Source organism: Corvus cornix, chromosome 3 (genome assembly GCF_000738735.6).
Source record: "Corvus cornix cornix isolate S_Up_H32 chromosome 3, ASM73873v5, whole genome shotgun sequence".
Lineage (NCBI taxonomy): Eukaryota > Metazoa > Chordata > Aves > Passeriformes > Corvidae > Corvus > Corvus cornix.
In genome coordinates this window covers 17,238,009-17,382,187 of record NC_047056.1, presented here as the reverse complement: position 1 = coordinate 17,382,187, position 144,179 = coordinate 17,238,009, and the positions used below count along the sequence as shown (strand labels likewise).

General features: G+C 39.3%; 1 long non-coding RNA gene across 1 annotated transcript; it reads left to right on the top strand.

The window, feature by feature from the left end:
- The first annotated feature begins 49,503 nt into the window (after positions 1-49,503).
- On the top strand, positions 49,504-142,273 carry LOC120411788. Its single transcript, XR_005604309.1, has 3 exons — positions 49,504-49,579; positions 52,370-52,603; positions 142,064-142,273. It is a non-coding gene; the product is annotated as an uncharacterized LOC120411788 (long non-coding RNA).
- The last annotated feature ends 1,906 nt before the right edge of the window (positions 142,274-144,179 follow it).

Genomic DNA, 144,179 nt, shown 5'->3' with positions numbered 1-144,179 from the left:
TTCTTTTCTGTGTTAGTGTGTATTGGGTTTGTTTTGTAACTGGGCAGAAACACCAATTTAGTGTAGTGGTTTGGTCCAAAATACTCATTACTGTTTATCTTCTGTGAGATAAGAATTAGGAGAAATGCAAAGCAGGCACCAAACTTGAAAGAATATAAAGAAGTTTATTAACAGACCTAAAAGAAGGAAAAAAATTATACCACACCTTCAGAACACTTCTCCTCCCTCCACCTTTCTCCCTTCTCCCACTGACAATGTAAAAAGACAACCCTCAAGATGTTCAGTCTGTTTACCACTTCCATAATAACCTTGTTCAGTCCATTTAGGAGGAGGAGTCTCTCTTGCCCATGCTATGAAAACGTTATCACAACGAGCCAGCTGCTCGGGTTGGTTCTCTGCTCTCATGTGAATCCCTTCCCCCAACTTGCAGCTTTTCCTGCAACTGCTTTCGAGGGTCCACTCTTGAATTTGGGGTACAATTTTAAGGTTGAGCCGTTCAGAAACAAAAGTTCTCTTCACCCATCTCTGGGAGCATTTCATCTCTAAGAACAGAGGCCCTTCTCCTTCCCTGGGAGCAAAGGGTCTTCCTCATCTTCATCTCTAGGACTATCTCTGGGAGCATCTCTAGGAACTGAGGTTTCTCCTTTCCATTTGGAGCAAAAGTCCTCATCGCTTCCATCTCTCCCTGTTCAAACTTCTCATGAAATTACAGCTGCTTCAGCATCTGCCTATCTCAGCGCAGGTGCTTTTGCTCACAAGTACAAGTTGAATGCTCCACCCCCCATGCCTTCATGAAATTACAACGGGTACTCTGATACATCATAGCTTCACAACAGAATTTCAGCTTTAAGCATCTCCTCTTTCTCTTCCCTCAGGTTTTCAGCTCTTCACAGCACTAAAAGGGTTAATCTCACCTAGGCCTTGCAGCTGGAATGTGGCTTATTGCTGTTGGTCACACGATCTCTGCTGGACAGTGGTGCAGCTTCAGCTGAATCTTGGTTGCACTGGAGAGGGGAAACCGAGCCACTCCAGCTGCCCACAGCAGGGCTGTGGGGGGCGTTCCACGGGTGGAACAGGGCCCATCGGCTCCAGGATGGCCGTGGCCTGGCCCAGCCTGGCCCGAGCTGGCCCCAGCGTGGGGCCCACAGCCACCTGTCCCAGCACCGGAACGAGAGAGAGCTGGGGGCGGTTTGTCCACTCTTAAATGTGGATCACAGAGGCGGTCACAATTTTGAGTGCCTTAAAGAATTGTCCATATTCAAACTGGCCAGCTGATAGTTCTATTAGGTCACAGAGGAGCTGTAAGCACCCCTTTGCAAGAACATCACTTCCAGGACTATGCTTGCTAACCTATGACATAGTGCTTGTATGTTTTAATGGCATCCTTTTTCAAAATAGGCACTGTCACCCTTCAGTCAAACAATCTGTATTCATGAGATGGAACAGATACTGAAGAGAACATGGAATCTGAAAGCCCCGCAATATTTGCCCAAGGAAGGGATCCTTAGGGAGAAGGGGATATTCCTCTTTGTGAAGCCAAGAACGGAGAAGAACTTGCAGGCCATTATGAGGGAAGATGAGAAAATGGAGCTGTTCATTGTTTGATACCAGTTTTCAGTATTTCATAGTTTCTCCCTTGTACAAACAAAAAGAATCTCTAAGGTTTAGTTAGAGCACACATGGGTAGTTTTTATATTCAGGTACAGAAATACATGCGTTGCAGAGGGTGTTTAATATTAAAAGGTCACATATCTGGAAATAGTTTGGTTTAAATATAAATATATATATATATATAAACTGATTCATTGCTGCATAATTCTAGTTTTGAAGTCAGTTGATTTCGATGTATTTTGGGACTGAAGTAATACAAGAGTGAATCAGTTCCATAATTATTTTGGGAAAAAATTATATGCTAGTGGTTCTGGGGAATTTTTTTTTGGTACAAATCATTACTGCTTAAGGAGGGAAACCATACCTTTCTTCATATGTCTAAATTAATTTCATCTTGCATATGCAGAAATGTTTCTTTTTAAGTTTGATTAGAGAAGGATTTTTTTTTTCCTTTTTAAATGGCAGATGTCTCAGATGAGTAAGAGAATTAGGCATGCTGTTATGAGACAGAATCCTAAAAAATCAGATTATTGTAAGAAAGAGGGATTGAAAGTGCGAAAAAAAGCTTACTTATTAACATCTCTAAATTTAACTTATTAAAAAAATAAGGTTTTTTTTGCCACCTTTGACAACTGAAGCTGTTAATCAAAAAGAAATAATCAAGTTCTTAGCATTTTTGTAGTAACAAAGAAGAGAGGGTAACATTTTGGGTGAAAGTTAATCAAACATATAACACTGGTTGATAGTGAGGAAGAAATTTTAGTAGCTATGTTAATTGCTATGGAAACACTGTCCTTAAGGCAGCTTGCAGGGTATTTGTTGAGGTTGTAGGTTCAGAATATTTATTTTTTTTCTTGTCAGTCTCCATTAAGGTGTAAAAGTTGCAGTAATAGATGTGTTATATGCAGTTCTTTAATTAGCTAAGAAATACACATTGATAAGTGTGTGGTAACATAGCTGTCAAAAAATCTCAGAGATCTGAAATATTATTTAGGATTTTTATTTGAATTATCTGGGATGGATAGACAAGTATTAACAAAAACTTAAAAGTAAAGGAAAAAATGTTACAAATATATTCAGATTGCAAAGAGAAATATTGGAACACTAATGGGGTCTTGTCAGCTAAATATTATTACTGAATGTCCACACAGAAATGTAAAATCTTCTGTTTTATTGATCAAAACCTTGTGAAACTGTGTGAAAAGACAGATGTTTCAGGAAAAGTGGGGAAGGATCCATGACTAATTGCTACTAGAATATATTTGTGGTTAATGTAAATCAACCAAGTACCACAGTACCACAATCTGTTTGCCACAGAGTTTCAAAGCTGCATCTCTGCTTGCAGGAAGCACTCAGTTGTGGTCAAACTCAGAATTCATGGCTGACATATGGCTGCCCAGACTTCAGCAGGTCTGGAAAAAAATTCTGCTGGTACTGTCTTGTTTACAGAGAGAGAAAGAACATCCTGCTGGCACTCCAGTCTGAAAAGGCACAAGAAATGACGTTCTCAGCACACGGAGAACACTGGTAGGAATGTGGCACTAAGGACAGTGCTGGAAGACTAAAGAAAAATTATGGTCCCCTGACAAATGGAGGCATGCAAAAGATAGGAAATGTGAAAATAAAAGGGGAGAACAGCTTCAGGTGAAGACATCTGAGAAGTAGCAGGGTTGCTGGGGACCTGTTTTATCTAGAGATGTTCTGAGAACCATTGGTAATGGACAAAAAAGTCACTCTGAACCTTGACTGGATATGAAGAGTCAGATGAGCTACTCCCACACAATGCTGTCAGCCTTTATGTAAGAATTTTTTGCACAGTAACAAAAAAGATTATTAAAACCTGACCTTGTTAGTGTCTGCCTATGTGAAGATTTATTCATTCTTCCAACCTGCAGAATCATGAGATTGCTTGATTTAGTAGCTGCAAAAACAATGCCTTTAATATTAAGAACCTAGAACGAGGCAAGAAATAGTGGTATAGCAACCCACATCTATGGCAATGTATTCTTTTCATGTTTTATTAGATGCAGTTGCTGCTTATGTTCCTAAATTCAAGTTTTCTAGCTGACAAATTTACTTCGCGGTTCCTTCTAGAATTTTGTGTTTCCTATTAATTGTTGATGGGCCACAGTTCATTGATGATTGTAGATTACCGTGATGCACTAATCATCATTTTTCATTTTCCTTCCTTTAAAGCATACCCTTATAATTGTATGTGCATATGTAAAACACTGAAAATAAAACTTGGAAAGCCAGGTGGGCTGGCTATCCAAAAGTCATTAACCACTGTTAATAATTTGACGTGATGGCTTTTGAAAGATACTATGTTCTACTTTAGGATTTTATTACTTATGTATGCCATTTCATCATCTCTTTACAATTGGGAAAACCAGAAAATAGTCTTGATGGAAAGGTTTAGGGTGAGATGAAGATGTAATTAATGGACACAGGTATTGGTAATGACACTGTGGCTGGTGTAGCTCATTTAAGCCTTTATTCTCGCTAGTACTTAAATAATGTGCCTGATACTGAGAATCCACTTCAGCATTTCCCTTCTGGGTGTTTGAGTCTTGGCTTGCTTTTATGAAAATTAATGATCTGTTCTACTTTTACACCCTGAGTGGGAAATTGCAGGAAGGCCTGCTTGTACAGCTCTATCATGAGAGCACAGGAGCTGGATCATAAAGAACCTGTAGTTAAACCATCCTTTGCGGGGAAAGATCCAATGGTAAACACAGAAATGGCCCTAATCCAATAAAAAAATTCATGTGTTTTCTGCATACATTGTCTTTGGCTTGAAAGTATTATGATCCACTGTAAAAACTGCCATTTCACTTGTGCTTTGGGTAGAAGAGAGAATTAGGAAGCAGAGGGAAGGATATGGGATAATCGTATAAAGCTGTTCAGATGCACAGTTTAAAGGGGTGACTTGTGCAGGGTCTGCTCAGCAGGAGAGGTGGTGGGAGAGGATGGAGGAAATGGCTGCACTCCTGTGCAGATCTGTGATGGGAATGAGACTTTGGTGCCCTTCTGGTGTCCGCACCTCAGGCAGGACTGAGCTGAGGAGGTGTGAGAAAAGGCACTGAAATTGGTGTTAGGGATACAGCTGCTGCTGCACAAAGAGGCCCTGGGAAGGCTGGTTTAACACACCTCTTTCAAAGGTGGGAAGGAGTGGGACTGAGATTTATAAACTCTAGGGATTGGTGAATGTAGGATTTGTAAAAGAGAGCACCCAGACACCCCCTGAGCAGTGGATGTAAGTCCAGCTAGGATGGATACCTGTAATAATCTGTCCATGGTAGAACAGACCTGTGCCTGGGAAAATTTATTTCACTGCTTAGACAGTTTCCCCCTCCCAGAGTGATGGCCTTGACCTATTTATGTGGCCTTCAATCTCTTCTTCCTGTGGGTCAGTGAAAGGCTGAGCTGTGCAACTTCTTTACCAGGAGACTGTAGGAAAATTATAGGAAAGAGGTTTTGTTACAGACCGCAATTTTGAGATTTCTCTAACATTTATGTGCCTTACATGACTATGAACTACTCTTTCTGCTTGGTCAGAAGTGCACAAGAAGGACACTTACAGGTGGAAGGTTGAATAAATCATTGATTCTTGACAAAACAAGGAGAAATTGGCAAAGGATATTTTTTTTCTTTCTTCTCAGTAGCTGCAGCCTCTTGCTCCCTGGATACTGCCCTCATGTGAGAGAAGGTTAACTTTCTTCCAACCCCTTAGACACGTCTTCTACCCCTTTTCCATGGCAGTCAAGGTGTACTCCAGGGACTACTGATTGTCCTAATTTTCACATTTTCATGGTTCTGTATATTTAAAGGGAATATAAATTAATATGAGATGAGATAAAATCAAGATAAAGAGAGAAGAATGCAAAAACAATGGGACATTTTATGTAAAGTAAGAAGAATATCAAGTTATAAATACCCTTGTGCCAGCACTCAGTCAAATGAAAATAAAGTGATCAGTGATGATAGGTTTGAATTTTGGGTAGCTGGTAAAATTTCACTTTTCCTAATCCAAGGTTTATTAATGCCAAGACAACACTATCCTAGGGTTCCTTGTGGACTTACACCCTCTCATCCTTAGCCTATACATAATTTATTTGTACTATTTAAATGTACATTTTGTAGATTCTAAGTTTGGGGCTTTGGAAATCTAAATTATGGATACACCGTTTGAAGAGAAAAAGGGATTACAAGATTTATATAGAATGAAAAAGCAAGGAACTGAAGACCTCCCTCTCCTCAGCACTGCTGCGTCCCTGTGGTCTCAACCACCTAAATTCAAGGCATTACACTTTCTGTCTCATCTGGCCTCAAAGGCACTGTTATTACTTCACAAACTACAAGTTGATTCAGATTGCCCTTAAATCACCCAGCATCCTTCTTTTACCTCTTGTCTGCCTGAATTGGTTCACACCTTCCAGGACCCCTGACAGATGAGGTCCCTACCTAGGTCAGAGCCTCAAAACACTCATTTTCTCCTGGGACTGCATTTCTAAACGTACCTCTGCAACACCACAAGTTGCCACAAATAGCAGAAGGATTACAAGGCAAAAGTCTTGTTGCTGCTGGAAATTAATTAATGAAGAAAACCTTTAAGCACTCCCATTATTTAATAGGTCAGTCTGATGTATACAGCAGGCTCTCCTAAAAGATGCATAAAATTTTTTAAAAAAGTCTAATATAGTCTCATTCCCAGTTTTCTCTTTTTTCTTGAATCTCAGGCCTTATGCTATGTTTTCCTAAGGATTTCACATCTCCTGCTTCTATTAAAAGATGATTTTGAAATGAATACCTGTTGTCTGGCAGGGGATCAGAGGCAGCAGCACCTGGGACAAGAGGCAGCCTATCCTGCAAAGACCAGCACTGCTCTGAGATGCCATTCCTGCTTTTTTTCAGAGAAGTACAAGTGGTGGCTGCTACCACGTTTGCTTTCAGGCTGTTTCTGCTCCTGTACCATGTTGCAGAATTGATACACAGTACTGTAAATGGTTTGAAATGATGTGAAACACAGACTGCTGCCTGCAAAAATAAAAGCAAACAAGAGAGCAGGGCAAGCAGGCTGTGGAATCCAGTTGTTAGGTAAGTTATTCTGATGGCAACATGTCAAATCACCATGCAAATAACACTGAAAAGAATTGTCTTACAGGAGACCTCTGCCTCTCAGTGCTGGATCTCTGCCTCTGTTTTGCTTTTGCCTTACTTAAGCAAGAAAACACTGCTTCTTTCTCCCCCAGGTCTGGAAAGCAGTTTGTTGAAGAGAGTGCACACTCTTTATGTTTTTCTTTCTTTCTGGATGGTATTTGTTCAGAGCACCCAGAGCGTGATCTTCCCTTTCCAGTCTTACCTTTGTTGATGAGCACTGACACAGACATCATTGCGGCCACTAAAGTATCCTCGTGACTCCTGAGATCACACACATGGAAATGTGTGGGATGTCTTGGTGAGAGCTCTTGTTGTAAGTCCTTCACAGAATCAGGTACAGGTAGATGTCACTGTTTCACTTGTGTTCTGTGTTTTCAAGGTGTTTTTTTGTTTTTTTGTTTTTTTTTTTTTTTTTTTTTCCCTACTTTTAAAAGTGAAAAAACTTAGATGCTGGGTAACAGCTTGAGCTTTCCCAAATATTTTCCTGGTTAGTCTTTCCCTGCATTAGCTGTAATGGCACTGGCACTAGTCTGAAAATTGTTGATAGTTGGTTGGACTCCTGTAGCTTCTCTTAGAAGTCTTCTTCTGAGTCAACCCTATCTTGATGGGTTGTTTCTCTAATATTCATATTTACCCATCATGATAGATGTAGCTGAAACCAGCTACCTCAAGTCCTACTTTGGGGCCCTAAAAATTGGACCATAGTTCTGTCTAGTCAGACACCTCTTTGAAAAGCTAATTGTGTCTATCCAGGTGTTTCATGCTGATACTCCTTCTCAGAGAAAGGATATCTATTTTGGCAGATGTGTCTTTTTTTGTAGGGTCAGTCTCTAGCACTCCTGTTTCAGATTTTCCTTTCTGTCAATACTTCTGGAACTGAGGGGTCTAGAAGAAATGCTGTTTTAAATAGTAAGCACAGCTTGTTAAATGACAATCACAACTTTCATAACATCCAAGTTTAAACAAGGAAAGAAATAGTTAAAGCACAGTACATCAAGTATTGTTCTTACAATAAATATTATTTTCTATCAAGTGTAAGCAAACACTCAGTTAATCTCTCTCTTCTACCTCAATTTACCTCTTGGGATGTGTATGACATGCTTTAAGGACTTATCACTCACTGAATACCTATAAATTCACAATTGGTGCTGTTGTCATAAATCTGTTAATATCCTGTGAAGTAGCTCTTATCCTTTTCTCCTGCTTTCTTGGTTTTTTGTTGTTGATAGTTGTGTAAACAGTGTTTAAGTACTGAATAAAGCACTTGATTAAAGGCAGTGAGGAAAGTGGTTGAGATGTTATGGACTGGTCTTTTAAAAAGAGTATATAATTCAAAACTTGCATATTCATACCTGTTAGCTGCTTTGAGTGCTCAGATGAAAAGCTAAAACAAGGTGACAGGTTTGATGTTTCTCTTTGGAGGAAAGGGAAGGAATCATTTTATAACAAAACAGACAAGATTCACTAGAAATCTAATTTTTAGAAAGGAATATTTCTTGTCCCATACACAATTATACTTGATTTCTAACCCTGTTATTCTGGTTCCTCTGGAATTGCTTTAAAGCTCTTGAGGATGACTCCAATTTCATGAAATGGAGTTCTTACCTTAGTATAATAAGCCAGAAATATGTTTCATCATGTTTAATGTTTTGAATTGTATGAAAAAAACAAGGAAGACAAAGAAACAGTTTGCCTTTACAGCAAAAGCATTGCAATCTGGTTTTTAAGTGGGATTCTTGGGTCCCAATAAGGCTGAGATGGAACTGTTTGTTCTTTTCTGTCCTGTGCAAATTATTATTGGATTTCATATCACCTGAAGCCCCTCATGGGGTTCGTCATGACCTTCCTCCCCATGGATGTAATTCATGGGCTTGATGGTGTAGTAAGCAATTTATTAATCTGCCTTAAACTCTGCGCTTATATGTAATGATTGTAGCCTGATTTAGGAAGACTATTTTGTGCCAAATCCTTGGGAGACAGCTTTTGTGGATTTGTCTGTCTTTTGTGGATTCCTTAGATAAAATTCCGTAGGCAGCACATGTATCAAAGTGTATTTGAGAAGGTAAACATTGCTGATCCTTGTGGAAACAAATCAGGAATATTATTTATATATATAAAGATGCATGTATATCAATTTTCATGTTCCCCTTATATGTTCCCCTTAAAATCCAGAAAAATCCTTCAAGGTTGGTTTGGTTTTGGTGGGTTTTACCTTTCTTTCAAGCTTAACAGATGTCTGTGGTACTACATGGGTTTATGACAGTTTATTTTAATAAAAAAATGCTGCAATAGCTGTATGTACCTTCATAACATTGTCCTTCAAAATTAGCATTGAATCTTTCATCCAAGGGAGGAGTTGATAAATTCGAGTGCTTTGGCAGCAAATAACCTATTTTGAGGATGTTTATAATTTAAAAGCATTGTGCTAGTCATTTTGAAATTGCACATCAGCAGGAATAAACATATTGGATGTGAAAGCAGAAACTGCGGCGACAGAATTGTTGAGGAAAATACTTGTATTTTTTAAAGAAACACAGAAATGTTTGAGTTTTGAAGTGTTGTAAAGAACAGAAGCAGGAATGTGTTATTAAGTGAGATAGCAGGGGTTCCAGTGTGTGCTGGGAGTAAAATGTGAGTTCTCTACCAACGTATTCAATAAAAATTCACTTACAGGGTGTTACTAAGGGTTTGCACCGAGGCAATCACAAGCAAATCCACTGAGAGGAATAAGACAGGTTAGAAAGTTGTGAAGGGCTATTTGAGTGCACGAAAACCTCTGTCACTTGTTGTTTTGAAGGTGAGTAGAAGCTCTTAGCTCAGTACAAGGTTTCCATTTGGGCTATGTAACCTGTGCTGGCACAGGTGAGAATCAGGTGAGGAAAGTCCTTTGGCTTCAGAGAGGGAGCTCAGAGGAGCTGCTCTGAATGCTTAGTTAAAAATTATTTCAGATTGATTTATGGAGGGTATTGTCACATGGCCTGAAAATTGGAATATCCAGCCACAGATACAAAGGAAAGATATCCAGTTGAGCAACTTTCAGATTTTAATAAATATCTTTGGGTTTGATCTGGAAGAGAATTAAAATGGAAATTTCCAGAGGCAGTTAATTCGAGGAAAGTGGTGAGTGCTGGTGAGGGTGGACAAGTTTAATTTCACACAAGCATTTAGAAGCTGAAGAAAGGGGCAAAAAATATATTAAGAAAATTAAAGTTCAAGGAAGTGAACTTAATACATCTGGAAAATAATTTAGCTATTCAGTGGGAGGGAAAAGTCAGCAAGACTCCAAGGAATGAAACTGAACAGCAATTTTCATTTTGTTATGCAGATGAAAATCTGGAAGAACTCTTTTGATTCCTGAGAGTAGCAAATTATACCTTCCTGACACGTGAATGTGATTCCTATTGATGCATCTGCATGCAACTCCCTTTAATATCTGAGAACAGGGATTGTTGCAGAAAGTACAGGTGGTCTGAATTCAGGGGATGGCTGTGCACCAGTTTGCAGGCTTAACTGAACCTCTTTGCAGCCAAGGTCTTAATTATGTGTTTGGTTTTAAGCTGGCTGAAGCCCATGACCTTAAATTGAACGTTCTGGAGGAGAGGGTTGGTGCTATTCATTGTAGAAGAAAAGCCTGGTACATTACTCCAGTCTGATCTTCCAGCAAAGCACTTCTCCTACACTCAGCCCTTGCAGAAAAATATGAATTCCCTTCCTGAACTGAATTAATCCAAAGGAAAGTGCATAGATTAATTTTGTCATCAGACTTCACTTCTGACCTTGGACAAGACACTTAAACTATCCACATCTCTGTTCTCAGCATATGCTTAAAATTTCTTCCTGTTTATTCCAGATGGAAATACAACTGTTTTCTGTGATATGTCTGCATGGTGGAAGTACTATAGACTCTGGACATTGCTGTAATTTGAATAATAGCAGGATGGAAAAGAAGGAAAACCAGAGGTTAGACAGAAAAAGAAAGTTTTAGGTGCACGTTGGACTGTCCCTTAAGCAGGAGCATCCATTACTTGGCTTGGAGAGTGAGGCATTCAGCAGAGCCTGTTGCTGGCATGTCATTTTGTTTGCTGAGAGCTACAGCAGATCAGAGCTCACAGGAAACACCAAGAGGCAGAGTTTGTGTCTATCGTAAAGCCTAGAGGGTCACTGGCACTGTGCTGTCATTAACTGAGCTGCTGATTAAATAGTATCCTCGTAATAATACACTTAATTTGCATGAACCTTTTATTTGTGTAATTCAGTGGACACCTTTCCTTTTGTGGTTCCTCCTTTTGGGTTTTTTGAGTTTCATTGAGATTGAAGCAAACACAGTTCAGTGTTCACCGAAAGCCTCAGGCTGACAGAAACAAAGTAGCTGCTCACAATCTCAGCTGTTGTCTCCAAATTAAAATGCCAAATGCCAGAATGCCTTTTCACTAAATTCCCTCTTTTTTTTTCCCCCTCATCTTGATGACAGAGCGCAACACATGCACACCACCTATAACAGCCTCATAAATCCGTAGGTTGAAGCTGTTTAGGGAATGTGCAGTATATCACCTAATGAGAGACGATAGACTTAACTAGGCCAAGGCCAGCTGTTCCCTGGGTGTGGGGGGAGGAAAGGGTTATATTGATGTGCAAGGAGACAGATAGGACTGCTAGGTGGGTAGAGAGGTGTTCAGAAGGTCTTTGAGAGACTCCTGTCTTTCACCAGGTGTAAATACAGGCTTGTGGTCTCTATCTGTGTAGAGCAAGACTCCACCTCATGGGAGTGGGTGAATATTCCATCGTGTTGATGACGGTTTGTGACAGTGGACTTTGGCAGATTCTTGCCCCAGCTTTGCCATTTCTTGCTGATTTAGCATGAAAATTGGTCTGGAGCTTATCAGACTTTCCCACACTGTTTTCTCAGCATTTACTTTTCAGTCTGTGGTTTTGTGGTCTTCTCACAGAATGGGTCTTTGTGGTGGAATGAGATTCTGTGGTTAAGGATGTTAGACCTTGACTACTTATAGACTAAAAAGTTAATATAGTTGCATTAAAAGAACCTCAACAAAACCTCAAAAAATTTCTACTGTGTTATCTTCCATTGATATGTATTTGATTCCCAAGCCACCACAAAGCAACATTGTCCTTCTTCCTTGCCCTCCTTTCTCTTTTACTTGATGCCTTGATGTGGCTACCTAAAAACAGAGGCTAGACAGGAATAAGAGAATAAAAGCAGGTATTTATTTGAAGGGCCTTCAAAGGTACATCCTGGGCAGCCAAAAGGCTACACCCAAGATGGATGCTGGGTCACGGGTTCTTCACACTTCTATAAGTTTGGTCCATTTGCATATCAGGGTAATTCTCCAATTATAACTTCAGTTAACGATGCAATTACCCCAAGTTTGCCTCTGCCCTTCAGAAGCTTTTAGTTTACACATTTTGGGGCCTGGGACAACAAAGTGTCCTTGAAGTGCAAACCTAGAGAGTGTTTGTTATGTCTAACCACCATGAGAGAGCAGCAGCTAACAGGCCACACGAAACTTCAGAGTTACACGCTAGGCAGTACAGGGTTTGAAAAATAGAAAAGTTAAAACCTAAGGCATCGTACCGTTCTCTTTACTGGTTTGTAAGCTCTTTTGTAGGAGTGGATTCCTCTTCACAGACATTCCTGAAATCTGTCTTTATGTTGCTGTTAAACATTGGCTCAGTATGTGAGAATTCCTGAGTGATCCCTGATTATCCTTCATTGTTGCAACTGTTCACATCAGCTTTTCTTCGTGCTTTTACACAAGAGCCTTGCTGACTAGGTAAGAAGGCCTCATGCCCTTCACATGTTGGTGATGGCTTTAGTGCTTCAAGGCAAAAGGATAGCCAAGAGTTGGAGGTGAAACCAGCAGATAAGGGTAGAAGAGGGTTTTGGTGCTGCTCTTCACTTCAGCAACTCATTGTTACCTGGAGCCTTCTAGCCTCAGATGCTGCTGCTCTTATTCAGTTGTTACTGTCTTTTTCCATTTCAGTCTAAAACTGCCCATGGCTGATCACCATTGACATGTGTCACTGTGGAGATGAGTTAGAGATCTTCACAATCTTGCCCACCCAGAAAGACTACAGGGACATTTTGCTTGTGTTTTACCCTCTGTGGAGTTTTGGGCTATTGCTGGGTACTAGGGGCATCCAAGGTGACAACCAACAAAGAAATCTGTACTTTGTACTTTTGATGTAAAAAAACCCTTTTTGTTTTAAATTCCTGGAGTGCTGCAGGTTACCCTTGAAGCTTACAGATCAAACCTCAAACTCCCTGCTCCCTCAGAGTTCAGAAAGGATGAAAGACCAAACAAAGGAGGTAACAGGGATCAGTGCAGGTCAGTGCTTGTGCTGGGACTGCAATTGAAATCTGAGGCATTCTCTGCTTCATCTCCCTGCCATGCTCATGCCACCTGGGCAGGGATGGAGACATTCAGCTGCCTGGGCAATGTGCAGTTTTGCTGTGCTGCTTAAACTCCACAGTAATGGAGAAGGTCTGGTTGTCAGGCGCTTTCTGCCTTCCCTGGAGTGAATTGCTCTACCCTGGCTGTTTATCTTTGATCGTGACTCTGAAAATGTGAAATGTGCTGATCCCGGGCTGCTGGAGGGAAGTGCTGCCAGGTGCTGTCAAGATGTCTCTCTTCCAGACAAGGCCACAGCCAAGCAGTCTGTGCCCCATCCTGGTCTCCCAGCCTGCTGCTCCTGTCTTCCCCTGTTCCATTCACAAAATACACAGGCACTTGTCATTTCCATATCAATAGTGACAGCTCTACTTTCTGCTGTATGTGTCTTGAAGAACTGGTGCTCTGCTTTGTTGGAGGTTTGGCTTTGCTCAGAAAAACCCTGCCTCTAGACACAACATGTTTTCTCAGGTAGTTCACTGTCTGTCACACATTCCCCACAAATTTTTCTTTCTTGGCCTGAGTAGGTGGAACCCAGCAAGTTTCTGACCTGTCTGCACTGCAAATATTTACATTTCTTTCAAGGTAGAAAGTATGCTAATTCTTTTCTTCATTATAAGTGAGGTAAGACTTTTCAGATAGGACAGACAGGTGGTAAACATTTTTTCAAGACCTTGAAACCACTCTGTTTTTATGTTTATACATATGTTTTTATGTTTATCCATATTGTGTGTCTACAAGCACAGAGGAAAATTATGTTAGAGAAACAGCTTCTTGTTTCAGATCTCTGGCTTAGGAAATTAGTGGATGCACCTCCCACCACCCATATTCCTGCCATTACCATGAGCTCCTTCCTGAAGACCGAGGTTAAAACACATGAAATGTTTGCAAACAAACATTTCTGCCTAAATACTGAGAACTTTCAGAGTGAGTGAACTGCTGTCATACTTATGAAGAGGAAGGATGATATTAGCAGGCAAGTTCAAGTTGCATACCAAGATTCTGAAGAGCAACTAATAGATTAAAGAAGCAAAGCTCATATTTAGAGATTCAGGATTTTCCCTCCACTAACTGCTGTCCAATTGGAAGTGTTGTTTGGATGTTGTTTAGTTCTGGAGACTGAATTCAACTCAATATTTTAGTGCCATTGAGATGTCCAAGGTGGCAAAACCTTAGGGGTGATCTGATCTGTGATCCATCAGCACAGAAATGCACCTGAAGAACAGTCCAGGTGTGTGCCTTTAAGAAGAATACTTTGACACAGATGCATCATCTCAATTACAGTGTCTGTTTCCCCAACTCCAGCACAAGGAATACCTCTGGGACAGGAATTACGGTGAGATGTGCTGAAAATTATTAATTCACATTTGCCAAAAACAAGTAAATGCTTCATATTCATTTGGAACTTAGTGTGGATGGGATTTCTTCTGGAATATATCACAAGGGAGCAGATCAAGGATAGCCTTGACAGCAGAGAATTTCTGACTGTTAAGAAAACAATTGAGTTCTTTTTTTTATTTATGCAGTATGGAACCTAATTTTTAATTCCTTGGTTTGGACCTTCTTGCCAGACAGCTTTTTTTTTTCCCCTCACTTGGATTACTGCCAATATATAGTATAAACAAATTAGCTCTCTCTTTTTGAAAAGCTTTAATCTTGTTGCTTTTGCCATACCAAACAGCAAAGAATACACAAACAAGAGGCATGAAATCTTTTCAAGTTTAAAGCTCAAATTAATTTAGTCTCCTTGATATTTTTAGCCTTGAAGTAGATTGCTTTTGAAATATTGCACTGCACATTTAATTCTGACAATGTTATTTGGATACCATCCAGGGGGACCTGGACAAGCTTGAGTAGAGGGCCAATGGGAATTTCAGGAGGTTTAATAAGATCAAGCTGCACCTGGGGTGGGGCAACCCCTGGTATCAACATGGGCTAGGGGATGATTCTATGAGCTTTTTAATTCCCTTTGTGGTGTCTTGGGAGTGCAGGGGGTTTGGCAAAGTGTGATGTTGAGTATATACTTATTTATAAGGAGGTGTATGCACGCACATATATAAAATGTGTGCATAACCTCCAGAGACTTTTCAAGTGGAAAGATCTGGAATTACTGTTGAATGATATCTTTGCTTTGGAAAAGCCTCTTTGTTATCAGCTGTAATGCAATGTCATCTAGCTCAGTGTCTTACACATTTACAAAAGACAATTTTTGTTTAGATTCCTGTGTCAAAAACTCTCCAAATTGTTGAATGTACACTTGTTTTTTTTCCCTGGTAGCAAGTTCTCTTGACGATGTGCATTATTTGGTCAGGATACATTTTTAATTGAAAAAGAAAACTTTCTCAAATAAATAAATGAGTGTGGACCAGTTTTATCCATGGTGGTTGTTGACATGGAATTAAATCCAGGTCACATTCAGAACCTAGGGCTAAATCACTGAACTTTGAGTAATGATAAGTTGTTATGAACTGCAATTTAAAATTTCTATTTTCTTTTTTTAAGGAAATTAAGCCTGTCTTTATTCCAGTATATCCATTTTGTATGCAAGCATTTACAGATATGATAGAACTTTTGCACAAATTTATAAGTTTGCATCATGAAGATCTGCATTTCCTCTTGCATACAGATAAATTCACACTTGAAAAAACCAAGGCATAAATTTGACTATGTTCAGTTTTGCTCTGCCCAAAAGACAGAGAAAGTTTGCATTCAATATTTATCTCATTTGAGATTAGATGGAACTGTTGAATTAATGTTGAGAGTTGCTTATTTTCGTAATGTTAGATGAGTTATGAGTAAGACTTCCCCCATTTTATTTTAGGCGGGAAGGGTGTATCAGAAAAAAAAAAAATTTGATTAATCTTTGCCTGGGTTTATCAGCCATCAGGCTCCCAGTGATTCACTCAGGAATACATGTTGAGGCCTACAAACAGGTGTAACACCCATGGGAATAACCCTTTTGTGTTTGTTCTGATTGATTCCAAGATCTGCATTTAAACACAATTTTAATTCTCTGGGTTTTATTAGATGCACTAATTGCAGCAACTAAAAATATCCTTATCAGGCTAAATTTAAATCTAAGTTAAATCAATTGTCAAAGCCTGACAGCCTGATTTTCTGCTGAATATTGCAGAGTTGGCTATTTCTGCCATGTTCCTATTTGCTTTTTCTGCCAAACCCTGACTTCAGGTGTAACTGACCTTAAAATGTTCTTTCCTTCTCCACTTGCATAGATTATTCCAAGATCTTTGAGGAGTAAAACAAGCCTGGTGAAGACAGCTGCAAAAATGGAATATGCCTCACTCAAGGACTTCATTCTTGTGACAGGTGCTGTTCCCATCACAGAAACCCACGTGATCAGTTGGCCAAGGGTAAGTTTATTAGGACAAACACATTCCAGGCACCAATTTAGGTTATTTTCTGAAGGAAAAATTAAGTTTGCTGCCTTCCAGGGGAGTTCCTCCCACACAGCAAAATCTCTAGAAGTAATGTCAGCACTCCAGGAAAAAGGTTGAAGATCTGAAAGACAGTTAAATTTCTACAAGTTTCATGAAAATCAGTGGCTTTAGAGAAGCAAGAGACCCTGACTGCTGCATCCTCAGGTCAAAAATAGGTAGGGTATTTGTTCTTGTTGGCCTGTGCTTCACCTTTAGAATATTTCTGGAAGTGTTGGATATTCTGTGATGGAAGTATCTTCCAGTAGCTGCTGTGATTCCCTGTCTTCTAGGAGCAGCTAAGGGGTTACAAAGGTGTCCAATTATCTCAGACAAAATATCAGAGAAAACATTGATTAAATGATATATGTGACTAACAGACAGCAAAATAAATACAGCAACAGAGGGAAATAAAAATACTGAATGTACTTAGGGCTGTTTTTTTTTTTTTTTGTTTTATTTTTTTATTGTCAAGAGACTGTTTAATCTGCTCTCCTGAGTACAGCAGTTTTTTCTTTCTTGCCTCATCTTTCTCCAATATAAATAATATATTGGGCTCATGCATGTACAAGTGAATCAAAAATTTCTCATTCCATGTGGGCAGCACTGAAGTTTGTAGGCATTTCAACTGAGCCATTTAAAAAATTTATGAACACACTTCTGCCAAGCGGAAATAAAACTGTTTTCCTTTGCTTTCTGTAACTTCACCCAAAGAAACAATAAGAAAGCACAGTTTGTTTCCAGCCCATTTATTTTTGACCATGCCTAAAAAAGAATAGTAATAGTCCTAACTGCAAATAGTCCTTCTACCAGATACACAGATAATCCAAAAATGAGTCTTCTCCTTCACTGCACTTGATTTGTGTCCTGTAAGAGAATGATTGAGGGAGTTGGAGCAAATTAATGCTTTATATCAGCCTGTTTAGATTAAATTTCTGAGACTATTCTGGGCAACTCTGGCAAAAATTAATGGTTAATTTAATTTGACCTTTTTAAAATGCAAACACTATAAGTAACTGCCCTAAATCTCTTGCATAGGATGCTTGATTTAATAAATGTAGTTTGCTTTCTTTTATTTATTTTATTGCTTATTGTGTGCTTTCAAAATTTTCTCCTGCCCCTTCCCCAATGGAATGGAATTGGAAAGGAAAGCAGATGACTGTCAGATGGCAAGGCAGCTCCAACACTGACCAAAATGAGTAGACTTGGGTATTATTTAGTGGTCATAAACCAGATGCCTTCACACTGTTTCATGATGTTTTCACAGAGGTTCCATTACAGATCATGTTCCCCCTCATTGCACAGTGCTCTTGGCCTCTTCCTCATGGAAATGTGCTCCCCTTTTGCAACTACAACAATCATGGAGAATTAAATTCAGGAATAGAATCAAGTATTTTCTCACTTTCTGTTTTTAATGAAAGATAAGCATTTTTATACTGATTTTAATTGCAGCTGCAGCCTCAGCAGCCTCTACTTCCCTCAGCTTCGTAGAGTGGTCACTGCACTGGAGGCCTCCACAGCTCCTCAGGACTTTGCCAGGTGTATTGGCCTTGCCTGACTGTGGATCTCCACCTAGGCCAGAAAATGAACAATTTCACACCTTTGTGGACATAAATTTTTTGCAGAATTTCTAAATCAGTTAACCACAGTGACAGAGATAAAAATGCCAGGAATGTGTCTCTGTCTCTCTAAGCACCTGTGAGGAGATGAATGGGCATGGGGTGAGGTCAGCAATCTTAATGTTGTTCAGAGGTATCACACCAAAGGGTAGAAAAGCAATATTAGCCTGCAAAAGGGAAACTCTATTTAAAAGAAATTAAAAACTGCCTGTAAGGAAAAACTTAGGAAATTAAATCCCTGGACTCAGCATGGAGGCACATAAAGAGCACCTTATTAGCATCACAGAGGGGACAGCATGCACACCCCAGAATATAAAAGGAAAAGAAAGGGAGGAAAGTGGGAGCCCCAATAATGTGTTCAAGAGATAAGATACAATATTTTATTGTAACTAAAATGCGTTCTTTAGAAGCACACTTGAAATTTAAACAATTCTAATTAAATGGAAGGGACTTTGGCAGATAAGAGAAGCAAGGCAGAAATTTGAAGAACGAGTTTTCAAAGGTACAAAGGCAAGGAAGAACTGATATAAGGTGATCAGAGGTAATCTACCTGTTAGGAAAAACCTCTGTATCTGTTGGGCCTCTGGAGCAGAAAGAGGGCAGCTGAAACCCTGGCAGCTGCAGAGTGGTGTAAGCTTCCTTACAGGCTTAAGAGGGTCCTGCCCTCCCTGGGCCCACAAGAGGTTTTACATTTGACATTACAAGATGTGGATTCTTTCTGGGGCAGAAATCTTTAAGCCAGATAAGCTTTTTTTTGGGGTTGCCATCTTTGAGATAATGAACACCAAGATAAATGAGTAACGATGATTGTTGTCCTGTAATAGCTATATGGGGGCTGAGTGATGGAGGGACAGGTAGGATTATTTTAATCCATAATTCATATTGTGAGCTTCAACCTACAGATCTCTTTTTGTTGACTTCTCTTTGTGCTGCGAATCTATTTGTGAAGATCTTCTGCCTTCTGGCCTTGATCAATTCAGCCTGCAACAACAGTTAGGCTGTTTTTTTCCCCTCCTTGTATCTTCATTTTCCCCAGTCTAAAGCAGTTTCTATACTTGTGCTTTAAAATCTTAGTTTCAGTTTCATTTGCACTAGATAATCTCTCAACATTTTGCTATTTTGCTTAAGTCCCCTTAGACACCTGTTTTGTAGCTACAACTGCCATTAAAGATGGAATCATGAGAATTGATTCTGTTCCATTGAATTTAATGAGATTTTGTCATTATTTTTTCTGGAAAATGGCCCATATTCTAAATCTGTGAGGAAAAAACACCAAAATTTTCTGCTCTTGGTATTAAGCAGTTCTGAAGTTGCTTGAATTAACTATATATCTATTCACTCTTCTCTCACAGCTCTTCTTCACTACTTCATAAGTTTTGTTGCTTGTGTTCAGTTACCAGAAAGACATTTAGCCTTTTGATCTATTTCTATTTAGCCTTCTGATCTTCCTCCAACAGCATATGAAGGAAATATGAAAAGTATTCTTGTGGCATTGTGGGACAAGAATTTTGTAAACGTGATCCTTTACATCACATTTAGACAGAAACCCCACCTCTGATACTCTGCTCAGCTACTTCCGTAGTGATAACTGCCCACCCAGTTACACTTTCTTGGTTTGATTTAAAACAATCCTTAAGAGAACTGTCATTTCTCTGTGGCTATATGTGGGTTTCGGTAATAATATTCCAATTTCTTAGCTCTCAGAAACAACAATAATAATAATGATTGCTGATAATATGAGTTGGTTCTGTGCAGCTGTCTAAATTGCTTTATTTATCCTGTTGGCTTTTACTGATTAGGGAGATTTTGCAGGTTTGTCAGAGATGAATTATATGTCTGTCTTTACAGACAGAAAATACAGGCTATTAACAAGCTCAAGGTTACAGTGTGCCCATGTATGGTCATGTTTTAAAATGTTAACTACTTTCTGATTTTATCTTATTGCTATTGACAGAGTGAATTATTTAATTATCACCATCTAAATAAAATGTCAATAACACTTATTTAGACTGGATATTAGAAAAAGGTTCTTCACCCAGAGGGTGAAAACTGAACAGGCTCCCCAGGGCAGTGGTCACAGCACCAAACCTGACGGAGTTCAAGAAGTGTTTGGACAGCGCTCTCAGACACATGGTGTGACTCTTGGGGATGGTGCTGTGCAGGGCCAGGAGTTGGACTCAGTGATCCTTGTGGGTTGCTTCCAACTCAATATATTCTCTGATTCTGTGATACAAGTCTAAACCCATCATGTTAGCAGCTTTTATTCTTTGTTTTTTTTTCCTTTTTACTTCTTTTCACAAAATTATCTATTTATTTAGTTCTGACTCATCAAAACAGTTCTGAACAGCCCTGGTTAATCAGCATCTGACAACTTTCTAGATATAACTATAGAATGATAAAGGCTGATTGAGCTGAAGTTAATTTCCATTTGGTTTTTACCTTCTAATTATTGAGCAGCAGAACATCAAAACCCTTTTACCATAAAATGCCTGCAGAGCCCTGCAGAAGACAGGACATATTTCAGAAGAGTTTAGCTACCTCAAAGGAAATGTTACAGCTCAAGTGATTTGGAAATATTTGAAAGCTGAGAAACTTTGCTGCTCATGAGAATATAAGGAAAATTACCAACCCTCCCACAAACTTACTGGGTCCAGGGCAGGTTCTCTCTTAACTGGTTCTAAGTATAACAAATTGAAAACTGCAGAGGTTTATTTTGACATTCTCATTGAGTATCCAAGTAGCTGATAGCCATTTTTTAACTCTTTGGATAAGTCTTTTAAAATGCAGGAGGAATTTCTAATTAAGCTTTGTTTAGGAAAGACCTTCCCCCCAAAGGAATTCTAATTTTTTTAATAGGTCTTAATATGGAAACAACCTTGACTGTCACTTGTGATTTCTGTTTCTGAGGATGTTGGCAAAATTAGGTACATTAGGCTCTGGTGGCATTTGTTGTATTTTTAAAGTAAAGAAATCCACCACTAGAGAGCTGTGTCATAAAAAATGAGATTTTCAAGGATAATCTTTTGAATCTCACTGAAGAGATAGGAATCACTGCTTTCCTCACATCAGAAAGCAGGAATTCAACCTGACTTCCCCCATGAATTCCTTCACATCCAGTGCTTGCTCTTGTAATTCAAGAGAGTTTTTCAGAGTAATCCCTTTGGTACAGTTGTGAATGGAGTCCATTGCCCAGCCTCCCAGGTTGGAATGGGAAAGGTGCTCGGACTGTTTGGACTGAATTTTTTTTAATGTGTGGCGAGTGATATGTTCCAGTAGTTTTGAGCAGAACTCAGTTCAAACACCATGCAGGATGTGAAGGCTGTCACTTTAGTTGGACTGGTGCATGTGGTGCCTATAAGAATTCATATATATGGCCACATCTTTAAGCTGTAGGAAGAAAAAAACCACATCTCTTTGTAGAAAGTGTGCTTTCCATGCAAACTTCCCTCCCCAGTGGAATTTCAGTGCCACAAACAAGGTAAAACATACTGGAGTCACTTCAACTGGAGCATTTATTTACAGTACTTATTTGTCTGACTCTGCTGTGAAAAGTTCAAAAATCCAGATGGGCCTTATTCCTAAAACCAGAAGGCAGAATCCTTCAACAGCATAAACTTGCACTTCCCATTTTTCCCTTTGGCATAAATAGTGTTCATCTATTTGTCTTTGTGAACATTCATTACTTTTGCAGCTTATAAACCCAAAGTCCTTTTCTCCACTGGATGCACATCTTTAACTTGCAATAATACCAGCAAATATTTAAGGGGAAACAAGTCTGCAAGACTTGAGTTTAGAAACTCATGAAGTGTGTGTTTTTTCTAGTTTTTTCTTATCTTCAATAAGTCAGCCTTTGTTTTAGCTGACTTATTGAAGATGCTTGGAAGAGTCACATAAAATTCAAGGTTTGTTAGGCCAGGCAGTTTCACATCTCTCAACAAACTAACTGGACTTCTTCATTAACTACCGACTCTCTTATCACATGGTGGTTGCTACCAAAAGTCTCTTCAGTAATGTATAGATACCATATGTTTTAATATTACTTAATTTATTTATTTTTTTTTTATTCCTTAGTGATGCTGCAACTAAATTCTGGCTGGAAACCCATACACCAGAATAAAAGCGGCCATAACTCAAATGTATATCTTTCCTCCTATGGAAATTAAGTCTTTGTCATCTCAGTGCCTTATTCACAAAGGCCTATATTTGTAGCACTATTTATCTTCCTGAAGGGAATTGTATGAGACCCTGGAGATGAATAATAGCTTTTCTTAATCAGCCCTTTGAAAGACCATTGTCTTGTCTTTGTTAGAACATCAGCACAGTGGTGGGTGTTTTGTAGCATAATATGAAACAAGGTGCTGGCTGCTGAGAGCTTGTAATCTCAACAAAGGAGAAGCAATCAGAAAAGGGGCTGGCAAACACTGGCATTTGAGATTCAAGGGCTGGATGTTTTCCACACTGAGGGCAAGAGTGAGGGGAAGAATGAACAAACACCAAATGGGCAAGAGTCCTCTGGTGCGTGCCAGTGTAATCTACCAGGTTCCTGCTTAGCAGGCTGTGCTGGCACAGATTCTGACATTCCAGGTTTATGTAGCTTCTCCTTGCCTGCTTATTTTGCTGTTACATTTCCTTTGATCTCTATCTCACTACTATGTGAAGATTCAACCTATGTTTGCTCTAATATGCTTGGCCCCCATTTTTTTTGCTTTTCCTGCTCTAGATAAGTGGTTTTCTCAGAAGTTAAAATAATCTCAAAATAAAAGAACAAAATTTTATGACACTTAACTCCCATCATAAGTAGTATATTTTCAGCCCATGACAAAAACATGCATTTTCCACTTTAAGACTTGGGCACTTGTGAGTGAAAAGAAATAACTCTTAGGAGGTGTGTGTCATGGCACTGATGTGTTTGGAGTTCAAGGTTGCTGTTTTGTCTGCACTGTTGATGGTCAGTGTGTGCATATCCTCTTTGTGCTACAAACCTGGGGCTCATGATTTCTTCTGTTGCATCACCAGCTGCTTTGTGGTTTGTATTTTTGTTTTCAGTTTCTCCTTACTCTGTTGTAGTGGTTTGAACTTGTCTTTATTGAAATGCATCTTGTCGATTTAAAGCTTTCTTTCTAATTTATCAGGTTCTTATCGGGTTCTGATTCTGTCTCTCAGCCTGCTTGTACCCTGCATCTCGTTGGGCTGATTTTACAATTACACCTTCCAGTCCATCATCCAAGACAGTGATGAAATATTAAATAGAATTTGGTAGGCAGTGGATGGTGGGCAGAGGTGAGTAGGCTGATCAGGGCCCAGAGGTGTGGCACTAGGGTAGAGAACCATTGCTTTGCTAATTCATTTTTTCTTCTTTCCCAGACAACTGGAGACAGTGGACTTGTTTGTAGGGATGCATAATTCCAAGGCAGATTTTATGCAGCCTTTGCATCCCAAAATTGTTTTAAATTGCAGTAAATACTTTTATCTTCATGTTACAAATGCAGAGGGCAAAAGGCAGGCAGCAGGTTGATGACAAAGCTGGTGTTGGTAGTGCCCTTCCCTCAGCAGCACAGGAGGCTCCATCCACTGCTTTGCCCTGCTTCTCACCCTGTTAGCCTTCCCTGGGTTTCCATGTGCCCCACAGAAAAGCTGGTGGAGTAAAACCAACTCTTCACAGCAAACAGGCGCCTTCTCCACCTTCATTTGCATTCCTAAAGTGCCCATGAATTGGTTAGTGATGCTGATATTGCTAACAGCAGAAAGGAAGGGATAAAAGGCAAATTATCTAGAATTATCACAGTATCACATAAACCCCTTTAATTTCTTTTGCCACTCTCAACCTGTAAGTGGGTGATGTAGAGCACCCCTGTGGATGCATGTTGTGTCCACCTCATTGCTGCTATTTATTACACACAGGCAAGAGCTATTTAATGACTATTGATTCAAGATAAGTGAATATGTCACAGAAAGTGGATTTATCTGTATTTATCTGTTGTCTCTCAGCTCCTCCACCCATTGCAGCAGGAAAAGTGTTATGGGGTTGAGCTCAACAGTGAGGATTTGAAGGCTGGGGAGGGTGGGGAATTACTATTTATTTCAAAACAAGTGATAGTAAAGGCTTTGGTGCTTTCTCTCTGCCTTAGTTGTTTTGAAGTTCTGCTGTTCTACTCTTTTTTTCTCCTCTCTTTGTTATACAAAGCATTTCCTATTTACTCTGTTTGCTTTTGGGTAAAATGATAACTTTTTTTACCTTGAATCTAAAGAATTGTACTTTGAATCTAAAGATTAAATGCATTTCAGGAGTGAATTGGCTGTTTAATAAAAAGGGTTGTTATTATTTTAAAATCAGAATTAGATTGAACTAGAACTGACCTCAGTTTGTCCAGGTATAAACATATATTGCAGCAGGTGCTGTGATACTTCATAACTCTTAAAGTCTTCTTGGAGAAACCCAGGCTGAGAATGAGGAAAAAACCCAGTGACCTGATCAATTGGAATTTTCAAAGATTTCTCTTCTCTTAGGCTATAGAGGGTAAATATTTAATCCTGACGCTAAAACTAATCCCAGGTATTGAAATTTGTGGCAGAGTTTGCATTTATCAATGACAAGGAAATATCCATAATCTGTCCCCTCAGAAAAGGTTAGACCAGTAAGGACCAGCTTAGAAAAACAGTGAAGAAAAAAGAATGAGTTGCCTTTCATGCAATACCACTACAGTAGTCTTCAGCTGCTAAATTACATCTCTTAACATTTTTCAGCCAAAGTTTCTATGCAGAGCAGTTGTTCTGCTGTCCTCAGGCAGAGAACCCATGGAGGGATGTAGTTCAGGGTTTGGCAGATAGCTCTGATTTGCAATTTTAAGGTCGCCCTATATTGCTGAGAGCACTGAACACAGGAAAATCTCAACAAGATAGCTAAAACACCCACCCTCTCTTCTGTTTCATTGTGTGCTTCATATTTATTGGACGACTACTGGGAGTTCCTGCAGCCCTGAGAAAAGACTCCTGGCAGAGCTGACCTTAACAGAGACATGGACCTACTTTTCAAAGGGCTCTGTGTGTGTGTGGGTTCAACAGCAGTTTCAAGATTTTCATGTGTGTTCTGAACTACAATATAAAGGTCACTGATGACCTTTATTGCTGCTGGCTGTGGGGAGATGGATGTAGATGCAAAATCTTTATTCCTCTTTTGCTGGGTTCTTTATAAGTCTTCAGTCTTGAACTGCAGGGTGGGAGAATGTCACTGTTTCACTGCCCCTTCCCAGAGTTTACCAATAATGCTGGGCTTTGTAAACATTACAAAGAAAATCTTCCATCTCACTCTCCCTTCCCCTCTAGATTTCACACCCTGTTTCATTAGGTGAATTGCAATTTGCCCCACTCCACAGGAAGTAAAATAAAGCTGTTTGTTTCCAGACTTTCCAGTGATGCTGTCTTTCACTTCCAGGGAGGTTGGTGTGTTCAGCACACCCAAGGGCAGAGGCAAACCTCATCTTCCTGTGCTCTTGGCCCTGTCTCTTACTGAACAGAGACGTGCCTACCCTAAAATATGCCTACACAAAACTTGAGTATTCTGTGTATCCAGATTGAATGCAAAGCAACAACATTCATGGGAGGGTTGTGCATCCTGTTTTGTGCCAGGTTTTTTGATAGGAAGGTTCTAGAGTAAGTATTTCAACATTCATTGCTACTCTAGTTAGCTCAATTTTTACCTAGATTTTGTGTGCTCCACATTGTGAGGCACCAACCTGGAAAGCAAAGGACTGCTGGAATTTGGGTGAAACAAAATAATCAGCTAAATTGACAAAGCTGGTCATCTCATCTGTTTTGGAGAGGCAGCACTATTTTCAGAGCAGTGTCCAGCAATAGAGGAAACGTTTGACACGGCCTCTGTCCTAAGGTTGTCATAGTGATGAAGCTGCTAGTGATGCATGTGACTGTCCCCTGTCTGAATATGGCTCTGTAGGGGGTTAATACTGCTGTGGTGTAAGAGATTGGGGGTGTGATGCTCTTCAGTGTTGCAGGAAGTACAGCTCTCAGAAAGTTTGGAACACCTTGGCAGTAGCTATAGGTTTACACCTGTCTATGTTTTGCACACAGCATCTGAACACATGATGCCTTAGGTTTTAACTTTTATATTTTTCAAACCCTGTACTGCCTAGTGTGTAACTCTGAAGTTTCCTGTAGCCTGTTAATTTCTGCTCTCTCATGCTAGGTAGACATAACAAAGCCTCCCTAGGTTTGTACTTCAAGGACACTTTGTTGTCCCAGGCCCCAAAATGTGTAATCTAAAGCCTTGAGAGGAGAGGCAAACTTGGGGTAATTGCATCACTACCTGAAATTATAATTGGAGAATCAACCCTGATATGCAAATGGACCAAACTTATAAAAGTGTGAAGAACCCATGACCCATTGTCCATCTTGGGTGGGGCCCCTCAGAGGCTTTTGACTCCCAGGGTATACCTTTGAAGGCCCTTCAAATAAATACCTGTTTTTATTCTCTTCATCTTGTCTAGCCTCTGTTTTCAGGTAGCCATTCCAAGGCATCCCACAGATAGAAAATAATGCCTCTCATTTAGAGCTCTGTTTGCTACTATGTTTAATATGTTTATTCTGGCTGGCAGAATGTGGTTTATGACATTAACAGTGCTGAGGGGGGCTGCACTAGGCTGGTCACATGAATTACAAGGCAATCTGATGTCTTGCCTCAAAATATTTTGAAAAACTGACCAAGTGTGCAAGTTTGAACTGTCCTTCACACACTTGTCCTTTGCCCATTCTGCAGCAATATGTCTTGGTAGCCACAGCTGCACTGCAGGGGTCACCCAGGGAGCTCAGAGAGATGAATGCTTTTAGACTTTTTCTGCAGCCCATTAGGCACGGGCTCTCTGTCTTCAGTGTCAAATGCGACTGTTTCTCTCTGTCTTTTTTTTTCCTGAAAATACACATTTCTGTGGGCACTGTAAGGAAAATTACTGTCCCTGCTGATGTTTTAAACCTGCCTGATTGCATCACCAAGCCGTAATTGAGTACAGTATGTCATTCAGTACTTGCACTGTGTCTTTTTCTTTGGAAATGACACTCTTCAAGAAAGCTCTAATGACAAAGGGAAGCTCATGGAGTTCATCATTCTGCTGCATCACAAGTTTTCTTTCCTCTGTTCCCCTGCGCAGAGGCAGACTTCTTTTACTGCTGATGGTGGAAATTCAGAAGGGTACAAGCAGGTTTTTCTTCTAAGCATGGAGGTCTACTTTTTTTGGTTTGGCAAACCTGTTCTGTGGAGAATGCAATGACTGTTTAAAATCCTTTCTCTTTAATCTCTGAACTGAAACCTATAGCTGAGGCTACAAAATGGTTTCCATTGTAGTCCAGCTCTTCCATTGCCTATTAATGTTTGCATGATGCTCAGTTCCCACAGTGAAACAGTCTACCACCTTCAGTAGATTCTCAGCAACATGACTGCTTAAGGGAGGGTTGAACTTGGTTGGATAAAACAATTGTCCAGGATTTCCCTGGAGTGCCTTCATCCATTTTTGATTCAGCCCATTTTAAGACAGAGAAATCATCAAAGTACTCTGTGTAATAAATTAAGGTTATTAATAGGTGTGCACTGATGTTTAAGGTCAGATATATATGGAAAACAGCTAACTAAAAGGAAACATTTTACAATAAATGCGTTATTGACATTGCTTCCTCTTACTTAGCTGAAATTTTTTCCACCTCTAAGGCTGTTGTATTCTTGTGCACATCTGTGTGAATCAGTGCAGCATTATGTCCTGCTACATCTTGGGAAATGTGAAATTCCCTTTTGAAATCTAATTCCTCCATCATAGCTACTGTCTGTGATTGCTTGCCACTGTATATATCATGTTGTCTCGCTGGGCATGGTCACTCTCCTCCCAAGTTATTGCTCTGCAATCTGATTTTAATCCAGTTCTCCCAATAAAGAAGAATTAAAAAAAAGAAATTAAATGTAGGAGCTACTAAAACTAATTAGAACCCAAATTTATTAAATTCCAGCACTGATCATTCTCACTTTAATAATTCCCTAAAGAGAGGATTGCGTACATAGAGAGAATGAGAATAAATCTCTTTATATAAAAAATTAATTGGCAGGGAAAAAAATTCTCAGGGGCTGAGAATAGTGTGGGAGCATCAATTCTTTCTTCTTTGCTCTGTTGCCAGTTTGGAGTTTTGTCTTTGTGCTTTTCTGGGGGAATAGTGTCTTTTATTCAAGCAGTTCACCTTGTGCTGCCTGTCACTGATTTGAAACTCTCAGAAATATAAAGATTGTAGGCTATCCAGCTCTTTTATTCCTTCCAGAAGTGATAATATCCACTGCTGAAATGCAGGATGCTCTGTATTGTGTCTGATCTCACTCACCAGGACTCCACTGTACCTTCCTGCTATTGTGCTTCCCCAAAACCTCAGGGAGGGGTTTTTTTCTGTGCTGACTCTCTCCGATGGGAGATATTTCCCTTCACTATGGTATTTTTAGTCCTGCTGCTTCAAAAATGTGCTCACCTACTGATGTCTGATGGGTTTGAGTGGGGGGGAACATATGGTCTCCCAGTGACAGGCATTGGGTTTCCCTGACCTGAGACCCAAACTGCAATTCCTATAAACAATCCCAGGTGCCAAGTCAAAATCTAACAGTGAGCTACTCCTGGTTAGTGCACTTAGTTGAAAGGAACCCTACGTTAGTCTAAATGTACCTTCCTGACTCCATGCTCTGATATTCTGTACACCTATTAAAGTTTTTCCCTCCTCTTTTCCACTCCCAATTTAATATGCTGTTATCTCCTATAGTGGATGACACTTCTGTAGCTCTTAAAAGAGCTTTGATACTTATGTGTTAAAGTATTTTGCAAATTAAGGAACTAAGGCACTTTTGCATGTAGGAGTCATATTTAACAGACAAGATATTGAATTAACTTGCAACTGATGACATATCACCAAAATTGCTGGGATAGATTCTGCAAAACTAGGCAAGAATTGGCCCTTGAAATAATCATATACTTTTCACTTAATTACAGTAACACTTTCTGGATCCAAGGGAAATTCTTTCCAGCAGTGAAATATTTATTGACTCTCAGCTTCAGGTGAGCACGTACATTTTTGGTGACATTCTCTTGGTATAGGCAGAAATCCCAGCAAAAGTGCTCTGTGCTGAGCTGTGTGAAGAATGGGAGCTATGAACTACAATGTCATTTCCTTCTGAATCTGATTGAAGACATATTTTTTTAAATACCTAGACAGGAAATGACAGTGGAGCTTTTATAATAGTTTTTGTTTAAGTTTGCTTTTATAATACCAAAGATAAGACAGTACAAAAAATGTTTCAAATATAAAATAGTATTGAAATGAAACCTACAAATGTTAAAACAAGCCATTGGGGGATATTTTGCAGACTGATGTCCTATTTTTTGCAGGATACTGAGTCTTCATTTATCTTCATATCATGATATTTTTAAGAAAATCAATTTGAAAAGTCTCTGACAAATGGTTGCTCAGCGTCTCAAACCAGAAGCATATGTTTCTTTTGTTCATTTTGAAAGCTAGGTTTTAGCTAGGAAAACATCCAGTGGGATGCATTAGGCTTTCACACACCAGGTAACTCATTTTCAATGTGACCCTAATGGTAGGTGTTGAGTGCCTGAAATTATGGCTCTGAGTGAAGCTCCTCTCAGGCTGTAATTTCACTTGCTCTACTGTTGCTTCATAGAGTAACATCTGCTCCTTTTTGGTAAATTTTCACTTAATTTTCCTTCTTCTTAGAAGTGAAATTTGATAAAATTCTCCAGCTTTTTGCATCTTTACATTTTCTTTTAAGCTTTATAACAATAACCTGCTTAACTTCTGAAAACCTCTCTATATAGGAATACTTCATTCATAACCTTGAGATAGAGCAGTTTTCAAGAATAACTAAAACGAGGAATTTTGTTTCTGCACTATCTTCTTTGCTCTGGAGTCTTCTCAGTCATGTTACTCCCCACAGCACTTTCTTGATGCAAGGATGTTTGTAGTGATTTAGGATTGGTTGTGCCTCTCTCTGGATTGAGCCAATGAGCTCAGGTTTTCAAGATGATAAATACTACAAAAACGTTTGCAAGGCAAAACTACTATATAAGGATTAAAGTCCAAAAATGGTCACTTAATGCAAACAAAGACTTTCTTCCCTTTTAAAAAATCCGAATCAGAACAGCAATTATTTCTAAGTAAATAAGTAATTTCTATCTTAGTAAGCAAGGATGATACCTTTAATACAAAGACTAACATTGGTCGCCTGTGGGGCAGGTTGGAATTAGAGGATCTATAAGTTCCCCTCCAACCCAAACCACTGTTCTACGATTAGTATTTGGTTTTCTGTGAAAACCCAACAACCCAAATCCTATTATATAAAGGTAGTAAAACATATTCATTGAGAGGACAAAACAGCCTTTAGCCCTTAATTTTGCCACAGCCTAATCATTCGCTGGCCTTGATCTCTGGAGAAGCATGTCCTGCATTTTGGAGATGAGAGCTGGCATCAGCTTTTCAGAGGTTGCAGTTGCACCTGTTGCCTGAATAAATTCCCATTAAATTAGAGAGAAGATGTTGCTGTAGTGTATCTGCCAAGAGATATAATTTCCTGGCAGGGCTTCCTGCCTGCCTGCTAACTCCGTATGGAAATGTCTTTTGTGTTAAAAATTCGTGGTTGGTTGTAGTTTAGGGGCGACACTGAAAGCCTGATTCAGACAGCAGGAGACCATGACGGGATTTTCATAAACATATTGCTCCAGGCTACACAAGCATCTTTTCTCTCCTCCTGTGGCCCCCAACCTCTCCCATGTCAGCTATTAAAATATACAGGCCAACAGCCTCGTGGATCTGGGCATGTTCAAACCAATGAATCTCAGCACAAAAGGGGTAAAGGGATAAATGTTCCCATGGCAGTGCATTTAGAGTGCATGGTTCAGAAGCAAAGATTGGTCTTATTGTCACATCAAGTGCTGTCAGGCCACATTCAGTCTTCTGTACAGTTACTGAAAAAGTTAATTAATCCAAATGAAAACTTCTTTCATGTGGACAATGCTAAAGAAAAGTTTACTATTTATGGCCTTGTTTACAAACAGTTTCATCATGGACCTGGTTTTGACTGCTTGTATTTAATATCTAAAGGTCTTTTCAAGAATTCCTTGAAAGAAAACAAAAAAAAAGTGTTTAATCATTGCTACCCTTAATTTTCTTATAAAATAAAATGCCATTCTATCACAGAATCTAGCAAGGACTGCACTGGAGATCTTCAGCCTATTTCAATATTTAGAGTGAAAGGGTTTCTTTGGCAATTTAGATAAAGTGAAAAAACAAAGGGAAAACAATCTGTGACTAATATAAGACCTTTAGCTTGCTTTATATTTACGTGGAGAATATTGTTTATGGACAGCCCAGGAAGTCTCTCTGTTCCAGTGCCTTTTCTTTGCTAGTAGCCAGTATTGGATATTTATGGCAAATAATATAGGGATCAAAAAGTGTAGACGTATATTTTTTTCTACTTTCCATTCTCAATCTGAAGTGCAGAAAGTTATATATGCATTTTAATAGCCCTTGATGGACTTCCTGATTGGGTTTTGAGGTAATATATTTCTTATGTAAATCTACATTTTCTAATTTGTTCCTTTATAATTCCAACATCTTGTGGCACTGAATCTCACAATAGAAATATGTCTTTTCTGAAATAAAAATCAGGATAAAACACTGGCACAAAAGCAAGTGGGCATAGAGTAGCATGAATATGTTTAAGGTTAGGAATTAGAAGAACAGTCCAAATAGTTCCAGTCATACTTTTAGGGGCAGCCTGACAAAAGAACATGAGAAAGTTTGTCAGAACAATCATAAAGTAAATTTTCAGATGACTGAAATTAGTCACCCAGGTCTTTTCCTACAATAACTTCCTTTTTTCCTCTAACTTTTAAACCAGTGATGGTACATCTTTCTGTCTACAAAACATGAAAAATTAGGGAGCGCAGCTCCTGTCAACATTAATTACAGCAGTTATAAAGTTGAGGGACTGTTAGGAAAAAGGCTCTTAAAAAGCATTTGTAACTTGTAAAACAAGGACTGATCTACTGTTGCCATTAAGAGTCTCGTAATTTGGAATGCACTATAAATCCTGCAAGCTAAATCTAGGAAACATCATTTTGGCACCCTGGAAAATTGCCAGTTGAGTTTATTGTGTTCTTTTCAGTCTTTGGTTGCGGACTCAAGAACAGAGTCATGAAATACCTGAGGGCATTTTTATTTCCTGCCTCATCAGGATGACTACTTTGCTGTATTTAGCCTTTCAACTGCCTAATTTGTAAACACTTCCCATAAACTCTGTAATTAATTGGCAGGCAAGACTACACCCTGGCTGGAAGTAATTGCAGATTGCTCTTAATTGGAAGAGAACACTTTGGGTGGATCGTTTAAGACACATATGCAGATTAGAGGCAAATATAAACAATAATTAATGTGTGAATGTAAACAGTGCCTTGGTTTGGAAGGTGTGTGCAGAATTCCTTTACTTGTTTAAATCTCCATGCACTCCTGCTTTTGGGCTAGAATACAGCTCCATGGACTGTGCATCCTCACAAAGGCTCTGAGGAGGGGGAGAATATTGTCAGAGTTTTCATTAATAATGAGGTAACCACACACTCAAGGCATTCTCCACCTGACAGTCACCCAGCCCAATTCCACCCCTCCCAGACATGCTCTGTCTCCTTGTATTGCCAGCTGGAATAAATCAAAAGCTGGAATGAGTCAGCAGAGCTCACAGAACATTTCTTTGTAGGATTGCAGTGACTGCTGAGCAGCCTGGGACTGCAAAAAGCACCCGGCCTCTTGTCAGGGAGATGGGTTATTATGTAGATATAATGAGATTCTGATTTAAACTGGTATAAATCAAATCAGAATCAGCCCCTGAGAAGCTGACTGGTTGAAAATGTTGATTTTCCAGTTCTATTTCTTTACATGCTTTCCTGTAGCATCCCCTGAGGTACAGGATGCATTGTCCATTCAGACTGCTTATGTATTGGTTTATAGAGTGGCCTGCATCCTTAAAAATTTGTTTTGATTAAAATTCCTGGATAATTTCCTTCTATTGCAAGCTCTGAGTTGGTCTAGAAATTATTCATGCTGCACATTAAATCTGTTTTTTCTGCAAGTGTGACCACGTAGTGCTTTAGTGATTTCCACGCTTTTCCAACTTTGATTCCCCCTGAAATTGCTTACAGAAATGATGGAAACTTTATCTAAGTAATCATGTCGTAAATATTTAAATGGCACCTACTTGAAGGGCATTGTGCTGTCAAATACCTTTAAAGATGTTTCTGTGCAACCTCACCAAAAATGAGTACTGTGTGTACAATATTCCAGTTCTTGTGTGTGGCTGAGGTAAATTGGTAGATTTTGGCTGAGTTCTTTCCTTAAAACTCCTTATGTTTTCTTGGAAGTGCACAGTCATACATTCATTAATCTTGTGTTTGAGTAAAAACTTGTGTTGATTTTTATGATTTATCTGTTGAGAATATAAATCAAAATCAGAATTATGGAAAAATTATGGATTATAAAATCTACTCATGTTAGGTAAATTTTCACAGCTTATTCTATAAAGTTCATTTAAACTTTATTTTGGAGATTTTTTCTGTGAGATGATGGGTACTAAATAAGAACTTTTCAAGACTTGCAGTTTTTTATACTCTGGTTTACGAGAAAGGATGAAGATTATTTTTTATGCAGCTTATTGAACAAAAAGTGTGTGTTCTGACTGGAAATGAAACCAGGACACAAAAATAAAAGTAGGGAACCATGCTGGTGGATCATATACTGTGACTTTATAAATTCCAGAAAAAGAATTTCCTTTGAAGAGTTTTGGAAGTAACTTCCTCTCTACTATCAACATTAAAATTGATTCTTGTTTAAAAGAAGGAAAGATGAAAATATTGTAGCTTTCCTTTCTTCGGTTCCAAGAAAATTTAAAAAGTGACCAGAAATATCTACAGCTTCCTAACTGTGATTAGTGTGCTTATTATAGTGTATACATTAGTGGCTAAATTAGTCGTTAAATTTGAACATGTGGCTATGGACTCTTAATCACAAAGTGAATTTTAAAATTTGCATTCAATTTCAGGCCACTGTAATTAGATTATAAAAAATCATGAGTCATTGCATAAAAAACTTGGATTGCCTTTGACAAGGTGCCCAGTAAAAACTGTTTTGTTAGCACATTTGATGACAAAGTATCTGCAAATCTATAGTGGTGTATAGATGGACAATATCAAGATTGAAAGATAGATCACCTGAATTACTCGCTGGGTTAAATGTAATAATTAGCTGTTTATTAACTGGCTTTTACTGTCTTTTGCTGTGATATAAAAAGCTCAATTCTAATCACATTTATGGATGTTTTGTCAGTTATACTATAATTTTACTGCAGCTGCTGGTTTGGAGAATCCAGTAAAATATATTTTACACAAACACATTTTCTGTCTGAGTTGGCTGTGAAACACTGGTACCATTTTGAGTATTTGAGACCTGAGATACAAAATCCAGGCTATGTTGTATGAATCAAATTATTTCAGTTCTCTGATCTTTATGCCACATCTTTTTAAATGCAGTAGTGTATAAACACAGTTAATTATAAACATTCAGTACCCAAAATATACATAATGTTCAATGGAGCTTAAAACTAAAATATTGTTATCTAAATAAAGTCACATGAGAGATGCAAGGCCAGAACAGGCTTGCTTTGAACCCAGTGGTGCAAGAGCTACAATGCCCACCTACCAATCTATTATCTGCTTGGCAACCTTTCATTGCTGGAGTATTTCTCATGTCCTTGTTTCCCAGTTTCTGGAGGAAGGCCACCTGCCTTGTAATGATCTATACATGCCAAGCATTATACCTTTCTTAAGTGCTTTCTTTGAGGTCTCCCCTTCCCTTTGTTTCACATGCAAGTGCCATGCCTTGGGTGGTTTATGTGTTATGCTCACTGGTGGACTGCTTTTGCAACACAGGCTATTTAATATGCGGCAAAATTCACTGGGGAGAGTTTATCCAAGAGTCCTGTTTATCTCTTGGTAGATTGGCTTTCTGAATATAGGAATAACATGTAGCTACATGCCTTGCTTTGGGTTAAAAAGGTAACCAGCAATACTGATGAGTTAGAACCCTTCTGCAAGTTTGCCAAGCTGGAGGTGTTGGGGATTGGTGTGCAAATCAGGGTGCCTGGGCATCCTATTTTCAGCTCTGTTCCTCACTGGCACTGGGGGATTGAGAATGTTACTTACTGCCAGTTTTTCACTTTATCTTTTCTTTCCTTTTTCTCATTATTTTCCTGTCCAGACAGGGAATTGGTGTGAATTTAGGCAGTGTCACTTCAGCTGTCTGTGGTCGTATCTCCTCTGGCCTCTTCTCCCCTCACATGTAAGGCACAACTATTCATCTCAACTCCCTGTTGCACATGTTTTAATATACAGAAATAGGCAGATTCTTTTACAGTGTTATTTCATTTTTGGTCGTACTTTTAGGATGCATAATAAATTCTATCAGGTTCACTTTGAGAATTGTTCCAAAACAAGATAAGACTCCATAAAATTTTGGCTTCAAAACCTCCTTGTCAGCAGGAAATGATAACCACCCTTAGCTTACACAGGCCATTTGTGTCAATAAGAAATGAATCAATCAATTGGCAGCAAAACTGGCACAAGTCCTGTCCCAGTTTCAAGCACTCTTATATTATTAAAAAAAAAAAAAAAAATTAAAAGAAAGTAGTCAGCCTCGTTCCTACTGCTCAGGTATGAAACATAGCAGGTTCAACTCTGAGAAGCTTAGAAAAGAGAGACAATTTTTTTCTTCTCTTTTGTTTTTCTTTTCCTGTTTTACTAAGGGTTTTTATCTTTTATAATTGACAATCAAGCAATACTGCCTCCTACAATATTACAAATTATTTCAAAAATTCATGGGTTTTCTTGTACTGTTAGGAGAGGAGGATTTTATCTCATGATCTAACTTCAAAATCTCTGTTTCCCTCTGAGGTGGCACCAGCACTTTTGGCATTTTCAGTATGCACAGTTCCAGGAACAAATTACCATATTTTCATAGCTCCAGAGATTCTGATAAGCAAGTCTTTTGTGGACTGCCCAACACACCGTGATCTGCACACCACAGATGTCAGTCTTGCTGTACTTCCCATTTCAAAGTCAGCAACAAAACTGGTGGCATTAAAATTGCAGGCAGGGTGAAAATGATTCTGTAGAAATAAATTTCCTGGTCAGTGTCCATGTAAAATAAAACCCAGAAAACATATGAGCATAATTCAGAGGATGACATGGCTTTTGAGGAATAGTTTGTTATATGGATTTCATTCACTGCTCATGGTTTTTTCCCCTCTGAGCAGGAGTTGCGAATAGTTTTTTTTCTTAGAGTTTGTAATTCAAAATATTGGGCTGATAATTTTCTTTCATTTTAAAGAAAGAGTCGTCAGGGAACACTGGTTGACATGAAGGGAATGACAATTATGGGTCAGATTCAAGTATTTAGGAAAGCTGAAGTTCATAAACATAGGATCAGCCTATGTGTGCTCTTTGATGTTCTTGTGATGCCTGAATCTGCCTGGTCAAATCAGGCTGTTCCTGGATCAGGTGAGCAGATGTTTAGTTACAGCTATTTGCCTCTGCCATCTTGCATAAAAAAATTATTGGATAATGGTCAGTGGGAGGAAAAAAAAGTGGCTTGAGCAATTAATTGTAATTTAGTTTATAAACATTTTGCAGTGAGGTTTATATTTTCATTTAGTGCTTGTGAAGTATAGCACGGTAATTTTTTTCTTTTAAAGGATAATACTGATTTATATCTGTTTGTAAATGCTCTGACCTTCATTTCCCAAGGACAGTGCTGCTGGTCTAAGGAGCAACTTTACTTTTCCCCTGTTTCCATTTTGAATTGCTCTTTACCATGCAGAATGCAGATTTAATCTTTAAAACCAAAGAATTCAGGCACAGTCATGTGTATAATGTTCCACTTCTGATGATGGGATGATGTGTTTCCTGGTGGATACTCTGCAGACAGTATGGGAAATACTGGTGGGATTTTTGCTCTACTACTTCCACTGGCCCCTGGTGATTTTTGTGGGGGGAGGGTGTGAGTGTGCTTCTTTTAGTTAAAAAAAAACAGGCTATAGTAAGATGCTACTCATATTTTCATCCAGTGTTCACACAAAACAGAATTTTCTAGTTACACCTGTAAATAGCTGCAGGTGAAATTTGAATAAGAGTATTTCATGTAAAATTCATGTGAAATCCTGCCCTGGCTGGGCTTAATAACAAAATCGCCCAAGTCAGCAGGGCCAGGCTTTCAGTACAAATTCATGTAATATTTCCATTCTTCACATATTTATTCCTTCTCCTCCCTCTTCAAAAACTTAATATGTTGAAATGTTGGAAAAATGTTGAGATATAAAAAAATGATAAATATGTGTTGAATACACATTTTTCGGGTCGCCTAGGACAATAAGAGAACTCTGTCACTTGTAGCCAATGAACTCTAAATCCTTTTTTTGCTAAAATGCATAAATAGTAAAAAGTTTTGATAGCTGTCATGCTTGATCTGTAGAGTACCACTGAGCACTCAGGCTTGTGCAACTCTGAAATAAATAATCTTTGTCTCTCTTGAGTAATCGCTGGCCTGGTGCGTGCTGGGTAACAAATCCAAATTTTGCGGACAACACTAATGAGAGCATAGCATGAAAACACCTCTGAGGAGTTTTTGTTGGTCAAGAACCTTTGTTTCTTTTCTGCAGTTGACAAATGTATAGCGGATAGCAAAGTTCAGGACCCAGGTCATCAGTGGATTTCTCTGCTTGGTGGTAATTGACTTCAGTTGATGTCCATGTTGTCTTGAAGCCTTGTGTCTTGAATCTCCAAATGTATCTTCCCACACAGATGTCCTGGGACTGAGCAGTATTTTCAGCACTGAAATTTCCTGGGAAATTGCTCCTCACTTATAGAATAAGTGAAGGACAAAACCGTTTAAAATCGTATCTCTGACTAGCACTTTACCATTCAGTATCTGATTGGTGTTTATGAGCATGAATACTGTGTTTTATGTCAATCAGTGGTCTCCTATTTTCATTTTATCCTTAATGTCTTTTTTTGTGTGTCTGTTTCAAGCGTCCTCCATCTCTATAAGTTATTTTGTTTCTCATTTTTGTAATTTCAGGTTTTTGCCTCCTCCTCCTTGAGCTTTACATAAAAGGAGAAAAGAATAATACAAAGATTGCAGCTGGGCAGCAATTTTGAAGTGTCTCCCTTTTACAATGATACCAGAGCCATCCAGTTAATTGTCTGCTATTGATTTTCCTTCTCATCCACACGCAGGGTATGGAGATTTTCATCACAATCCTCTCTTTTAAATTGCTGATTTTAGAAAACTATTTTGCTTTCTAATCCTTCTGTGTTAATCCATGTGGAAAGTAATTTTGACATCAGACTTTTCAGTCTGTTTCACTCTTTTTTCTAACTATATAAGATTAGAATGGTGTTTCATCTCTAGCTGAACTACTTCAGTATTTGGAGCTAAGAAATGTTAGTTTTCCTCACCAAGTGATATGGTTAAAAACAGGCATGAGAGACTGGATGGAGGCTTCTGGGAATTAGTTATGGATGTGACTTTTCCATTTCACTTGGCATTCATTGTAGATAACCACTGAAATTAAGCTTTATGCACTAGTGATACTGCTGACTTGAATGATGAAGGGATATGATAAACTATGGAACTTGAGCTGTAGCTGTGGACGTCAGGAAAAATACAACACAGATGGAAGATGTGCAAAGGTTCTGCAACCAACATGAACAGGGAGAGCAGATGGAATCTGAAAACTGTGGCAGAGGAAGGAAAACAAACCTTTCTGTCTGGATTCTTCTTCAAATTAATGCAAGGCATTGAATTGGTGATGTGAAATAGAACTCTCTGGCAGTTGGGTACCTAAATTACACATTTAGGGTAATTTGTTTGCTCTGGTTTGTTACCTTTGCTTATTTTTTTTAAATTTTTTAACAGAGTGCAGAAGATGGGAACAAGAAATAAAGTGACAGGGGAGGGAGACTGCAAGAATTACCCTGTGATAATTCACTATGTGTGGCTATTTTAAAGTGATAAACAAAATTCATTATATTTGTCTTTTCAGGCTTTAGATGAAAGACTTGTAGCAGCTCATATCTGGATATGTAATTAACCTTCTATTTTATCTTTTAAACTGTGAGAAACTAGGTCAGATTTTGAAGTGTTATGTGACCCCTGTTCCCTCTTCCCCAAAACCCAACCAATCAAACCCTCCCTCAGTCAGTACCTTTTTCTTCACCTCCATCCAAACACTTTTTCCCCTGGCTTTTCCCTTTGAGTATGAGGACCATGCAAGCAGCACAGGGGTTTTTCTTTCACAGTTCTCTCTTCTCAGACACTAAAAGAGGTTCCATGCTCCCATTAAAGTGTCACCTGAGTAGTAAGAAGATTTGGACCTGTTTTTTGTCTAAAATTAAACCACCAGGGAGAAGGGTTAATGGAGCTGTGCAGGGATAAATAAATAATGGTTGCCAAAAGGATGGTTTTATAATCCTAGCACTTGAGTCAAGTGTTGTGAAAGGTTTGAAAATGCAGAAAATCATGTATTCAAAATGCATGATGAGTGAAACCAAACCTTTTCCTGGCATAATGATAGCTGTGTGGGAACCTCTGTACATCATCACTGAGCTGTGAGGAGCCTGCACTGTGACTCACATCAAAAATTACTTGGAAAATGGGTGAAAAGGTGCCTTTGTTCATCAATGGGCACTGTACATACAGTGATAGTAACTAACCAAACCACCATGACTAAAACAACCTTCTAAAGAGACAACAATGGGCCATTTCATCCCTCATAGAAAGCAACATTTTGGGGATTGTTAGATCCTTTCTAAGGGAACATTTGGTACAGTGCATGATTTGTATTAACTTGTTACCATCTAAGTCTTTGTGAGTCATGCTATTCATCCCCCATGACTAAGCAGCATATTTTTGAGATTTTCTCCTTTAATTTATAAATAAAGTGTATAAATATTTATATGTTGAAGAGAAAGTTAAAAGGTAGCTACTGATGCCTAAAATCTCCATTGTGAGGAAAAATACCTGAGTTTGAAAATTTCTTTATGAAACAGCATACAAATGTTAGCTAGATAACAAAAAAACCCCCAAAAATTATTTGTTGCTCCCTGGGTAAAATCTTTAAATGGAACTGGATACTTTTTGACAGATGCATGTGCTCTGTGAATTATTTTGTCTCGACAAGGAGACTATTGGACGACTTTCTGTGACTGTTTGTACTTAGCCAGACCATTTTAATTGGGCCCTCCTACCTCTAAAATCTAGATGGAAAAGCTTGTTCTCATTAAAGCATGAAAGTTCCTGTCAGTCTCAGTATAACTGGCACAGTGCCATATGAATTGGTCATAATATACACGTGAATATTATAGAAATGTGTTGTTTTGATGGGAAATGTTCTTTATGGCATGCCAGAGGTTTAAAATTTTTGACCTTCACAGGTGATTTCCTGGGAAGCCTTGTAAATTTCTTCTGGTATATTTACTTCCTAAGAATGCTGAAGAGGCTTGGTTGTGTCCTTCAAAAGACAGAAATGCAGCATTAGCTGGCTGCAGTTTTGGAGAATATTCTCCATATTGAAGTTTTCTCTGTAAGGCTGAGTTCTAGAAGCAAAGTGAGAAAATGCACTAGAAAAAAACTTAGAGGAAGTGAAAAACAACACAGAGAAGGAAATATAAGCCATATTACTAATGTGATGTTTGTTAAAATATTCTTAAAGTTTATGCTGGAAAAAAGGCTGTTGGTGTAAAGAATTTTAGTGGCAGAAACAGAGTGTTTTAAAGAACATCTTTTGCAAGTGTTGGCATTGTCATCTTTGATCATTGTGAAGCTTTAAATGTGTTTGGAATGTGATATGTTAGCAGGACTGTTGTCTGGAGATCTTATTTGAATCAGAGACCACTTCAGGAGACAGAGTTGATGTGTCTGAGGGAAAAAATGGAAAGATGTTGATGGTAATATTTATTGCTGAGCTTAGCTTGATTTTATAAGCTGCTTTATAAGTAGTTGAAGTTGAACATCTGGACTAGCATTGCTGGAGTATGTTTAGTTCCTTCTGCAGGCTTCAACAATGTCTGTATATAGTAAGAAGACATAAATCTGTGGGGAAAAATTGTGTAGAGTCTACAGAGAATGAGTGCCTTCTGAGGGGGAGGGAAGAGAAATAACTAAGTAGAGGGAGGCTTCAGAACAGTTCCCTGCATGATTCAGATATGCCTTGTGCTGCTACAGGTGCTTCCTGTGTCATAATTTACAAGCTGAATTTACAGCTCTGTGTATGTGGTAGCAGCTGGCTGTGCCTCCACCACTTCCATCCTGCCAGGGCCCTTCAACCGCACGCTAAATAGAACGAGAGTTTGCTGGCTGAAGGGTGATGGGATTGCAAGTGATTCAAGGATTATTGTTTCTTCATAAATCTGCCTCAAACCTGCCTCCCTACTCCCCTGGCAGAGATGGAAGAACAGCCTGTTGCCCTGTAAAATACAGATTAAAATCAACAGCATTCAAGAAAGAATTGGGATGATGAGATATCCAGCTTCAGGAGCACGATTGCCTGCCACTCTGCTCACCGTGATTTGTTGATTCCTCTGCACTTTGCCAAAGTAATTAACTGAGAGAGCAGTTTATAAATGAAAGAATGAATTTCTGGGTTAAGAGTATCAATGTGACACAAAGTGAACAACTAGGCCTTGAGTTGCTGGGGGTGGTTAGTTTCTGGCATTTAATTTGGTATGCATGTTCTACTGCTAATTAAACAGCTGATGGGCTGGTTCATAATTAGGCATGGTCACATTAAACAGCTTAGCCCTACAAAGCAACAAGGTTCTTAGGCTGGTTGTGGTTTAGCAAAACAAGGTGTTCATAAATAATGCTGCGTTTGATTTTGATTTGCGTTTTTGCAGGTCAGCTGTGTTTGGCAGTAGATTCTCATCACCTGCTTTTGCACATTTGTCATTCACCAGCTTTTGCAGCAGAACAACTTTACCTAAGTCTTTGTAGGGGCTGTTTAATTATGAGTTTTGGAAGCATCACTGCTACATCAAAGAGATCCTGGGAGATGCCCAATATTCTCTTATTTGGGTTTTTGGAGGTAAAGGGACATCAGACATTACATCAGTAGTAAAAGCAGGAGACATTTGTTGGTGTTGATGCCCTGCCTTGATTTTTTGGCAGCAAATCATAATCATATATTCATGTGAGAAAAGTCTGAAATTTTATGAGAGCATGAATATTTATCAGGTCACAGAGGGATCCATGGCCAAGCTCCAGTTTTCTGCATGTTGGCTGAGTAAGATCATAAAATATCCTGAATTGGAAGGGACCCGCAAGGATCATCAAATCCAGCTCCTGGCCCTGCACAGGACAACCCCAAGGATAACTCCATGTACCTGAGGGTGTTCTCCATTGCTCCATGTGTCCTGACCAGGAAAACCAGCATCTGTTTGCAGGTGGGCATGAGCAGAGAAGAAAGATAATTACTGTCCAGTCAGCACTGAATCTCCAAAGTTTGATGGAGTACGTTGGCTTGGAAGAAGGTACTTTGTTGCATGGCATCAGAAAGGGAATCACCACCCATCTGGGATCAAATTAATTGCTGCCAGGTCTTGAGGCACTAATTCCATAGAGGGGTCTGATTACCAGACAGTTCCAAATTAGAGTGGGTATTGCAGCCTGTGTATGTATTAAGCAGTGAGGAGATACCTCTTTGTGTTACTTGTGTTATTTCTCACAAGAGGATAGGGCCAGGGGGTTCTTGGAGAGAGTTTGACCTGGTCTGAGGCATAAAGAAATGACAATAGCACTCTAACACCTGGACATGATTAAAAAAGAGGAATAATTACCTTCTTCTGTGTGATTTCCTGCCAAGTGGTATCCAGATGCGTTAATAATGTTGCAGTCTAACTAGAGAATGTCCCTTGTACCTTGTCTGCCTTACTGGGTGGACAACAGGATGAGTTTGTGCTGTAGGGATTATGGAAAGGGTGAAAAAGAATTCATGCATTTCACAAACTCTTGCAGCTAAAGCCAGTGATCAAAAGTTGCAGTGTTAGCATAATAGAAGCCATAGAATGACTTCTTAAAGGCCCATTTGATGTATTTTTGGCATTGCTACATTTCTAGTTGAGAAATCTTTGAGGCTCTTGAAGCATTAGAGCTGTCAGCTGGACTAAGTGACTGCTTAATACTTTTACAGAATAGTGCTTTATCATAGAGATGGCTTTCCTCCCTCTTCTTAATGACAGGCAATTTGAGTTTCTGTAATAGTTTGCTCATATTCTATGCTATTTCATAGTTTTCTTTTTTGTTTTCCTCTGAGTTAAATGTTGAAGATTTGCCATTTAAAAATGGTCCTTCTTACAGTGTTAATAGAGGTTGCCAGTAAGATCACTGCAATGTTTTATATAAGTATTTGTATCCTAGTTGTTCTGGCTTGAAAATAAAAGCCCTCACATTTCAACCATTGTTTACAGTTTTGTAAATTAATTCTGGCTGTACAGAGAATTAAAAAATATGATTGAAAGTCAGACCATTATTTTCAATATGTTGAAAATATTGATCAAATAATGACTCAAAAAGGGTTCCATAATCTCCAGTTTCCAGAAATTAGAAGACAATAAGACAGACCTCATTTTTTAGTGACCAATATTAATTGTTATTCATGTGGAATCTTTTTGAAATAGTTCAAGGGAATGTTCACAGTCAGATCAGGTATGTTCTGGAAAATATTGCTTATAATCTTCAAGAAAAAAATCATAAGAAGATTTAGAAAATGGGACATATTCTGATTGTCAGGCTATTTTATTAGGGACTTAAAATCTTGACATAACAAGGAACTTTGAACTAAGGATCGAAGATTTGAGCAAAATGAGCATGCTCTTCAGTACCATCTACATAAACATCGACTTACACAGGGATAAAATTAATAGAAATATTATCAAATCTTTAAAGTATTTTCATCTGGTAGGAGTGCCAGCAGCTGAGGTGCATTAAAGCAGTGAAACCCATGTAAATAGGTTGACGATGGCTGGTCAGAGGTGGTTGGCAAATTTCCTGCATAACTGAATTTTCAACAAATAACCGTGATGAATTTATTTTTATGATTTCAAAATATTTCTTCTTAATTTTGAGAAAAATACCCCAAACCTAAACAAGCCAACCAACAAACGATTTCTATGATGAACATCAAATCAAATATTTAACTTTGTATTAGATCGCCTGAACAGGAATAGCTCAGTTTACTTCATTAACTCAGAAGGGTTTGTGCTGGATCACTCCAACATTAAACTAAATCTTCCTGGTTAGCTGCAGTATATATGCTATGGCAGGTATATTTCAGATTCTTTTTTTTCCCCAGATATGCAAAACTTCTCCTCAGATCTCCAATTAACATGAAAACCACTCTGACCAATTCTGCCAAACAGAAATCTCATGGTTTTTACCTGTATTACCATGGGTCAGATTTTAAATGCAGAAAAAAAAAAAAAACCAACCAACCCCAAGCACGTTTGTGGGTTCACTAAATTTAAATGTTTCCTGAGAAACACAGGGAAATATCTACTAAAAGCCAAATACTAAAATTTCTTGGAGAAAAGTAAAAATTCTTCTTATTGCTTGTTTCCTATTCCAGTAGCACTAAAGAATAAAGGATTTGCAGTTAGGCCTCCAGCCAGAAAAGATCATAAACACATGTTCAGATACACGAATAGTCTCATCAAAGTCAAAACATTTAATTTTTATCCTCAAAACATGTGGGTTTTTATAATTGGCACTTGCAGGCTAGACTGATGAATTAGCAGCAGATTTACAATTTAATAAAACCCTCTTACTTTCCATATTCAGATAAATAGGAGTTTGTTAGTATTTCATGCAGTCTGAAAACTTTGGCCAGATCCTCCACGAGTGAGACATCACTTTGTTGAAATGAAAGCAGAAAACCTGGCCTGTTTATGTAAATATCTAGACAGATGTCCTGTCTGGGTTTGGTTTGTTTTCTTTTCCTCCCTGCTTGTCTTTTAACTGAATAGCTGTGCCATGTGTCTGTTCAGTTTTGAGGCTACAATACTTAAGAACGTGATAACCAAGTTGTTGCATTTTCAAGCCTTCTTTGAAACTATGATTTGAGCCATTTAACTCACTTTTTGCCTCTTTTGGCACAAAATCTGAGGTCACCTTTGGTAACTCCCATTCTGAATCATCCCCCCGCCCACATAAAATGTTCTACATACTGATGACAACTCCCTCCAGAGGGGCTTTTTCTGGTTAAGTCATGATGTAGTTGAAGTCTCCAGGCTTCGAAAATAGGATATAGCACTTTATAAATACGATTGTGGCAATAGAAGGGTCAAGAATTTGTAACTCTGTAACTAAAATTTAAAAATTAAGTAAGTAACTTGGATTTCAATAATTCACGAGTCAGCTCCTCCTCACCTTTCTACTTCCCATTCAGTTTTAAGGGAGGGAAGTGGTCGTGGTTCTGCAAATTTTGGATATAGAAAGGCGTGTAACACCTGTTACTGCTTTCTTACAAAGAATTGTAAAACATATTCTTCCCTTTCCAGTTTCTGTGATGCCTGTTTCTCCTGCAGCTTCTTTCCATCTCTCTGTCCTGCTGCCTCTCCTGGAAGCTCCAGGATGCCCAGCATCTGAGTCCTGCAAAATGAGCTGTGGACTTCTCTGCTCTCTGCCTGAATTTTGTTGTTTGCTGCCAGTTTCTCTTTCCTCTTACATGCTGCTGTTAAATAAAAATCCTGGTTTAGCAGTTCTCCTCTTAGAGTCTCCACACTGAGGCAGAACACTCACACACGTCCTAAAATGAACTGTGCTCTCCCATCCCCAGGACAATAAATGCATCTCCCTTGTTGTGTGCTCTTACCTGCAGTATATGGAAAGGTCACCCACGATGCCAAAGTAGTTGCTTGTCAATCCTGTGATGAACTTCAGCTTTATATAAAGATATTTCAGTTAACAACAACAGCAGCAGCAGCAAAAAAAAAAAAAAAAAAAAAAAAAAAAGGGAAAAAGGCCATGGAGGTAGAACTGCTAAGTGGAATTAGTGTTATTAAAATCTTGTGACTGAAAAGCAGTTACAAGCTGTCAAATGTGTTTGATGTTCTCTAGGAGTATGCTCAAGTCGGCCAACTAAGATTTGGAGGATTTTAACACTCTGCTTAGAAGAAGGGGAAAAAAATATCCATGGTTGGGAAAACTTGGAAGGATTTAACACTCTGTTAGAAACCTGGCGACTCTCCCGCTCTGATCAAGAGCTGTACTCTCAGTGAAATGATCAAAAGCTTGTGTACACATTGTCTCTGACTACACTGCAAGAGTGCTTGTGGGCTCTGCTTTCAGGCTTCTGTGTGAAGAAAGCAATTGTGTAGGAGAGGGGAATGCCAAAGGGTTTGGGATTCCTTCTGCAGTGTGAGCCACGTTCAGTTCTCTGTAGCACTCAGGCACTCAGCTTTCAAAGATTATCGATGATTTCGTGTTATCAATTTCTTTGCCTCTGAAAGGAAAGAAAAGCTCTTGTTCGGGCTTGAACAGTGCCTTCTAATGGTCCTTCAGAGCGAGTCATTCCAGCAGATGTCACTGTGGGCCCTCGAGTCACAGCCATCCCAGCGTGAGCTGCTGCTTGCTTTGGTGTCACACACCTGCTCCCAGCAAGGCTCGAACGCCTTTGTAGAGATGGTACCGAATTACAGCTGTCTCGGCACTGCTAATTCCGGCTGTTTACTGAGTACCACGAGGGCAGAGCCCTGCCAGCTCAGCTTCCATCTCGGCCAAATCCACGAAGCCTGGAGGCAGTGCAGTTGGGATCAGCAGTGGCAGGATACGTGAGGATGATGGGCATCCCTGTGTGATGTGAGAGAGATGCACGACTATCAGTGAGCAGGGTTATGAGCTGTTCCTGAGTGACAGGGATGCTACAGCAGAGAAACAACAGCTTTACTCCATGTAGTAGCAAAGCCTGGGCTCCACAGGTAGAGAACTTAAAAACCCCAAGCAAACAAAAATAAAGAAGCAAATTAAAAACCCACCACAAGCCTTAAGAGTTTTTTAAATATCTTGTTTGGGCAGTCCTGAAATGAATTTTTAATTTGATTGGCTTATGCTGAGGATTTTCCTGGCATATCACACATGAATGCTGGATGCAGAATAAACCTGGCAGTGTTTTGTAGGCTTTGAGCTTCCCTAAATAAGATAAGAATTCATAACATGTGAGGCAAAACAAAAGAGCAGACAAGGACAGAGCTGGAAGCAACAGAGGAGTTACAGGCTGTAACAGAAGTAACAGGCTGTGGAGACGGAGAAGGAAGAAAGAGGAGCAGGAAACAGATGTCAAGAAGCTCTGATGAAGTAAGAGGACAAGGGATGCCAAAATATCCTGATACTGGAAATGCTAAATGTGGCTTTGTCTAGTACTTTTTAAAATCCAGGCCTATACAGCAAGGGTTTTTTAATTCAGGCCTTTCTAAACCTCTCAGCTGATTTCTTTGCAGTGCTATTCTTCATGGCCTTTGCTCTTCTGCAAAGGCATCAGGGAGAGACTTTTGTGCACTGGCAGCAGCTTTATCAGCTCTCCTCCCATCTTGCCCCGAACTCCACCCATCCAGAACACATCAGTGCTGTATTCAGATCAGATCTGCTGTTAAGGAGGGGTTTCCTTTTCATATATGAGGAAATTTGGCATGGTCCATGCAAGACATTTCTGTTTATGGTGAAAACAGAGACCAGGAGAAAATCTGGAAAGTTTTCTTTCTTACTTTGATGGCTTAGTGCTGGTGATTTATCAAATTTACAGATGTACAGCTTATATGGTCATGAGTATGCTACTCCTCCACAGCATTGTTTTCTTTTAATTATATTGATTTCAGATTGCAAAATCAGGAAACAAGCATTGGTAGGAAGGGACATGCTCTTCTTGGATTTGATAGATAAGAAAAAGCAGAAAAATTATTCAACCATCTGTTCTCCCTGTGCTTCTGAACCTACATAAAACTCCTCAGGAGGAGTCTCAGAATGTGATTATTACAAGGCTTGAGTCAATATTCACTCAGAGCTCTCTAATTTTCCTTTATAAATTTCTATAATAGACTGATTTTTACCCATTCTATCCTGGTGCTAATACAGAAATGAGAGAACTCTGGTCCAAGGAAAAGCTGTGGCCTTTGATGGAATTTCCAACTAAGAATTTTTTCAATTGTTGGACCTCAAAGGGATGCTTTTAAAGGAGGTTTATTACTCATATGAATTTCAAGGAGAAGGCACTTGTTTGAAGGAATGAGTTTGAAGGTTTAAGATGAAGAACTTTGGTGCAAATGTGGTAACTTTACAATAAATAAGTTGGCCCATACAAGCCCAAACAACTCAAAAAATGAGACCCAGGGTCAAGTAAAGTTGTGTTACTTTAATACACCCTTTGTTGCAGATCTGTTACCTAGAGCACGAGGTGAAAACATCTGGGTGGCTAACGAGAATATTTTCAGCTTCTCAGGCTGGCATGTTTTTTTACCTTCTGGAGGTTTAGATCACTGAAAGGACAAGCAACAACTAAATAAACACTCTTACAAGTCAGTGACAGAGGAAATTACATATTGTATGTTACTCACAACTGGCTATGCACTGCTTGCATCTAATTGTTAACATATCATGAAAAATATCATTGGGATTTTTCATTGTTCACCTGGACATAGAATGTGTACTTGCACATTATCCACAGATGGTTTCAGCATTACCTCAGTTTTTGCATACAGAGTTTTTTTTTTTCTTTGGTAGCTTTTGCTAGGTGTGTATTGAAGAAGAAACATGTATAATGTATAGCTAAAGACAAAGAGTTTATTTTGCAGCTACATCCTGGATTTCCACAGCGTGTGCCTGGAGGAGGATCATCTCTTCTGGGAAAATTTCCTTCTTCAGCAGAGCCTTCCTGGTAGAGAGATGTGCAGAGACAGTTGGGGGTTGTGTTTGCATGTATGGCTGTCCTGAAGGTATGAAAATCCTTCATGACCTCCAAGGAATGGCTGGAGTTAAAGCTGTCTGACAGCAGAATTTATGTGTGCACAGGCTGCAGGTGGAATTGAGTCAGGAAGGTGAAATGATTTCCTGATTTGCCTTCCTCTGTTCCTCTGTCATGCAGCCTCATCAAGCTGTGGTCTCACAAGGGCTGGCTGTAGCTGAGTCTGAAGAAATCCATGGAAGTACAGTGTGAGCTGTGAGTTCCTTGTGCATAGAGATCTATAAAGGTTTAACTTCACTTTAAGCATTCCAAGTGACCAATTTGTGTCAGCTTTACCTTGAAAATCATAGCCTTCAATGACTCTTTATGGTGATTATCAGTAAAAGCACAAGAACAGAAGGCTTGTTGTTTCATCCTTAGCACTAGATGCTCTTAAAGTTTTCTTTTACCTTTTGAAACATTCACGAATTTGATTTGCCTCCCCCTGCAACCACCTCTGAGACGAGTGAGGGAAAGACAGAACCAGGGTTTTGAAATCTATGGCCTGTTCTGCACTTTCTACCTCAGCCCCTTAATGACTGCAGTAACATATTGACTATCACCCCAGATCCTCAGCTGGTCTGAATCAGCAAAGCTGCCGTGGCTCTAATGCAGAAAGGACGTTTGGCAGCAGCTAGAAATGGGACTCAGGGTATTACTTAGGCCAGACCTTTATCTTAATTGCCTAATTTATGCTTTTGGAAGTCGGCTATGTGCAAGGTGTCTGAGCTAATGGTGAAGAAGTAATCATGACACTTGAATTTCCTGAGTTTTGAGTTCTTGATTTCTCAGCTGATGTTGCTTCGATGATTTTCAATGCTACCAATCTCATCCATCTGTTTTATAGCTCCTACTCCCAGTATCTCATATCCTTTTGCCACTGCTGGACTTGGCTTGCTCTAGAAGACATCAAGGCTTCTGTAGGGTGCCAGATTTTCCTTTTTAAAAACACTGGCTTATGCTGATTTAGACAGTGCAATTCTAGGCACTTTGTCATAGAAAGCTTATGCCAGAGGTTCTGAAACAGAAAGCCCTTGAGTAAAACTATAATCCTAGCTTGGAGCAAGAGGCAATAGACCTGTCAGTAGCACAGTGGCATGGGAAATGCTTCTGTAATTAAAGTTCACTCAGCTTTTCCTTTATAAATCTCTGTAATAGAGGCTTTGTGCTTTAGCACAGCCATTTCAATTTATGTTGTTTTGAAACTAGGTAATCAGATTGTCAACTTCAGTGGGATCATTTCTCCATGAGCGTATTTAGCAAAAGTATGCCTAAAATCATCAAAACCAATTCTTCTGTGTGGTGCTGTAGAAATAACAAGAATGATTTTTAAGCCTGCCAGCCCAGGTTGTTTGGGAAGCCTGCAAGCTCAGCTGCAAAACTGGGGAGACTTACAAAACTATAAAAAACTTGTAAGACTAATTTCCTTTAGTTGAGCAAGATTTTGCCTCAAGTTTTGCAGAACATTTGGTTTTGATAGCTCATAAGCTTTTAAAAAAGTACATCTACTGGTTACTATTTTGTGAAATACATTACTATCTTTATTTTAGAGGTTTAAACAACACTGGATTTCTTTTTTTTTTTTTTCATGAAAAAATATTCTATAAATACTGGATTTTAAATACCTCTTGGTACATAGACTGGCCATGAGATCCCATTGAAGTGAGGCACAGGGTGCAATTAAATGTAAAGCTTTTAAAATTTTTAATCCTAACCTTATTATTCATTTTTTTCAAAGGTTAGAGAAAAAAAACCAAAGCATATATATCATGCCTTTATGTGAACATTTGCTTAAATTTTTTGTATAATAAAAACCCACAGACAAATGAAAATCTATTTAGTTTGCTGTAGGAGAAGTGGCAAAAATTGCCACACACATTAAAAAAGAGCAGTTTTTCTGGCAGTTGACCCACTGAGTTAGAATGACTTCACAGTGTCTCAGAATTTTGCCTCTGGTAAGAAATAGAGGAATATTACTCCTTTTTTAATTTCTCTCTTTTTTTTTTTCTCTCCCTTTTTTTTTTTTACCCATCTGCTTAATACAGTCTGAGATTTTCCTACCTAATTTTAGGCAACATTAGTTAACTCATTCTGAATTATTATTAGCTGTAAACCCTTTCTGGATGTAACTTACAAATGCAGAGCTCTGCAGTGGTGTCCAACTTCAGACAAAGAAGTTTGGATTCACTTGTTTGGCCATCAGCACAGTAAACACCAGATTTTTGACTTAGGTTATTTCATTTTGGTGAAAAAGGATTGTTTGGATATAAGGGATTTTCAGCAAAGCTTGCAATTCAGATGTTGCAGCACAGTGCCCATACAGAACAAGGAGATAACCAGCAATTCTCACTTAGACACTGCAGAAGTGTCTATGGCTCTGCAACACAGAGTTTGGGAAACGTAAAGATCTGGTATCTGTAAACTCATGGCAAGCCAGTTGGTCCTTATTCATCTCCCCAGAAAGTAGGAGCAAGTACAATCCCTGTTAAACCCTAATCAAATTTTGATTCTGGAGATAACAGCACAGGGATCAGATACTTACAGGATACTTTCTACTGGAACTGAGGGATGGGAACGGATGGAAGGGAAAAGAAAGTTACTGATGAAACTGGTGGAAGAAAGGGGAACTACGGATTTATATCTTCTTTCAATTCCTCTGTCTCATAAGTATAAACACTACTCTTCTGAGGGTCACTGTCATTACCAACCAGTGGGCAGCACTGCTGGCAACATTAGCAAACAAGAAAACTTTACCAACAAAGTTAATTTTGATGTAAATGGATAAGCAAGAGCTCACCTCAGCACCTCCTCTGGTGGATCTGAGCATGGGGTATCCTTGCATAAGAACAGGTTAACAGGGTGGGTGAAACATTGGAAAAATCATTTTTACTTCTTAGCCACCTGCAGGTTTTTACATTCTGCATTACTTATGTGCCAATGTTTAGGGACCTCAAGGAAGGACCTACTGTCCATGTCACTTTGTCCTCTGATTCTCTCTTCCTTCAGGGTGGCCTTGGCTTTCCACAGAGAGAAGCGGTGGTTTCAAATTTGGTGCATTGACCTCAGTAATCTGACCTTGGACTAGCCTGAAGAACATTATTAGCGCGAGGTAGAACTCTGGTGCAGAAGGGACGTGTTGAAGATTTCACATGGCAGAATGTGCAAGACGGGCTGGAAATTCAGTGCCCTGTTGTTCTTGCTAAACAACACCACATTCTCGGCACTTCAGCCGCACATGAGGTAAGACCATCCTTTACTGCCCCAGCAGTCAAGACTTTTTGTTATGGCAGTAACCCAAACAGGCAGAATTTCCTGTTTTTAACACAGCCTAGGAGTGCCTTTGACTTCTTGCGTGTTCTCTCAAGACACATCTTATTGCTGAAACCACACAAAATGTCCTGAAAAAAGTTTAAGTAGTCATGTCGTAAATTTTATTTTTGCAAGTTTGTTGATAAGCTTTTCACCAGTTTTGTTGTAGTAGTAGCTATAATAGCCTTGCAGTTGAACAATGCTACAGCTACTTTCTGCTAGTTTTTTTCTTTGACAGTTTATATAAATAAATCAATTTACTTTAACTGATTAGGTAAATAAAAGTTCTGTTTATTACCATGAAGTCAATAAAAGCTCTCACTGAATTTTGTGAACGTCTTGGTACTTGGTAAGTCTTGTTGTTTAAACATAGATATGAAAATTAATTCCTTAGTAATGGTAGATTTTAATCACACAAAGGCTCTTCATAAAGAGGTTTGCTTTTAATTTAAAAGAAGTTGAAGCATCAGCTCTTCAGATGGTTCTGCATTGTATTCCTCTTCCATCACCCAAGCCTCAACATATAATAGTAGTAAGTATGGTTAAAAGCTACTGACTGCTTTTGAATATCTGAAAGGTTTTTAATTAACAGTTCCACTGGAGAAACATGTTGTATTTTAGATCTGAACTCTCTCATGTTTTACAGCTAAAAGGATGAACCTGAGGTTTTAGAAACTATATTAAAAAATACATTGCATATATACGTAGGAGTACATTCTATACTCCTGTGGAATTACTGTATGTGGATTTTTTTTACTCCTATTGAAAAAATTGACAAAAGATGCTGAAAAAGAACTCTTGGGAATACCTGTGAAAGAAGAAATTGCACTTGTTTATGACTGAGGGTGAGGCTGTGTGCAAAGCTGATCAAACAGCAGTTTTTAATTGCATTTTTTCCAAGTTTCAAAGCATGGCTCTGATATTTACTGTGTAAATAGTTTATTTTACTACTGACAGTGTATTATTCTCCATCGCTCCTCTTACTTTTTGTCATAAAGATCAATATTTCCCCCATTGGAAATCCTATATCACCTCAGTGATTTCAGTAGCTTTTATGAAAGTGCAATGTTAAAGTAATATTTGCACTTAGAAGCTGTAGATTTGGGACAATCTGTAAGGAAAAAAAAATCTGTTGTCTCCGTGAGACTGTACCTATTTGTTCAAGATCAGTGGGAGTCTGCCATGTTGATGTCCCAGAGAGAAAATCAGCTGCTGCTGGAAGTTCAATAACAGGTAAAACTGCTAATTTTGCAAGCCTGCAACCCACTTATTAAAAAGTGCAATTTTAAGGGTAGTGAAAACAGTAATTATTTTGTTTGAATGGTTTTAGAGTTTTCAGCCTGAACATTTTCATCAGATTCTTTGAAATTTTAGTCAGAAAAGAGCTGATGCAATTAGTGGGAATATTATTTGAAAACACATTTATGTGTCAAACCATTGGAGCAGAATTTGAATGAAATGAGTTCAAGTGTGATGGTGTATCCTGTGGTGTCCTTCAAAAAATATTAACCACCTTTACTCTGTACAAGTGCAATTATTCCAGAGTATATTATTACACTGCATTGCTCCTGTAGCTACAGCAGTACTCAGTGTACTGAAAATGACTGGGAAAATACTTTTCTACACAGTAAGAGTCGCACTGTGGTCTTAATTAAGTGATTCATTTCAGTAGAATATGGATTTCAACTCGATAATAGCACCTATCAGCAAGATAAATGCTAATTTATAGGTGGGAAATTATAGAAAATAAGCATCCAGGCAAAGTGGGAAACCATTAGCCAGTCCCAGTGTTCAGTGCCACGGACATTTGTGCTATTCCATCTAACAATTCATGTGGAAATAAGAACATAATAAGTAAGAGATGGCAAGGGCAGATGGACCCCATCTGGAGTAAAGGACTTAGAGCAGCTCTGAGAGTGTAAAAAGACCTCTTTTGGTTTGCTCTCGAATTAAACACCTTTTAGTCCAGAGGCAGCCTGAAACTACTTCCTTGTACAATCCTACCAACTTCTGATGGTCCCAAAATTGGCCAAACACCTGAGATCAGCACAAATGTCCAAACCAGGTCCCTCTTCACCTTTCTGTAATGGTAATGGAGCAACAAACCAAGGCTCTAGCTTGGGAGAACACAGTCGGGGTGGGGATAGAAAGAAATCAAGAAGTGTGAGAGGAGCAGGAAAGAAAAATTGAGTTGATATCATGTACAGATCATGGAGAGGTGTTAAGTTGCACAGGGAGCCGAAACCCATCAGTTTCTTAACATCTCTGGCTGACTTGGAGAGCACGGAACATGTTTTGAATCTGGTATTTTTCAAGAAAACAAATTTCCAAGTGGGCTTGGGGACAAAATGGTGCCAGGGTGGCTGAGGCATTGGAATGTGGGGTCTGGAGCCAGCCCAGCAGCTCTCCTCAGGCAATCTGCAGGGAAGGAATAATTGGGCATAGGGAGTAAAAACCGATGACTGCTGTTGTGGAGAGCTTTTTAATTTTGGGTGTATTTTCTGCTGCTTATCAGAAAATTATCTTTACTTCCCTAAGTTTTGGAGAGTACCTGATTGCAGCGCTTTTACAGCATATTTAGTAATGGATTCTGGAGAGTGCTGATAAAACTGGTTTTTTTGAAGTAATCAGTTAAACACTTCCCTTTTTACCAAAATCCTGCAAAGGTGTTGGGATAAATAAGACTCCCTAACACTGTCTTTTTAATGTTGGTGAGTAAGGCATTGCTTTATTCTTGTCCAGGAAGTGTGTGTGGCTCACAAAGTTGTGGCCTCCACACAGATGCTGATATAAAACTTTTTCCCTTATTTATACATTTTTACCAAACAAAAAAATTAATGCTTTTTGGTTATAAGTTATGTAATTCACCTCATTAATTAGTATTCAATCCTCTATTGGTTTTTGATTTCTCACTTTTCATACTAATTAGTTAGGAAAGTCATATACTTCCAACACCCTGGCTAAACTCTGCACTGGATCTTCAGGAGTTATAAACAACATTTTCTGTGGATTTGGAAATTAGAAAAGCAAATAAAACAAATATCTTTAGTTAATAACTATGTAAAATGATTTCATTTCCGTTTAGGTACAAAATCATCAGCACTGTTAAGCTTGGCATGCCAGCATGACTATTTATATATTTTATATATGTCAATATATCTTGTTCTTTGGAGTTAGACCTCTGTGGAAGTGTATGAGCATCATGTTAAGCTTGGAATGGAAATGCAATACCAGGAGCAGTAATCACATCTTGTTTCATGATTCAGGCAGAAAGAATTCTGTTCTGTATAACAGTGAGAACTTGGAGTCTTACCGAGTCTACTATTGTCCAGTAAATGTTTAAAAGAAATGGTGTCTTATTCGGTTTGCATCCTTACTTTAGGGAACAACAGGTGTATTAGAATTTGTGAACTGCTCTTCAAGTCCATTTGTAGGGTATTAAGTTAGCTGGGAGATTTCTCTCTTTGTCCCTAAGTAACTGTAATGTTTTATGCTCGACCTTTAAAAAGGGAAGTTTTTTCTTTGACATAAACAAACCCAAACTCATTGAAGAGGTAGCTGTGAACACTAAAGAAGTTGAAATAAGTGAAATGTCGGTAACTTTTTGGATAACAGCTATTTTTATTGAAGTCCTTTTAAAGATTACAATTTGACACGTTCAGATTTTTCTATCTGCCAATATCTGTTTTTGAGATTTGCTTGGTTTTTTTCCCAGTAAGTGAAGCCACAAATTGTAACACAGTATGAAATAACTCTTTAAACCCACTAATTAAAATGTATTATATGCTTTCAAATGAAAGAAATAATGCCAGAGTCTAAAACATTCACCTCCTGCGAAAGGGACTAATGCCTGAGATAAGATCTCTTGGTGGTCCAAGTTGACTTGACAAAGATAAATTCCATGAATATCAGACAAGCCAGGACAAAGTCTAAAGGAATCAGGAATGCAATGAGCATCTTCAAGACCTGCGTATCAGGTGTGTAACTGGGTTACCATTAAGTGATTGGCTTGTAGGGGTCATTACCTATTAATTAATAGGTAATGACCCCTAAAATTAGTAGGGGTCTAATTAATACCTAATCCAATGATTACCATTAAGTTATCATTAAGTGATTGGCTTGTAGGGGTCTCATTTGAGTAAAGGGTGACACACAGTGTACAGTGTACAGTGACTCCTTAATAGAGCTTCTGTCCACCTCTACAGGAGTGTTCATTTTAACCCTCTGAATTTTATGAGGTGAGAGAAGAGTAAATTTGTCGGAAAAATGTCTGATAAGGGGGATCTGAGACCTCAGGGAATACACAGTTGTGTAAAGGTGGCAACTGCAAATCAGAAGCACACTGCTGACTTAAATCAAAATTCCTGTAGCCACATGCTGCCCAAAACTCTGGAGGACCAAATGTCCAAGAATTTGGCTAAGATTTTACCAGGCCTGTCAGAGCATCGGTGATGCTTGTATCTAGAGATATTCCCTTGTTAAGGAGTCTCATTCTGCCTTGTATATTTTGACTGCCTCTAAGCTCTATTTATGGCTTACTGTAAATGTTTTAACATCAATTTGTCAGCCAGCAACAGGAAATTCAACAAACTCTGATTGCTATCAGAGCCCCATAAAAGTGGTTGGTTTTTTTTTTACTTTTGGTCTTAATTGCAATGATACGAGGTTTCAGTCTTCTTTAAAACCCTGTAGTAACAGATTATTTATGTCAACTTTCACATTATTTATATGACTGAAGGCTTCTTTAATAAGAACTTCTATGAAAAGCTCTAAGTCAAACCCCAAAGCCCAGAAATGACTTTTAAATACTTTTGCATTTCACATAACTTCCTACTTGTCAGTAAATATAACCAAGCCATATTTCAAACATTAGCAAGTAACTTTAAAATTTTATCCTGCTTTCTTATCCATCCATTTGAAGCTATACTTGTTTTAAATGTGTCTATGATAAGTTTCACGGTCTTGTTATACAAAGGCTTAATTTTCTTTTGAGTATTTTTTCAGGCACTTCATTTAAAAACTAAAACAGCATTTTAGCTATTTCATGTGGAGTTGTGGCCCTGATCAGTGCTTTTTTTTTTTTTTTTTTTTTTTTTTTTTGCTATAGCAATTAAACTGGGGATTTAATTAAACTGAGAGTGGAGTTAAAGGAGTATTTATTACAGAAATTTGTGCCACAGTTGCCGACTGCTCCTTGGTGCAAGCAGTGGTCCTTTGCTCACTTCCTGTTGAAGCTGGGCTTTTGCCAGGCCTGTTTCCAGGCATGGGTTGGACATCCACCTCCTCAGTAGATTTTCCTCTACCAAAACATGAGTAGCTTTGACCACTGAACCCACAATAAGCAATGAGTGGCTGTAAAGTTGGTGCAGATAAATTGTTTTCATTGCCAATTTACCTGATTTGATCAGAATATGTTGGAAGTTCTTAAGTAGCAAATTCAAGTTTTAAAGATTTGTTTTCTAGCAGTTTTATTATAAAAGAAATTTGTAGGAGGGTGACAGGTCTTGGTTTCTTTTCTGCCTTGTAACTGTGAAAGTCCTGCTTTTTGTTAATGTTTGCTCAGGTTGCCCAGAATCACATTAGAATAAATGCAGTTTGTGACAAGAATGTGAGTGTTGGATGAACATATTGTAATATCTGGAATGATATTACTGTTCTGAAAGCAGTGGGATTTCATGTAAGGTCAGTGATCAGCAACCAGTGGAGTTCTCAGAGGTTTATGGGTGGGTAGTCCTATATGTTTATTTATGGTGTATGGAGTTTTTGGAGGTGAGGTGGATAGCTTGTTGTTTGGATTTTTTTGATGATAATGAGCAGATTAGTGCAAGAGGCTCCAGCTCCTCTCATGTATTGAGACCACAAAAGGAGAAGTTTGACTTGTAATAGATTGTCCCACTCACTGACTAATAAACGGAATTGTTAACGGAATGAGAGGAAAATAGGATTAAACTCCTCTGGGCCCAGTGCTTGCCTGAGCACCGGTATGAGGTGACTGAAGGTGATTTATAAAGAAGTTAGAAGTACATCAGAGGGTACAGGGTTTGGAGGATTAAAGACTGCTATAAATTCTCATTTACCTGCATTTCACTAAACCTGACAAATAGCAGTGAAGTTTATCCACTTCTGGGGGGACTTCGTGGGTTGTTTCCCACCAGATTACCAAGACCTACACAGAATTGTGACAGATCAGCCACTTTGATCTAACATTTTAAGAGGGGACCTAGAACAAAGCAGAATTGAACAATTCTGACAGAAAACAGCCATCTTACAACTTGTAGGTTGTAAGGCAGGCTTTTGGAGAGGGATGTTTTTTTTATGCCATGTCTACCCTTGTTTCATAATAAATTATTGTTGCCTTGTATATGTTTTTTTCCCCTCTGTCCAACTCTGTGATGACTGAAACCAGGCATAAAGCACTGAAACGTGGCTGAGCCAGCTGAGTGTGAATTGAAGAACCTTTAGGAACATGGTGTGCCTCAGCACAGCCCTTGCTTGCGGCTGAGAATTGGGCCAACTGTAATGAGGCAGTTAAGTGACTAATTATGAAGATTAATGACCTGCTGGGAATTTCAAAATGATTATGTGTTCTATTCCTAGCTTTAAGCACCTTTATAAATCAGGCCTTGGTCCTGAAATTTGCATCTAGATGCCTAAGTGCCATGGGAATCAATGGAATCTGAATATAAACATGGATAACAATGCAGGCCCACTGTTGTATTCTGCGTTCTTTTTTTTTCTCTCCACACTTACTGCTATTAAAATTGTGCATCTTAAAAATACAAATGAATGCTTGTAAAGAGCTGATGTGAGTTGTTTTAGGCAACATGAAACATCCAACTCGTGTGCTCTGAATGGCTCATAAATGTGTTAAGCAAGATTTATTTGCTTCACTTTGGTCCATTGATTCACACTGGTTGGGTGTAAACGAAATGGGCCAGTGAACACAGTCGCCCTTTCTACCCCATTCCCCTGGGTGTTGACTCTTTCCGTGCAAGACAGCAGGTATTCACCTGGAAAGGTGGATTTCTGCATTGTCTGGGTGCTCTTCCATAATAGGTGATTCTTTTTGGGGTCACTGAAGTATTTTGCTTTGTGTGTCATAATGAGAGGGAAAGGAGTTTTTGGGCTTTTTCCATTGTGTGAAAATAACATTTGGACATCAGGCAGGCTTTATTAAAAGAAGTGAGCCAATCTCTAGTGCAAAAGAAGCCAGAAAATTGCTTTGCAATGTTCTTATAACACTGAGTGAAACATTTTGCTTACGATAATGACTAAAGGAATTTTCTATCATCATGATGTTTTGATGGAGGTTTAGAAGTTGGGTACAACTGCAGTGCTGAAATCCACAGCACAGGAAGCACCAGGTGGGAAAACAGTCAAACTGTTTTGTGTCATGTATAAGTCAGTAAGTAAATGATCTTGAAAATCATGGAATCCCAAGAAATAGCATGGAATCCCAACAAGAGAAATGTGGTGTAATAGTACATAGTGCTGGCACCAAATCTTCAGACAGTTGTTAAGGAAAGCATTTATCTTAGATGTGTCCCTGATATATGGGAAACTGTCCTCTTCTGGCACTGTAGGTGTCTTGTGGAACACATTTTACCAGCACAAATGTCTTTGTGGCTTAAGGAAATGATTCATTAAAGTTGCTTAACTCTACAAGAGTCAGTTCAACTTTGGCAAATTTAAACTCTCTCTTCTCTGACATTCCTACCTTTTTTTTTTTTAAATAATCTTATAACATTTTGGGAATGCCAGAGACAAAGATAATGTTAAAGTTTTGTCGCAGCATAAATGGACAGGATAAATTCCTGTCAGTAAATCTGTAATCCAAGGGAATGGTTATTGTGAGACTTGAATGATAAAGAGTTTAATGAGTGGGATATAATGAATGCTAATGTACATGGATTGGTGGGAAATAGACCTTAACAATTTAGACATCCCTGTTTTGAGGTTCCATGTTTCACTGATAAAGGCATTGATTTAAAGTCTGCCATAAATGTCAGAGTTCAGTATCCTCAGAGCAGGTTCTTTTAGATATTCCATGCCTGGAAAGTGTAATGTTTAATGTCAATTTTACTTATTTAAAGATACTTAATGTTCTGTGCAATTTTTGGTTTAGCAGAGCAGTGGTACAAAATATATTGAAAACACAATGCAAATGTAAATTGTGCTTAGAAAAATGCAACAATTGCAATAAACCTGCCCATTTAAATCAATCAATAAATGAATCAATCACAGTACCAATATGATTCCCTTTACTTATCTTAACATTTTTGCCCTCAGGATGCTTGGCATCCTCAGTTGACAGGAAGGAATATTTGGGTTGAAGCCATCTCAAACCTGTTGCTCTGCTTGAAAGTATTTTGCTAGTTTTGGGTGAGCCACATTGTTGCTTTTCCTGTTCTGGTCTGATCACACAGTGGTCACACAAAGTCAGCTGCTTTTTGTTGTTCTCTGAGCTTCCTGGGCACTTCACCCTTGGCCATCTTTGAGTGTTGTTTATTTTGAGGGACTCATTCAGAGACTCCCATTCCACCCTTAGGGATTTAGTCAGTCACAGATATCTGTAGAGGTTTGAATTCAATAGATCATGGCATTTTGTTAAAAAATAGTGTTTCATGGGCCCTGCTAAATGGAACAAAACAGGTAAATGTGTCTCAGAATATATTTGTAAACACACAATAGTTTTACACATTTGTGTTTCTCAGGCAGTGCCTAAAGGGATTGCTTTTAACCCTAAGATATTTTACATTTTTGTTTTACTCTGCAAGTGAAAACGCAAAATCATCATAAATTTAGTTCTGCAGACAACTCCAGCTTGGGAGAAGTGTGCCACTTGCAGAGAAAGCAAACTGAAAGCTCCAAGTAATGCTGAATTCCTTGGTGAGGCAGGCACAAGGAGGCCACATTCCATATGGCCACATGTAAAACCAGGTTTGGGGCAAGGAACACTGAACACACTTAAAGCATGGAAGTCTCTGTCTTGTGGAAAAATGTAATGGTACAGACCAGATTAAAAAAAATTGAAGGCTGATATAACAGTTGGATTTAAGAGCAGGTGAATACAAGGCTGAAGTGGAGAAAGTTGTGGTGCCTGTCATGAAGTAGCAAAATGCACGAGCAACTCATCAACTGATGACAGAAATGGCCATCAACAGGCTGTTTCCCTAAAAAAAATACCTAGTTCAGATTAATTGGAGAAAAGGTGTTTTTGCACATCAGCTGAGGCCCTACATTTCTCATCAGTCAGACCTGCTGTGTGAAGACAAACGTTTCTCTCACCCTTGGTTTGTGAAAGCAGTGGGCAGGGTACCCCTTGCAGTGTGGCTGCAGAGCTGTTTTTGCTTGCCAGGGCACTACTGAGCAATCAGAGTGTCCCACTCTGTCTCCTGAGGGTGTGACTGTGCTATCAAAATTTCCATGATATGTCAAATTAACTCTGTGCCTACAGCATGGAGATTTAATTAGGTTTTGCCCATTATTGTAGGGAAACCCTGGTTGTGCTGTTTCTCAGGTGGATCACGTTTCCAGCCTTGACTTCGTTCTGCTCTTTCACCACACCAGGCTCTTTTATAAGCTGTTTGATGCCGTGTAGATGTGAATTTTTTATCTGGTTGAGGAGCTGTGTCATGCCTCGTACAGAAAGCTGATGCTCTGCTTTCCCTCCTTCTCTTTCTGTTCTTCAAACTTCCCCCATGTAGTTGTCAACACTAAATTACGTTCAACCAAAATATCTCTTATATTTGCTGCAAGTTCAGTTTGTTTTCAGTTCCTTGGTTGCCAGCTTATTTGGCCAAGTGTTTGGTGAAAACCAGTGCCTCCTATTGATAATATTTATAGCTTTAATATGAAATGCTACCAACATTTTAGCAATTTAGGATTATTACCTTTGAACCCTTCTCTTCAGGTGATGTGTGAACATTGAAGTACATTTTAGAGGCCTTTAAAATCTGTTTCTTCATGTACAAAATTGATGAGAATCTCTCTGTGTCACTGTCACAATTTTGTTCAGAATGAGTATGTGTATGTATATATATATGAATGAAAGTTGATAACGCATGATAACTCCTAAGTGGGGATTTATATTCATGGAAGGATATAATCACAGGAGTATCTGCGCGTAAATATGCACCTGTGAGAATGGAATTTGTTAAATAAAGCAGGCAGCAATCTGTAGCTGCAGGGAGATAGCGCTGCTATCTGATGGGGCTAATGGCTTCAGCACTGTCTTTTGTTAACACCTTTGTTCTTTTCCGAGCTTCTTAAGAAGGAAAAAACGAGCATCTGATCTCACATCTTTCATGAGAGGAGTGTATTGATTTCTTTTTATTGAGATTCTTTTCACAGTTTTTGGACAGTGGATAAAATACTGGTGAAAGCAGAATCTTTCAACCTTCCTCTGTATCTCTCAGCAGCTTACACTAACCAAACCATCTCATCATGCTTGTGTATTATTGTACATTATATATATATATAAATTAAGTTTTATATGCCCATATTATACATACATAAAATGTCACTAACTTTTTGTGACTGGCATAAGTGACCAGGAAAAGTGAAGGTAAAGATTTTTTTAATAGTTGGTCTTTTCAATTCAGGTCATGTGGAAAGCTTATCTTGCCTGCCTTCAGAGTGTGTGTGGTCAAGAATTATTGAACAGGCATATTTCAAATTTCCGTAAAGATATATAATGAAATCCAAGTTCTTAATGTGGAAAAGACAATAATTAGTGAAGTATAATTGAGAAAAGGCTACATGAAGTACTCATTTAGAAATATGTTGCATTTTTTTGAACAGTGATAATGAGAAAGTTAAGGTGGGAATTGTCTGCATGGAAATTTACACTTGTTCACTGGTTAAAGCAAAGAAATTTAAATTGCTATGGACAGACTTAGTTAAGAAAGGCTGCTCATAATTGAATTGAGCTATACTAAAAATCAGGCTTTAATGGAAATAAGAAGTTCCACATACTTATTTGCAGCCATTTAGCTTATGGAGTTTAAAATTTAACAGAGGCAAATTACAGTGTAGATGGCCTTTAATAGATTCGAACAACAAACATGGGAGTAGGCTCTCAGCTGGTGATAATGTGCCAGCTGAAGTTCCCTCAACAGTCACAGTGGGATCTGCAGGCTCTGCCTTCTTTCCCAGGTACATTGTGCTGCTTTTTCTGAGAATGAACACAGTGTGGATAAATGAATCTCCTGTGAAACTGAGGTTTGACTTTGTCCCTAGGGAGATTTAAGTGCCTCTCCAGAGCTGTGTTTCAAAGGTTTCAGCATTGTGCTTTGTCCTGATGAGGACAGATGGGCACCAGAATATTGCCCAGTGGGTTGAGAACCCTTATGTAATAACACTTTTTTGCATCTCCTCATATGGATAAGCAACCATGAAATTGGTTTGTTTAATTAAAAGCAACTCCTAGTCTTCCAAAACAGCCACCCTTTCAGAAGTCTTTAACAGAAAGGCAGATGCATGAATTTATCAAATTCCCTGAATCCTGCAAGCCTTGGAAACTTATGAAAAAGAGTTTGTGTGTATATATTTACAGAGGTGCAAAGAAATGTTGCTGCATGACTGTTGCTACTTTCCCCAACAGCTATGAGATTGATAGAAATTCAGATATTTGCACTGAAATACTGGTGGTGGTAAATTCTTGCATGTAGGAGTTATCCTGGGTGTCAGCAGAGGATCCTGGACATACAGAGGATACAAAGAGGGAAGCAGACTCTCAAGATTAGTAGTGAGCACTTGTAAATGTGGAGAAAAATAGCACATGATGTTGGGTTTTGTTTTGTTTTTTTTTTAAATGGATGGAGAACACAGGACATTTAATTAGATTCAGACAGTGTTTGAGTATACACAATATAAAATATAAATACTGTAAAGTCAGTAGCATCATGTACTTTAAAGAATAATGTATCCTTATATAGGTTCAGAATGGCTGATGAAGGCACCAACAACAGTGCACCTTCACAAAGGGGGAGGAAAAATCATGAAAGGAGCAGTTTAGGCATCTGCTCAAATGTTTTAATCAGTTCCTTAGCTGAGACTGCAGCTGTCAGTTGTATAATTTAAGCATACATTACTGCAGCTGTAATGCCCTCCTCGTTTTTAATCATTTCCACCAAAGAAAATCCCACTCCAGAGGTTTGGCTGCTCTAACAATGTGTTTGATACAAACCTCCCTAAGGTATAAAGCAGGATGGGCAACCAATTTGGAAATTATGATAATCCAGTGGAGGTTAAGATTGCCTTGCTCTGCTGGGATGTTATAAAATTTGAACCTTATACATACATCTGAAATAAATTAGCTGTGGGTGGTTCCTGGAGTTTTATTACTCTAGGGTACTCTTTCTTTAAATTTGAGATACATTGGACTCCTATTATCTGGAAATGCATTAATTTCAGTGGCATGTATTTCTAGATTAAAGTTGACTCCAAAATTATTTGAGTGTTTGGGATAAAATGGGATCATAAGAGGCCAGTTTGAAAAGCAGAAGATATCATTATTACTTCAGAGTCTGTGACGACTGGTCAGGAGATACTTTGCAGCTCTCCTCTGTTTAAAATACCCAGTTTGCTGTGAAGGAGGTTACAGAAAATACCACTTAGCTGGTTGAATGTACTGACAACAAACTTCTAAAGGTGGGAGAGGGGAAAAAATGAGAGCAAGTCAGCAGAGACATGGAGAAAAAGGTGCATCTCTTACGAAAATCAGATAAAAAAAGAGAAAATTAAGCCTTAGGTGGAAGCAAAAATGGTTACTAGATGTTTGCTTGCTTTTGAGGCAATATACGCTAATGAAGGGCTGTGGAGCATGGGAAGGAGCTGATGATGGAGAGGGATGAAGTGTAGGCAGGAGTCAGTGGGGTTAATGACCTAAGAAACAGCAGAGAGAGGAAACAGAAGATATTTAGGAGCAGAAGAGACAGGATGAGATATGAGGTGGGGAACTCAGAAAGAAGTTGGTGCGCGCGCAGAGCCTCCTGGGAAGTGCCCAGCAGCCGTGTGAGGAATGGGAGTCAGTGGGAGCCAATGAGAGGTGAAGGATGGCTCAGGTCCTAGGTGTGTGCTCAGGGTATGAGTGATAAATTGCCTTCATTTGTCCAACCACCCCCTCTCGCAAAGGGCAGCATGATCCTTCCCTCTTGCACTTACCTCTGCATTTCTCACTGCGGTGTCCCAGAGGAAGGGAGTCACTATGGCCTCTGCGAGCTCCCCAAATATCCAACCAATCCATTGCAATCAGCCTAAAGCACTCCACTAGAAACTGTAACAGGCCTTTGTGGCAAATTTTCAAGTAGCCTCTTTGGTCAGAATATAAGTTTTTAGAATGCAATGGGGATATTTTTGCATGTTTACTACCATTTCTTCCTTTTTCTTGTGGTGTTTTGTGACCTCTAGAACAAGGTAGTTTTAGATAAACAATAAATTGCTTGTAAATATTTTCCCAGGTTATCTAAACTCTTATGCTTAGATATCATTTCTGGCAATTGTTGAGGAAGTGTTGTTTTCTCTTTCTTAATGATCTCAGTCTGCATATGAAGCAAATGTAATTAAACAAGCAAAGCTGGCCCATGTAGCTTTATCATAAAGGTTTGTGCATCCTGGAGTTGGTGTGGTTTTGAATTTTGTGTTTCTTATCTGACTTCATTTCCTAATTCAGAGCTGAGTATCCCAGAGCCTCAGGCACTTGGAGCAAGGTACATATACTCTGTTTTTTCCCATGTGCTCACTGACAAGCTTGTATAACTCTGAGGAGCACCTCCTCAGGAAGGTGGCTTTAATGCAAAGTCTCAGTGCGCTGAATTTAAATAAAGCCTTGCCCTTGGTGTGCACATCAACCCTTGCTGGCAGGAGCACTCCATAATGTGCAGTCACTGTAGCAATATGGTCCAATAGGAAACAGCATAAAAGTCATAAAAACAGTTAATAAAGAAAGCTAACAGTAGCCGTAAAGTATTTTTCACATTGCAGAGTATTAAAGAGATGAGAACCTTTATATGTCCATTTTTTGTAGAGTGAAGTGAGAACTTTTCTCCCAAGGACCAAGTTAATTGGCTGCCAGACAAGAGGGTGAGTGTGAAAAAAGGGGGAGATACAAAGCATTCAGACTTCTGAGCCCCATCATGTTTATTACCCCCTGGGAGAGTAAAAGAGTTTGTCTGCATCCCATAGGAAATGGTGCAGCGCAGCAGCATTCACACAATAATCAGTATATATTGTAAGGCAAATTCAATTCCACTTCATAAAGCTCTCACGGTGTGCTGCCATAATCAATAGGAATAGTACATATAGGAGATATTATCTCAAAGTAGTTTTTGATCTCCTTCAAGTTGCTGTGGGTATCCTGCATCTTGCTGATTCAGTTCTTTGTGCTAGTACTGTAAGTTTTAACTATTTTTATAAACAAAACCCTCAGGTTCTTGGAGGGATTGAAACTGCCCATTCAGCAGTTCCCAGGTATTGGTTTGTGCCCAAGTGTCCCACCTTTTTCTAAGGAGTAAAATCAGCTCTGCTCCAAGACCAGTCTCAGGCTTGGCTCTTGCCTTCTGTGTAGAGAACTTTTTATGTCCAAAAACTGGCCTGACCTTCGAGATTTACAGGAAACCTATAAAAACCATCATGCTTGGCATGGTTACAAGCACTAGGAGCAACCTGCTTGGAGATTATCCCATTTTCTTCACTGTGGAGAATTTTAACAGCACAGTTTAATGTAGAACTGACTTTGAACATGGTGTTCCTCCCTCTTTGTGCCACAGTAATAAATTCTGAGTCAAAATGGTGCACTAAAAGGAGAACACACACTGTCGGGATTACGGAAACTCTAGATGAACAGAAACTGAAGAGATCATCTGGTGGGAAAGGAGGTCAGGTAGTGGGACTACAGAGAAGGGAATAACAAGGTGTCCAGGGAATAGCTAAGGTAAATCAGGTGTCCTTCTTGGTAATGCAGGACAAAGATCAAAAAGTCTTAAAATTGTGGTCTGCATACAAGCTCCAGTTTTAAAGAATGAGTTGGATGTTTTAATATTTTAGAAGTTGATCTCTTCTTGCTGTCCAAGGAGATGTGGGTATAAAAATGCCACTGGAACTTGAAGCTTGAGATAATACATCATTAATTTGCAGCTGATTTCAGTGACAGCTGCATGAGGTTGGTAGGGGCTTTTCTTTTTCCCAGAGATCTGGGGCACCAGTCACTTCAAATGACATCAATAAAAATGATCAAGGACTAGTTTACCTGAGAAGTGAATTCTACTTTTTTAAATTTATTTATTTATTTTTTTTTGTATCACAAGGTTTTATACTCTGGAACACAATTAAAAATAATAGAATGGACTATTTTATTTACATGAGAAGGTAAAGGCTGAGGCTTAATATTGTATTGCTAATGGCACAATTATTGAGCATAGTTTAAAAAAGAATATTTAATTTATTTTTTTTGTGCTTATTTTTTTCAAAAACATCCCTTTCCATCCACAGGGACAGCAGTACCAAATTTTGTGCCAGGATATATATTTTGAAGAAGATTGCACAGGGCTGATTGACCCTTTAACTGAATAGTTCATTTCTTTATAATGAAACTCAGAAAAAGAGGAAGGAAGAGGGAGAAATAAATAGGTGGGGAAGATATACAGTGGTGCCTGGTTGGCTTCTGAACCTTCAAATACTAGTTCCACCTTATTATACTGTTCTATTCTGGAGTTACACCTTTTAGAATATACATTCTATTTCTTTACCCTGGTAAATCCTAAGTGCTCAGCTGCAGGTCTGTTTCAAACAAAGCTTGTTTTTACAGTGTACACTGAATGATTTCCTTTAGGAATAATTTTTGAATTTTTTCTCTGCTGCAATCCATGAGAGACAACCCCATAACGGCAACACAGCTGGAGCAAACCAATACTTTTTAAAGTCTGTCTGGTTTATCGTTCAATATCTGTGGTAGGTTTTTTTTTTGCTATATATATGTATTTATAGTAGATAAAAGTAGTAATGATTAAAAGGCTTGTTACATGTGGTACAGAAAAGCCTTGAAACCTTCTCAAATACATGCAGGGGATTTTTATCCAGCACATTTGCAGAATGATTTTTCACTATTCAAAAAATAGGTTAGGTGTGCATGTGTTTCTGGACGTGAAGAGTTTATATTCTAAAGTATCATGACAACAAAGAAGATTTTGGATATTCTTGTTTGTGATAAGAGAGGGTGGTCATGATTTTCCCAGATGTCACTGTAATAGTGCTGTCAGAGCTGGGAACTGTGTCCAGATACCTCCAGCTGAATGTCATTGCCTTGGATGCAAATCCCATCTTCCTCTCTAATGGAAAGGTTTTTTTGCTGTTGGTTTTGTTGTTTATTTTTGTTTCAAAATTATTTATAGTACGATTTCAGGTGGGCACAGTGTGAAAGGAGTTTTATAGTTCCCTCCTGCTATTATTTTGAAAAATACCTGGTGAGCATCTTCCTGGTTTTAGGAGGAGTCCTGAACTTGAGGAACTCTGGTACTTCCAGAGCAGCTTCAGATCTTGTCTGGAACTGAAAACCTTTGTTACTGAAGGAAATAACTGTGATTTGTGTCATAACAGAGTGATAGTATAAAAGGAACGCATTCTCCAAGCAGTTTTGCATAACATACCGAAGAACTGAGCTCTTGGCCTGACAAATGCGTTTGAGGTTCTAGAGAGATGTGCTTGATTTTATTCCTCACTTTTCTGGGGGCCTATATCTGGTTTTCTGCAAGATACATTTGACATTTTAAAACAATTTTGTTCAGAAATTATTTCTCCTGTCCTGCTTCTTTGTATTTGAACAGAAATCAAAGCACCCAGATACCAGACAATGAAAGATATTTACTGGCGGCAGGATTTTATTTCTTCACAGAAGCTGAGGGCAAATGAGGTAATTGATGTGATGGCTTCTGGAGCTGCTTTTGGAGTGTGTGTAGTGGGCTGAAATTACATCACACTGTTGATGTAATTATGAGATGATTGGATTATCTTGTCCACCTGGACATGCTTTGGCTTTGATTCTCCATCAGTTCTGTGGGAAATCAAGCTGCTTGCCAGTCCCGCTCAGTGAGGGACTGTCGCAGATGCCTGTTCCTTATCAAAAGGAAATGGTGTTTTCTCATGGCCATATGTTCTTTGGGATTCCCCTCTGCAACTCTCCAGAAACCTGCTTGTCACCCTCAGAGATGGTGTAGGTACAGAACTTGAACACTGGGGCTTGTAAAGGGACTGAAAAACTAATAGAAGTGTGGCAAAAGAAGTACTTACCCTAAAAGGAAAGGGACGTTCATACTGATAGCCCTGAAATGAAAGAATAAAAAATTCATGATGGTGCATTGTGAATTAAGTGCATGTCTTCATGACTAAACCAAATGTGAAATTGGAGCTCAGAATATTCTGCTACCAACAGAAGCAGTTTTTTCCTCCATCTGTTTTACTGGTAGCAGAAACTTATGCTGGTGTCTGCACAGCACTTGAAATTATTTTAAGGTTGTTATTAAGGTTTGGTTATCAAAATGCTCAGATTCATTAAAAAAGAACACAATGACAGTAGACAATGCAAAAAAGAAAGATAATTTGTGCTTGCAATGTAAAGGTAGTGTAGTGTAAAGGACAGGATCTGCTTTAGCAGGTATAAATCTCCCTTACATCCTTGTATGTGGGAGCAAGTATTGGAATTTACCCAATAGGCAGAGTAGGTGACATGGAGTTGAATGTTTTGTGGAACTGTTTAATTTCAAGGGAATTCCAATGGAGTTTTGGCACTGACCTTGAGTGTTGTACATGTAAAACTCTGAGGTGATAGAAATACATGGTAAAATGAGAGCAGCCAGCCAGAAATGGCAAGAATTTGATGCTTTACAGCAGAACATTTTGACACATCCTATTCTTTCACCCACTCCTGAACAAAAAAAATTGCATAATTTGGTCATGTTTTGTAGTGGTTTGGTCCAAAATACTTATTACTGTTTGCCTTCTGTGAGATAAGAATTAGGAGAAACGCAAAGCAGGCACCAAACTTGAAGGAATATAAAGAAGTTTATTAACAGACCTAAAAGAAAAAAAAAAATTATACCACACCTTCAGAACTCTCCTCCTCCCCCCACCTTCCTCCCTTCTCCCACTGACAATGTAAAAAGACAGCCCTTGAGATGTTCAGTCTGTTTACCACTTCCATAATAACCTTGTTCTAGTCCATTTAGAAGAGAGTCTCTCTTGCTCATGCTATGAAACATTATCACAAGGCAGCCACCTGGGTTGGTTCTCTGCTCGCATGTGAGTCCCTTCCCCCCCCCCCGACTTGCAGCTTTTCCCACAACTGCTTTCAAGGGTCCACTCTTGAAGGTTTTTGGGGTACAATTTTAAGGTTGAGCCGTTCAGAAACAAAAGTTCTCTTCACCCATCCTCTGGGAGCATTTCATCTCTAAGAACAGAGGCCCTCCTCCTTCCCTGGGAGCAAAGAGTCTGCCTCATCTTCATCTCTAGAACTATCTCTGGGAGCATCTCTAGGAACAGAGGTCTTCTCCTTTCCCATTTGGAGCAAAAGTCCTCATCGCTTCCATCTCTCCCTGTTCAAACTTCTCATGAAATTACAGCTGCTTCAGCATCTGCCTATCTCAGCGCAGGTGCTTTTGCTCACAAGTACAAGTTGAACACTCCACCCCCCATGCCTTCATGAAATTACAACGGGTACTCTGATACATCATAGCTTCACAACAGAATTTCAGCTTTAAGCATCTCCTCTTTCTCTTCCCTCAGGTTTTTCAGCTCTTCACAGCAATAAAAGGGTTAATCTCACCTAGGCCTTGCAGCTGGAATGTCGCTTATCGCTGTTGGTCACACGATCTCTGCTGGACAGTGGTGCAGCTTCAGCTGAATCTTGGCCGCAGTGGGGGGAGAGCCGAGCCGCTCCGGCTGCCCACAGCCCTGCTGTGGGGGGGTTCCACGGGTGGAACAGGGCCCATCGACTCCAGGATGGCCATGGCCCGGGCCCGGCCTGGCCCGAGCAGGGCCTGGGCTGGGCCCGCTGGCCCCCGCATGGGGCCTGCAGCCACCTGTCCCAGCACTGGAAACAAGACAGAGCTGGAGCGGGGGTTGTCTGTTCTTAATTGTGGATACAGAGGCGGTCAGAATTTTAAGTGGCTTAAAGAATTGTCCATATTCAAACTGGCCACCTGATAGGTTCTGTTAGGTCACAGAGGAAGCTGTAAGCACCCCTCTGCAAGAACATCACTTCTGGGACTATGCTTGCCAACCCATGACATGTTTTTTTTTGAAGGGTTGAAGTAAGTACATGCTTTGGGGCTCATGAGGCATCTCACTGATATATCAGTGAAATACACTTAAGTGTAACACATAAAGAATCCATTCACATAATTTGGGATTAATTAAAACATTCTGAGTGACCTAGTAACATTGAGAAAAATGATTCATGGATGCCAATGATGCATTTTGTGAATTCAAGCCTCAGAAAATAGGAGATTTTAGCTCACTCTAATTCATTCATTGAAAGTGGCCTCTTCTGGTGTTTAACAGTGCATGGGCAGCTTAGAGCCGACTGAGGAGTGCCTGGCCTAAGGGAATTGCAAAGGGAATTTGGGGAGGTGGGAGGCAATTACCCGAGCTGGGATTTGGCCAGGAGATGGGAGCTAACATTGCAGTGCTTATTGAACACCGTGTGTGATGAAGAACCATCTTCTACTGCCAGATAGAAATGAATGCTGTCGATCTTGGAATGACTTGGCAGAATTCACTTTTCCTGGGAAGAGTTAGATGACTGACATTGTCAGGAACTAGGAAGTACTGACTGGATAAAGCATTTCTTTTGTCTAGTGGGCTTCTCTCTGGCAAATTAATTTTCCTCTATAAAAGACATGGTTAGAGGATCAAGCCCATAAAGAGCATTCTTCTTGACTTTGTAAGTGAGAGCCTCACACTTTGTTGACAAGACTATGTTGGGCATCACAAGATGTTTCTGAAAATTGCCAAAAAGGGGGCTTGCAGGTTATAATTTTCTTTTTCAGGATATTCCAAATGGCTATACTTTGTATTTAATGATAGAATCTTTGTATTTGATGATTGTGAGAAATCTAAATTAGCATTGGCTGTATGTTGTGCTACCCAGAAACTCTCAGAATAACCAGCAAAGTTTGCCTGAGGAGGTAATATGGTTTTATTGATAACCTAAAGATCACAAATCTTGGTTTTTATTCCACTTCAATTTTCCACTCTATATCCCTTTTTTTTTTTTTTTTTCCTGCTTTTGCTTAATTAGGCTGCCAGACCTTTGGTCAGGGACTCTTTTACTGTTTTTATACACTGTAATTATAATCTTAAGAGTATGTGAGATTGTCAGCACTGTGTAGAATAAATTTCAAGTACTTTTAAACCAATTTGAAATTACTAATTTCACCAAGATTCTCATTCAGCAAGGCACTTGACTGTGGGGTTCTCTTTTAGCATATGAATGCCGCTCTTGATTATTTTAATGGTTGAATTCAAACACCTGCTGAAGTGCTTCGTAGTGAAATATATTCTAGAGTAAATCTGCTCTGAAATGCACTTATAAGCAGGGTTTAATTCATGCTAGCTCTATGCTTCTTCTGAGGCAGACTGACATGCTGATGGGGAGGAGCTCGAAGCTCTGGCTCATGTGAAAAGGGGAGATTTCCTTGACCCTCAGTGTTTCATTTGTCTGTCAGCACCCCAGGAAAACTGCAACCCTTGTGCCCAACCATTCTGTCAGCGTCCCATTACAGGGATCCCTCACTGAACAATCCTGCTGGATCATGGGGTGGTTCAACTGACTTATTCAGGGACACACAGCAGCAGCATAAGGGAGACCCCTCTTCCCACTTTCTGAACCCTCAGCAGGTCACTCACTTTATTCAGTTTTGTTCCCTGCTGCTGGTGGTGCCTGGGAAAGACTCACACTGAGAGTTCATGGAATAACACTCCTGATTAACAGACAATTGTTACAGGTTAATGTTTGGGGACTGCCACTGATAGTATCTGACTGCAAAAACATTCAGAGCAATTCACAGAGAAGCTCTAATTCCCAGTAAAAGTATCCAGTGTGCACGGAGTACATTTCTTACCCAAAGGGGAAGAAGATGGGTTCAGCCCACTGATTGATCCCAGAAGTTATGATGGAGTCTCCCCTACCTTACCCCTATTCTCAGCTTACTTTTATACTATTTCTTTATGTTTAGGTGGAGCTTGAGTGACTCTTAGTCATGCATGCCTTTGTTGCTGATTGGTGTAAAACTCTCTGGCTTTGCCCTCAGAGGTGTAGTCAATAAACTACAGAGTGTGTGCCCTATGAGAGGTGGGCATACCCTGGGGTGGGTGATTTTGGGAAGGGGATGTGTGTTAATACAATTGTGTTATAATGAACCATATTCATCTGAGGAGGGTGATTTTGCCCCAGTTCCTGGCTCAGCCACCAGACTCCTCCTATCTCCCTTGACTGACAGGCCCTTTGCAGTTTATCAGCTGCAAAGCGCCAGCGAGTTCCCCTCCCTGCCAGGACTTCAGTGGAACCTGGCTGCTGTGTTTCCACTCCGCTCCACCCTGTGCTCCATCTCCCTCAGCAGGGGCTCTGGCTGCAGGTTGTGTGTGTGGGGAACCATCCTGGAGCAGGCTTTGAGCATGCCAACAGCATTCCATCCAGGGAGAAGCAGCTGGATTTTACCCTATAATTCCTGTGCTGTTACAGCTTCTGTTAGGATGTGAATGCAACTTCTCAGGGTCCTCTGATTTTACCCCCAGCCATTTTTCCACAGACTTGAGAAATCTATATAAAAATGAATTAGGATCTTTTTCCTTGAAAGTTGAAGAAGTTTTTCTCATATCCATGAGAGATGAATTTAGTTAGGCTATGAGAGATGTATTTTGTTGCAGTGGATTTCGCTAGCCCAGAGAACTCTAAGAGGTAATGATGCCTTGAAGTGGCTACCTGAAAGCAGAGGCTAGACAAGAATAAGAGAGTAAGAGTAAATATTTATTAGAAAGGGCCTTCAAAGGTACACTCTGGGAGTGTAAAGCCTATGAGGGTCTCCACCCAAGATGGACCCGGGGTCACAAGTTCTTCACACTTATATGTTTGGTCCATTTGCTTGTCAGGGTTAATTCTCCAATCATAATTTCAGTTAATGATGTAATTACCCCAAGTTTGCCTCTCCTCTCAAGGCTTTAGTTTACACATTTTGGGGCCTGGGACAACAAAGTGTCCTTGAAGTGCAACCTATAGAGGCTTTGTTATGTCTAACCAGCATGAGAGAGCAGAAGTTAACAGGCCACATGAAACTTCAGAGTTATACACTAGGCAGTACAGGGTTTGAAAAATAGAAAAGTGAGAACCTAAGGCATCAGTATGATAAGGCAGTCTTGACGTGCTTCAGTCTACTAGACTGTCAGCTGCTTGCACCCAGTGTTCGAATGCAGAGTCTTATTAATTTTTAAATTTAGATGGAACAGCTGGTTAGTATGAAAAATAAGGAAATAAATGTGAAACCTGGGAAACAGTGTTATTAATCAGGCCTGTTATGACTGGAGTCTTGATAAATTTAAAGAAGGTACCTTGAAGAAAAAAAAACCCTGAGAATTTAAGTGAAACAAAATAGGCTGATTTTGCTTTGACAAGCACATTTTAATTTGAGGAATGCTCCAGTCTGGGGTCCAGTCCTGCACAGAAAATTCTGCTTCCCATGTGTGTATAGCATCAAGTGGTACTGGCAGTGTCCAGACTCAATGAAAACTCCCAAACAAATATCTCCCCTTTTTGTTTATGCATTTTTTTTTCCATCAAGAATTTTATTATGCTTCAGAGGCTGTGGATAGATATGGAAGGCCCTCTTGGACACCCTGGAGAAAACAATACCAAAGCAAGGTGGGCCACTTTCCTTGCTGGGAAACAGAACAGGGAGCTGTGACCTATGGTTACATGTTTTGAGCTTGATCTAAACCCATTAAATCCAATGCTGTAGTTCCATTCTCATTCTGCTATTAATTGAAGGGATTTAGCCAGTCCTTCTTTCTCTTCCACAGTGATTAGAGACTGCCAGTCTTAGACCACTTTCCCTGATAATTTAGCCAGTTATGGCCCAAGATCTTTTCAATTTAAAGGCTTTTCTTCCCCCCCTTCCCTTTATTAATTTTATTTTTAAGTTGTCCAGAGCACAAGTCTTATGGGGAGCAGCTGAGGGTACTCAGGTTCTTTAACTTGGAACAAAGGAGGCTTGGAGGGGACTTTATCACTTTCTACAGCTGCCTGAAAAACTCAGGGGGACCTCATCACTCTTTGCAACTGCCTGAAAGGAGTTTGTAGCAAGGCAGACGTCGGTCTCTTCTCCCAAGGAACAAGTAGAATGGTATCAGGTTATGCTGGGGGAAGTTTTGATTGGATATTAGGAAATGTTTCTTCACTGAAAGTGTTTTCAAGCATTGTAACAGGCTGCCCAGGGAAGTAGTTGAGTCACCATCCCTGGTGGTATTTAAAACACATGTAGACGTGGCACTCAGGGACATGATTTAATGGTGGACTTGACAGTGCTGGGTTAACAGCTGAACTCAATGAACTTATAGATCATTTCCAACCTAAGTGATTCTCAATTTACCTGGAATAAAGCTCCATTCTACACAGCTTTCTTTAGATGCAGGATGCTATCAGGTAGATGTGTTAAATTTTATTGCAGCATTTTGTAAATGGATGCTGCTTATTCAAGAAAACCCATTTCAGCAGGCTAAGTGAAAATAAATAGAAAGATATGCATTATTTACAGACCATAATGTGAGTAAGCAGGCTGCATGCACAAATAGCAGATGAAAACCCAGCAGATGTTGAAAGGAAAATTACTGTTCAGGGAAAAAGCTTGTCTTCAGGCCCACATGCTGTATATATACATACTTTATTGAAAACCAAAGGTAAATCAGTTTTTCACAAGAATTGTCAACCCCAGATTTCACTCTGAGGACTGGAAACCCCAGCACTGGCTTCCTTCAGCAGTAGGACTGTATCTTGATTGCCATCTTCTTTCTTTATGTAAATAGGAGGAAGAGATTAACCTGTGTAATTAGGAGATTGCTTTTGCTTGATTTTCTAGCTGGTATTTCCAGCAGGCCTAGAAAATAATCAGCAGCCTGCATGGTGTGCATAATGCTGGAGAGTAGGAGTCAGCCAGGCAAACCCTTCCTCACACCCATGAATTGTACACCTGGGGTGGGTTGCCCAAAAAAACTGCTTTATCACTGCCCTTATCATCTGAGCAGGGGAGAGACAATATAATGAAGGGCTCATGGGTTGAGATAGGGCAAGGAAAGATCCCTCACTAGCTGGTCTCATGGGCAAAACAGATCTGACTTGGGGAAATTAGTTGAGTTTATTACCAACCTCAATCAGAGCCGGATAATGAGAATTAAAGCAAATCCCATAAACACCTTCCCCCCTGTCCCTCCTTTCTGGGCTCAATCTCCTCCTCCTCACTGGCACAGAGAGAAGGGGAATGGGAATTAAAGTCAGTTTACAACATGTGTCTGCTGCTGTGTTCTTCTCAAGGAGAGGGCTCCTTTTCTTTCTCCAGTGTGTGTCCCTACCACAGGAGAGAACCCTCCATTAATTTCTCCAGTGTGAGTACTTCCCACAAGCTGCAGTTCTTCATGAGCTGCTCAAGCATGGGGTCCTTTTCCTTGGTTTAATTCTGTTCACAGTTATATTTTTCTTCTTCATGTGTAGTTAAGCAGCTCAAAAACCTCCCTCCCAAAATATCTACTCTGTCAGAGGTGACCTGTCTTGGATGTAGAGTGTGTTATGTCATTGTCAGGTGTCCCAAGTTAATTAGGGAGAATAAGACAGGACATGAGAAGCTACAAACTTTCCTGAGAAGTCAAAGACCAAGAGCCAGGGAGAAAAAGAACAGAGCTGTTCTGCCAGAGAAATCAAGATGGGAGCAAGGGTGAAAACTTTGCTTGCAGGGAAAGGCTTCTCACAGGACTTTTCCTGGCAGTCTGATCCCAGATTGCACAATGTCACAGCAGAGCAGCCTTGAAGGCAGTCTCCAAGTATTTGAGTTTTCTGAAGCTTTTCTGACCTTACAAGAACTTTCATCATCAGCAGAAAGTGGCCAAGAACCTTGCAGACACAAGTCACAAGACAAGGGGTGCGATGCTCCTGACTCCTGCACTGTTCAAGATGACAGATTTTGTGTTACTGTCTGGTTTAGGCTGTCTGTGAGAAGTTACACAACACAAAATTAAGAAGATGGGATAAAAATATTAAAAATACATAATGAAATATTAGGCTGATTTTTATTATTTATTATATTCTACCAAGTACCATTTTACCCATGGTGTGCCCCGTGGTCTTAAAGCTTATACAAGGGTCCTCTTGATGAAGATACGAGCTCTTGATAGTTGCATGTTTTTCTCAGTAAATGATGATTTGTGAATGGACCTCTATTTTTCAATGGGAAAATTCAGAACAGGCACCTTGCAGAATCATAGAATGGATGGATCACTTAATTCCAGCCCCAAACTCTGCCTCAAACTCTGCAGCTTTAACAATGTGGAACATTTCAAAGGGAGACAGTTTCTTTTAATCAGTATTGCAAAATAAAGTAAGCTCTCTACAACGTGTTATATATTGACTTGCCTCCTTTTTTGACATTGGATTTAGTGCTGAAGTGTCAGAGGTTCCCCTGGGGTTGAAATTCTGTTTTCTACATAACTCTAAGTGGATCTGCTTCACTTGCTGTACTGGTTTGATTTCTTAATTTTTAATGCAATTACTCTTGATTTATATCACTAAATGAGAAGGTGTTTTTTAAACCAACAAACATGAGCCACCTGGGTTTTCTTAATTGCCAGAATTAGTTGTTCACATATGCCTGCTTTTTATGTGATGGAATTATTTTATTTAAAGCCCAGGTTTCCACTCAAGAGGAGAAGGAGGAGGAGTTCCTATTTGCAATGCTGGTGCCAGCTGAAGTGATTTATCAGTGCGCTGCTGTGCATGTTGTGTGGATTTTCTAACTCTGCTCAGAAACTGGGGCTTTTCCTGGAATCTTTAAAAATCAGAATATTTGTGCTTTTCTTTCCAGTTTTCAGACCAGTGTCAACCCCACCACAGCACTTTCAGAGTATTTATGTTACAGATAATTTTGTCTTGCTCAATTCTGTCTTGCTTGAACTGGAACTTTATGTTTTGGGTTTGGGACAGGTCCATGCCACAGTGAAGAAACAAATGACTGGAAGAAACCTCTTGAACATTTTCCTTTGCAAGGTTCAGTATGTTCATGTTAATCTAGCATGTCTGGGAGGCAAGAGTTTACAAATGAGTCATTTCTAGAGAAAAAATGTTTTAATTTTTGTGTCTTTCAAGGAGCACTGTTCATACATTTGGAATGGCTCTGTTTGGAAGATGAGAAGTAAATCTGAGTCCTATGAGGACATCCTGAGTGTTCATTATTATTTTACTCTGCTAAAGTAAATAGGGCCTAATTAAAACAATATTTTAGGGTTGCTTCACTGTCTTCCATTGTCTTTATTTTTGTAATTACACCCTGACTGAATAAAAAATTAGATAGGGGTTATTTGTCCTGCTTGCCTTACGTTCCTGAGCAACACCAAGATAGAAAGAGCTTACTTCTTGCTAGTCCTTGCCTTTCTGGTCCTTTTTCACTGTCATTAAGAACTTTTTGGTGGCACAGTCAAATATTTGTAAATTCACAGGTAAAAAAGGGCATATTTTACACAGAAACTTCACACTCTTCACTTTCTAGATGGATAAATTAAATAAGCAGACTATTTGTACAATTATATTGATGCTGTTGAATGACTGAATTGGTCAAAAGGATGAGCTCAGCTTCTGTTGAGGACAGTAGTAGTAGTGATATATTTATAGTGATATATATATATATATAGAGAGAGAGATATATATATACATATAGTGATATAGGCATAGTTATATGGAAAGAGAGATACTTCCCCTCTTCCTTTTGCCTATAACTTGTCTTTTGAGACTTTCTAATATTCCCATTGAATAGCATCAATGAGTAGCTCTTTCTGGACAAATTAAATGTTAATAAGTCCTTGTTATAGATGTCAAGAAAAGTAGCACTAATTGAATAGTACATGATGGTTCACTGATAAGAATCACTGACCCAGTCTATAAAGCCTAAAAAAATTCACACTCAGGTGCATGCTTAGGATAAATTACCATGGAGTCCATGTTACAAACCCAGCTGTGGAGGTTTGTGAGGTACTGCTTTAGCTGCTTAAAGGATACCTTGGTGCAGTTTCTCTCTCCTTTGATTTTAGAGTTTGCTTTCTTTTAAAAAAGAAATACCTATTTTAAAAGGTGTTGCCTATTCAATTCCATTGAAAGCACAGGAGAATATTTAGATTAGTTTTACTAGAGTCCTAGGAAAAAAAATCAAGAAGTGTAATGTGTTTCTTAGTTTATTTTTTAATGAGGAGGGCTATCTTCATTAAGGTAGGGAGAAAGGCTTCAATAAGATGGGTGCAAAGATTTCTTTGCAGTGTTTAAGTCTCTTCCTTATCCTGCTGATTCAGAGATAAATGCACAGTATGGAATGAGTCAGCTCTCAGTAGTATTCTCAATGAAGAGAGAATGTGCCTGTCATATTTGTATATTGATAAAAATATTCCATGAATCTGAGGGGAGAAGCATGCAGAGTATTTTTATTAGTTCGCATATATATGACAAATAGCACGATTTTGGAAAGCCACTTAACATGCCTTGTAAAATGTTATTTTATCGGCTGTACTGATAGTTTGATACCATTCTGATTTTTTTTCCAATTTCTTACTTGTAAAACTACAAATATTTTTAGTGCATAAGTTACAAGTTTACACATATTTTTGTACCACTGCTGGGATTTTTCTAACACTTTCTTAATAGCATTTTATGTTGTGTGATAGATGTAACTAGAGAATTATGCTGCAAAATAACATGGAAAGGTCAGGAGAATTTGTTCTCTGAATAATTCCACAGTTTATCTCAGTTTCTGCTGAAAGAAACGTGATGCATTTGAAATTTGAAGGGGAAGTCAATGCATGTTTTCCATATTATCCCTCAAAACTTTTGTGAATCCTTCAATAGAAAAATATAGCTCCACCCTTTGTGCTTCATTTCAACAAAAGATCTCTGCAGAACAAAATTCCCCTTTTTAAAATCTGTTTTAATCAGGGTGAGTGGGAAATAAAGAAGGGTAGAGATGAGTAATTCCTCCCCTCCTTGTCTCTTGGAATTTTACCCAGTAAGATGCTATCTGGGGAGAGATCAAGATAAAGAGCTGAGTTCAGAGCTAATGGTCAGGGGCTGAAACCTGGGGGAGCTGAGCACACCAGGAGTAGTCAGTACCTCTCCACAAGTGCCTGTTGTCTCCATGTGGGCTGGAGCTGGAGACTTCATCTGGAATCCACCAGATCAACCATATTTAAATCTGCAACAGAAATCTACTCACCTTAATCCTTGAGTGCAGTTGCTGGAGCAGAGTCTGTACTATGTTTTCTGTACTGGACAGAGGAGAAATCACCTAACAAAAGAAAGAAATAGAAGTTTGTGATATATGAAGTTCTCTCCCTCCAGTGTCTCTCTTGAACATGACAATGGTCTCATGTATCTGGTTACTTGGTTTACATGACCTGGCAGCAGAACATCAACATTTCATGCTTTCCTTCCCTGCCAGTAACTAAAAAGGTCTTTTTCTCTGGGCTCCTGTCCATGCTGCTGCTGTTATTTTATTTTAATTGTGTGATAGGGAACAAGTTAGATTGAATCTATAGTTAAAAACTGTCAGGTTGACAACAGATTTATTTAGAATGCATTTAAAAAATATTAGTGGGGGAGAAAGATAAGCTCAACGTGATGGATAAAAAACTCTAAACGGCCTTGAGATTTTCAGTGTTTCTGTCAGTGAGGGCTTGATGGAAGACTGCTTAGCTCTTATCAATGAGTTTTTTCTTTTAGTCTGAATGAAACTGGTTTTTTTCCCCCCGCATTGGATCACTCATATTAGTGGTGGCTTTCTGTCCCACCTGCACAAACCACATTTTTGCCCTGTTGACCCAGTTGTTCTTCCCACAGTCCATTCCTCCATTCTGTTTCAACATTTTAATATTTAAATTTTTAATATTAATATTTCTCCAATATTTTTAGTATTTTTATCTTAAAGTTTTTAATATTTTAATTTTTTTTAATCCTCTCCTACTCTTGATGAAATGAAGCACCTCAGCTGCACTGATCTGTTTTGGAACTTGTTTGAACATCTAAATTTTCCATGCATCTTTGAGATGTTTGTACACGTGTGGTCTACTCAGTTACTTTGAAAGTAATGGAGTAAAACCATCCAAAGAGTTTGGATGAATAAAATTGTTGAGCCTACAGATAGAATAAAGCTGGATTTAAATATCTTCATGGAACACAAAAAGCTTCCACAGTAAAAACTACCAAATTATGATGACGTAAGGTGGGGGTTTTGAAGTTCGTTTTTTGTTTTATTTTTTAACCAAGGCTGTGAAAACCACATTATTTGGGTAAATGTAATTATTGTGAGACATTTGTAACATGAAGGTCTTGGTGAACCTGCAAGAAACTGGAGAAAGCGTGAAAACCTCTCCAGATACAATAGAATTTTATGGAATATTATTAGCAACTCCTATTTTTAAATGAAGGTATCCTTCAAATGAAGGTATCCACTCAGTAATCCTATATATGTCATAAATATAAAAGCTGATTTTTTTATAGCAGTAGAAACAAAATCCAGAAGTATCACTAGGTATTTCTGTGTGATTTGGAAGAAAAGGATCTTCTAAGCATTGCATCCATGTCATTTTTTATACACTCAACTCTACTAAAATAAGGATAATAGTGGAAGTGGGCCAAATTACTCAAGAAATTTCTGATAGCTGAATCACCATAAGTAATACTTTAACATGAGAATAGGTTAAAACAGCATCTGAAGAACCCTGGCCTGATTTTGTAGATCTATTGATCTTTTTTTTCAGTAATCTGCAAACAAAAAGCCACATTGACTTTCTTTAGCCTTGGGTCTTGTGGCATCCTCTGTTCTGATCCTCACCCACATATTTTGAAAGATTATTTTCCCATTATTCCTTTAACTACAATTTCCTTGTTATTTTTTTTATCTGCAGTGTGCTTGTGTGAATGCTTCCTGCATAATAACTTTTGAGTTATTTCTTATATGTATTTTGAGTTATTTCTTATACATCCCCATGGCAATAGTCTGTTAATTTTTCTTGGTACAGAGAAGAAGATCCTATTTGGGGCAAGCAGGTTGAGTATTGGCAGGGAATGGTTGTGAAGCAGCGCTGAGTAACTGCATTTTGATTTTGTGTGCTCGACAAAATGTTAGGAGATAATTCAAAAATCTATTTTAAATGAGCCCCTGACCTCAAGACACCAGTTTAACTTTTATTCCTGTGTCTGATATAAGTCCTGAGTTTCTTAATAAGTCTGAACTACTTAAGGAGTACAGTTGTAGAAGTCAAACTTCTGGTAAACGATCAGATTAAATTAGATTAAATTGCCCTTGAAGGTTATTTTACACTTCATAGATGTCCATGCTATACTTGCAGTTAGAGCTGACCAAAATGGGGATTTTCCTGCCAGGAGAAAAGTAAAGAAAATAATTTTGTGAAACCTTTCCTTCAATAAGAGTAAAGCCAAAAAATTCCAAGTGCACCTGAATGGTGGGGATACATGATGCTGACAGGCAGGTCTTAGTGGGAAAGCAGAATAAGAACCAATGAAGAACAACAAAAAATCATTGTTTATGGATTTTCTGGACTGTCTATTATGGTATGACCCTTTCACAGCACAGAAATGAATGTTGCTTAAGAGGCATCCGTTGAGTGTTTTGTTCTCTCACTGAAAGCCTCATGTCCTGCACTCTAATCTGACCGAAATTCTGATTTCTTCCTCCTTCTTAGAGAAAATTCTGTTGGATTAAAGAGAAATACAGGAAGTCAGGATGTTATTTCAAGAGGGAGGACCTGCTAAAACTCTGGGGGGTTATGAGGACTTTGTGCTGAGGAGGTTTTCCTGTAGTGAAGTAGTGCAGAGGCTCTCAGATGGACATCATGAGCTGTCCTGGGGGACTTCAATATTTTCCAGCCCTCTGACTGCAGGAGGCTTAGTTTGCCTTCCATCAGTGCCTTTAAACTGACTTTTTATCCCCCTGAATTGCATGGCATTTTATAACTAATGGGTAAAAACAGGTGAACAGCTACAACAAAGCCCACAAAGAATCATTTTAAATGCCCTTTTTTACGATTATTGACTTCTGCAGGGCTCGAATCAATGGAAAATACAGTCTTGATTTCCTCAATGCACAAACCAATGGAAATCTATAATAACCTCTAGGGAAAGAAAATCAAAGTTCATGGGTTCAGCGGCAGTGAGAAGACTCATCAGCTCCAGAGCTGAGCATGCATGTTGTCAACAGTTTGGTACTAAACAAAAGTACACTTTTTGAAATATTTTTGTTTGGCTTATTTCTGCAGTAACTGCACTGGCTAACCCTTATTAAACTGCAGGAAGGAAGGAGAATAATTACTCCCTGTAAATTAATATCACACAATAGAGAACACCTGCAGGAGTACAAGGATGTATCCCTAATGGATTACAGACAATGCAAAAACTACAGCAAAGTGGCCATGGGGTAGTAACTGGTGGTTCTTCTCTAGCATTTCACTAGGAAAAGGAACGCCTGAGGCTAAGGGAATTAAGATCCATATCCAAGGAAAGGACAATATAGAAAATTAGAGGGACTGCCTTGAAATAGTTCTATACCTAATTCTTTCATTATGTCATGTTTAACTTCAGTTGAAGAATCAAATTGAAATTATCAGATTGAAATAAACATGATTATATTGAAAAGAGAAATGTGGAACTGATAAAATATTTTTCACTGCAACTTTTGATGTAACTGTAGATCTTTCAGATACAGGAAGCTAGTGAGGTCATGAACATAATACTTATGAAATTAGAAAGTAAGTATTTATAGTGGATATCAATAGCTGCTCTAATTAATGGCCAGTACTTGTGGAAGGATTTCAAACAGGTATTTCTTGGAGATGAGGTTTGGGAGCACATTTTTTGCATCTTCTACTTTGTTGCTGTTGCACTGAAGGCCAGCTGCCTGTGCTGGTTGGTCCAGGCTGGAGGAGACAAAGGGCAGATTTTGTTACCATTTACAAATACTGAATTTGGAAATTCTTTTTCAGTGATTTTTTTTTTTTTTTGTTATTTCTTTAAACATGAATGTGTCAAACACATCCTGACGTGAGGGTGGAATAACCTGTTTGGAGAGCCTGTGGGATCTCGATTCTTAGATATACTGAAAAAGTGCTAAGAGAAGGCCATGAGCCATACAAGCTGGCTATAATTCATAGTTAAATGAGAATCCTATAAAAAAAATTCAAAAATATTTTGTTGTCAGAAACTAACCTGCTTATGACATTTATCTTCAAGCTTAGTATTTGTTACTTAGGCCTAACAGGGCAAATGTCAAATGTTTCCAGGGGTCCCATACATTTTCAGGGGGTTTTATATCTGAAACGTATTTCTGAGCTGTTGTTTTAATGCAGTTGTTTGCTTTTATTTCCTCTGTGGGTTTTCTTTGCCCACTTAAGACAAAGAAGTGGGGTGGGTCCTGGCTGACACATTATTTGCAGTGTGAATGTCTCTAAATCTCAATGCCAGCTTATTTGAAAGGTCTGTATGTGACGCTTTTTGAGGTAGGTTGTCCTGCAGCTCTTCAAAGATTATATAATGATGTCAGTGTTGCTCTTGTGCATTATACTGTAATTTCTTAAATAGTATCTTTAAAAAAATTACTTTTGTATTAGAACTTGCATTCATCCAGTACCCAGTCACAAGGTGGTTATATTAAGCACTGCCAAAACAAATCTTCTATAATTCTGAAATTGTGTGCAAATGATATTTTATTCAGCTTCATAACACCTTCAGCTAATTTTTAAATGTAATCTTTCAATGATTCTGTCACTCAGTTGTCTAACAAGTTGCTCATAGCATAATGAAGATTATTCTTAGATAGTGAAAGACAGAACAAAGCCACCTTCATGGGGTTTATAGCTCCATTTTTTTGAGATTCATTTTTTTTAGGGAAGAATGTATGTGAGGGTTGATGCTTTGGGAAGCTGATTCTGGAGTAGTATTTTGGAAACGTAGCAGAAGGGTATATGACAGAGAGTTATGGATAATAGGATGCTGTGGGGTTGAAGGTGAGGAACTTTCAAGTGTATTCCTGAGCTTGTTAGCAGAGGGGAAGGAGAGATTTTAGCAGCACTGGAAAGACGAAGTGAGAGCATTGATGGACTTGTGGATTCAATGCAGAAGGGGAAGTGAAAAGCAAAGATCATGGAATGGTTTGGTTTGAATGGGATCATTAAAGGCCATCTGGTCCAACCCCCCTGCAATGAGCTGGGGCACCTTCAACTAGATGTCAGGTTGCTCAGGGTCCCACCCAACCTCATCTTGAATGCTTCCATTCAAGGGATGAGGCATTTACAGCCTCTCTGGGCAACCTGTTCCAGTGTTTGACCACCCTGCTCATGAAATATTTCCTCTTTGTATCTATTCTGAATCTACCCTCTTTTAGTTTAAAACCAAACTGTAGGCCCTACTAAAATGTCTGTCACCATCTTATAAGACTTCTTTGAGTACTGAAAGTCCCCAATGAGGTGACCATGAAGGCTTCTCATCTCCAGGGTGAACAACCCCAGCTCTCTCAGCCTTTCTTCCCAGGAGAGGTGTTCCTTCCCCCCGACCATTTCTGTGTCCCTCCTCTGGACCTGCTTGAGCAGGTCCCTGTCTTTCCTGTACTGAGGACCCCAGAACTGTACACCGTAGGGTTTCAGCAGACCAAGGTAGAGAGGCAGAATCACCTCCCTCGTCCTGTTGGCCATGCCTCCTTTTATGCAGCCCAGGATCCAGTTGTTTTTCTGGGGCTGTGAATGCACACTCATGGATCATGGCCAGTTTTCCATCCACCACTTCCCCCAAATCCATCTCAGTAGGGCCACTTTCACCCCCCTCATCTTCTCAGCCTGGATGGGTAAAAGGGGTTGTCCTGAAAGTAAGCAATCAGCAAAATCTGAAGATTTTTTTTTGTGGAATTAATTAGCTTGTGACCTAAACTGCTATCAAAAGTCAGTCGTGTACAGAAAGGTGGAACACTTGAAGCAGTGTGCAACTTGTAAATGCCAAATATTTTCCCTAACCCTGTTTGCATTTCTAGCACATTTCTGCCTGCTGGTTCTACTTCCATTTGATAGGGATACCAAATGAAGCATTACTGTAGTTGCAGCTCTATGAAATGCTCTGTGTTCATTTGTGGTGCTGCATTAAACTGTAAAGGCATTAATGACCAATATGATATGAACAGGGAATGATGTAATTAAACAGAGGCTTAAAGAGACAGACGTCATTAGGGAAGCCAGGAGATTGGAGGTACAAACTTCAGGGACAAATTACCACCATTCATATCTTATGAGCTACCACCATAGGTGACAGCTACCACCAGCCAATCTCGCTTTTCTCATAGAAATTGTCACCACAGGTCTGGAGCTACCCTGGATGGTGGTGGATCCCTGCATCTGCTCTGTGCACTCCCACCTTCCTGTTTTTCTCTTCCAGGGGGAAGGTTGAGCTGAGTGGGGGTTTCTCTGCCATCTGTTTTTCTTTGTTGCTGTGGAGTCCATGGGACTCAGCACCTTTCTATCTGGGGTTTATTCCTGTTATCTTGGTCGTTACTGTTTTGTTTTTTAAACAGAACTGAAAAAAATGTTGTTTTTTCACTTATGTCTTCTTGCATTCATCTCTCCTTATGGGTGAAAGGGGAGGGGTTAAACTTACAAGGGGAGCTAACTCATTTTGGTGTGTCTACCCCATAAATTGTTTTAAACTATGTGTAACTCCAAATTCCTACAAAGACACATTGTAAGACTTCCATTTCTCTCTCACAGTACATTTTGGCTTGCTTGTGTTACCTGGACATGTAAATACACCTCAAATTCAGACGAGGATGAAACTCACCAGGCAGGCTGCAGAGATGTGAGATAGTCAAGGCCCCCCATTTGCTGATGTAAATAGTAAGGGAAAAAGGACCTTTAGACAGGGTTAAGAGCCAGCCCTGTGAGCAGGAAGACTTGTGGGGCCAGAGGAGCCATGAGACTTTAGAAAAAGCTGCTCCAGGGACCAGACTGTTCAGGAAATCCCAGCTGGTGCATCAGGGGAGTGTGCTCCATCGTGTGCTGGATGCTGAAGAGGATAGGTTTTGAAGATGTGAGGTAGATAACCACTTGCCCATGTAGTGTACCTATCATCCCATTGCAGCCTGCTATTTCAGCTCTGCTTCTGTTGCCTGAGTAATGCTTTAATGTGGTCAGAGCCAAATGCACCTGGAAAGGAAGCAGAGGAGACTCACAACGGTGGCTTGTGGTAACCACAAAATGAAGAGAGTAGAAAGGGATTGGCCTGAGGCCAGCAGGCTCTAAGGTACAGGGCACCCTGCTGTCATGCTGTCACCTGGGCAGCAGGGGTTTGAAATCCAGGGTCAAGAGACCCAAAGGCCAGAGGTCAACTTAAATGTGGAACAGGCTAGGTCCTGACCTGGATGTGGCAAACACCGGCAACAGACCTGTGTGGAAGCAGATGTGCCTGGAATGCCTAAACCTAGAGCTCTAGGAAGTGGGACTGCCTGGAAGGTGAAAACTTCCTTTTTGCTTTTTTAAATCATAGAATTACTTAGGTTGGAAAATACTTCTAAAATCATCGAAGTCAATCATTAACCCAACACCGACCACTAAGCCATGTCCCTAAATGCCTCACCCTGTATTTGCTTGTGAATTTTCATTTTCCTTGCAATGATCCTTCCAGAAGGCAGATGAAGTAAAATTCCTGATACTTTTTCTTCCCAACAGTTCCTTCCGTACCTCTTCATGTGCTCTCAGTTGGCATGGAAACGTGATGCTGAAGCTCTGACAGGTCATCTGCAGGGGCCAGTGTTTCCAGCAGGACCTGCACCTCTCCTCACTGTCTCCAGCTGATCTGTTGTCTTCAGCTAAATTCTAATTGGAAACTGAGCACAAATTGGGGCAGTGTTCAGAGACAAAGAGAAAGAACACTTTGAGCTCTTAAATAATGAATACAGCAGGCTGTAAAGAAAAAACAGGGGGTAGTGGAGGAAACCATAATTTGAAATACGGAATGCTATCTGATTTTCACAGCATAATTTCCTTGGCTCAATCAGTGGCGGATTCTGCCCTGTTTTCACACTTCTATGGCAGTAGCACACATTGAGCAACGTTTGCTTTTTGATCTGCTCATATGAGTGTGGTTGTAATAATACCCAGGTTAAGAATGAATGTCTGCTTTTAGGATGAGAGTACATTGGCATATTTGTACTTTTAAAGAAAAATGAGTCAGAGGTTATTAAGAATTATACTGACATGCTCTTATTGTATTTATTAGGTCAATTTATTAGTCTAAATATATTTTTCACAACTCATTGTAGAAATATTTGTGAATGCTGGTTTCTGCCCCTAATGAAATAACCCTCATACTTATACATAAGAGAAATGTGTTTGTAGGTACTTGCTGCCCCTAGCTCAGAAAACGAAAATGATATAAAAACTACGGAGAACGTGTTAAAGATTTCTCTTCACTTAGTTGCTCTTTGAGCTGATGTATTCTAGTTTTTTTCCTGTGAAATAATAGTGAAGACCTGTTGGAGAAACCCTTTTGTTCTTCTTTGCCTGATGCCTTTTTTAATCATGTCATTTACATGAGATCTTCAGCACACTTGTGTGATATTGTTGCCCAAATACTTCAGCATGACTTTGTTGAAGTACTTTGTCACAGAGATTCATTTAATGGGGACTTGAAGGGGGTATCACTCACATCTTTTATTGCACTGCACGTTTGGCACAAATCCACAAAATTGACAATCACAGCTTCAAAGTATCCCACAGTAGCACAAAGAGCCTCTCATTGTGTTGGACTATTGTTTTAACATGTCAAAGTGTATTTGAGAAACAATATGATTGCCTGTGGATAATGCTCTTGGCCTTGTTGTGCTGATTAAATAGATGCTTGGTTTGCAGGGAGTTCTGTAGCTCTCTGTTCAGCCTGACCTTTTCTCCTGGCTGCAATGAACAGGGGCCCATTAGCATTTGTTCTGCTCGTTAGAGTGAGAGGCATTGCCATCCTGAAAAACACCAAATAGCCCAGTTAGTACATGAGCTGCTTTTCTTTTCCCTTGGCCTCCTCTCACTGACACTGAATATCCTGAACAAATGCTGGAGACAGTTGGCAGTATTATAGAATAATTGATCTCTGCATCTGGCACAATCTGTTTGGCACAAGCTAGCACTTCAAGAGCGAGAATTGTGCTTCTCTTTGTCCCTTTGTCTCCCTTGGTCTAACATAAATATCTGTGTCTTTAGTTCTGAATCTTCCATGTAGTTGGAGGAACACAGTGCTAAGGTGTCATAACTGGGGTTCAGAATAACCCTGACATAAAAAGCAGCAAAAAAAGGATCATATATATTAAGAAAAAAAAAAACCTTAAAGGCCTAATCTTGCTTTACAGCTCGAAGCACATTCTTAACTGCTCTAGTAAACCTTTTTGGTGCTCTTGCTCCTTGGTGGCAGGGAGGTCAGTTGTGACAGGGAATTGGTATGACCATGCCATGGTATGCAACAATGGAGACCGACCTTGTTAAATATGAATTAACTTCTTTGGTCACAGTGAAGATGTTTCAAACAAACACTAATAGAATGAAATCAGAATCTCATTATAACGCTGTCCAGTGTGCAGCAGCTTAAAAGAACAGTATTGTTGACATGGCTGGGAGCAATGAGATGGGTCTGTGCTGCCTCAGCCCTTCCTGCTTTGGGTGATGCTCTTCAGCCCATCTCATTCCACGCTTACAGGGCTCCTGCGTGCTGCTACATACTGCAATGTTGGATATCACCTTTTGCATCCTCCTGGGTGAAACTGGAAATGACTGGAGATGTAATGGAAGATCTATACATGATAACAAGGCATGCTTTGTCTTTCAAGAAGGAAAAAGTGTGCAAAAAGTGGTTTCATGAGATCAGAAACAGCTGGATAATCGGATGTTTTGTAACTGTTCTAATCGTCTTCCTGCAAAGTATCCTCTCAGACCTAGTATTCTTTCATTTGGAGAGACTTGAGTCACTTCACTGAAAATAGAGGTCATATCCTCAGTTTGTATATATTATAATTAATAGTTATATTTGTTTTCTGACCTGGGAGCACATCCCACATTGTCTCATAAACATGTTGTATATATGGAAATAGATAAAAGCAACTAAGTGGGAAGAGATGGTTTCCATATGTAATGAGGTAGATGTGCTCAGTTTCTGTTAAAATCTCCAGAACGATCTCTACCATCACATTATTCGCTCCAGTGTCTGTTCTCAAGCACCAGGGCTCCTGCTTTAGCAGTGTGTTAGTGCTTTATTGACCTTTGAAGCTTAAAGGTTTTAATGCTGAAAACAACTTCAGCTGAGAGGTGAATCAGAAACTGATACTCTGGTCTATCACCCAGGTAGAGAAGATACGCTCCCTATAATCGCTGCAAGTTAAGAGAAATTGGCATTCCTTGATAAGAAATTAATATTTTCTTTAAAGAAAAATAAAAATAGAGAATAGAGAGCTCAGAGATAAGAAGTGAATTACTGTATTTTTGCTGCAGTACAGCTATGAAGAATGAGCTGTGTACTGAAGCAGTGGATACTTGAGAACAGTTAATATTGCCTCCTTCAGTAAATCTTACCCTTCCACTTCATGTCCTTCACTGTATTTTCCATATTTTATTGTTTTAATAACCCTCCTTTGCCACAAAAGGCTGAAAGCAAATGGATAAATAAAAGCACTCTGAGAACTGATAGCTCCTCTAGTCCTGCAATGGCCCAATTAGTTATTGTCTGGACAGCCAATACTTTATTTCATTGCGTAGTGATGCTCTTTCCTTCTGCCTACAGGAGCATCTCAAAGTGGGACTTTTAAAAGTACCTGGAGTAATAAAAGTCCTGCCTTGTTTTCTTTCTACTTCTTTAAATGTTTTTTAAAATTCTTTGGAGAGAAGGGGATGAAAGCCTATGATTTCTTGGAAAGGTAGTGTGCCTTTTGAGTTTTGATCTGTGTTAGTGGTTTTAACCCTTAGGTCTTCTAGCTGTCCATTTAGCTTGGAAGAAGAAATGATAGCTTAGATTTGTATGCCACATCTCATCAGAGCATTTACTGTTCCTACAGCAAAGCTGTTCTTTCTCTGCAGTTCAGTTCCAGCCTTTTTGGTATTAGCTGGGCAATGATGTGACAATAGGGTGATGCTTGCTGTTCATTTTTAGCTGTGTTATTTAGCTTGGGATGACAGGTCCTTCTGCTGTCCCAACTAATTGCAGACATCAGAAAATACAGTGTGATATCTAGGAGGAGGAGAGAGACCTGACTTCTGGCCTAGTTGTATGATTTATGAACTGGTTCATTTCTGCAGCTACAAATCTTTCATTTATTTGCATCACCTGAGCAAGATGTGCTGCAAAGCAGAATGTTGTTGATAACTTAGAGAGAACTTTTGGACTTTGGCATGACTATGAGACCACCGAAGTGCCAGACTGCAGCCTGAGGCTTGAATCAAGGCTGGGTTTTGTTTCCCTGAGGAAGTCACTGAATCTCTCCTTGCTTCAGTGGGTGAGAATTAATTCATTCAGGTTTCAAAAATGCTTCTAGATTGTCACCTGCATGGAGTCACAGCAGTGCAGAGTGTGAACAGTGCACCACAGGATGGCTCAGCAAGGCAGGGAAGCACTGAGGCATGTACAGAGCTGAACAATATCCCAGGTATTGCTCAATCACATTTATGTCCCCAGGGATTGGAGTGCTGAAGTGTAAATGTGGGTTCTTTCCTTTGAAACACACGGAACAAAATGAATAATTTGTTTACTTGCAAGCTGACTGTCTCTTTGATAGCCTTCATACCCACACTTTAAGTGTTGCAGGTGAAATGTAGCGTTACATTATCCGCATATGACTCCTGACTTTTTTTTCTTTTGAGAAATAGAGTAAAAATAAATTGTGCTTAACATATTGTTTGCAAAGTAAACCTCCTGGTTTAAAATTCTGAGAGGACATCTTGTTTGAATAGCAAAAGATACAAACACAATAGTGTATCATTCCTTCTCATGCCCACTGCTCTGCTTGTATAAATAGCACAGATCTGTTGATTCTTGCCATTGGTGGTTGGTTTAAAAGAGTGATGTCAAATGTCAAAGTTCTCTTAAATGTCCCCTCCTTTAAGACCTATATATTCATGATTATTTTCTAACTAGGTTTTTCTTTCATGACCTGAAAAGAAATAATAAATCCAGAACATTTCTGTTATTTAAAGCAAGATTAAAGCAACTTAAATACATAGGAAAGGAACTAATACTTTGCAAAGAATAGCACTTAGAAGAATTTTCCTTTTAGCATTAGCAGTAAATTTGTCATCAGACTTTGGTTTACTCAGGTTTTTGATTTTTTTCAGCAAATGTTTTTAAATGTTTGTTCTCTTAACTGCTGGTGAATATTCAGTGTTTGAGCTCTGTGCCTATGAGCTCTGTGCCTACAGACTATTGATCAGAAGCATTTTATAATGCTTTCCCTGCTCCTTGATTAGACAAACATGTAAGCACTCTGGCTCAAATAATTGTGTGGGTAAAGCTGAAGCTTGGTTGCCAGGAACCTTTCTTGGGTTTTTAAAATTTATCCAAGCCCTTGGTCAGAAAAGCAAGGTCACTCAAACATTTTCTGAGAACAAAAAAAAGGACTCAAGAGGGGCTGAAAAAGGACTTAAAATTGTCAAAGAAATAGTGGTGGATATACTTTTTTCAGCATTTTCCTTGTTGTATTCAGACTAGAGAATAAGGTCACAGATTATGTAGATTCAAATGATCACATCTGTAAATAGCAGTAGTGTTAAAGATGATTGCCTGGACTGGGAGAACCAATTCTGTTGAGCCTCATCCTTTACCTGTGACCCACAAAAAAATCCCACTGGCTTTGATCCTCCCAGTGCCAGTGGGGATATGGGCAGCAGTGTGTTCTCCATGACTGAGCCTGCAGCTAATTGGTGTCTGGGTGCTCTAGGCAGCAAGTCAGGTACACCTGTAAAAAGAAGGATATAATCTCCCTTTCCAACAAAGGCACTGAGATTCCTGCCATGCTAAGGGCTGGGAATAAGGAATAGAAGAAAACTATTAACTAGAGCACCTTTCCTGGGCTGTGAAAGCCCCTAGTAAAAAATGAAGAACATTAGAGCTACAGAAAACACTGTTCAAGCTCTGATCTGTGTCCTTTGAACTTGTCAGCTTTATCTCATAAGCTTCCGGTCGCTCCTGCAGGGTGTCAGGGAGAAGAGCAGGAATTGTGCTTTTCATCCATCAGGCTGTTGGGAAATGTCAACCTGTCAGGCTCTGACAGTGGGAGCCAGTGCAGCCACTGGAGTCAGGGAGTGCGAGACGGCGTCTCTTCTCTCTGTGGCACTGCTCTAGACACGAGCTCAGCCACGTGCATCAGCTGAGGCTCACTCAGAGCATGAGGGGAGAAGGGTGGATGCCAATAAAATACTTCTCACACTCAGTGGTGCAACAGTGAAAGTCAGAGGGAAAGTCAGTTCACTTCCCTCTAGCCCAGGTTTTATGTATTTAACTGTTTCTGGGCATGTGCTGTTTGTGTATCTTCACCAGGGTTCATGAAGTGTGATGGAAACTGAATTATTTATTTCACCTAATGCAGATCTTCATAAACCATTTGAAATCTCTGAGAGTGTTTGTTCTTACACTGTCAAACACTGAGGTTTGCAAAATATGTGATCTTCCTCAGCGTCTTCCCTTTCATAGGGAAGTGAAAACAAAGGTTTGGTGAAACTAAATGAAAATTTTGCTCCTGAAAGTGGTAGGCCCAGGACTCTCGAAGTGTTGATTAATCACCCTGATTGGGCTACTCAAAAATTTAAAGCAGGCAAATTGCAAATGAATTGCAAATAAAAGAGCTTTCTTAATTAAAATTTTTACAGGACTCTTTTTCTGGTGTGCTGAGCAGCCCAGCTGACTAATCTGACACTCCTTTTGTTGCTTTCCACATAGTGGGTTTCTTTGTTGGCAGGATGGATCATTTTGGGACTATTTTGAAAGTACATATTCATGTGAACTCTCTTAAAAAAGGGAAAAAAAATTGGGAATAGTGTGCTCCCAGTCCCCTGTAGTGAAGAGGGAGCAAGAAGGCTGATAGAGCTGCCCCACAGAATAACAAGGAGATGGGCAGATTCCTTTCTGTCCATTTGATTCACTGCTACTCTGGCTTCTCTTTCATTTGTTCAGCTGTGTTTGCTCTCCAGCACATCCGTGCTGCAGCCATTTCTCACCTCTATTTATTTGCCAATATAAGGTGTGTATATATGATATTCCTCTTGCTCAAATTGAGAGCAGGACTAAAAACTTTTCTTTTGTGTAGCAGAATATGCAGGGCACTTTGAAGGCCCTTCAGCGAGACAGCTGTAGTGATCTAAGTCTTCAAGGCACACAGAGCACTCAAGGACACAGGTTGAAATTCTGCTCTTGGCCTTGAGCTTTGCTTTTACACGTTCTTGTCAGCTGTTCTTTGCTGCCTTCCAGTGTTGAAGTTGCTGATATAAGATGATCTAATAGAAGTCTCTCCATAGTGGCAAAAATTGCCAGACTTACCACAGAGAAAGAAGCACAGACAAAAAAAAAAAATCACCAAGAAAACCTCCAAACCAAAACCACAAACCCCAATCAAAAAACCAAACAAAACCCCAAATCTCTGAGATTTTGGCATTCCCCATAATGTCAGTTGTGGAGCTGGTTCAGTCCTTAAAAAGATGGCCAATTCTGGTTTACTGGGAGAGGGTCTTCTCCAGTGGCCCACCTGGGAGAAGGGTCACAAATGGAGGTGAATCAGTTCTGTAAAATGAAAGCCAAGTTATTTTAAACCTGGCACCAGCAAGCATCAACATAGTTAATGGGAGCTTTGGAAAGGGCTTTTACAGGGATATGAGGGTGATTATTTTTCCTTTGACTTGTAAATAAGCTTGCACAGTCCTCTGACTTACAACACAGCTATTCCTGGTTCTCACTTGTTACATCTCATTATATCTTGTACCTTATATAACATTTCTTGAACTTTTAACCTTTTCAGGAATGCAATTAATGTGCTTCTGGCAAGCATTTGTGTATCATTATTGTCATATTTCAAAGTAAGCTCATTTCTCATCTTCTCATTGTTTCTTCAATTTTTTTTTTTTTTTCCTATGGAATGATAACATTAGGCTAAATTCCTAAAGGATGTAACCTAGATATTGAGGGCACACATTTATCTGCTGTTTGTCTATTCAAAGCTCTAATCCTAAATATAAATACTCATCTGCTGGTTATTTGCATACACAAAAGATGGTGGATATATACACAAAGCTTTTCTTTTTTTTCTTTTTCTTTTCCTGCTTGTGTTGGGGAAGAGCTCTGAATTACCATGGAGGAGAAAAGGAATGTTTTTATGTCAGCAAGAACAATAACAGCTGGAAAAACCTTAATTAATTTAGAACAGTTAAACACTGATTTTATATATTGTTTGTATATTATACATTGATTTTCTATATTATTTATATAATAAATAACATGAGAGAGCATGAGGACTGTCAGGTTACAAATGTAAAAAGTGTAGCAGTAATGTATGTTGAAATAAGATTATTAGAGAGGCCTCTTCTTGAATTAAGGTGCAAACAAGACCATCTGCCAAAGACAATAGTACAGATTTTATTTAACAGTATTTAAATGTGAGAGAGAGATAGAGAGAGAGAAATAGAAAAGTTCCCATCAGGTCGCTTAGTTCGCGGTCCAAATTCCAAGAATCCAGAGGCATATTCAGGAGGGTGGGCTTTGGTGGTCACAGATGAGAAGTTGCTCAAAAACTTTCAACTCTGTAGTGTGGGGAAGAATCAAAATCCAAGTGGGATTTACAACCTCTCTGCTCTGTTCCAGTTATTACCTTTGTTTCGATGTCTTGGCTTCTAAGAGAGGTGATCTTTGCAAATGAAGAAATAAGGCAGAAATACAAGATGAGAGGCAGTAAAAGATTTACGACGGTACATGACTTTTCAAAGCTTTAAAGGTTCCTTCATTCATTATCTTCTCAAGTTTCTCCTTCCAAGGGACAGACAGTTAAAGTGGGGCTTGTTTCTCTCTTTAAATTTAATGACAGCTAGAGACTGCATGGTGAAACCGGCTTGCAATAACAAGAAACAATACCAAGCAGCTCATTAAAGCAGTGCTCGTGCACATGAGAACCACAATGTAAGTGGCAAATAAGACCTTGTGCACAGAGCATAAGAGTATTTATTTTAAAACAAAATAAGTAAAGAGGGGAAAAAAGAAGCTGAGGGTATTGTGTAACCGGTGCAATAGAGAAATTCTTGGGGAGTACTGGATCTTCATGACAACATTTTCACAATAACCATAGGGTTGTGTTCTGTGTGAGAAAGGCCTTGCTCACCTGGATGATGTTTTTGCATTGGCCACTTGATTTGGTGTCTACATTCCTAAATATTCCTATTTCTGGATGTCATGGATTCAACCTACTGTTTCTGACTCAGCTCTGTTGTTGTTAGACTCGGCACTGAGAGGCCGCCAGGGATGGGGATAGAACACGAATTAGTGAAATTCAAACTGAGATGCTTGTGGGATGCCTTAAAAAAATATATTCTGAAAGAGAAACAACACAGTGTGATACTCCAGCTCTGAATGTTTGTATTCTTTGTGTGATTTAGACTCTGTGTGATAATGGAGTGGGAAGTCGGCAGTGTTATTTCTAATGAGATGTCAGTCCTAAAACTCTGCGTGCACTAGTGGAAAGAAGTGGTATCCAGCTGATGAACTCTGCCGATGTTTTTTGATCTCATTAAGTCTTGATTAAGTAACATCCATGTTACTTAATAAACCCATGGTAATTCCTGCTTGACCCCACATGTGGCTGGCTGGGGCAATGCAGGAAATTCTATTTACTTAATCCCTTTTTCTCCCATCTCTTCTCCCCCACAGAGCTACATATTGCTCTCCAGCATTTCCACTCCAGAGTGATCCTCTCCTCTCACATGCAGTTTCTTGCCCTTTTGATGAGACGAGTGAGACTACCCCAAGTTATTCACTATCCACAATTCCTCCATCTGCCAGGAATGTTTTCTGCTTGTCTTGGATATCATTTCTCTCAGCAAAGGCTGAGAACTCTGTGTGTGTGCAGTGATAATATATATACATTTCTCTATGATGGTTTGCTTTTATAGTGGGATAAGCAATTCCAGACAGCTGTTTTGTGGCAAAATCCCAGCTGGAATCAGATGATCCTTACCTTGACATTGATAAAAATAATGTATTGTTTTCTCAACTGCAGTTGACCTCAGCCAGCTATGTTAAGATGATATCTATACAGCTGTTTTACTTACTGCATGTCCTAGCTAAATCAGGTTATTTGTTGTGCTTACAAATAGCCAACCTTTTCTCTGGCAATGGGAATATAAACTTTGACAGTAGAAGAACTCCATCAGGGGGAGTGAGGGTGGTGAAGGCAGAAGCTCATGCTCCTAAGGAGGGAGAAGAAAGTATCTCATTGGTTTGTGTGTGTTGAAGGACAGATGCCTTGGGTTTTTGTTTTTTTTTCCTTTTTTTTCTCCACCCCCCCCATCCCCTTATCCCCCAAGCTGAATCTGGTTTCATGAAAATTTTCTTGTCATTTCTGTTTCTGCACATACTTGTTCAGATATCCTGACAGGTGTTATGCATGAGGACAGAGTTTTCATGGATGGTTCTGGAGAAGCTACATACCAAGAATTTTTTAGTAGACATTTGCCTGTCATCGTTATTGTCCCCTGAAAAATGTTCCAAAAAGTCTCCTCTGTGTCTGGATGTGTTTGCATTTCTTAAACACAATTTTACCCTCTTTGTGAGATAAATTCCTTTCTTTGGTTTGCATCTGTACAGGCAAGCTGTAGCTTGCAGCCTGTTAATCTCTGGTTAGAACAGTAAAATGCTGTGGCAGTACTCTTTATGTTTATAAAAATAATAATGATTTATTAACCCTCAAAACCAAAAAAAACCCCAAACCAACAAAACTTGACCATATGAAGCAAGTACAAAATAGAAAGATTTGGATTAGGGGAACATAAAATAAACTGTTTGTGTAATGTAATTATTAATGGTACTTTATCACAGGAAGTCCTTGCTGTTTCTAGTTGAAAATCACATAAAAGATATAGAAAATATAGCAGAAATCACCTGTTGAAATTCTTACCTAATACCTGCATGCAATATCAAAACCATGACTTAAAATGTGACATTTTTAAACAAATCAAAATAATTCATTTGGAGTTCACTTGACTTCAGTTATATGCTAAGAAGCCAATTTACAAAGTTTAACTTTTCTTGCATATTGCAGATTCTTACCTAAGGAAAACAAAATGTATAAGGCCTCTTGCTGGTGATGTAAAGAATGTGAGTAAGAGCTGGCAGACAGCTTACAGATATCGTTCTGAAATATCTTACCCTGCCAAATAAAAAGTGTGTTTAATTAGCACTTTGCAGATGGTGTGCAAAATGATCTTCACTCAGGACAGAAATTCTTCCTCTCCTCTCTTCTTTTTTTTTTTTTTTTTTTTGACATACTATTTCTGAGAGTCGAGTTTGAAAACATGGCTCGTGGCGCTGCTCAGGATACACCCCGACATAGCTGGGAATGTGTTCTCCATCTGGTTCTGCGTGGGAAGAGCCCTGTAGCTTTGGGGTCCTGGTCCACGTGCAGTGTGTTGACACAACCCAAGTAATAATGACACATATTTAGATCATGTTAGACTAATACAGGAGTTGCTGACTTGTGAAGAGAGGAGGTAGAGGCAAGGAAGTGGAATCATTTCACTTTTAGTCCTCTGAATTGAGCGAATTATCAGGTATTTCTAAGCATGCAATGCATTTGTAGTCCAAATGTTCCTTTCAGCACAAATGATTTTACCTCCACTTTCCTACTGGACTTAATGCTGATCTCTGCTTGTTTTAGTGTTTTTTTTCCCTCAGATTTTGTAATGATGATGCTGCTGCATGAGGCCACAGGTGAGCACATGCAGCTACCTCAGAGACAGTAAGGAAACAGGAGATTGTTGCTTTGTTATCTTAGTGTATGACTTTATCTGCTTATATGGCTGCTGAGGAGAATATACAGTTTAGGGGGAAGATGTCATAAGGAACAGAGAGAAGACAAGTGGAAAGATACTAATTCAAAAAACTACAGCAAATAAATGATGGTGGGAAAGGTCATAAGCCCAATAAGGACTGAAAATAGTCTTTCAATAGGTAGTGGAAGATTTTGGGGAAGAGGTAATGAAATACCTTAAAAGTGAAGGAGGAAAATGAGTTTATGACTTTTGTGAGAGAGGAAGGAGCCCACAGAGGAATACAAAGTGAAAACTGTTGTAGGTGAAGGGATTGGGTAGGAATAGGATACCTCGTGCCATGTTTGAAATGGTTATGAACCTTTCTTTAATTTTTAAAAGCCAAATTAAATGATATTACAGTGAGCAAGATGGAAGTGGGAGTCTAAAAGTGAATATCAGCAGCATGGCAGTAGCCAGACAGAAATGTTTTTCACTAAAAAGTTATTCACAAGGTAGCTCTACAGAACCTGGAGGTGTACTCAGAACTAAAGACGCGGCAGGGTTTTATCATCCTGGGCAACAAGCGAAATGGTGAGTTATAATGATCAAAAAAAGAGAAAGGACCTGTGAAAAGGAGGGATTGGGAACTCATTTTAGGTTTACTTGTGCTTCCCTTCATGGCAAAGAATCACTGAGGTGTTGGTCAAGGTATGAATTGCCCAGGAGACAAATATGAGGTAGACGCAGGTCCTTGGGGTGATGGCAAGGTGAAGATATCTGCATTTCTGATCTTGTGTTACCTGGGCTGTGCTGAGGTGGAGACTCCTTGCAAAAACAAAAGGAGTTAGATGGATTTGCTCAGGGATAATCTGAGTAAAGAGAATGAGAAAATAAAATCACAAAAACCAGAAAAGCACAGCCTACTCCACCCAAGCCAGCTGGATGCTTTTCTCCCACCAGACTGCTTGCTTGATCCTAAAAGGTCCACCTGACCCATCTGTGCTCTGATTAAACATGAATATTTACATGTAACCGCAACAAAGCTCTGGTCCACACCCATGGCAACACGGGATTTAATTCAAGGGAGAGGTTTTCTTAATGAACCAAACTCTGAGAGGATAAACCTATAGCAGACACCTGATCTTGTTTTTTCCTTCAGAAATTCTGAGGAGGCAAAAAGGGGATCATGAGGATCAGCTGGGGTTGCCAGATAGCAGGTGAAGAAAAGGAGGAAAGAACTGATAATTAGGCAAATAGCAGTAGGTGAGACTAAAGAAGAAATAGTTATCATGATGGAGGAGGAGGAGGAGTTGGTAGTGCTAGTGCACAGGAGTTAGTGCTGCTGACAGTGAGAGAGCCCCAGAGAACCTTGCTGATACTCAGGTAAGAAGAGCAGTATTGGGTAAAGTTGAAACTTTTGTAAAGTGTTGGTTGTCTGCTGCTAAATACCTGTATTGTATTACAGACCTCACAAATTGGCAGCTGTGTTACTACTTGTGATCCTTCTCCACACTATCCTTATTTTCTATCATTTCAGCAGGAATGAAATTGATTTTGGAAGCAAAGTTTTGAAAAGAGAGCTGGATCAAGGTGGATGATGTGGCTCAGGTCAATGTGTGCTTACACAGGCACCTGGTGCCTGAACCCTACCAGTGGGAAAACGCAGGGAAAAAGCTGCTAGATAACAAAGAGCAGGCCAATCAGTTTGGCAGACTTGAAGAACTTTAGGAAGAGCCAGCTGAAAAGCTGTGTTGGGACAGCATATATCAGGAGAGGAGGGATGGTTCTTTAGGAAAGTGGGATTCTGATTACAGCAGTCTGTTTCCAGCAGCAGGTTCAATAAGCTGGATTTATCCACTGCCACCCAATGCAGTCAGAGGGCTGTATTTTAATACTCCTTTGTAGCTACAGCTATTCCTTCTCCCAGCATGAGGTCAGCTGGATTTATTGCTTCCTGAGAGTGACACAAACACTTGGAGATGGAATAATTCTTTCTTTTTTTAATGGTAAGGTCTATTGTGCTCAACTTTTCTGCTGTTTTTCCTAGTGAGGATGAATATACTTCAGCTGACTTTGGCATTTAGTGCCACTTTCAGAGAGTTGTCAGAGCAGCACACCCAGAGAGAAATCTTCTCTCAGTTCTTCTCTTATACTCAGGTATTCTGTAATACCTCATGTCATTCCTGTCAATAAAAATCAGCTTCTCTTCAGCCAGATGGTACCTGTTTATCCTCTCCCTTAAATTCAAATGGGCAATTTTGGTGATTTCTGGTCTGACTCCAAGACCACATTTAAATGAGATCTGCACTGCTATTTACCATGGATTTACTTGGAGATGTGAGTAGAATTAATGAGGGACCTGAAAATTTGCCAGAGATCTACAGGAAAGGCTTTAATGAATTTGGGTAATACACTCTTGAGATTTACTCAGTGGTTTTTTCCCTCCAGTGTCTGTGGTGCATAACTTTAACAGAGTAATAAACCATTCATCTCTCAATATTCCTTGAGTAGCATTAAATATATTGGGCTACTGCAGCTGGACAGAGGGGCATTATCTATTTCTCCAATTCTAGTCCCTGCTTGCAGGTGTTCCATTTAAAGGGGGCTGTCAGTGAACAGAAGTCAGGATGTGGCTGCTCAGACTGGTTTAGCTTGCCTTTCAGCAGCCCTAATTCCCCTCTGTATTACTCCCTAATGGAAAGCGATTCCTTTGACTTCTGTGGAGCTTTTCCTGATCTGAATGGCTGAATGAGGGAAGTCTCACGTACATAAACCATATTATGACTGGGATCCTTGGGATTTCTTTTGCATTTTCATATCTGCCAATCTTCATGGTTTCTTTTTTTCAGCTGGCACGAGCCACTCCATGTAACCCTTTTGTGTGTTCTGATGTCATGCCGCAAATATGTAGGCTTCATTATTTGTTCCTGTATTACTTCAGTCTTTCTTAGTGCTTCATTATAATGTCCAACAACACCAGTCAGGATTTAAACTCCAAAGAATGAAAATAAAGATTTGAGGACAATCCTTACACAGAAAAAGAGAGAAAATTTTTCTTGTAAGCCAGATTCAACAAGAAGTCAAGGAATACAGGAATAAAATGACAGTTGGCACAAGCCAGACTGAGAGAGACCTTGAAAAAAATATTAATATGAAATGGCAAAATATTCTTCAGCCTTAGAAACCAAAAAGAGCAATGGCTGAATAGTTCACTGTACAATGAAGGAGAGTGGAACATAATCCAAACATAGCTAAGAGCTGAACTGGACGGTTTCTGCTGGGATTGAGCAGTTCTAGGATGGTGAACTTTGAGCAAAGGCAAGCAGCCGTGAGGTTATGGAATAGAAATGACCACTTTCTAGATGAGAGCTCAAAGAACTTAATCCTATGAAGTCAGGAGACCAGCTAATTTCACACAATGCTGAAAGAGCTGTCACATGAAATTGCAGGGCTGTGGCTGAGCATCTTTAATAAACTTTTGGGGAGAATGGATATGACTATGGAATAGCAAATGCAGTACCTTTATTTAGGAATGGAGAAGAAGTGATGTGGGAAAGGACAGGCCATTAGTCTCACCACAGCTGCATGCGTGGCCTAGAACAAAGTTTGAAGGAAGGACTAATTAAGACACATGAGAAAATGGGCAATGGACTAAAGAGTGACCTGGCTTTACCATAAGTAAGCTAAATGAAAGGCAGGCACATGGCTTTTTCTTGTCTTAAAGGAAAGTGCTCAAAAATTTGAAAGAGAGTTTCTAAGCTTCTGCTCTCTGGAGAATATTCTTAAATATCGCTCCTTAGTGGCTCAGTCTTGAGTGGCTTTGCTCAGCATTTCCCTCCAGACTTCTCTTAAGTTTCCTGCTGAATAAAATTATCTTCAGCAGTCATTTAAAATATAGTTGTGGTTTCTGCCCTGCATACCAGACACCAAAAGCTAGACATCATGCTGAGCCTTCCTTTGATATTGCAATACCTTACATGATTGTTTCTGCAGTATTTTATCTTTAATGCTCATTATTGATTTGTGTGCCTGCAGATAATTGTCCTTGTTTTGAAAATAAGGGACAGCATGTACTGACCCAGCCAGAACATCAAAGAGAACTTTAATGGGGTGTAATTTTTCTTCTAAACAAAACTAAAACAGTCAACGTTTTTAAATGCTTTTAGAGCAATCTTCAATCTACATTGTTATGAACAATCAGTTGGCCAAGTAAACAAAGTGAGGAGACAATTTTTATGTGAATTTTATACAAGTAGTATCTTAGAATTATGTAGAATATCTTCACACTTGGGCTACTTTTATGATTCTTGTGCAGTGCAGAGAAATACCAGGGAAAGCTGGGTTGGGTTGTGTCAGGTGAAGTGCTGACTCAGCCTGCTTCCACTTTCCAGTTCAGCTCAGATTTTTGCCACTTTGACTGGGGCATGGGTGAATGTACTGGATGCCACATCGAATCAGACCTGACTTTTCTGTTTCTTGAAATTGCTGGACCTGCATGCAACAGTGACCATACACACCGACAGAGACAAGCAAAGTGAAAGAATTAAATGTTCCTTGAAAACTGCTGTAATCAGCATTATATGCTTAAAATGTGTTTACTTTAAATGTCACTTTACACTTTTTGCTCTGTATATAAGCAATCCAGTGCATTTTGAGCTGCTTAGGATATTGCTTCATCAGTGACTTTTAATTGCATGATCCTCAGAGCCATTAAAGCTTTTGATCCTGAAGACATTTCTGATTAGCAAACCACCAAGACACAGAATGGGTGTTGCTGCTTGTAGGTAGGGGAAAATAGCATCAGTTAATTTACTGCCTACCTCATGAAACAGCATCCTTATGGAGGCTTCCATAAGGATTCAAAGTGATGCTCATAGGTGCTAGGTAGGCCTGGCTTTTACATCTAACTCCTCTCTCTGGAGATGAAGTTTGTCTGAAAATGTCGGACACCAAGGAATAGGAACAGAACTAAGCCAATGAACTGTGTGCCCCCTTAAAAACCATTGCAGCAAGGGAGGGGGGAACATGAAGTAAATATTAGCTTGCTCTCAGTGGAAGGCTAGAATCATACAGAAATTAAGTGGTAATTTAAGCTTCCTGATCGTGTAGAATCTTGTAACAGTCAGGAAAGTTGCAATCTACACATAGAGGGAATTTTTCCTTTTTTTAAGTTTCAGTGAACTGGTGGCAAATGTCTTTATTTTGTATTGTTCCTTACAGCCTCCTGAAACATATTTCTGCTGTTCCTGAACTCAGATTTTGAGTCCCATCTGTCTTGCTGAGAATGCTTCTTATCAAATGCCTGCAGCAAAACAAAAAAAGAATCTCCCCAATTTAGCCTTTAATAACTTCTGTCCATGGTACATCTTTGTTACATTTCTCCTGTCTTTTAGTCTCTCTGCTCTTGCAGGCCTCATTCTGCTTCTCTCAAGATTCACTTTTGCTGATGAAGTAAAAGAATTAAAAACCAATAGGATATTAACTGATCTCCCAAAAATAGAAGAGGACAGAATCCATACCACTGTGTGTACGAGAGCTTTAGAAAAGAGTTATTTTCCATACCTAGGACAGCTGACTGTGTGCTTACAAATATTAATCCGCTGCTCCTTTTTTTTCCTTTAGGTGGGCATATTTAGAAGATTTGCTTCCTGGTAGAGTTAGTACATTCCAATTTACCTAGGCTATGGAAAAGTGTAATCGCTCAGTTTGCGTTCATTGATTTTTTTTTTTTTTTTTTTGTCTTCTTATTAAGGTTTAATCTGAAATATTAACCTCAAAAGTCAATCTCAATGCTTTCATTAAATTCAAATGTATGAAGATCTCTGAGACTGATGTAAATTTCCAGTCACTGTTTGCTTGCCACCTTCATTTTTACAGCCCTTTTATTAAGTCTAGACTTTGTCTTTTGATGCTCGATGTTTTCTAAACCAGAATGAAAGCTGGGTGAAAATCTGTGAGTCAATGAACTTTGTAAATATTCACATATGAACCGAGTCTTGCCTTGAGCTAAATTCTGACCAGATTTTTTAAGAAGTAGAATAGTAGCTAATGTTGTCTGTCATTACAACCTACATGCTGATAACCTGAATATTGCCAGCTGGCTTCCAAATTCATTCTGACTTTAGAGATATTACTGATTTCAGCAATGTTTAAAGAGCAATACATCAGGTACTTAAGGGGAAAAGGGATGAAGATACAATATCACCTTTTGTGGTATGTTGACTCTGGCACCCACAGGGCTGCTTGCTCACTTCACTCCCTCTCCCATCCCATCCCTGCAAGATGTGGGAGAGAACAGGGAAAGTGAGAAAAATCTTTGGACAAGATAAAGAAGGTTTTGTAGGGGAAGGAAAGGGGAAAACCCCAAGAAGTAATGGGAGGGCAAGCACTCAATACCTACTGGGTATCTATTGTCAAGGGCAACCTTAGGAAGCAGATATTTATGTAGTTCACATCAGTAACATTTTTGTCTCTTCAAGAATCTTCCTATCATGTCAGAAAACACAGACTAGATTCCTAAACCCAGTGAGCACTAAAAAATGCCATTGCGCATTTTGTTTATACATTGTGATTTGTCTTTTCTGTGAATCTTCTAACTTACTTTAGACAGTGTTTCAGGTGCGCACACTTAAAACGTTGAGTCCTCCTCAACAGAACATGCTCTGATTCTCTTCACAATGAACTTATTTAATCAACTTTCTTTCTGCCCTGCTGTGAGACAGCTGGGAGAAAGATTGAGGTCTATAGTATTCAAAATAGCCCAAACCTCCATGAAACACTGTTAAAATTACCCCACAAACAAACTGTATCCCACAAACAAACTTACTCTAACATTTTGGGCCTGTAACCAGGCATTAGCATAATATCCAGCATATAGAAGATCATCAGCTGAAAAATAAAGGGGCATTTAAATAATCCACGTAGTTAACAATTCAGTGTTAGATTGAGTTTTGTTAAATTACAACTTGGCATACAGTCTAGAAACCAACTGAGCCATCGAATTTAAGCAGAGAGGGAGATAAAAGGGTGAAAGTCAATTGTTAATTCCCTGGGTGGTCCAGGATCTCATTGATGTGTTTGCCTGGGTGTGGCAATCCACTGGTTTGAGTTTCAACCAATTAATCTGAAGTCACTATTGGAAGGATGTTTGTAAATAATTCTCATTGTCAGTCAGAGAGCAACTGACCCTTCCTATCCAGGAGACTGGAGACAGTTGTCTTATTGTCCATGTTGGCATTGCCACATGTGAAATTATCAATGAAGAGGGGTTAGTTTTTTTAAAAAATGCTCTGTCCATGATTGCTGATGTTACTGATCAGTATTGTTGTAATCCATCACAAGTGTGGTATCTGTGACAATGAAATTAAGGGTTTTTTGCTAAGATACTGAATTCTCTATCACTCAGAAATCTTTATCCATGGTAGTATTGACCACTTGATTGACTGTAGGCCCAGTGTCAGTGGAGGAACGATGACTATTTGCTGAATCCCCAGGGTCCCAATGGCTATACTGAAACCAAATCACCTAATAGGATGTGCTGAATCAAAGTTACATTATGCCGTTCTGAAAACCTTATTCCACCTTCCTTCAGGTTTCCTATGAGTGGATGGTAGAGCCAAAGGAAAGCAAATTCAGAACAGCCCCATGAATTTACAGAACTTGTCAAAGAAGTTCAACTAAATTATTTCAAAAGCTGTAATGAAAATTCTTCATCTGCTTCATGGGTAACAAAACAGAGAATGTTTACTTACTGACATGCATTAATTCGACTGAGTTGCTATAAATGATACCTGAGGGGGAAGTTATTATTACTGTAGTAAAGATGACAATCAGGAGGCACAAAGTGAGGAAAATTTGAGAAGAAGTGTCAAATTGCTCCAAAAATGGCATAACCTGTTGCCAAAAGACTGATACCTCAGAGACAAATGACATTTCAGAGCGTGCCAGTTTCTCAAAGCTGAAACTATTATTGGCCACATGAACTGCATTTGGACAAAAAAAAAGATAACTCAGAACTGGTTAGAAATATTCAGTAAATGTCTACAAAAACCAGGCTGTACTTTTCTTTGGTTCTCTGCTTGTTTGTGTAATATAAGAAGTTCAGTGAAGCATAACTCACTCCATAAGCACCCGACTCCTCCCTTGGCCCTCCTCAGGGAACAGCAGGGGCCTAAAAGGATGTAAGTAAAAACCCAAGCCACAGCCCCTCAGTCCAATTTCTCATGGGCTCACACAGCATTACATGCACAGACCCCTGTGCTTTTTTGAGTCTGTCTTCAAGTGGGTTCTGGAGCCCTGTCCCTTACAGGAGAGGAGCAGGTCAAAAGGTTCCTCAACAGCAACTGTTAATATGCTGTATTCTACAGATCCAAATAATTTGCAAAAATCCTCCCAGGGTAGTTGAAAAGTTTTCAAAATCACAACAATCTTCCCTGAAATGAAAGGAAACAAGTTTACAACATTTAAATACGTTAAAGAGACTGTTCTTGGTAGTTCTTGACCAATCAGTCTGGCATCTGCCTTGGACAAAAGAGTCTGTTACTATTGATTTGAAAGCATTGATAATTTAATGGTAATGTAATTAAACTTTGATAAGACTTGCATTAATTCCTCACAATTTTCTCATTAGGAATAAAAATGACACAAAATCAAATTGTTATACAATCTATGGATGAAAACCAGCTCTGTGGTATGCCTCAAACCTGACCTGGGAACAGGAAGATGCAACTCCTGTCTGAAATCTTTCCTTTGTCTTTGCCTCTTTCTAGAATTAGCTTAACAAAGGTTGTGTAACAGGGGTGAACTTTAAAGTAGTGCAAGTATTGGGAATATGACAATTGCTGAAGGAGAGAAGATGGCAGATGTGGAATAACCTGGTTTGGTTTGGCATACTGAAAAGAGCAAAGAAAATTGCCTCTTAGTGGGGAATTCTTCTGTGGAGGCAATGACAGTGAGGATGGAGGATTCTCTTCCAGCAAGTAACATTGGAGAAATCTTGAAACTCTTGTGTTTTACCACCCAGGTGAGAAATGAGGATGATTTTGTGACCATAAGACTTTGGCTGATACCTTAGGAATTATCACACCTTTGGGGTACAGAAGGTACCTCATGTGTACATTTGGTGCCTGTGGTCACTAATGAACTGGAGTGCAAATTAATACTGACCCAGCCAAGCCCAGACCTGAAAGTGGCTTAGACTTTCAGTATTTGACTTTCAGGGAAGACTTACTGGATTTGGCTGTGCCACCACATGTCCTTCCTCCTCTGGGAGGTATAGATGCAGAATAGTCCAAGTGGACAAAATGTTGACACTATTGGGGTGTTTAGTCAGACAGGGAGGAGAATACCTAAGTCAGAAGGCTGGGAGTTGAAGGTGACAAACTCAGAGGTGAAATATAACAGGGAATGAACAGGGAATATAATTAACTTTAGCTTGACAAGCATGGTGGTTGTCTGAGCACCCTCTGGGATTTTAAAAAGGAAGAATGGGTTTTCTCCTGAGAGTGCATAAGATAGTCCAAGCAGAAACATTTCAGTGGAGTCCCACAGCTTTCCTTATGCATGAAGACAGTCACAGAGCATAGCAGTCTGTCCTGGCACCATGATCTGTGGTAGCAAACTCAAAAAAAAAATTTAAAAAATAGAAAAAAATCAACCCAAAATGTCCTACAGTTTTATTGATTTACACAACAACAGAGTTGGGGTGTGGTTCTCCCAGGAAGCAGAATAAGCCGTAGCATATCAGAAAACATTCCAAATGCTCTACAGTTGAAAAAGAAAGCTTCTGGCTCTTGATTAGCATCAGAAATTTTATCAATAGTGAATTATCAAAAGGTAAAAGTACAGCAAGAGGACTTGCCTAATTTACATTCTCCTAATGGGTTCAGTTTAGAAGGTTAATATACAGTATTAATCCCCTGCAGGCACAGTGGCCTATCAGGGAGCATTACCAAATGTCAGAGGGGGACTGCCCGTGAGAGGAAGGTCAAGAATTTATCATCCTTTCATTAAATAATTTGAATGGAAATCAAAGAACAAGGAAAAGGTAGAAAATCAGAAGCTGCAATGGCAGCAAGATTAAAACTAGCTCTTTCAGGAGGATTACTGTTAAATTTTCACAGTAAATGGCAAGCTTGTGTGTTTTGTTGGTCTTGAAAACCCTGAGCTGCTTTCTCCAGTGTGATGACCTTTCCACTGTAATTTTCCTTTGAGCAAATTGATAATAGGAAAATAGGAGGGAAGATAATCCCGCCCTGATGTGCTTTGGCCATCCACTGTCTTGTAGGTGCTCAAGATTCTGTTTGCAAATGAGACAAAAAATTGCCTTTATTTCATGAAAACTCATGAGCTGTTTAGCTTTAAATCAAAAGTTACAGCAAATTCCATGATTTCAGAACTTTGCATTGTGTGAGTAATTATGTTTTTCCTATGAGAAAATGAAATTATTACTTGGTTTAGTGTGTTGCTTCTTAATTCAAGGAGAGGTTCTCCCTTTTAAGCTTTATTGCAAAGAATGTTTTTCTCATTTATTCTTATTTTCCCCTTTCTCCCCTTCCATTCCCTGTTTCTCACCATCCATCTCTCCTTTCTTTTTTTTCTTATGTCATTAAGAGAGCTGGATATATTTTGGCTGCTATGGGCTTAAAATGATGTAAGAAAAGAGAAGGTACCTTCGTATTTGAATTCTATGGTGACCAAAATAAACCGACGAATTTCATCTGTCTGTAGACTTTCAGTGGTGTTTAGAGATTAAATAAATACTAAATCCCTTTCCTTTGGAAATCAATAAGTGTCCATTTCCGTATCAGCTACCCTAGGTTCGAACATATATGCTGATTATGGCCTTAAATGGATAATGCAACTGAGCCGAAAATATAGGCTGAGTCCTAGCAAGTCTGGCAACAAACTCAGTCTCATAATAATTACATTGTTTTATATATATATATATATATTTTTTTTTTTTAGACTTTGATTCTATTTAAAGGAAAATAATTCCTCTTTTCTTCTGCACAGCCTTAGAGGAAGCTGGGGATGACAGAATGGAGCAGCTCTTTCTGCTAAACTTGTGTAACTCTGGAAATGCCATGTGCTGCTTGTTCACTTCCAGTCTCTTCCCTAATCATTTTAGCAAGTCAAGAAAGGTCCCTTCCTTCTTTTAGGATGTTTTCCTACATCACAGTCTTGAAGCCTCACTTGCTGCTGATTGCAGTGATTACAAATATGTTGACACTAAAGCTTGGTGGGTGCTGAAAAGAATTCTGCAAATATTTCCTTGACTTGGTATCACATTTGCTTTGGCGGTGTTCACACTCCTTGGAGATTTTCTTTCACTGGCAGGCTTTTAACGTCATGAATGGGTGCAAAACAATGCATTTTGGATAAATACTGCAAACATCCAGCAAGCAAATTTCAAAATCAAAATGGTAAATATTATTGATGCAAAAGTAGCTTAGGCAGACTGCTGGACCTGTTGAAGTTGGTGTGGATGAAATAGCTCATGAGTTTTCAACAGCACATCTGGGAGTCCAGGGAAACTGCCAGTGTACACAGCAAGAAGCTTGACTGCTAAGCCATAACCATGGAGCATCTGGGCATCGTTACTTGAGATGTGCACACTTTGTCCTTGGGGAAATGAGGAATTTAAATGCCAAAATAAATGTACCGTGCTGCAGTTTAAAATACACACTGAACTGCTTTACTGTTCTCATCTCTTTCCTTTTGGAAGTTGCACAGCCCTGCAATGATCAGGTCATTAGTGAACTTTGATGAAAAAATAGTTTTCAAAGGATTCCCATCCCTTTGTGTCTTCCAAAAATCTTCTGATGTTTCTCATGCAGGCTTTTTACTGCCAGCCTTACACACTTGAGAAGGTAACAATATGAAAATACACTAATGGGTTTGAAAGGGAAGAAAGATACAGGTGAGGAGATAACAGGAAAGGAAGGAAATTTTCCTTATTTCTAAAAATCCTTTGTTTTAAAAAGGAAGGGGAATAGATGGATTTGTAGTTTTTGACTGGTAAATTTCAAACTTTTACATATATACTATGAAAGGTTGGTAAATTAGAATGTTATAAAATTGTGAAACCTACTCTTTTAACTGCCTTTCCACCCCTGATCTCCATTAAACTAAGAGTAGGAACAAGGCTAAGCATGGTAAATAAAATTACTTTTTTTTCCTTCCAATTCGTCTTTAATATATATTGCAATGTTAGGGGGAAATGAGAATATTTGTTTTCTGCAACATTTCATCTTGCACTGCTCTTTAGGCTCAATTTACTGAGCCCTACTTTGATGAAGTTATGTAAAAAGAAATCAAAGAATAAAAGTGTGCTGATAGATGACCTTAGAGAAATTGTATTTCAAGCTTAAGGAAGAGAAAACTGCTTTCTTATGGGTGCAAAATGTAAGATGTTGACAAAAATCTATAAAGAATTTGAGGCAGAAAGAAGAGTTACATTCCTTTGGAAAATAGAATGGTTGGCATGTAATGTTTCATTAGATGCTTCCCTTTGTCTCAATCCCTGCTATTTTAAGTTTCCATGGGCTGTTAGACAAAAATCTTAGATCAGTTTATTGTCAGTGTATACAGCTTTCCCCAAAGTATAATAAAAAATCAAACCACAGGTAATGTTTGCAAGCAATTTAGTGTTGCTCTGTGTGTATTCAGTGCTTTACAAGATGCAGTTAATTGTTTTAATCATTTATTTAGCATTACCTGATTAAACATGCCAACATATCACCATAATGAAGCTGGTTCTGCTTTGAACTTGACTCAGAACAGCAGTTTTTACCATGCTTATAGGAAACTATCACTCTGGCATAAAATGGTGTGAAAACCAGGCTGTGGTTCCTTTAGAGAACTCTCAAACTAAGAATATTTTTTTTCCCCTTCCCATTTTTTTTCCCCTTCCCTCCCTTTCCTTTCAAAATTTTAGCCAGAGCCTCTTTGTTCTGGAGAGCATACCTTTAAAATATACAAGACAGACAAAGTGTGGCAGAAGGGAAGAACTGTTACAAGTAATTTAAGAGAAACTGGAGGTCAAAGATCTTAACTTTTCCCAAGATCAGACAGGAGACTGGAACCATGAATCAAGGAATGGACCTTAAGGGCAAGATGTTCCTTCTGGATTTGTTTCCTTAAATATTGGAAGGAAAATATTTGTGATCTCCAGATTTGACATAGCAGGGATCGTTCTTCCTTCACAAGTCTCCACAGAAACTCACAGTACAGGTTGGAATGGAGCCTGCAAAACAAAAGTAGTGCAGCTCTGGGCTGTCTCACCATGGCAAAGAATTTTCTGTGTGGTAACATTTCCTTAGAAGAAGATTAGGAGCTGTGAGTAAAGGAAGTGTTTTTGTCAAGGACCGAAGCCAGAACTTAGGTTGTTAGTGAAATGTTGAAGCAGCATGGCACCTCTGGTCCTAGGTTTATCAGATTGTAAAGGTGAAAAGTAGGACAAACACAGAAGAAAAATCACTCCCAGAGTAAACCAAATTTGCTTACCTCACCTATTGAGTAGAACCGCTGTTGCATATGTAATTTATTCTGTATTTTTTGCAGAAAAAGCAGAGGAAATCACTTTTCAAATGGATACAGCGTTTCCTACACAGACTGAAAGTTTTGAATGATAAATGGGGTCTGGCAAACTTTCAGCTTCCTTCTGGAGTTCTGGGATGTAAGGAACAGACTCAGCCTGTTCTGGGTGCAGTGACACAGAGAAGAAATGTAGTTCTTTTATGTCTAATTTTCAAGAAAGCATTAAGCACTGTGGTCCTTTTTCTTTAGAGACTGATGTTGGTTTTGTCTGCCCATGCATATCTTGATTTAAGTTATAATTTTTAGGTCTCAGGAAATACAGATTTGGGCCTTATCTGTTCAAACTGAGTGCTGAAACTTAATTTGGTTTGAGTTGATGGTGCTGTGTTGTCAGTTCTACCATGACCCAAAGAAATATATATTTATTTTACTCATATAAGCTACATTTTTCATCTTCATTGTTATGCTACTGCCCTTATATTCTGACCATAAAATAATGATAAAGTTTCACTTTAATTAGTAAATCTTGATTTAATGTTTTGCAGCTTATTTAAGATACTCAGATTTCTTATTTGCTTATGTTCATTTACTTTCTATAAACTTACAGTTATTTTCTTTTAGTGAGAAACAACATTAGCTGTAAATGATAATTTACTTTTGGATAGATTCTTTTGTATTTTGAGTTATGCCTAAGAGTGCTCAGAGTAGCAGTTCTGAATTTCCCCTCGAAGACAGACTTGATATTTATGCAGTGGTCCCGATTCTGCCATTATCTGTATGTTAAGTGCTTAATATTCCTGAATTTAAAATCCATACCTTCAAGTGTTTTATGGAGGAGAATGGTGTCCTTGTACACAACAAAGCATGCAAAAAATTTGACCTCTTATATGGGAAAGGTTTATTTAAGAAGTCAAGAAATATGAAATTTTCAGGTGGAAATCGTGATTTGCTTTTCTTGGGAACACTTTTGGGAACACAGCATTATGAAATGAGAAATATGTCAGAAAAAGCCCCCAGGATCTTGACTCTTCTTAGCAGCAAAACCTTTTTACCAGAAGAAGTGTTTTCCATCCTGTGCATAAACTTTCCCCTGTCTCCTCTCTCTGGTCTTCCTGTCTCTTGAGACCTCTTATTCTACAGTTACTCATTTCCAACAGAGAAGATTCCATTTAGAGCAGCTTCTTATTTTACTCCATGGACTTCACAGTCCCCTTTGTGAAAGTCTTCTCCTTTTCTTTACAGGTGGGTTAGTGTGGTTTTCTCTAGCTTTGCAGCTGTTCATATTTCTCTTTATGGGACATTTCTTTGGCTTTGTTTTTCTGTCTCACGTTGTTTTCATGGTAACTTTCCCACAGTGGGAGTTGGAGCAAATTAATTTTCCTGAAATGCAGTTCTGGGAGGGCTGCACCAGATGAGAGAGAATATGAGAGGGTCTCCATTACCGTGTTTATAGCTACCTGTCGCTATTGATCATTAACTAATCTTCTTAGAAGTATCGTTTCAATTTTCCTTTTTCAGTGTGGACTAAGCAGTGTTGCCAACACACATTTTTCTCTGTCAGACATCAAAGTAAGCATGTGGCACACAAAAAGTTTGAAAGCCATCTCCTCAGACTGCTGTTTAAAAAAGATTTTTGAAAGACTCCATTGGAGGTGTCAAGCTTACTGGCATTGAAAAATTAGAATTTTTGAAAGCAAGGGAGTTGGGTATTTTCTACCAACCTGTGCTAAGCACCTACATATACTGAAGCGAAAACAGGTGAAAATTAAGTCAGGAAAAAAAAGGCAAATTTATAGAGAGACTTGAGATTTGTAAGTGACACATGAGCAGTCTGTAGTAAATGCCTGAAAGCAAAGGGCAACATCTTAAAAATCAGTGGGAGAAATAGTGTGGGTCCGTGTTTTGCCAGGGATAGCTGTGGGACTTTCTGTACTCTGAATGTCTCTTCTGCTTTTGGTCCATGGGGTGTTTATTTCTGTGTTTCTAGTGCTAGAGGAAATACTGTCTGAGCATTATTGGTGGAAGTTCGTTGGCCTCCTTTGTAGGACTGTCTATCCCAATCCTCATGGGAACTGGAGGAAGTCACTGGGACATGGTTTATCACTGGAAGGGAGAGCTGAGCTCTCAAGTGCTGGGGTGTTCACAGCCAGTTCGTTTGCACTGATTTACCAAGATTTTAGCAAGTCTGTCTGAGTGGTATTCCAGAGATGAGTTATGGCACATAAAATTCTGTAGGCAGTATGGGAAGGAAAAGATACTTCATCCAAGAAGCAGCTTGGGAGGGACTTCAAGAGCTGTGGGAACAAGAGGTTGCCCTGAAGTCTGTCTTGGAGGTTGCAGCAGGCTCCAGACAGGGCAGCTCCCTTCTTTATAGGGTGCTGCAGTTCACATGTGAAAATCACAGAAAATCCTCAGTCCTTCCTCATGTTTCCCCTGTTGTTAGGGCTTTCTGTAATTAGTTTCTGTGGGATCACCGACTTGGATTTGTGAGGTTCTGTGGGGAAAGACTAAAGGTGTCAGGTAGGCATGCAAGAGGCACAACTAACCTACAGGGCTTCCTAGAGAAAGAGCTGCCCCATCTGCTCTGCTCTCTCTGTAAGTAAAATAAAACGAAATCAGGAACTTTGATGACACTGGGAGCCTCCAGGCAGTGAAATGAGAATTATTTGGTAAATAACAGTAAATGCTACTTTGGTAATAGCATTTTAAGAGGATGATGCATGTTCTCCGCTCAAAGTAAGAATATTTGGTTTACTAAGAGTCTGTCACTCCTGCACCTTCTTTCAGCTGGTATTTAGGTGAGAAGTGCATGTGCAGCATCTTTGGTCCTGCTGAGAGATGTCAGTTTCCAAACCAAACTCCCCAGCTGCCTTCCAATAAATGAGAATAAATGTATAGAGGTAAAAGAAGTGCTAGCAATCTTTCCAGATATCTCATATAAACATATCTCTATATACCTATATATCTCTCTCAGGGTAGCACATGTAAGAAAAATGCATGTCATAGGTTGTAAGATATAGAAAGGAAGATTAAACCTGCCCTCACAAAGGAAATAATGCTACAGGTGAAAGAAAATAAACTGAAGCTTGTAGAGACAAAACAAACAACTTCTCAAACTATTTGAAGTTATAGTAGATGCAGAGGTTATTTCAAAAGGAGAAGTCCACCTGTAAATTTGGAAATAAAAATTTGGAATATGCGGTTTCTTTCCTACTGCAAGAATGAAAGAGGGAGATGAGTGGCAAGAGATCAAAGGGCACTTACAGGATGTACAGAACAGATGAGGGAGATGCAGGCAAGACAGAAAGCAGGATCAAAGGACACTAATGATGAAGAAGCTCTGCTTGCTATCGCCCATAAAGAAACACAGTGAGTCAGCAGAAGTTCAGAGGGTATTAAAAGGAAAAATCTAAAAGGAGATCACATTAGAAGCAAACTCCATGTATTTCTTGCCCATCAGGGGATGTAATAATAAAGGGACATGGGCAACATTCATGCACAAGTTTTTTAAGTGCAAGGGCCTTTGGCTTTCATGCTATGGATTAAAAAGCCTTGAAGAGAGCAGTCTGAAAAAAGCTAAAGCAGCCAGCACATTAATTGACAGTCCCATTACAGGGCTTGGTGGAGCCTTGTCTGGAGTGCTCTGAGTTTAATTCTGTTCCCAGCTAAAGCCCTGTTGTCATTAAATACAATACAAATGGTGCACGTGTTTATTTTCTGTTCTTTCGTTTTTCTCTGAGGCAATGACAGAAATATTTCTCTTGTCTACTTATGGATAGTAAAGCTACTTGCCACAAGTCTATTGATGAACTAGAGGATGTGCCAGTGAAAAGGAGCTTCAAACTGTACTCTGGAAACACAATTAAGGATATCAAATACTCTATTAGAATAATTAGGGAATTGCTTGGTATAATATTTAGCACTGAAGCAATTCATGATTGTTATCCATTGGCCTCAGAGGACTTTATGCATAGTATAGGCACTCTCCTTATTGCTGTTTTTGAGAAGCCTGTTTGTGTTTGAATCGGTGAGTGACATGTGCAGGGCTGTGCCACAAATCCAGCAGAAAGCTGGGAGTCCAACCCACACCTGAGACTGGAAAGAGAGGAGGGAAATGAGACATTTCAACAAATCACAGTAGAACCTTGTATGTAGTCTAGAAGAAATATTGTAGGGAAGTATTAATGATTACCTCTGGAACAGGGAAAAGAAAAACCAACATGGCAATTCTTCCCTGAAACACAGATTCCAGTATCTTTACATCTGTCTCCACCTCTACCCACAGGCCCTTCCAGCAGTATGGTGTGGCAGGAGAGAGGAAATGAGGAAATTCATTGCACTGTTCCTTGAAACAAAATCTGTTTTCTGAAGCCTTGAGAGATCAGTGGGAGAGGTGCTTCTGCAAACATATGTAAAAATCCCTGTACAGGGTTTTCTCTTTCCAGTGTGTGTATGCCACAAATCGTCATGGAGCAGGCAGTAACAGCAGTTTGGGGAACTTGCATTGCAAGGTGCAGGGGCAGTTCGTGTAGCTGAGGATCTGCTTGTCACTCTTGTACCAAATCCCCCTAAATCCTTTTAGATTTGCTGAAATTACTGAAACTTGCTCCTTGTCTAGCTATCTAGGTGTGGTCAATCAAGAGTGCTTTCTTTAGAGTCTCACATCTTTGTGCTGCTCTTTCTCTGTGTATGCCCTGGAGAATTTTTCCAGTGTGCTGAATATAATCATTGAACCTTCTGTCTTTATTGCTTTCTGTTCAATTTCTCATAGCTGGCTTGATTTTTGCTACTACCCCAGACTTTTGCTTGCTCTCTATTTCTTGTTGAATACAATATGGAATGAAAACAGTTTAAACTAGACCTAGAAATACAGAACCTGCTTAGCAATTATTCTGCTCTTTTATCTCTCTCAATTTAAATGCAATTGGGCTCCCTCCTTTTATCCTTGATCAGTGTTCTGCTGCTCTTACATCTCATTTTCCACATCTGCTTAAATGAATTACTTTTTGATTTCCTGATTGTACTGTGTCTTTAGTAAATTCTGCAACTATTTCAGTGAACTTTTCTGTTAGATTGTATTCCATTTTTCCATCTCTTTCCATAGTCATGAGAGAAACTTTCTCCTGTGTTTTCTATATCAGGCCTAAGATTATATCTCTATCAACCAAGTCTCCCATATCTAGGATTTTTTGCAGAAGGTTGAAAGTACTAAAACTACCAAAATGCACAGAACCATTTTTATTTAATGATCCAGATTTATAAAAGCATGTGCTGAAACTGAGAAATTTTTAGTAACTTAAGAACTTAGTTTATTTTTGTGTTGAATCATGTTGTCCCCTTTGTTGATCCAAGTTGTGTGGTGATCCTTGAAAGGTGGCAGAATGCACTTTGCATGTTTATGGTTCCACATTTTTAAGTGAATTACACTTTCTGAATTAGAAGTTTTAGTTTGGATGGAAATTTAATGGCAAGGTCTTGAAATTTTAGCCCACTTTTGGCACCATCAGACATGGCAGTAATGAGAACGAAGACAAAAACTTGAAAGATATTAACGTGTCCAGTCTAATCACTGATGATGTCCTCGGTCCATTTCTGCTGGTCAGAGCCATGTGTGGAAGGAAAACCAGTCAATTAATATAAAATCACTCCAGATGCTTTAACAGAGAAATATTTATTGCTACTATGAAACGAATAAAAGTTGACACATGTTCTGGTGAAATCAGAAAAATACATTTAGCCAGTGTGGTGTGGCCTCCTGTGCTGGAAGGCCAAAAGGGAATAGGGATAGGCCAGTTGACACTGCCTGAGGATCCAGCCTTGGGATGAGGCAACATAAAGGAAAAAAATGTACACACTGCAGCTAAAGCAGCGGTTGATAAAGTGAGAACAGAGGGAAAGTAATAGTGCCAGCACTACAAAAGAGATTTAATAAGGGTTTGAAACTGAGCTGCACAGAGTTATTGATAGCACATCATCAGCCTGAGGTACTTTTTCATTATGGCCCAGCTGGTTAGAAAAAGAGTATGAAAAGATTGAAGAAGGCATTTTTAGCAATGGCCAATATAAAATAGGGATAAAGCAGCATTCCCTAAACGAGCAATGGCTTTTGAGACACAAAGAAATGAGTTGGAAGGCAAGAAAGTCCATCCTAATAAGATGCATTTCAAACCAAACCAAACACTGTGGAATAATGATGATAAGCCACACATTTATCCAAGGTATAGATCTGAACCTTTTGGGACAATTTTGCTCCTTTCCTTTTATGTTCAATTTCCCTCTTTAGTCTTTACTCCTGCATTTTTAGTTAGATCATAAACAGCTGGTGTAGAAAATGTATATTTGAGTATTTCTAAAAACAACTAAGGCTATAAAAATTAGTTAAAATTTAGGAAAAAAATCCAACCACATATGTCTTGAAACTGGAGAAAAGTTGATGTCTTAGCCAGTTGCTTCTTCTTTTCTATTTGTAACAGCTATTAAACCATGTGGCTCCCAGGGCAGAAAGAATAAATGGATTTATCTCTGTGGAAGCCTCACAGATTGATATTTTAGAGCTCTAGTGACTGAGCACAGGAGCATTTATTTACAATATCAGTGTTTTCTATCTTTTCTAGAGCTTCTCCTGGGGAAACAAACCTCTTAGCAATGAACAGACTTGCACCTTTTTTAAATCATTGAGTGTGTGGGGAGGATTTTCCTCCCTTCTTGGTTTAAGTCCTAAAGTTACATGTTTAAGAGTTCACAGCTTTAGGAAGTGATATTGCAAACTGGATTATTTCAAATCCTTGAAGCTGGATGATGTCAAAGTGCACTGATAGACCAGACCACCTCCACCTTCTAGTCCGGTTTGAATGGACTGTGTTAGGTCCTAGATTACATTTAAAAACAGCACAGATCCTCTAATTAAACATTCCCAAGTTAGCTTGAGGATCAGAAGCAGTGGGAAGCATCTTTTTCTACCTGGTTTCCAAAATGCTGATTGGTTTACAGCCAATTCTGGTGCCTTAATATAATATTGGAGTTTGTAAGATGGATCACTGAGAAATCAAACAGAACTGTTTGCATTCGTAGCATTATTTGAATGAGAAATTTCAGACTTTTATTCTCCATCCTCAGAAAATTTTCAGTCTTGCATCTCAATAGTAAGGAAAGTAGAACTGCCAAAGCATAAAAAAATTCCAAAACCAAACCACCCCAAAACTAATCAGTCAGAGTTCAATTTAAAGGCTACTTATTACGTATTTATGGAGCAAAAGCAGAGATGTTTAAGAAATTTTGAGAGACCGGTTTGCTAAGCTGGTAGGAAATTTCATTCCTAAAGCTCCACTCTTTTGAAGAAAAATAGGATTGTATGCCTCATTTTCAGATGATTTGGATGCAACCCTAACTCTGGAGTATCTGTGAGTTGCTAACAACCTCTGTACTCATCTACTAGGTCTGTTTTCAGAGAGTAGAATTTTGTATGTCCAGTAATTTGTCATTACACTGTGAGGAGAGAGGTCTGTAGAGACTGTAGTAACTGCAATGGTTGTAATTATGCTAAATCCCTAAACATGTCAAATAAACTGTCTGATGTTCCACCTTTGCATTGTATTCAGTGTAAAAAGGAACATGAAATGACCTTCTGGTGACTAGAGTAGCAAATAACAACCCCAATATGTGCTTAATGTATCATGTAAACTTTGTGATGATGTATATTCTGGAATTGGATGAAAATAGTATGAAACAATATGAAAAGGAGCTATGCTTTAAATCAGATGAAAGGAAATAATAAAAGGAAAAAGGCTGGCATTTTATAGCTACCTGGCTTTGGAGTGCATGATTGCTCGTTATTCTTACCACTGAATCACCTCATCACTGAATGACCTATTTCAGGTCATAACAAAATATCCACTTGGCAGTATCTAACATCAGTTTTGTCCTTGTAGTGTATAATTTACAAGTTAGAAGTGTAATTTCTGTGAATACCAGACAAGTACTCTTTTGTTTTTGGGATACAAGTTTAAAAACTTGCCTGGCGCCTATAGCAATGTCTGATTCCATGAAAATGTTCACCCTGACCTGGGTAACTCCTGTCTTCTGATTATGTTGTCTGTTAAGTGGATGTTTTTAAGTGGATGTTTTTGGCTTGTTGTGTTCTTCTGCTGGGCTATTTGTTGTAAATGATCTCCTTTTTAGCAAGGGACTAGTAATCGTTCAGGGCTTTATGAAATCCAGTTCTTTTTACTGTGACATCTTTGCATCTTTTTACTGTAACATCTTTACATTTACAGTAACATAAAGCTGATTTCAGAGTATCTGTTCATGCCAATGAAAATTTTAATACTTTAGAGCAGTTATGCCAGTAGTATATTAATTGTTAATGTCATTTACTAGAACATAGTTGTTGTTCTGGAGATGACTCTGCTCACTGAAGTGCTGGAATATACTGAATTTCTTTAGAACAGTAGATATTGCCAAGAATACCCCTTTTTCTTGACTATTCCTACTACCCTGCACTGTGAGCCCATCTGTCCTGTGCTTCACCCACTCAAATTGCTGGTAGATCTATTGTTAAAACCACCACTGTAAATCCAGTGGGGTTTAAATATTTTTTCACATACTCAGGTAGGTGTTGCTGATGACCATGAGGATGACAGAAATTTGTTAAGTACTACTTGTCCTGCACTCAGCATGGGTGGAGTCCCTCACATTTTATCTTTGTGTGCAATTATTTGAGGCCTTAGGACAACTCTCTGCAGTTTCTTTTCTATCACTTGCTACAGGCCCTTTCTCTGCTCTTGCAATCACAGATTTAGCTGTCACATTCCCTTCTTCTGATGTCCTTCCTCAGAGAGAAGAAGAAATGACTTTCAGAAGACAAGCCAGCTGACAAGATGTGGGATTTTAAAACAGTCACAGGCAAGGCTGTTGGAAAGAAGAGTGCCTTGGTGAGGGCAAAGGGAGTGATAACTGATCTTTGTGGGAAACCAGTGCACTTTGTAGTGGTGCTGAATAAGAGCAGCCAAATCTGTGCTGCTTCTCATGATCCATGTGCTCCGCTGCCTGAGGAATACTCTGCTATTAGCTGTCTTGCACATAGATCAACTGAACTGCAAATCAGCTCTTTTCCTCTAAAGTAACACCAGTAATGACACATAATGACAGGACAGCACAGCAGAACCAAAATCTGATGCTTGTCCAGTTTGCCTGAATCTGTGCCCTGCTGTTCTTCATATGGTTTGGGTGCTCTTTCCTTCTGCTCTGCACATCCACTTTTGCAAATGGGCAGCTTCTCCCTTCAGGGACGTGCAGAGAAGGGCTGGCAAGTCTTGTCTGCCTCTTCTGTCACCCAGCAAGGCCTCTGTTGTACCAAAACCCTGTGCAGTTTGATGGGAATAAGTGAGAGACAGTCTCTTTTCTCTAAGAGAGGAATAAAGTCATACTGTGTTTCACTCATTGTATTCTGTTATGAAGGTGTGGGAAGAAAGCAAGCATGCTAATATAATTTTCATGGAAAATCTTTACTGGAAAGAAATGGGTACAATCGGAGAAGCTCTCATGGGTACCTCTCAAGGCGATTACTGGCCCGACTCATCAATATCCAAGGATATCTGCAAGTGGAAGGAGTTGTTACAAATTATGTGTGGAGGCAGCAGCTTTACAGGGAATGAAAGCACTTGAGAATCAGGATGGATGAGTGTACAAAGCCATTTCCCCAAGTCTCTGCCACCAAAGCAGTCTGTTTTACTTCGTGTCCTGTGATGGGACTGTGTATAACATTCTCCTCTGTTTCTGAGTCTGTATAAGGTGGTGTGAGGCCTTGCACTGTTTCTTGGATCAAAGAAGTATTACATGTCTTTATTCTGTGCTGTCAGTGTAGTGGGACAGTCGGACCCCACCCATCTGTCAGTTCACTGTGAATTTTGTTTTGGTTTTGGCTGCTGGGATCATGCATAGGACTCCCAGTGGCAGCACAGCAGAGCTGCTTCCAAATTAAAAAGAATTTCACATGTTCCTGAAGGACATAGCAGGAAGTAACATCTCTTATAATCCAATAAACAGCTCTTTCCTCACTGATGCTCCTCATTTCTCAAGTGCGAGAAGTATGAAAGAAGAACATTTTTCTTATTTTAGGAATTTTCCAGTTATTGTGGAATCATAGAAAAGAGGTGTGGAAGAGACTAGTGAAATCTAATGAAGAATGAAATGCACGACAGCATCATGCAGGAGGCCAATAAGGGATCATGTGATCATTTCAGCTAGCTGGTGTATGCTGGTGAAATGTAGTTATTGCTTTCTCTGTCATCTGTTTCACAGCTCTTCCTATCTCCTCACCTGTAATTATCATTCTGTTGGGGTTCTGCCTAAGAAAGCAGAGCCATCTGGGGAAATCAGCATTGCTTCACAGTCTTGGCTGGAATTAAAATGATCTGCTGTGAAGATGAAGAAGGAAAAAAAATCCAAAATATCTTGTCTAGGGAATTAACAAGAACTGTTGACCAGCATCTCCAGCTCAGTATAAGAAAGAAATTTTATTTAATTAGCTACTGGAATGTACTCTAGCATTACAAAAAAAAAGAAGGAAGGTGAAAGTTTGCTCCTATTTTTAGGTAGCAGACATACTGTGACAAAATTGCAGTGCATGTGTACGTCAATGAAAGCCAATGACTTGTTCCTACTTACAAAGATGACAGGATGAGGCCAGCATCTGTTAAAATCAGCAAAATATATTAATTCTCATTCTTAAATCATGATCTCATATTCCCAGGCCTGCAGAAATGGAGGATGTGCAGTAAATTAGTCCAACAGCCTTTTACCTCTGAGCCTGGGCCCTGCTTAGGCCACCAGTTGAAATGAATCTGTGTCTCCATCTGAAGCAAGTCCCCTCAGAGTATTTATTGCCATCACAAAGCACTTTGGCATTGACACAATTTGACCTGATTAATTGTCACTGCTCAAAGAGAGTGGGGGACAGCCAGAGCAGAGAGCTCTTGTGGTGTCTGGGCATCTGTGCAGCAGCTGCTCAACTCGTGTTGCTGCTGTCAGGTCTGGACTTCCAAAGCACAGAGAAAGTTAATATTAACAAAAAAGTTTCTGTGGGTGGAGGAGAAGGATGAACAACAAATAGCAACACTCAGTCCTTCTAAGCAGCCATATGTCAAACACTGGTGTCTTAAGTGAGGCTTGCTGCTTATCATTTTAATTTGTCTCATAAAAAAATCAGTTCAAGAATACACTGGCTAAATTATTGAGTAATGTGAGAATTGAAGTCATTGCAGGAAACAGTGTTAAATGAATAATTCTCTGAGCACTGGAGCAAACGAGGCCTGATGTTTTATGAATTTGTCTCCGCTGTTTTGACAGGATAGGATTTATTAAAATGGGAATTTTTCCTGTTGGGATATTTCTGTAATTTCCCTGCTGTGCAGATCCTGTGGTACTTGGTAATGACTTAGTTCCTAGTCTGACCCTTGGTGAGGACTACACAGTGTCTCTTCTCTAGCCAGGCTCAGCCATGGCTAGTGCAATATTGCCTGCACAGCTGGGGTAAATAGGAATCAGAGTCTTTACTCAGTCCTTCTTTTTTTATTTTTAATTATTTTTAATGACCTGCATTGCCTACATGATTCTTGTTCTGGCTGCAGTGAGGCAGACAGGTAAAGACCTGGGTGGGAGAAAACCCCAAGTCCTCCGCCATAAAGGCAGTGTGGGTGCAACTAGCAGATCATTTAGCCATGAGAACTTGAGTAGAGCCCTTCTGTCTAATTTAGGTGAACATGCTCAAAAGATGGTGACTGACAGATTTTATAACTGCATAATAAGGTAAATAACCAATAAAAGCAGATCAGCCTTTGTGCAGGAGCTGGAGGAAGGTCATATATTCCAGATTTTATCCCTTTTAGTGAGTTGGGGAATAGCAAGGAAAATCTGCCAGTTTCTGGAAAACAAATATAAGAATCATTAAATCAGTCTCGTTAAATCTTACAATCATGGCTTCTATGCAGTGCTAGCAAGGAAAGCGTTTTAACTGATAAAAACTCTCAAAGGTAGTATTAGCAGTACCATAAGGTTAGATTTCTTATTTGTTTCTTTCTTGCCTGTTACTTGATGAAGAGCTGGAATGAGACTGCCGTGTTTCACTGCACAAGAAGGTCAGAAAAAATGTCTGAAATTGTCAGGAAATGTATGGATATGAAAAGAGTATTTTCACCCATCAGATTTTATAGCAGCTGAGCAGAACTCCTGAGAAAGGAGTAGCTTTCCTCTGCCAAAACCACTGGCTAGCTGGCTGCCCTCAGTAGGAGTTCCTGGCAGGTGATAACAACAGGGGGAAGAAAAATCCATTGAAATGACATTCCTGAAACTGGACAGCAATACAAGAATATTCTGCCCAAATGCATGCAGGCATTTTTCCTTTTCTACATTCACTGTCTGGTCGTTCTGATGTGGTTTAGTTTAAGTTTCAAAGTTATTTTGTATTTTATGAAAGTATGCGTTTATAAAAAGACATGTACTCTGTTTCATAATTAAATAGATATTTATTACGTTTATTATCTGAAATGAGGCAGCATATAGCAGTGAGTTCACTGAGCTCAGGCACCCTGAGGACTTTGATGTTAAGGAAAGATGCTCCATTCCCTAAGCAGCTCAAAATCCATGGAAGTGCCCCACATCAGATATAGCCTGAGTGGAGGAAGGGCAGTGTACAGAAGTCAGGCAGGGGGGTACAATTGTGGGTCAATAAAGAAAAACATAAAGGTTTGAGTAAGAAGATGAAGAATGAATGAATGTTATTAGAGCTTGTGTTTGCAGCTTTCCTGAGCTTGCTTTGCCAGTCACACAGGTGTCTTCTTCCTATTGTTGCCTAGAGAAGTTACGGATGCCCCATCCCTGAAAGTGTTCAAGGCCAGGTTGGATGGGGCGCTGAGCAACCTGATCTAGCCAGAACTGACAGCTCTGGCTGGCCTTGGAGGAAGAAAGGCTTTAAACCCTGCAACTCAGTGCCTTGGGAGCTTCTAGGAGGTCCCCAGGAGCCCAAGGCCAGCCAGAGCCATTGGACCTGGCAGCTTTAGTCTGGGAGAGATCCTGCGACATTTGAAATTTTCGGAGGCGGAATCCCACTTAGGGCCATGCGTGTCTGACCACCGTTATCAGCCCTTTTCCACAGGAAGGAAAAGCCAGAAACACAATTTCTTGGGAGCATTTTAGAGGAGCCCCCTGGGAGTCCAAGGCCAGCCAGAGCCATTGGTCCTGGCAGATTCGGTGTTGGAGCAATCCTCCAGCGTTTGCAGTTTTAGGAGGTGTAATCGTGCTTCTGGCAAGGTGCACCTGACTGCAAATATCGGCCCTTTTCCATAGCAAGGAAAGCTCAGCAACCCAGTGTCTTGAGGGTAATTACAATGCAGGCCCCGGGAGTCCAAGGCAGGCCACAGCCATGGCTCCTGGCAGCTTTGGTCTGGGAGGAATCCTCCGACATTCAGAATTTTAGGAGGCAGAATCCCACTTTTGGTCCTCGATGCCTGATTGTGAATATCGGCCCTTTTCCATAGGAAGGTGGTATGGGTTTGGGCTTCTCAGCGAATTGCTCCTGTCATCATTGCTTAGATGCCGCAAGTGTGAGGGGCTGTCTCGTGTGGGGGCTGGTTTTTTTTCCTACTTGTTGGAGCAGGACTCCCAAAGATGGATAGCAGGGATGAAGCCACACTAACGAGTAGGAAACAGCCCTCCCATACCAGCGGAGTCGTTGGCGGAGGGGGCTCATCCCCGGTGTGGCCACGGCTGGGGCACCAGCCTCAAAGGGAGGGGTCTGGGGCAAGGGGAGGCACAGAAGGGGTTTAGCAGTTGTGTTTTAGGGTGTTCCCTTCGGCGGACCGAAGGCTGCCTGGGGTCGTGCCGACTCGCCCTGCACTTCTGCTTCCTGCCCTGCCTGTGCCCGCTGCTCGCCAGAGCATCCCAGCCCACTCCCCCTTCCCTCGGGGGAAGACCTCGGCCAGCACTGAGCCGGGCTGCTCCTTGCGTGAGTTTGCAGAAGCCTTCTGAAAGGGGAAGAACCCCTTTTCCCGTCCCGAGCCCGTGGCAGGCCGAGCCAGGCGGGGATGTTCGGAGGCGGCATCGGAGCTTTTCCAGCCGGCTGCGAGGGACTCGCTGCGGCCTCTGCCTCCCGCAGCGTGCCGGGGCCCCCTGCTGCCTGCGGCCGCAGCTGCACTGAGAGGGAAAAACAGCGCCAGGCTGGCTGACAGCGTCCCTAACTGTGTTGGTTTTGTTCTTTTCTGTCGTGTCTGCATATATACATACATATGTACGTATATATGTGTGTGTGTATATATGTATATACATATATATATATATATATATACACACACACACACACACCCGTGTATATATGTGTGTATGCATATATTTTCTAGTAAAGATCTGTTATTCCTTTTTCTACGTTTTTGCCTGGAAGGCCTGTAATTTTGCAGTGAGTAAAAATTTGGAAGGAGGGGTCTTCTTTCTATTCTAGCAAGGTTCCCAGCTCCCTTGGCAGACATTTGTCTTTTAAACCAAGGCAGAAGGAGCACCCTGCAACCCAATGTCTTGGGGGCAGCTGAGAGGCAGCGCCCAGCACTCTGAGGCCACCAAGAGCCATTGGTGCTGGCAGCTTTGGTCTGGGAGCAACCCTGTGATGTTCCCAATTTTCGGAGGTAGAATCCCACTTTTGCCCCCTGCCCTGCTGTCAGATCATGAAAGCCTTTCACACTACTTTCACACTTTGGAGCCACAGTGAACCAGGGGGTTAAGAAATCATCCATGAAAAACTGTGTGTATACTTAAAGCATCAAAATCTGTTCAGGCAGTTAAATAGCACACGGGCCTTGCTGGATTTATTCTTTTTGTTTAGTTGGATTTTGGTGAGATTTTTGATTTTTAGTGTGTAATGGTTTTGTTTGGTTTTGGATTTTTTTTTTTCTTTTTTTTTTTTAAACGCAACCCACAAGTTGTCTTAAACAGAGTCACTCCCAAATCATCTTTGGTTTAGCAACAGATAGAGTTGACAAGCTAAATTATTCTTGACTATTTTCACAAACAGAGTGCTCAACCAAAACACTCAAATGTTTGTTTATTTGGTTGTTTCAAAGTGACATGTGATAGGAATCAAAGTCCATATGCAACCATTTACCAATTCTACCATTGGATTTAATAAATGCTGTTTTAGCTTTTATTCCCTTGCTGTCTGATTTTTGGCAATTGCCCACCACTGTGAAATTGTAAAGTTCAAGAGAAGAAACTATGAAAGGGAATATCTAATTTCTTTACTCTAGCTGCTGTTTCATGGCCTCAATTAATCTACACTTGCAAGTCCTTCAATTTATGGAAAATTATTGGAGTGGCAATGTGGACTCCGCATAGCCAAAAGCTGGATTTTAATAAATGTGGGCTATTTAGTACATACACACAGGATGGCCTTTGAGATCCATCAAGGCATGTCCAACCTGCTCAGAATAATTTTAAGAAATCAGTGCAAATAAATGAAAAATGCTATCAGATCTTTTTCCTGTGGGCTATCATCCTTACTTCCAGCAAATGTGAGGTTGGTATGACAGCCTGGATTAAAGTTTCTCCTCCTCCTTTAGACTGGCTCTGCTTGCACACTAGTGGGATTTATCTCTGCAAAATATAAATGGATAAAAGAAAAACAGATGTTCAATAGTACATCTAAACTAAAAATACAATTATTTTTATAATGTGTGTAAGGATAGGAAGTGTCAGGAAGGTATTTTGAGCACTGTGCCTTGGCTCAGGCTCTGATGTCTGTTTGCTGAATCAAAACTGCAGCTTGAAAAAAGAAAACCTGAAATCCTGAAGGATTTCATCCAGGATATTGTCCTTACATAGATATATGTGTAAAGAAATGCATCCATTTGTCATAGTGAAGCAGAAAACTTTATTTACTGACATTTATTTTAAAAAGGCAGCTATTTTAGCCAAAATTCATGCTTAAAACCTCTGTCTGTGGAACAGCTTGTACCAATGTCAGCAGGCAACTCAACACCTGACAATCTTTCACTTCCATATGTTTTTTTTTGCCCACTGCTTTGATGTGCAGTTCTGGTTGTTAGTCTTGCTGAGTCACTTCTCAGTTACTGAAAAGAACATATCTAATTGTGGAAAATCTGGAAGTGAGACAAAGGGAGCTCTGATGCTGGTGAGTACTGCCATTCTTGGCACTGTGAGAGCGGGGCTGGGCGTGCTCCTTGATGACAGGTCTGGCACCCAGCTTTCCCCTGCCTGCACTTAAATGCCCACATAATTATTGGAGAAAGGCTTCTGCTCTGCTCCTCAGACTCGGTGGGAAGTGACCACCCTCAAGTAAAAGCACTCAGATGTTTTTATCTCCTTAAACTCCTTTTAACTCTTCTACCTCAGTGCTCAGCCCCTGTTCAGGATCGTTTTAACCCCCACTTCTCCTGTTCTGGTGCCTCAGGACATCAGTGGCTGAGGATCTTTTCTAGATTCACAACGTACAGCTGTTAGTGAGTGGTTTTATGTACCTGTACTTGATGTTTTCTTCTGGTTTACTGTTTTTTTCCAGTGTCTGTAAGTGGCAGAGGGGAAGGCAGACTCTGCTTCCAGATTGGTGATAATTTGAAGTGGAGTCTGCCTTTTTGTCTGCTTGAGGTCATCTCCAGATGATTAAATAAGGAATGCTTCACATGAAGCTGCTCTCCAAATTGTAAAACCATTTGTTTGCAATTTGCTAGGTATCTGCAATGCCTCTATTTGCCTTTAATAGCCATATTTTGGAAGTGGGACAGGGAATTTTGTGCCGCTGGTCTTGACCAAGGACTGTGATTTGACTTAAATGAATTTGCTTTCTCTCCAGCTTCTCCTGTGCTTTGTTCAGCCTACATTGCCTTTCTTGCTAGTGATAAACCCTGATCCATATTATGCCCAAAATCAACACTGGCAAAGTATATCACGTCAGCTGCACCACTAAACAAAATAAGCCTTAATATTTTATGTTTTCAGTTAAAATTTAGTGAAAAGTCTGCCTTGTAGCTCATTAAACTCTTGAAGAGTTCAGAGATTATAGGAAAAAGTTTATAACTTTCTTCTTGATTAAAAATGAACTATTTCAGCCTTGGAAACTGCTCCTTAATTAAAAAGTAAATCACATTATATGTTTGCCATGATGAATTGATAATTGGAAATTATTATTTTATTGCTTTGAATATCAATAAAATGGCATAGTATTTGTGAGTAGGAAATAAAAAATAACATTAAAATTCTTCTCAATGATAAGCTCTGTAATGCCTATAAGCATAGGAATTACTTCTGTGTCTATTGTGTCTTAATGCTTTTATTACCTTGCATGTCATATAGAAATAAAAAATTATTTTCCATCACATTTTGGATATTATTCTGCAATAAACCTTGGCTGTGCCATTAAATCTTCTGGAGCTATTAACTGCTTTTACAGTACCAGAATTTACATTTGGCCATACTGCAGCTGTTAGTTCAAGTCCAGGACATTTTGGGGTTTGTCTGAACTCCAGAGTGGAATGGATTTGTCTCTTTCCTCAGGATTCGATATTGTCCGGTCTGCAAATGAGATGATAGTGCCAAGCTGTATCAGTGCAATGCACACAGTTGGGGTAGGACTGATAGAATTCCAGCAGTTACTCATTCCAAAGCAGTTTCAAGAGCTGTTCCAAAGCATTTAGCCTCGGGTGTCTGAGCTTGTGGGCGTTTCCTTTTGTGCTCTCTGCTGTGTTCTGTTGAGACGTCATTGTGATCAAAGCTTATGAGATCACAGGTGATTTTGGGAGAAAGAGTAAAGTCCTAGTTAAAGTCCTACCCCGCATCCTAATTTCATTTTGGAATAAAGAGCAAGGTAAACCCTTGTCTACGAGACACAAGTTGGTGTTTGTAAAACTTTCTGTAATTAACAGACACCAAAAGGATAAAGAGAATTGGACACAGCAAATTGGTTTTTGTTTCAACTTTCTCCTTATTTAAGCTTGCCCAGGTGGGTTATTCATTCTCTCTGTGTGAATTTTGCCATGAGATTTCAACAGAACTTAAAGGAAAGTTTTAGTGTCTCTTAAACTCAAACAAGCTTCTCAGTCTTGTGAATTTGGTCAAAATAATCCCTTCCAGAAGCTCCTCTGGGCTCATAAATGAAAAAAAAAATCTGACTCCTGACCTATAAGTGAGGGATTATTACTATATTTATTATTAAATTATTATTATTATTATTTCACTGATGACAAGGCTGATTAAACATATTTGGAAGCCAAAAACTGAACTCACAAGTGTTGGCCAACTGATAATATTCCTTGACACTTCTTGTGCCCGTCCATTTTATTATTGTTTAGAAATAAAGAAAATCCAGCATTGCTCCTGTCTGGCTGTGAGATTTCACTTCCTGGCTGCACTGATTTTATTACTAAATTAATTTAGTGCCACTGTCCCTTTTAGTGGTCCCATAACACTGCACAAGGGACACTTGGCATTTCTCTCCTTGTTGCTCAAGAATTTTGCTGCAGAATTTTTGGTCTGGTTGCTATATTTCGTATGCTTCCTTGTTTTTATACCAAGACACATCAAATTTGAGCACTCTTTGGGAAAGTGAATTGATGGGTTTAGGTGCTAATGATAAAGTGGGTGCTTTGATCTCATCATTTAAATATTCACAGCCTTTTCATGCTTGGAGTTTTAATCCCAGGTCAGCAGTGACATAGTTGCTGATATTTGATTAAGAATGCAGCCAATTCTGAATTTAAATTCATTTCTATATAGATACTTCTAAAATAATCCCCTTAAAACTATTTGGTTTGCTGTTGCAAGACACCCAAGTACTTGTAGGGTGTGTTATGTGTGTACAACACTCTCTTCATACAGAAACTTCCCTCATAATAGAAGCAAATCTTGTGGCAGCTGTAGTCTTTTAGGAGTGAAGACAGTTTCTTGCATAAAGCATAAATTTTAAAAGCTGAGTAGCTTTTTATGTGGTTTGTTTGTGGAATTCTTTTACCAGCTAAAAATGTAAGCTGCTGCATAAATATTTGTTCAGGCTTAGTTGCAAAGAGACAGAGCAATGCTTCAGGTACAGTATTTCATTGGAACAATTTGATTGAGGCCTATAGGGAAACTCAGATGATGGAAGGAATTATTTGAATGCTGGCATTATTTCCAAAGGGATTTCAAGCACTTCCAGCCATGGCTATACAACATGGGATGTGCATAACAGTTGACTCTGGGGAGATGATTTCTCTTTAAGTTTGGATATTCTCGGTGGTATTTCTTCCCTCTTGTGAGATGTTCAGGAATGTGTGACATTTCCAGGTTCTCTTTTCAGCAAATCTGGAAGTCTGGGAGATCCATGTGTGTTTCAACTGTAAGGAGTAGGAGCTTAATCTCTGATGGGAGCTTTCTGCTTCGTTTAACACTTTCACATCTCATTCTGCCATAAACACAGTGGGATCCATGTCTGATATTTAAACTGAAAAATATCTCAATGGGGGAAATAAAAAGAACATGAATGTTTTGTTATTGCTCTGTGCAAACCACATCTGTGATGGCTCTGTTTTACTTTCTTCACGATTTCCTTAAAGATAGCTTCATAAACACAGGCCAAGGTTAATCTTTTTTGGTGTAAAGCTGAGGTAATGGGCTCCAGCATTTCAAGTGTTCTCTGCCTCATTAAAAAAGTTATTTTGTAAAGCAGTAGTTTATTATATCTCTATTTTCCGATTAACATTGTAGCACAGTTTTTTCTTTGCAAATAGTATGGAAGTCCAAAGAAGCACCAGCATAGAATCTGAAATAGAATATTCCAAACTCATAGTGTTTCACTATGTCAGTTATGCCAAGATATCCAATGGAGTAGTCTGGACTGTTAAAATGACAAATACAGCTCTGAGTTAAGAGGTTCACTGCTTTTTGGAATTATCCAGTGACAAATAACTTTGGGAAAAAAATTAGTATGAAGGAATGGTAGTACTGAAGGTCTCTAGGCCACAAGCATGTAGGGGGATTCCTTACACATATCCTTCCTATTTAGGAGTAGCTTAATTATCTGAGAGGAGGAGTTGCATGCCTGAGTCTGTGTACTCTGAATTATTTTCTCTCATGCAAGTCAATTTTATGCTCAACTATCCTATCTCAAAGTAGATGGTAAGATAAGAGAGAATTTTACACGTAATCCAAAGTCTTCCATCTGGGTCATGGGATTCCTGATAACTGCATCTTTTCTGGGCTGGAAGTCACTGCCACTGACAATATAAACTAGTGCTGGGAAGTCTTGCACCAGTTATGAAAGTATTTTCTGACATCAGACATGTTTTTTGTTCTTTCCTACACAAAAATGCACCCTTAATAGATGAGATTATTTACAGAATCTTCAGATCTCCTTCTGGATTCTGCTCACTGAGTGAAAAGATGGAGAAGCTGTAGAATAAAGAGCCCATTTCACCCTTCAGAGCTCTCCTGCTGGTTTAGTGGAAAGCCCGATGGAAGGACGGATGGATAAAGCTTGCAGGAAGAAATAATCAGCTCTTGGCTAGATGAGAAGGAGACTTTAACCACAGAGTCTCTGGAGAAATTTCTGGGTCAGCTTCTCTTAGCCTCGTAACAATAGCACAGAGAGTTGAACCTCTCATCCTGCAGCTTTAACTCTGTGTCTTGGCTTAAGACAATTTAAGAGGGGGACACTGTAAAATGAGTTACCTCCCCTTAGTTTCAACCAATTCCTTTCCACCAATAAGGAGAAATGGAATACAAGTAGATATGAGAGAAAAAGTAAGAGTTTACTAACAAGTGAAACAGCAACAGGGAAAAAATCACAGTGAATAATCAGTAGATAAAAAATTGATAAATCTCATGAACTGTTTGAGGTCTTTAGGGAAACATCAATGCTCTCAGCCTTTCTTCATGGGACAAAGCCGACTTTTGGCCTTGGAAATGCCTGAGGGTTCTGGACGTCTTTGATTGTGGCAAAATCATGAAATAAAAGTTAGCATTTGTTTGATAGACTGGTGTACCAGTCTAGCCTTTTAAAGATCACCTTGGAAAAAACAGTCAAGCAAATCAGCTGGTCTAGAAGAAGAAAGTGCTAAAAATCTGTAAGAAGAGACCTTTTACACAAACTTATTTTACAAAAAGTTTTATGACATAAAACTTGCAGGTGATCTGAAATAGCTGGAAGGAAATGAAAGAGAAGGCAGCTGTAAGGTGAGAGAGAGTTTCTGAACCTACCCAGTGTGAATTCCTTTCCTGTTGACTCATGTGAGATCTGTTTCTCCTTCCTTCTTTTTCCTTTCTATTTTAGAAGACGTTGTTCCTAAAATGGGTAAATTTGCTTTTCTTTATTCCCAGTCAGTGGCAGTTCATGAGAATTTAAGTATGGTAGTGGTCAGTGGTGAGGTTTGGTTTTCTTTTTCCCTTGTTGAGGGAGTTAAGTCTTTATAAAAACTGTGCTTACCCTGCAAGTTTTCAGAAGTTTACGGGTGTCCTGATTGATGCTTCCTTGTGATATATAACAGCAAATAATCACAAAGAGCATGTGCTGGGTATTTCCACCCTGGGAATTTAAATTTTTCTGTGTTCATTTATGATGCTGCAGTGTAACCAGCTGGTGGAGTGAGTGATTGCAAGGCCTGATTAATGGTACAGACTTTTAGACTAGCTTTTGTTACTTCTGTACCTTACACACTGTTCTGTGGTGGAAATATTTCACAGCTTTTGCCAGCTATGTTTTTTTTAAAATCACAGCTTGCTGGAGCCTTGATTCTGCTTTTGCTGGAGGATGTCCCACGGTTCAGGTGTGTTTAGATGTTCCAAGTCCAATGAAAATACGTTCTCTCTAATGAGTGCTGGATAATCTGGAGTCTTCTGTTTGGTAAAACCCTCAAAGCAAAGTAAAAGTAGTACCTTTGTAGCAACACATGAGTGAAATCACATGGTGACTCTTCCATAGCTTGGTTTAGAAAAAAGCTCTTTTGCTGAATGTGTGAATGAAGATGTCAAAGCTCTCTTCCAAGGTTAGGGGATTAAACAAGAGATAACATGGGAATTGTCTTCCTCTTCCCGCCTTTTTAAAACTAGATTGTTTTAATGGGGCAGACAAACTTCTTGTGCCACTAAACCTGACGTGATGAGTCTTGGGGAGAGGGATGCTTTGTTGCAAGCAGTGTTTCATTATAAAAAGGTTTATTTCTTGGATATAAAAAACAAAACTTCCTGAAAGAAATGTGCTGTTGATTCAACTCCAGTACTTTCAAGGTTTTGGTGCCTGCTGAAGCATAGTAATGCCTCAGGAACAAAATAAGGGATTTTTTTCACAGATTTTAAAGAAGTTGTGACTTTTCTCAGTTTTATAAGAGTTTCTCAGGAGTTCCAGAATGAACTCTTTTATGTTATCATACATCCAAACTGAAAAACCCCTTTTTTCCCTATGACAATTATCTTTTTAGGGTTGAAGAGTTCCTACAATTTATGTATATGACAAGCTCTTGATTCATGGGAATATGTTTAGCTTTGCTATGCTCAGTGTGTGCAGAAACTTCCTCTCAGCCTTTCTGAGTTTTAATTATTGTCTTTTGATTGAATTGAATGGATTTTGCAGTAGCTTAGCTGATATTAACGCATTTAAACATGTAAGTCTGGAGGATCTGATATTCCAGAAGATATTTGAGTAAGCTGAGAAGTGAGGCTGATGTTTTACTCTTCTATTTCATGGCAGGTTCAGTAGTAATTATTTACACTGATGAATAGAGAAATGGAGCAAAACCATCTGCCCCGGGCTTTTACTGTAACTTTGAGGCTGAGCAAAGTAACTACTGGTTTTTTTTTTTCATGAAGAGCAATGCAGGGGATATGACAAAATGTGCCTGAGGAATAAGGTGGTGACAAGATCCTATGTGTGAGGAAACCAGCAGGAACCAGGGTAGGATGTTCCCCAGGGGGGGGCCAATCAGTGCAGCTCTGCTGACTCCCAAAAGCACAAGCTGGTTCAGGAAGCCTGATGATCTGGCCCTACCTACTGAAATGTCTTCTCAAAAGAATGATCCTTATTTTCTTTTTTCATGAGAAAGCCATCTACCAAAATGCTCCCGATAACCCCCACCAATAACCAAGCAACAAACTCCAAGAAATACCCTTTATACAGATTGCAATGTGGTGAAGCCAAGAGGCGTGCTGTAACTAAATGCTCCAGTAAGGGAGGCATTGCCAGACGAATAAACATTTGCATGCTTCCCATGTAAGGTTTAGGTGAAATATTCCTTGAACAATCTATTCCCAGTTATCCACTGCAAGGTTTCTGAAGGCGAAGTGGCCTGTTGGGTCACGTGGAGGGTTTGTGCCATGCTCACATTGTCCTGCCCTAAGTAGTTACAACATCATTAAAGGAAGCAGAACCTACCAGAGCAAGGGTCTTCAAATGTCACCGAGCAGCTGCTCTCTTTGCTCTCCTCTGAAACACTGGGCATTGCTCTTGGGATGCCTGTCTGGGTGTAACCCTGCTGACAGATTATGGCAACTGATAAAATCCTCGTTCTGTTTCCTTTGATCTGCCCTCACAAAGTACAGCTTGCTCAAAACAACTGAAGAAAGTAGAAGCCATCAGTCTTCTCGAAATTGTTTTTTGGGCAAATGTATACATTGGCTTTGGAGGTTGCTTGTGGAAATAAACCCAGGATTGCTTTAGAATTTGATACACCTCAAGAACTGTTTTGAAACTTGATTAATTTCTAATTAAAGTGACATCTGAGGCCATGTGAGGGTTTTGATAAGTTCAGCTTTTGTTGCAGGAGCAGTTCTACAGAAGTTCTTTTATCTTAAGGGCTGGCTGCTATTGTACTATTTTACGTTATAGTTTCTAAATTCACCCCACACAGTCTCACTGACTTCAGTGGGAATTTTCCTAGAACAAGGAATTAAAGAGTCTTCAGAATTAGTTCCCCCATGAATTCAGAATATTAGATATCTGCTCAAGTTATGTTGTATGCTGTCAATTTTTCACCTGTTAAAATTCTTGGAGCAGATGCAATGAAACTTCTTCAAGCTTGATAAGAGAAGTTACAGATAGTTTGAATTCTCTACAGAAGTCTGGGAGTTTGGCTGGAGTTTGGGAAAGCTGCTCTGAGGTTCTCTTTCAGACATGAGATTTCTGTGGTAAGCTCCATATTTCACTGCTGTCAATTCTGCATGACTCTGGTGTTATGCATTTAAATAAAGAGAAAGAACACTTTTTTTTTTTTTTGGTGAATTATAAGTAAATAATAAAAGTCAGAGAAAACAACAACAAAAGAAAGAAGACCCACAATAACTTAATTACATGTTTGGTTTTGCGTATGTGATGAAAGAGAAAATGTAAGGAGTATATAGGAAAATTGAGGATGTGATTGTCATTAGCTGTACAAAATTGCAGGAATACATCTTATAATGCCAACATTCCTTCATATGGAAGCAAACTTTAAACTTGAAACATTTTTAGTCTTTCTCGGCTTTTCTAGATGTGCTCATCTGTCAGTGTAAGTGAAATCCTAAAGCCAGCGGGGGACATCATAACAGACTTCACACGTGCCCACTGGACCTTTTTCTTTCATTTTTCTAACTTGCAGATAAACTGATTGATTAGAAATTATTGTCATTTACTTTGATCCTGCCTGTGAAGGCTGCTTCCAAGTATTTTAAGGTATTTTTATCCTATGATTTTTTTGAAAAGTCACTTTGTATCTAATCAAATATTTTTGACAAGCCATGGATGATTTTGATATTAATTCACAGTTTTTATCTATCAAATATATTTAATAAATACTTACTTTTGAGGCTGTATTAGCAAATAATCCAGAGGTCTACATGTTTCTGTATTTGATGCATAAGCTTCCCAAGTTCTGATGATTAAGTCAAGGAAAGAGGAGTTTATTAGAAGTTTCTGCAGTGAAGTTTATTTAACATTTTCTAGCGGAGTACTATGTATATATACTATACCCTTGTGAACTGGCATTCTTTTAGGCAACTAGAAAGCCATCTTTGGGGCATGGTTGGTTTCTAGAAACATTCTATGGATGTATTTTGGTTTTCTGTTTCAAACTGTGTGGTGCCAAAAACCTGCCTGTTTTGTTAAAGAAATAAGTCAGGCACTCTGAAAGCATCGTAACCACATCACCTTTAAAATGCTTTAAGTACTTCATCTCAGTTGATTGAATCTTGGCTTCCAGCACAGTAAAAACCCTTTATTTATTTATTTATTTGTTTGTTTATTTATTTATGTTCTCTTTTGTTTCCCTCCTACCCTTCCTGGGCAAGATGGGCATTTTTTTTCTCTTTCCCTAAACCAGGTGTACAGCACGTCCTTGTTTTGTTCAGGAGAAGCCCAAGGTATTAACACTGCAGTGAGGCTGAAGTTTCACCCGTGGGATTCCCCCAGTGGGCAGTGTGGCAGTAGAATTTTAGCTTGGAAATCCTCTAGAAGATAATTTGGCAGTATAAACTTCAACAGTTCCTAATTTTATTTTGAAGTAAGCATTCCAGATCATGACTTTAGTTCTTCATTGTTTTAGCTGCTACAGACGAATTTGTTCAAGTGATTGTGAATACAAATGTGCAAACATTGGTTTTAATTTGTCTAATACATTGTCACTGAAAATCCTTCTTTACTGTAATAGGTAGAACACTGAAGTTAAAGGCATTTTTGTGATGCAATATTGTGACAGAGCATGTGATGAATTGGGTGGTGTGTGGTGCAAACAAGTGGGGAAAGTGAAGTGCTACACTGATACTCAAAATATATTTTTAGTCTTGACTGAGTATCTCCTCTTCCTCTGCAGTATGAAATGACATAATTTATCATCTCAAGCTCTTCTGTGCAGAGCTGGGGAACAGATAATGCCCCATGGAAGTGAAGGTTTCAGATAAAGCCATGTGATCTCAGCAGCCAGCACATAATGAAAAATACTAAATATTGTAGAAGCTTTCAGCCAGGAATTCTGCAGGGCAACTTTTGGTCATTTGGGATGTTGCTTCCCCAGGACATTACTGTCTGTATATGGTGCTTCTCATGATGGAGAAAAGATTGAAGACAGACAAAATGTCAAGATTTGTTTTGTGTAGTATCTAGCTTGCTGTTTCCAGCATTTTTAAAACAAATACTGTTATTGTTCAAGGTCAACATAAATCCTCAATGTACTTAATTGATTCTGGAGTGAGATACTAAATTCAGGATGTGTGTGTGCATAGAAAAAATGGATTGCTGATATTTGTTGCTGATATATATCAGCAAGGTTGGTTTTTGTCATGCTCTGTTTTGACTATTCTGTAAAGCTACTTCAAGGAAGATATTTCTGTGACAGATTCATGATGAGCAGGCCTCAGCTGGGTTGACTCATTGAATGTGAACTAGGAAAAGATTGTTCCTTTGGTTACTCCATCGCAGCAGAGAAAACAAGAGAGAGCGTTGCAGTCTCAGAGCACAGCAGAACTTTTCTGTAATAAAATGACTCTATGGAGAAGTTGGGGAATCACTGACCTAAGAAAGAATGAAGCAACCTTTTCAGAAAAGGTTATGGGGCTTGGTGAATTGGAGCTGTGGGTTATAGCAGGCTTCCATATTTGCATTGGAATCATCTTGGAGCACTGTCATGAAAGCATGGGATGCATGCATGACTTTATTTCTGAATGAGAGCTGATGGTTTTCTGAACAAATCAAGTAAAAATAAGTTGATGTGCTGCTTGGAGTCAGAGGCTGCTAGAAAGCATCCAAGAAAAGTGGGAAATAGTGTGGCTCTCTACCTGTGGGATTAAGGTGTCTCCTAATAATGTTCACTTAAATCTACTGTCTGTTGGATGTGTTAGAGTTCATCAATTCATTCCTCACAGCTTGGTCAGGCTTTGACAATGAGATCACAAAACCAGTTCAGATATTAAAAGAGCATCCTAGATATAGTTTAATAAGCACAGATATTTATGATTTGGTCAAAAAAAAATAAAGGCTTCCAGTGCAACAGAAGAAAGCCTGTATTTGGTAATATATGAAAATTTATCTCTTGTAATCCCATTTTTGACTGCTGTTTTTTTTTTTTTTCCCCAGCACAGGTGTGATGCATCCCAAGGGGAAGTGTTATTGAATGTCTTTCTGGCTATTGAACACTTCTAAATTGAGGCTGTGCACGTTGTTTGACCTGCACAGTAATACTTAAATTGTACAAATTATGGCATGGCTGGGGAACTGAAGGCCTCATGGTGCCAGATGTTCAGGAGGCTTTTCATCTTTGTAAGAATTTGGTGAACCCTTCAAGAACAAGAGCATAATGGGCCACCTATTCTGACTTAATATGATTTTATTGTGAACAAGTGGCAGCTGACATGAATAGCTTTGGCCACTTCAGCTTTGCAATGGGAGGTGCTGGTGCTTGCAGTGTCATTGCCATGTTGGTGAGGATGGTTGAGAACTTCAGACCTTGTACTTTTTGTGCTCCGTGGAGACACCTCCATTCACTGGGCTGTGGTAGAAATTAAATGGTACCAATTTAATAAAAAATAGCTTTGGGGTTTTTTTGGGCTTTTTTTTTTTTGTTTGTTTTCGACAGCCTTGATACTTGATCTCATTTGTAATCAAAGAATAGCAGAGAACATTGTTAACTTCTTTTTCAAAAGACATTTGGCTAAAAAGAGGTTTTGATTTACTGGTGCAGTGGATTTTGCAGAGCAACAAAAGCCTGAACCAGACAAAACAAACTCCTGCATCCCAGTTGTACCTGTGAGTGGATCACTTCAGCAGAGACTCTTTCATGTGGCTAGAAGCAGTGTCCCTCTGTCACAACACACACTGGCATGGAGTTCTTGCACATTAAAAGCCTTTAAAAGCACCAAGAAAATGGTGTTGAAAAAAGAAAATTATGTCAGTGTTTTGGGCTGTGGAACTCTCTTTTTGCTCTCTAAGTTCTTTCCGATGCTCCTGTAATTGGAGGAGGCAGGGAAGAGGGTGTCTGTGATCTTTTCTCTGGTCGATACCACTAATGCTGATACAAGGGTGGTGAAACATTTAGTCCTTGCTCTGATTTCCCTTTTCTCTTTGTTGCACTTCCTATGCCTGGGGACAAAATGCTAAGCCATCACCCAGTTTTCTAAAAGCATCTGATCATTTGTGCAGATCTGGTTTCTGTTAAGAGTCCAGCCTTCATTAGGTGAAAAACATGTTAAAACTTTTTAGTATGGGAAGCAAGCAACTTAATGGTGAGAACTGGGTGTCTCCTAAAATGCCTTAGGTTTGTCTTTGAAAATACCTTGAAGGAAGAGAAAAAAAAATACCCATTAAGAAAATAAAAAGAAAAAAAGGAAAAAACCATAAGATGAATGAGTGTGTGGTGCTGGTGAACACAGCTGCTCTTTCTCTGTGTGTGTGTACATAATTTGGGGTAGAAAGTGGATCTGGACTGTGCGAAATTATGATTAAATGAAGTGCCTTTCTTGTTATTTTCAATGCAAGAAGATTTCATTACTCTATTGATTTATAGTGATTAATGTTTTCTTTCTCTCTCTCTCTTTTTTTTTCCCTTCTTATTTTTATTTTAGGCTGTATTGTCAGAAGAGTGGCCATTCACAGCTGCTTATTGATCCTAACCAGGGCTGAAAGATGATTGAGTGCTGTGACTTTTTGGATCCCATTGTTTCTCCTTGTGCTCTGGTGGAAAAATGATTAAAAAGTATTCCCAATAACAACATCTCTGGATATTCTTTTGGTCTCTGAATATATAGGGATGGAGATGGAAATGCCAATGGTAGCCTGACAGCCAGTCTAAGATGAATGCTCATCATTTTATGAGATAACAATCAGCTATAAACATGCAATCTGCTCCTTTAGGACAAGACAGAAGTATTACTTTAATCTGTAAAACTGCAGACATACAGTAATACGGAACTATTAACAAAGAAAAGATTGAAGGATTTGGCCATAGTGTAGTTTGTTTATGGTAACCTAACTCCTAGAAACATGTTTGATTATCTGATCAATGAGAAGCTGTTACTGGGTTTTATATTGTCCTGTCACTGGGATAATGACATTGGGGATGTAATTGGTCTTTAGTTTGCTTGATATTATACATATTTGAATCCATAAATAGGATTTCAGCTTTGCTAAATATAGCTTGGGATTATGGAACAGTGCTAAGACTGTCTCAATGTTTTGCTTCAGCGTTTTAATGAACAAGAACAGTTTTATTTCACTCAAGTGTTTCTTCTCCTGCTGGTGAAAAATGTGGACAAGTGAAAGCACAGCTAATAGGCTGATGAGGGAACTAAAGAGGATGCTGGAAGAAATTGTGGAATTTTAATCATTGTCAAAATAGTAGATTTTATATCATTGTGAACTGCTGTTGCCGACACGGCTCATGCATACAGCTGACACCACTCTTGGGTCACAGGCCCCTGAGTTTTCTATCTGCTTCCACCTCTGGTTCCAAAGCCTACTCCTCTCCCCTAAAGGATGTTTTTTTCACTGGATACTGTGGATTTGGGGGAGTTAAGCACTATTTTCTTACTGCTGAGATACACTGTGAAGTGACAGGGGAAGTTCTCCTGGTTGGTGGCTGTGTTGTTTTTGAGGGATATTTAGGAGCGACAATCTGTGGCTGATCACAGGCATTGCTTTGAACTTGACTCATGGGAGGTGTGTAAACTTTTTGCAGGGAAGATATCGAAGAATAAGGTTTCCCACTCCTTTTTCCTAACCCAAAAGTAAAAAGCAGCCAGAACTCAAATAGTTAAGAAGTAATGTGTTTATGTGCTTTGTGCTACAGCTTCATTGTAACTGGAATGATCTTTCCCTGTAGGAGTCAGACAGTGGAGGCTGCTGCTTTTCCAAGGAAATCTAGAGTTCTGGAAAAACTCTTAAATTGCCCCTAACCTGTGTACAGAAAATGTTCTTGGTCTTCTCCCCCTGCTGACAGTCTGTTAGGCATTGGATGTTAATTTAAAAACCTCTGTGTGGTTACTGCAGTGTGAAGGGAGTTGGCAGAAACTCTGTGGGTCTGTTATTCAGCAGGTTCCTCCATGCACAGGAAAACCTTCCTTAGGAATTTTCTCTGTAGCTGCAGTGGAAGGATCATGAGCAAAGAGCTGCAAGGAGATGGCCATGCAGGGGTAGAGGTGTGTGGGACCTGTAAGTGGCCATGGGGTACAAGCCATGTAGACAATCCTGGCATTTGGGCTTCTCAGTTTTACAGGAAGGAAAGCCCTGTTGTTGCAGTTAGATAAAGAAAAAATAGTTGCTATCTTCCTTCTGTGTTTTGTGTGCTTGTGGGTTCTTTTTTCTCCCCACCCCCCAATTAGATTTGTTTGCCCTGTCACTGATATTTATACTCTGGCAGAGAATATTTGGAGCCCAGGGTTACCTGAGCACAGATGCTGACAGCTGTGTTGCAATAAAACTCTGCTAGTGCCCTTGTCATAAATCACAGGCCCTAATTTGGAGACTTAAATTACAGGTATGTCTTCTGAATTACCCTCTGCAATTAAAGTGCAATAAAAATACCTGCCATGGATTTTAATAAGCAGCCTTGTCATAGTAATGCCAACTGTCTCCTGGCTGCTGCTGGGATGTTAAATTTTTTACTGCTGTTAAATATAGTGAGCAGCATGGCTGCTGCCAGTTGTTAGGAGAAACACCAGCGTTGCCACCAGCACAGCTGTT